The sequence below is a fragment of the Sminthopsis crassicaudata genome, chromosome 4, assembly GCF_048593235.1.
Source record: "Sminthopsis crassicaudata isolate SCR6 chromosome 4, ASM4859323v1, whole genome shotgun sequence".
Lineage (NCBI taxonomy): Eukaryota > Metazoa > Chordata > Mammalia > Dasyuromorphia > Dasyuridae > Sminthopsis > Sminthopsis crassicaudata.
In genome coordinates this window covers 28,379,604-28,519,479 of record NC_133620.1, presented here as the reverse complement: position 1 = coordinate 28,519,479, position 139,876 = coordinate 28,379,604, and the positions used below count along the sequence as shown (strand labels likewise).

General features: G+C 53.7%; 2 protein-coding genes and 2 long non-coding RNA genes across 5 annotated transcripts in view; 3 read left to right on the top strand and 1 right to left on the bottom strand.

Moving 5' to 3' along the window:
- MAST2 (microtubule associated serine/threonine kinase 2) overlaps positions 1-55,188 on the top strand; it is a 132,186-nt gene extending 76,998 nt beyond the window's left edge. The window contains 28 exon segments of the mRNA XM_074266065.1: positions 1,311-1,499; positions 21,666-21,757; positions 31,556-31,634; positions 32,140-32,160; positions 33,091-33,169; positions 35,721-35,875; positions 36,371-36,446; positions 38,378-38,587; positions 38,927-39,028; positions 39,872-40,004; positions 43,143-43,204; positions 43,774-43,859; positions 44,234-44,442; positions 45,157-45,295; positions 45,530-45,662; positions 46,272-46,437; positions 46,620-46,721; positions 46,881-47,003; positions 48,502-48,611; positions 49,278-49,432; positions 49,517-49,779; positions 50,000-50,215; positions 50,432-50,658; positions 50,923-51,045; positions 53,008-53,144; positions 53,247-53,455; positions 53,627-53,841; positions 53,843-55,188. Coding sequence (XP_074122166.1) covers positions 1,311-1,499; positions 21,666-21,757; positions 31,556-31,634; positions 32,140-32,160; positions 33,091-33,169; positions 35,721-35,875; positions 36,371-36,446; positions 38,378-38,587; positions 38,927-39,028; positions 39,872-40,004; positions 43,143-43,204; positions 43,774-43,859; positions 44,234-44,442; positions 45,157-45,295; positions 45,530-45,662; positions 46,272-46,437; positions 46,620-46,721; positions 46,881-47,003; positions 48,502-48,611; positions 49,278-49,432; positions 49,517-49,779; positions 50,000-50,215; positions 50,432-50,658; positions 50,923-51,045; positions 53,008-53,144; positions 53,247-53,455; positions 53,627-53,841; positions 53,843-54,469 — 4,438 coding nt within the window. The 3' untranslated portion in view covers positions 54,470-55,188.
- Positions 55,189-62,460: 7,272 nt separating this feature from the next.
- Positions 62,461-72,836, top strand: LOC141541708 (uncharacterized). Of its 2 annotated transcripts, none has more exons than XR_012481883.1 (2): positions 62,461-65,875; positions 70,679-72,836. It is a non-coding gene; the product is annotated as an uncharacterized LOC141541708 (long non-coding RNA). The 2 variants fall into 2 exon arrangements; XR_012481882.1 differs by lacking the exon at positions 62,461-65,875 and adding an exon at positions 66,879-70,272.
- On the bottom strand, positions 71,098-123,689 carry PIK3R3 (phosphoinositide-3-kinase regulatory subunit 3). Its single transcript, XM_074266064.1, is given in 11 exon segments — positions 71,098-74,673; positions 75,929-76,099; positions 76,363-76,367; positions 76,369-76,438; positions 76,643-76,819; positions 77,117-77,259; positions 80,893-81,018; positions 81,560-81,740; positions 86,667-86,765; positions 88,052-88,163; positions 123,406-123,689. Coding segments are annotated over 11 exon segments (1,431 nt in total). The 5' UTR covers positions 123,554-123,689; the 3' UTR covers positions 71,098-74,474.
- LOC141541707 (uncharacterized) lies at positions 82,119-87,763 on the top strand. Its single transcript, XR_012481881.1, has 3 exons — positions 82,119-82,755; positions 82,851-83,107; positions 87,593-87,763. It is a non-coding gene; the product is annotated as an uncharacterized LOC141541707 (long non-coding RNA).
- Positions 123,690-139,876: the final 16,187 nt, after the last annotated feature.

Here is a 139,876-nt window from a genome sequence, read left to right as displayed (position 1 = left end):
CTGTGCAGAATGCTCGGGGGGCATAGACGTGCCTCCGTCCTTCTGGGTCCTGCGGAGCACAAGCCCGAGAGGGCCTGATAAAATGGAAGCAGGGGCAGCTCAGGAGGGCTGCCTTTGGTCCCTGGCCCCACTCACCAGCTTCACTGGGGGAGTTAATGATTCTCTGAGGTCTTGGCCAGTGCCCAGCGTGGGGTGTAATTCCACTCGGACAGTCACTCCCTGGCCCTGCTCCGTTGGGACGCACCGCCTCTGGCCGTGTGAAGTGTCTGGGGACAGATGACAGCGGGAGAGAAGGGATCGAGAAGCAGCCAGTGGAAGGATTGAGGCCCTGGGAAAAGGCACTGGAAACGAGGCCCTCGGGGAACCTTCTCTCATGCCTGCAGCCGACCTCCCCTCACTCTAGTGGGGCTGGTGGCTCCAGTTCTGTGGGCGGGCCTTTCTCCAGCCATCATGGGGGTGCTCTGGGGGAAACCGGTGGCAAGGGGATCCCTGCTGACACTGACGTTTAACCCCAAATAAATCTAGTGTTCAAATCACAGTCTATATTTGGGATTTCCTCTGAATGAGGTGGGAGTGTCCCTCCCCCTCTTCCCCAGGAAAGAAGTCCAGCTCATGGTGGAGACATTCCTGGTGGCTCGAGGGGGTGAAGGCTGAGGCTGTTAATGAGGCCTCTGGAGCCCTGGAAACTCCCTGTCTGGCCCTTGAGTCCATGATGGGCCGAGGAGAGAAAAGGAGGCAGCTGATGAGTGGGAAGGCGGCTGAAGTCACTAAGACTCCTGTTTGCTTTGAAAGATCGAGTTGAACTTTAGCCGACTGAGGGCTCGATATTTGGACCTGGCCCCGGAGAATCAGCCAGTCAGCCCCTGGCTGTGTTTGCTCTTCTCTTTCCGTGCCAATGGCCAACTTGGAGGCCATCTGACCCCTGCGGCCCCCCTCCCCATCCGTGGTGCTTGTCAGGCCCCCGGGGCCGGGGTCACAGAGGGATCTGCCCCTCGGGGTGCTCTTCTGGACAGAACGGTCCTTCTGGCCCCACATCCTGCCCAGGCGGCCTGGCCCAGGGCAGGCGGCCAGGCCACAATCATTGTTTAGGGGTCACTCCAACTCCAGGCCTCCCAATAAGGGCCAGTGCAGGGTTCCTCACCCTCTAGTAGAATGGTGCTCCTCTGAGGCTCCTGGCTTCCCACAGGCCTCTGCTTGGGGAGGGGTTTTGGCCCCTGGTTTTCTGGGCCTTTTTCATAAGGGTCTGGCTCTAAATGGGCCCTGATTGTCCAGAGCCTGTCACTGACCTTGCCTTTTCTGCTGGGATGCAGAATCTCTTCTCTTGGTCGAGGAAACAGTGACGTCCATCCGCACTTACCCTCTTCAGCGTCGGCCCCGGCCCTGTGCCACCCCCAGCTTCCTCTCAGTGCTGACGGGGCCTTTGCCACAGCTCCTCCGGTCTTTTTCCTGAACCTGCCTGTCCACAGTGGCCCTGGAAGCTGCCACCCGTTCCTGTGGAGGTAAGGACATGAGCCACCGCTCAGGATGGTCGGGCAGCTTCCCTGACTCCCCCAGAGTCCGCTCCTGACCAGGCCAGAGGCTGGGGTTGGGGCGGGGGCAGGGGCAAGGGGAATGCTCTCTCTGCCCCATGTCCTCGAGGGGCTTGTGACCCTGTGAGATAAGGGCTGGTATAGTAAGAACTTCTGTTATAGGAGTTTATGGTATGATAATAACATTTTGTTTGGCACTTTGTAGTATTCTCTCATTTGATTCTCACAATAGCCGTGGGAGGTAGGTATAATTATTATTCCCATTTACAGATAAACTGATGTCAAAAGGGACAGAATGATTTTCCCAGGGTCACACAGCTGGTGTCTGAACTCAGGGCTTCCTCCCTCGAGGCTTTGTTCTCTGTCCACTCTTTCCACCTTGGAAGACTCCTCTGGCAGCCATGGGGGGGATGCGCTGGAGGCAGGGGCGATGGGGACCTGGCTTGGCGAGTGGGAGAAGCAGTGAGTGGTTAGGTAGGGGGGAGTAAGGGTGGCCATACTCGATAAGACCATCTAAACCAGGCCCGGGGCAGCCCCGGGCCTCAGACCCATTGGTGACCTGTGAAGACCTCTCCCAGCGGACTGGGCGGATGAGAACAGTCTGTTCCAGTGGCCATGAAGGCGTCTGAAGAGGCTGAAGGGGAGCCTTAGATCCTGGTCGTCGAAGATGCCAAGGTCACCCACTGCCTCCTGGGCCGCCGCCAGCTGCCCTGACTTTTGTCCAGCCGGGGATTTTGATGACTCTGGAAGAGAGCGCGAGGCTGACGACTTTGTCGGCTCTGACCCGCTTAAATCCAGTTAATTAGCAAGTCAAGACATCATCCCGTGATGTCATTGGTTCTCTTTGAAAGTGAAGGACAAACACCCACAAGACTGGCATCTGGCAGTGCCCTTTGCAGACATAAAGGGGGGGGCAGAGAGCTGGACATGTTGAGTGTGAGATGTCACTGGAGATGGCGACTTGAGGGAGTCTCCATAACGATGACAGTCTGACCCCTCAAGGAGCTTGCAGTCAGGTGGGAGACCACCCACCAAATAAAGGTTGGGAGAAGGAGAATGAGGAGGAGGAAGAGGAGAAGGAGGACCAAAAGGGCCGGATGAGGACAGATGGGTGGGAAGGGAGGAGACAAACGTTCTGTTCCTCCCTTCTTCACCTTCTGTCCATGTTTGGAGGCTTGCAGAAGAGCCTTCGAAGTGGCCGTCCGCAGGGGAGCTGTCACGTTCCAAGCCTGGGGCTGATGTGTGCATGAGGCTAGGGGACGCGAAGGCCGGGGTGGGGGGCGTCCGGCCCCAAGGCCCTATAAGGCCTGTGAAATCATTTGCCGAGACAAGCTGAGCAGTAGGCAGGACCCCTCCCACTGCTTGAGTCCTGTAAGTGGGTCATTTTGCAGTCCGTGGATGGTGTTTTAGACGTCCAAATGGCCCTTGGCAGAAAAAAGGGTTCCCCACCCATCGGACGGTGAATGGTCACTAATGTCTGAAATGATGAAACAGGGGCGGGCACACCCAGGGCACTCATGGGAAAGACAATGATGGGCACTGGGAGGGGAAGATTGTGAAGGCAAGAAACCAGGTGGGGCAGAAGGTGGTGTGGGAACAAGGGTGGCTTGGGGAAGGCAGGGGGCTGGGGAGACTCGTACGTCTCCAGTGTAGAATTGGGGGCTTGGCCGGTGGAGACCCCAGGGAGAGGCAGGAACGGAAGCTCTGCTTTTTGAAGGTTTTTTGGGAAACAGACTCTCATCTCCGTGTCACCTTGCGTCTCCTTAGTATGCCCACATCTTCTCCAAGTGGTCACCCCCCGTGGTCAGCATCTTGACCACGATCCTGCTGGTCTCAGTTCTGTCTAAAATGTACAGCTCCCCGCCCAGAAGCCTTCACAAGCACTGCTTAGATGGGACTCGGGGAGGCTGCCAGTATACGTGAGGGCAGGGATCTTCAACGAGGAGCCTCAGTTTCCCCCACCACAAATGGAGATTTCTGTCCCTGCCTTGCGTAGTTGTGATCGGGCAATGGATGAGGTCAGTGTCGCTTCGGAGAGCCCCAGATGACCACTTTCTCTTTCCCTGGGTCATGGGGATGGGAGGCTACCTGGTGTCAGGGTCCCAGCACTGGGTCCACATCCTGCCTGTCTCTGGCCCTGTGAGTGAGAAAGACCCTTATTGCGCCAGACCTCGATCCTGGCATGGCCCAGGGCAAGCCTCCTCCTATGGGGCAGCGAGGGGGCGCAGTGGAGAGAGCGCCAGCCCTGAAGTCAGGAGGGCCCGAGTTCAAATTTGGCCTCACACACTTAACACTTCCTGGTTATGTGATCCTGGGCAAGTCACTTAACCCCAATTGTCTCAAAAAAAGAAAAAAAATCCTGCTTAGGTTTTCTTCCCCATCCTGTTCCCCTTGGCCCTGGCCCACCTTGAACCTGACTCCTCTTGATTCTCCCCCTTTTGGCCTTCCCTTTTACTCTACGGTTCGTCCCCCAGTCCCAGGCCCTGTTGTGCCCTCTGGGCCCAGTTGGCACTCCCAGCGTGCTTAGGAACGGCTCTTCTGTGTGGCTCACAGTGCTGCTCCTCCCCAACTTGCTCCTGGTCACTGGCAGTCAGAGCCTTTCCCAGCACAAGGCTCTGGAGAGATGTCCTGTCAGGGAGGCTTCCCTCTGGTGCAGAAAGCTCATGTAGACAGGAAGAAGCCGAGACTAAATAATTAGATCTGGGCAAACGTGGCCAGGAGGGAGTGATAGGGGAAGGAGAAGAGAATGAGGAAAGACCCCCGGCTGAGCCCAGCTCTGGAGGAGGCCAAGATGAGGAGCAAGAGCAGAGGCTCCTGAGGAGGGAGCCTGGGTCCTGGAGGACAGGGGGAGGCAGGAAGTACAAATGAGCAGTCCCGGCGCCTTTCCAGTTCCGGGGCAGCAGTCGGGATTAGAACCCTAGAACCGCATGGAGGATGGCTTGGACTGGGGGGAGGCGTCCCCAGAGGGTCACTTCTGGAAGGAGGTGGTCTGCGGCAGGGCGGCGGCTACAGAGAAGGGCTCTTGGGGTGGCCCCGGTGCCTTCCTAGGCCTTGGTGGTGGTGGCTGGGGCCGTGCTGAGGTGTGGTTCTGGGGAGGGTAGGAAGGCTTATGAAGGATAAAATAAATGGAATAAAAGTTTCTGCAAAGGAAGCCGTCCATCTCTGCGGGCTGTAAAGGGTCCAGAATCCACTGGCCTGTCTGCACCCGGCCTTCCCGGGCCAGCAGGGAGTTCTGGGCAGGGGCCTGAGGGAGCACAAAGCCTGAAGCTTCAGGTCCTGGAGGACCGGCACGTGGGCAAACCAGCAAACTCTGGAATGGGCAGCCCTTGGGAGGACAGGAGGTGCCTGCTTCTGGTGGGCACAGCTGCTCAGGAACGAGAGAGCCAACCTTGGCTTTGCCCCCCGTCTCGGTGTGTTCTGGTCCCTTTTGGAAAGGACCTCAGAGCCCACTGAGCCTAACCCTTCTGTTTGAAGAGACCGGGGCCCATGGAGGTCTCCCAGCCAGTGAGTGTTGCGTGAAATCCGGCTCCTCAGCCAGAGGGGCAGGTGGACTCTGGGGGTCTCGGGTCCTGAAACCCTTCTGTACCTTTGGGTTTCCAATTCTGGGAAACAAGGGGGTTGTACTGCCCTGGGGGGTGTCCAGTATGACCACTCCAAGTGCTCGCTCCTTATCCTGATACTTTAAAAAGATCTTTTCATAATGTCACTCTCTGGTAGCAAAGTGGGAGATCCAGTTTCTAGAAGGAGCTGCTTTGGGGGATGCTTCCATGGGTTTGAGGGAGCAGAATCTCTCACACCCTCCCACAGATCCTCCACAGAGACTGAGCCCAGGGCCTAGCGCCTGTCCTCTGGGCAGCCCCCTTAGAGGCCATCAGTGTTCTTCAGACACAGACAGCGCCGGCGATCGTGGGACCCTGAGGCCGTTTCCTCATCTGAAAAACCGCGATGTCCCCACGTGCGCCTCCCATGAGTTCTCATTCCAAAGCATCGCGCCAGTTCTAGATCAGTCACGTCGGCAGCAGCCTCGCTCCGCTTTCGGTCGTGTGTGCCTTGGCGTGGTGTGGGGGCTTCACAGTGGCTGCAGTGCTGGGCACAGCTGCCCGGGAGACATGCGGGCTTTGCTTCTACCTGTTGCCTGCTCCTCAGCCCGGGTTCTTGAGTCTCTGCTAAAATCGATTTTATTTTCTTCTTGCTTTCTCATCTTAGGAAATTTTGTCCGTGTCTCTAGGCCAATCCTTCCTCAGAAATCAGTCAGCAACATTTATTAAGCACCTACTATGTGCCTGGCACTGTGCTGGGAATACCGAAGGATGTGAAAGACAGCCCCTGCTGTCCTCACGGTGCCTACAGCCTAATGAGAGGAACAGAGAACAAGGAAACGTGTACAGAGAAGCTATAAACTGGGTAGAGAGGAAATGAGTGGGGTGGGGGAAAAGCGGTGCCAGTGTGATGGAGAACTTCCTTGGGGCATTCATTCATTTATCATTTATTTACTTAAAAGTTTTCTCCAGCTACATTAAAAATAGCTTTTTTTTTCTTACATTTTTAAAAAAATATTTTTGAGTTTTTCCCATCCACAATTAAGAAGCCTCATGGGAAGTTAGCCAAACATTTACGTAAGTCAGGTTATGAAAGAAAACCTGGATCTCCCATCCTGATGAAAATTAAAACCCTCAAGAAAAATCAAGTTAAAAAGAAAGAGAGTCTGCTTCCATCTGTATTCAGACACAGTCAGTTCCTTCTCTGGGCATGGATGGGATTTTTCATCACAAGTCCTTCCGAGTGCCGTGGGTGATCGTTCTCCTGACAACAGCCGCTCGGCCCATGCCATTACTCTCATCACAGTATATTCACTTTGTTCAGGAAGGACTTGCCAGGTTGGCTGTTTGCTGAGAGCATCCTGCTCATCATTTCCCAGAGAATGACAATATTCTATCACAAACACACCCCACATTGAAGGAGCCGGGCCCCAACCGATGGGCATCCCCTCAATTCCCAGGGTTTTTTCCCCGGAGAAGACGGAGAAGAATATTTTGTGTACATGTAGCTCATTTTTTCTTGTTTTTCCCCCCCCCCCAAATCTTTTGGTATTCGGGCCCGCTAGTGGAGCTGTTAGGTCAAAGAATATGCATGAATTACCTCCTTTGGGCATAGAGCATATCTTTTGATCATTTCTCATTTGGGATATGGCTGAGAAATAAGAAAATTCTTCAAAAGTGTTTTTTTTTATTTAAATATTTGTTGTTGCTAATTGTATTTCCTCCATTTATTCTCGCTCCTTTTACTTGAAAGAGTTTTACTACTGACCACTCCCCTCCTTCAGTACGCCCTCTCTTTTATCCTCCCTTACCCCTTCCCATTCCCCTCCAGTTTTCCTGAAGGGTGAGCGATTTCTCTACCTCCTTGGGACTTTTTAATGTCACCTGGTGCCCGGGCAGCCTTCAGGCGGGCCTCCTGTTTGCCCTCCATCTCCCGGGCCCAGAAACTTTCTTTTACTGTGACACTGGAATGCCAGCCCCGGTCCAGCAGCAGTCAGCAGCTCCTCAGGAGGACCTAAAGCTGAAGATGGGGGGGGGAGGACCCTGCGGCCTCTCTGAGGCTTGTGGCGGGTCGTGAGGACCAGGACATCCCCCTCTGCCATTCTCAGACTCAAGGGCAGCCTCGGGAGCCCGAGGGAGGGCTGGCAACATGAGCCTCGGCCCCTCCCTAAGCACTTGGGCAGAGAGGAGCTTTCCCTTTTGCGGGCATCGTGAGCCGTTGCCAGGATACTGATGCTCGTCTGTAAGGGTGGGGTCACGCTTCTAGGTTGCACGGGTAGAGCTGCAGGGGCAAATATGGGAGGTAGCCCCCCCTCTTTGGGATGACAGTCGTATCAGTGGCTGCTCGTCTGGAGCCTGACAGCTTCCACAGCTAGGAGTCTAATTCGGTGAAATTGAATAGAAATAAATGTTACATCTTATTTTAGGGCTAAAAAAGTCAGTGCCACAAACACGAGATGGGGGAGGGATGGTGTGGCTACAGGAGATCTGGGGTCTTAATGTCACTAGTCTAGCAGCCCCCCAGTGACTGAGATCATGGAGGAGCCTTCCATTAGGTGACTCTGGGCAAGTCTTCCCCTTGGCTGCACTTCAGTTTCCTCGTCTGGAAAGTGAGGGGCTGGCCCTCGGTGACCCCATTGCTCCCCAGCTTTCAGGATATGGTCTGTAGAGTCCCGCGAGGTCATGAAAGTAGTTGTGTCCAATTAAATGTGCCAAGGAGGTGGCGTGGAGTGACGGACTTGGCCTTGAGGCAAGACCCTCCCTGCTTAGCCAGCCATTGCTACTCACCCGTGCTCCACAAGAGCGTCGCCTCCGAGGCTCTGAATCTGTGGTCAAGGAGCAGGTTAGAGAGAGCCCCTCTGCCCCGGGCCCTCATCCGTCCCGGCAAACGGCTGGAGACTGGGCTGTGCAGAGCTCTGTGTAGGAGCCGAGGAACCTGGGACAGTGCCGGAGGCTTTGAAGGACTTTCTGTCCGGTGGGGGAGGGAGTGGGCTGCTGCTGCGTGGCCCGGTGGGTGGAGGAGACAGGGTTTGAATTTTGCCTCTGGTTCTTCCCTGATCCTGGTTGTCAGGGTCCTCATCTACAGCCTGCTCTGCTCTAGCTCCAGCCTCCGGGGGTCTTTCTGATGGGCGTAAAGCAATTGTAGAACTTTATGCTTGCGTCTTTGGCTAGTACTCGTCGGCCCTCTCTGGGAGCCATGAGAAGGGAGGCCGGGAGGCCGCTGAGAACTGCCTGGAGGGAAGGGGAGGGCTGCTGCTCTGTCCCGGGAGACCCGGGGGCTCTCTGACCACCCTTCGACATGTCGTGGGGGGGGGGGGGTCCCGTGGCCACGGGGGATGGGAGACCCCTTCATCCCGCTGCGACGGGGGCTTCTCAGTGGGAGGGTGGAGTCAGGTTACCGCGCCAGACCCCGGCCTCGGCCGTGCCTCCTGATGGCCCGGACTGTCCTCTTGGAGTTAGAGCAGCCGCTCAGGTGTGTCACTCCTGCTGTTGGCCCTCTGCACACCTGGTTGAGGCTTTCTCCGCCTGTATACTTGGGCATCTGCACACTGACGGCAGACTGGGGGAAGTGGCTTGTTGAGGGTTGAGAGCCAGCTGGATCCAAGGGTGTGCCCAGATTTGATAGCTCCAAACTGCTCCCCAGCGTGGCGGGCCCTTTCACAACGCCAGCGTCCCAGGGTTCCCACGTCCCCTCTGACTTCTATAACTTCTTCCTGTCGTCTCAGCCAGCCTGAGAGGGTGAGGCGGTACCTCGGAACTGAACTTGCATTTCTTCGGTTAGTAGGGATTATGGGCACTTTTTCGGGTGGCTATAGACGGTCCTGCTCCGTAAGTCAGCCCGTTCCCCTCTTGGACACTGTCTCCCGTCTGAGTTGGAGCCCCTGCTCTTTCTTGATCCTCCTCTTCTGGCCTCGTCTGGGCATCTTTTTGGGCTGTACCTACTAACCGTGGGTGTGTCTCCGAGGCTCTGGCCCCTTGTCCCTCTCTCCTTCCTCGATGACGTCATCAGTCCCCATGAATTTAATGACCTGCTGCCGATCTCTAGGTCTTGTCCCCCATCTTCCTCCTGACTTTTCAGAACCGTATCACCATCACTGACAAACCGGCTGCCCCGGAGGCATCTCGAACTCCAGGCGTCTAACCTAGAGCTCACCTTCCCAGGCCGCCAGAGCCGAGCCCTCTTCGGCTCCCCGGTCTGCCTCTGGGTGGCCTTGTGAACACGCTCCCTTCTCTCCTTCCCAAGCTCTCACCTCCCTCCCAACCCAGTCGGGATTCCTCAGAGATGCTTGTTAGTGCTGCTGGTCCTCCCGTTTCTGGCATGTTCTGACTCCTCCCCTGGCTCTGGGAATCCCCGACTTCCCCAGGTTTGGTCCCCATCTCCTACAGGAGGCCCTTCCTGATTACTCGCCCCCACTTGGGGGAATGCCCTGTCCCTCCTCCCTCCCCTGCAATAAAATGTCAGCTCCTTGAAGGAAGGGCATGTTCCTCTTTTTTACTTTAGTTCCCCAGCGCCTCACGCTGTGCCAAAGTTGCCAAGATCATAAAGGAAGCTTTGAAAAACGCAGCGGTAAAGAGAACTTTGTCTGAAAATCCTCCGATTATTAGTGATCCATCAAGGGATAAAGAGGGAGCGCTTGCTCTCGAGGAGGGTGGTCCGTGCGCCGTCCAGATAAAGGAGGGAGTCCCTGGGGACGAAGAATTACTGAAGATCCTCACAGGACGCTAAGGCGCGGAAAGTAGTTTTGAGTTTTAGTGCAGGCCTGACATTAATCAATACCCAGGAGGATAAATAGACTTTCAGTTAGGAAAATGATATCAAAATGTCAAATGGTTGGAAATCTGTTCCCTCTCTACGTGATCTGTTTCTCACCTTTTTGCTATAAACGCAGGATTGCGCTCCGGCTGGGTCAGGCCCAGGGAGCAGCAGAGCCCCCTGGGAGGAGTGTCCAGACCGGGACAGGCAATGGAGTGGACAGCCACTCCTTACCGAACAGACTCTGGGGAGGGGCCCGGCCTGGCAGGAGGAGGACGGACTGAGAGTGTTTGGGAAGTAGTGCCCGCTGAGCCCCTCTAATCCTGACCTCAAGCGCGCCGCTGCTCTTCGGTGCTACCTTGTCCAAAGGTCTCGAGATGGGGGGAGCTGCCCAGCGTCGAGGAGTGGAATGGCGGACAAAGGGCTGCCCCGGCCCCCAGGGGCTGTGAGGATCTAGGAGAGTCTGCTGGTAAATCACTTAGCCCGGTGCATGCCCAGCACTGAGTGGGCACCGGACGAAAAGGTGAGGATGGGCCGTCCCACGCTGGCTGCCCTCCTTCAGCATGGCTTTCTCTCCCTCCCCTCCTCCCCTGCTGGGGCAGCATCCCCCACAGAACGTCTCCCCTTCCTCTTGGCTTCGGTCCTTCCTTGCTCCTCACACTGGCTCTGACCCAGTCCTCCCCCAGCCCCTGCTTTTGTGGGACCTCAGCAAGTTCAATGGAGGATCAGCCCTTCCACAATTGTGGAAGTAGGTGTAGGCAAGATAGAAACTGGGAGGCCTCAGCAGCTGGGCTGGGAGTGAGGGGCGATCAGGGAAGACTTCCTGGAGGAGCAATTTGAAGGGAATTGACAGATCTGAGCCACACATCTGGCTCCTAGTGCCTGTGCCAGGGCTGCTCCTTCGGCCTCTCCCCAGAGGAGCCCGCTACCCGGGGCTGGCTCTCAGGAGGTCTGGGCCCGAGGGGGACCAGCTACAGGCTCAGAGAGGCTGAGGAGCCCAGCTTCTGTCTGTGGGCAGTCATGGAGACAAGAGAGGCAGGGCTGGGAGACCTGGAAATGGAAGCGAGGCCTGAGGGCTGTTCTCCGGGGGCCCTGAGCGCTCCTGGTGCCATGGGCATTCTCTGGGGGCCTGGGCAGGACCAGGAGAAATGCCTCAAGCCTGGTGTATGGTGAGTGGGCAGAGTTTGGCCTCGCATCTCTCTGGGCCAGTGAGCCCTGCCACCGTCTCCGGCTGGATGCGTACATGGACAGCACAAAGGCACGAGCTCCTCGGCTCTTCCGAGCTGTGCTGGTGACACATGAGAGGACGTACGTGTGCCGCGCTCCATGAGCCACGGATGCCCTTTTTCCAGTGACATCCTGCCCACGCAGTGGGGGGGGCCTGGCCGCCCTCATCCCTCTCAGGTTACTGCGTAAGTGGTCAGATGAAAGGGCTGACCTTTCCCGACTGATCCCCTGGCGCAGTTTCAGTGCCAGTGAAACAGGAGAACAGGAAGACATTGGCAGAGGTCAGAGTTGAGACTTGGAGCTGGGAGGACCAGGACCTAATCTTGTCCACAGAAGGCCCCTGATCCCACTCCCCGGAACAGCAAGGTCCTGCTGAGCCTCTCTCCTGGACCTTCTTGTTTGGGGGCCAGCTGATTCTCTGTTGATTGGTCACTCACATCAGTGTCCCCCCCCCGCCCCAATCGGGGGCACTCCCCAAGATTGTGTCCTTCTCATTTTCTTACCTGGTGACCTCCTCGGCTCCCCGGGGCTTCTCTCTGCCAATCTGTCTCTGCCATGTTTTAGCCTGTGCCACGTTGCTTTTGGGACATTCTGTGTCCCAAACTGTGCCCAGAACTAAATTCATTTATTCTCCCCTGCTCCCAGCCTCCCTCTTTCTGCCAAAGCCGTTGCCATGCATTTTTCCTTCCTTGCCACAAGCGCCCACAATTTCACACAAGACTCCTGGCCCCACTTCGAGCCCGGCCCCCAGCTGCCACCCAGGCAGGTGACCCTTGGAAAGAGGAGGCCTGGCAACAAGCACGGTTTCATTCCCTGAGTCCCATGACCCAGCATCATAAACCGATACGGGTGTATTAATGGGAGCAGCGGTTTGGGAGAAGACGCATATCCATCTGCTCTGCCCCAGAACCTCTGAGGTTTTCCAGCTCACTTGCAGCTGAAGCTTCCTCTCAGCTTTCCTCCATCAGGCCTTGGGCTCCTCGAGAGCACTTTGCTTTTTCTGTCAATCAGCCATTCCTACTCTCTGGGAGGACAGGAAGCCAGAGAGGGCCAGATGGTTAGAGGGAGGGAAGGGGTCAAGGGCACATCTGTTTGTCTTCTATAAGCAAATCTGTCTTTGACAGATGTTGGGAATACTTAGCTGGGCCTGGAAATGTGGCCATAAAAGTGATGGTGATTGGGGAAGGGCCATTGGTTTGGGGGGAGGGGAGGAGAACCCTTGGGGCTTCCAAAGGCCAGGGTACTCCCATCCCAGCCGCTTCTCGCCTCCGGCCCCAGCTTCTCGTTCTGTGCAGTGGGGAGCAGGGCTGGAATTCCGGTGGGGGCCCAGACAAGCTGAGCCAGAAGGAGACGGGCTTGCAGCCTGAGGACGCCGACGGGGCAGACCTTCTGGCCTTTCCCCGTGGTTGGTCAGGCTGGGAAAGGTTCCGAAGTCTGCATTTATTAAGGCCTCCACGAAGGCCTGGCAATACAGAGGAAGCAAAGAACACGCCCGGCCTTTAGGGGCTCCCGGCTAACGGAGGAGACAGCAGGCGAAGGACACTTCCCCTGAGATGTATTAGAAATATTCAACCGTGCCAAAGCGCCAGAATGAGGAGGGAGGGAGGAGTCTTAGGCGCTCTGATCGGGAGCCACGGGCTGGGGGTGACCTGGCCCAGGCTTCACTTTGGCAGTGGGGTGGAGGATGGGCTGGCTGCGGTTGGCAGAGGTGCCAGGGGCGGCGGGCAGCTCCAGGCCCGGCCCCTGCCTTTCTGGACATCTCTGCTACCAACTGCTGGTCTCCGGCCATCCACCTCCTTCAGAGACAGCTGCTCTTCCCTCCTTTACCCCTTGGCTTAGTTACTTCTAAGGTTTGTCTGAAAGGCAGCTCGGTAGTCCAGTGGAGAGAGTGCTGGACCTCGGGCACGGCCCAGCTCCGGGACCCTGGACAAGTTCCTTCACTTCTGTTTGCCTCAGTTTCCTCAACTGTAAAATGGGGATGATGACAGCCCCTCCCAGGATTGTGGCCGGGAGCAGCGGAGATAATCTCGCTATAGAGCCTGGCGCGTAGGAGGCACTCAGTCAAGGCCGATTCCCCTTCCCTTCATTACGAGGGCTGAGTGACCAAACGTGCCTTGGCAGGTGGAATCCATTCTGAGAACTGTCCGCTTTTGGCCCCTCCACAGTCATGTCTCCTCCTGATGGGAAGTCTGGGCCCTAAAGCCTCTTTCAGGGACTGCCCGGCCGTGCGCTTGGGGCCGTTGCCAGCGGGGTCTCAGATGACTTTCCCCACCCGCCTCCATCTCTCCTTTTCTTACTGTTGAACAGAGGTGTAGGAAAGCATGGGCCGCCCGTGTGCCGCGAGGGGCCTCCTCTCACTGGGCCCTCCCTGCAGGAAGGCAGCCCTTCCTATAGTCACTGTCTCCCTTCTCACCTCTCGGGGCTCCTCTGAGCCCCCCCCCAGCCTCTCATCCTCCTGGCTCACTCTTGTCCGCTGTCTTGTCCCTGGTTAGACAGACAGCCCCGCTTCCTGCCCCCAAGTGCAGAGGCTCCCCCTGAAAATGCTCTCTCAGCTCTGGAGGCCCTGACGCTCTGGATGGATGCTCTCCCGGCTTTCCTCTTCCCTCCCCAGCCCCCTCACCTGGATACCCCTCAGCCTCTGCCCTGGCCTTCTCTCCCTCCCCTATTGTGCCTGGTGAGCTCCCGGCTCCCACGATGCTCCTCTGTAGCGCCGACTGCCCGCTGGACATCTTGAGCCGGATGTAACCAGAGACAAGGCGGGCTCGTCCCGGCCAAAGCAGAACTGCCCTTTCCTGTTTGCCAAGTGCTTCTTTCCCCGGGCAGCACCGGACCAGCTGCCCCCGTCCCTGCGCTTCCCTCTGGCTACGGCTGCTGGCTCCTCTCAGCTGCCCCCCTGAAATGGCCTTCTGGGGCCTCCTCGGCTCCCTCCGCGGGCCCAGCCCAGGGCTGACTTTTCTGAAGAATGGGGCGCCATCTCTGCTCGGGGGATCCCGGGGCTCCCTGGCCCCCCCAGACCAAACAGAAAGTCCTCTGGCATTCAGACCCTCTTCCCCAGGCCACGCCTCCGCGCTGGGGGGGGCAGGGTACCTCGGCCGTCCCGCCTGGGGCCTTCCCTCTCTGGTCTGTGGGCTTGAGCCTCGGGGATTCTGGGTCCCGTCCTTCCCAGTTTACATAGAGCAGAGCAAGCTCGTGGTCAGTTGACTGGCAGGGTGCTGACCATGAAGTCTGGCCTCGGTCTCTTTTTTCACTGATTGTCGGTTCGCCCGTGTAGTTTTCTGAGGGTTTTGTTCTAGTCGGCGGTAACTTCCTGAGGGCAAGGGCCGAGGCCCCCAGGCAGTGTTGGAGTAGAGAGGACACCGCTGGGGGGAGATTGGGCTTCTAGCTGGGCAGGGAAGGGCCAAGGCTGGGGGGGGGGGGCAGATCATAGGGATTGGGAGGAAGAAAGACTCCCAAGGGACTTTCTTCCTGAGGGGGGGTGAGGAGATTCTTCCCCACCCCCTCCACCAGCCCCAGTCCTCCTTGTCTCCATCGATCTTGTGCTGGGAGATGATTAGCTGATCTGAGCATGCTAATGTGTTGGGGGTGGGGCGGGCTGTGAATCCTGAGTGCTAAGGCTGGGGAATGGCCCCTGGGGGGTTGGGGGGGGAGGTCCCTCTGTCTCATCCCCGGTCCGGCCCCACCCCTGCCCAGTGTGGGGAGGGGCTCTGTTAGAGCCGGGAGGGCAGGCCGGCAGAATGGGCTGGAGCCCCGGTAGCTCCTGCAGGTTCTGCCCCACAGCCGCTGAGCGCGGGCCTCGGGGGCCCCATCTGCCCAAACCTTGGGCCGCAGCGCGGGCAGATGTTGACGGAACAGCCCTGGGCCCTGGGAATCGCTCTGGCTCCAGCTCCTCCCCGGCCATTGCTGGGCTGCTTCCCTTGCCCTGCCATGTCTGACTCGTGGACGGTGCTGTCCAACTTCTCCCTGCCGCCCGCCAGCAGACTCCGGCGCTCCAAAAGGTAGGAAGGAGCCAGGCCCTCCAGACAGCGTGGCACAGCGGCTTCCGCTCGTACGCCCGGGGGGGGGGGGGGGGTGTCAGGGACAAGGGGCCTCTCTGCTGGCTGGGCCACCCTCCCGAGGGGCCTCTCTGCAGGCCCTGCCCTTCTTTCTGTTCCTCAGTAAAGCGGTAGCCCGAGCCAGGAATCCTGCTTCTCCATCGGCTCAGGACCAGGGGCCGCCTCTGCTCAGCTGCAGCTTGGGGCCCCTCCGCATGTCTGGGAGCCGAGGGCAGCCCTGGTTTCAGGTGTGTGGGCAGAAGAATGACCCTGGACGAGTGGGCCGGCTCTCCCATGGGGACGGGCTAAGGCGTAGCCGCAGGGGTGTCAGACAGTCGTCCCGAGCTTCTGCTAGGTGCCCGGCACCATGTGGGGGGCAGGAGGCCCTCGCTTACAGATGATGGGGGAGCCCTCGTGTTCTTTGGATAGAATGGGCCGCATCCCTCCCCAGGTTGGTTAGGCCCGGCCGGGTCATCCCCCGGCAGTACAGAAGGAAAAATGAATCAGCGCCCGGGGAAGAAAGCCTCCTGGAGGCCTCGGGAGTGGAGCCTTCCAGGGTCAGCGTTCCAGCTGTGGGATGCAGCCAGGGCAGGAGACGGCCCCAAGGGCCCAGGAAGTGACGTACCCCAGCGGAGGAGCCTTCTGGTAAAAACCCGGGCGCAGAGCCCCCCTCTGGCACCCATCAGTGAGCTTCTCCCAGGGTCTCCCTTTCCTCCTTGGAGGGTCTGTTCTCATTCTCAATCTATGAAGCTGTGGTCCTTGGACTATTGCCAGCCAGGAGCCCTGGAGAGGAGCAGAGGTGGGCTCTGGGGAATGGGAGGCTGGCCTGGAAGGACTTTGGAGCAGAAGGGAGGCTGTTCAGCATGGGCAGGAGGGCCAGGAAGATGTACCAAGACCTCAGCCAACATCTCCGCGCTTTCCCCCTTCCCAGCCCCAGAGGCGGGTCCTTACCACAAGCCCTACCCCTGGATTCCTGCTGAGCTTGTGGAAACGTCAGGTGGGCTGACCAGGAGAACTTAAGAACTTCCAAGGCTGGCCCACTGAGCTTCCAGCCCCTGGGTACCATTTCTGCTCACACACCTAGCTCTGGGGTTCCCTCCAGAGACTAGCCACACTCCCCCTTTCTCCTCTTCCTGGCTCATTTCCTTCATCCCCCTCCCTTTTTCCTCTATCTCAGCTGAGGGGTTCTATGAGCCTCCAGGGCAGGAGAACGACAGATGGTCTGGGGCAGGACAAGCACCTCGCCTGGGCACTCTGGTGTGACATTCAGCTCTCGGCTGTTACCTGTGACGTCGGCTCGGGGTGTCACCACCATGTCAGTGGGTCGCTGTTGTGTCTGGGTAATTGGGGGCAGCAGCCGGACCTGCGGGAGTCGTGATTCCGCTTTGGTTTGTTGGTCGCGTTCTCCACAATGAGGGGTTTGTGCTTGTGACGTCGGCCAGCTTGTGCGGGCCCCCTGAACGTGTCCTTGTCGATGCTGGGTATTGCCATTGTTCCGTGCTTCCCTGTGTGGCGAGCCTGAATGTCCCGGGACGAGACACTCCCCTGTCGCAGAATCAGAAAACCGCAGTTTTGGAAAGTTGGGAGAGGGGCTGCTTGTCTGCCCCACCCAGGAAAAAGAGTCCCTTATTGTATGACTAACATGCCCGTGCTCCAAGTGTTCCAAGGAAGAGGAGCCCCCTCTTGTACTTAGGAAATTATTAAATTGGGCAAGTCCAAGAGGTTCTGAATTAAATCTTCTTAGATTTTGGTTTTCGTGACATGAATGTCTCCTGGTGCTCTGTGTGGCTCTGGTCCTCCTCCGATCGTGACTCGTAACTCTAGGTGCTCCCGGCTCCTAGGGCTCCCTCCCCATCTTCCCTCTGGGCAGACCCTGGGGCCCCTGGCTTTCATCCTGCCTCACTAGTTACTTCTTGGGCATTTAATCTGGGTGCCCTGGAGACACCTTAAACTCGACCTGTCTAAACACGAGTTCATTGTCTCCCCTCCCCATTGCACACTTCCCTTTTGATGTCAGAGGTGCCGTGGCCCCAGCCTCCCCAGTTTGGGACGTTGGCGTGGCCCGGACCCTTCCCTTTCCCTCGGGCCACCCATCCGGTCGCTCGCCGGATCCCATCCCTGCTTTCGGTCTGTCTCCCACCTGCTCCTCGCTCAGCTCAGGCTCTCATTGCCTTTCTCCTGCCTTGTTCCCAGATCTCCTAACGGACCCGGCCGTAGCCGCCCCGTAAGCTCTTTGGTTTAGTTTTTAGAGCTCTCTGTGACTCGGTCTCAGCATAATTGAGTGGTCTCCCACTCGCACTCCAGGATCCGGTCCCCCGGCCTTCTCTGTCAGTCTCTCTGCCGCTGCCCCTTTGACCTGGTTATCCTCCCTGGCTCAGTCTCTCCTCCTTGAAGACTCGGCTCACACGCCAGTTCGTGAGACCATCGGAGCTCTGGGAACGCCAGCTGCACCCGTGGGCCCTACTTGGAGCTAAGCAGAGGTGGGGGGCAGATAGAGGGGGCTCTGACCTCCCCCCTCGTCCTTTTCTTTCTCTGTTCTGCCTCCGAGGGCAGATTTAATCCCGAGCCGAGAAGGACGAAGAGGAATCATGCTGAAACTGGGAGGTTGCAGGTTAGTGGGGGTCACAACTTGAGCCAAAGGGGACCTTGCCCGTCAAGTCCTGCCCCCCCTAGTTTTATATTTGAGACAGGCGGCAGCGGGGAAGCCTCCCCGGTCAAATTCGAACTCAGAGTCTCGCTGGCTCCGAGGGCTCTTGTGATGGCCTTGCCCGTCCCGGCGCTGTGACTCAGCCCTGGCGAGAGCTGCCAGCTGGTGCCCAGGCTCTTTCCTGACCTTCCTGCCGGGGTGATGGCCACGCTCTAGGCGAGGTCCTCCCGAGCTGCCATGGGCTGGCAGCAGGACTCGCTGGGAGCGCGCAGGACGAAGGCCGACCTCGCCGAGCCTTCTGCTGCGGCTCCATCTCGGAGAGTCCCTGGCCTTCCTTTGCCCAGCTTATTCTCCCCCTCCCCCCCACTTTTCACTGCTGCATGAGCTGATGGTGCTTTTAATCTGGCACTTAGCAGAGAGGGCGCAGCGTGAACACAGGGGCCCTTAATGGGTGGTGATTATTGATTGATCAAAGGGGCTGGGAAGGCCCTCAGAGCTCATCAAGTCCTGCCCCCTCTTTTAACATGGGAGGAAACGGGGGCTGACAGAGGGAAAGGGACTACTTTTTTTTTTTTTTTTTTTTCAGTTAGCAAGAATTTATCTTTTCTCATACTTAGCCTACTACAGAAAACAAAAAAAAATAAACGTTCATGGCCAAGCAGAATAAATTCCCGCATTGTCCCTGTACAGATTGAATACTGTCCCGTCTGCGCGCTCGTCCCCCAGCTTTCTGTCTTGAAGTGGGCCGGGGTTGGCGTCATCGTGAGTCCTGGGGAATCGCCCCGGTCCTGGAGCTGATGGGAGTTCTTGTCTTCCACGCTTGTTTTCACGATGTGTTTTGTAGAAGTTGTTCTGCTTCTGCCTACTTTTCTCTGTCCCTGGTTGAAACCGTCTCATTCCATCCCACCGTATACCAGTTTGCTTTTATCCATTACCCTGTTGATAGCCGCTCCCTTACTTGCCAATCTTGGCACCGCAAACAGCTTTTGTGAATATTTTTGCATGTGCAGATCCTTCGCCTCTGTCTTGGATGTTTGCTGGGTCAGTGACTGGGGGCTCACCAGAGGGGTTGGTAACTGGGGTCCGCAGCTGGCAAGGAGACTGGCACGTGGCCGGGTGGGCTCTCTGGGTGTGTTCCTGGGGGCGACTGTATTGCATCAGTCACACTTCGGTAGGAAATGGTGATTGGCAGAGTTGGTGCGTGCTCCCTTTTCCTGTTTTTGAGCATTAGGAGCCTGCTTGGTTAGCTTTGTCCTGTTGGCTTAATGACACACTGTCCTATTGGCAGTTGGGAGAAAACGCCAGACTTGGGACTCAGACCTGGGCTTGAGTTCTGGAGAATCAGCTGACTTTTCTATAACATTGGACTCAAGCCCTTCCTTCCCTTTAAAAAAATGTTATTTTATTAAAAAAAATTAAAAACAGAAAATAAAAACAAAACAAGACAAAACAGAACATTGTCATGTGCCCAACAGAACATCGAGAGGTTCAAAATATATAATCAGTTCAGTTACCAGTTCAAGAAAGGATATATGATAGTAGAAGACATTATATTCATCAGTGTCCATCTTTGCTTTACTTCTTTGTAGGTTGTTCTTTTGTTCTCTGCTTTTTTTACTTTTATTCTTTTTTTTCCCCTTTCATCCCCCACCCCCAAACAGGTTATAGTTAAATAAGGATTTATTTATGTGTACATATATAGATACATATACACACATCTTTCCTATCCCTGATTACTCTTTCCTTTAATTCTACTCCTTAATTTGCCCTGCTATTAATCTCCACCCCCACCCAGGATCTCTCCCTTGTCTTCTTCCCCCCTCCTTTGCTTCCCCCTTGCCCATCCCTCCCCCTTAAATAAATAAGGACATTTTGGAGGGTGCTATGTACACACACACACACACACACACACACACACACACACACACACACACACATACACACATTTATAGTATTGCCTATTTAACCCCTTCCCGATGTGAGTAGGTTTTCAGAAAGAACTACAAATCCTTCTCGTCCCTCTAATGCTTCTGAGTCTGTTATTCCTCTGCATCTCATTGTATAACATAATTACTATTTTTACTTTAATCTTCCCCAATATCTCTTATGTGCTGTCCAGTTGCTTAAAACACATGCTATCCATTTCGACCTTAAAAACATTGAGTTTTTTTGAAATCAATCTTTAATGCTGGCTCTTCTATGTTAAAGTTTTTTGATTTGATTGAAAGAAAGTCCTGAAAGTCTGCAGCTTCACTGAATATCCTTTTTTTTCCCCATTCAGTATTATGGATATGATATTTTTGGCCACACGTCTAGTTCTTTTGAATGCCATAATATCTGATTCCATGATCTGCAGTCTTTTATTGTGGCTGCTGCTAAGTCCTGTACAATTCCAATTGTAGCTCCAGCATATTTGAATTGTTTTTTCCTTGTTTCTTGCAAGATTTTCTCTTTGATCTGGGGGTTTTGAAATTTGGTAATAATATTCCTAGGCGTTTCCCACAAAGAATCTCTTTGAGGTGATGATCAGTGGATTTTTGTCTATTTCTTACTTTGCCCATATGTTCTATCACTCAGGGATGATTTTCTTGGATTAGTTCTTGCATGCTTGTGTCAAGGTTCTTTTTTTGGTTACAGCTTGCAGGTAATCCAATTATTCTTATATTTTCTCTTCTTGATCTGTTCTCCAGATCTATTGTTTTTTTTTTTTCTTTTTTTTTTTTTTTTAATAATAGCTTTTTATTTTCAAAATACATGCAAAAAGAGTTTTCAACATTCACCCTTGCAAAACCTCATGTTCCAAATTTTTCTTCTTCCCTTTACCCCATTCCCCTCCCCTAAATAGCAGGTAATCCAATAAAGGTTAAACATGTGCAATTCTTCTATCTGTTGTTTTTCTTATAAGATGGTTCACATTTAGTTCTATTTACTCATTCTTTTTTAAAAATATTTTTTCATTTTTTATAATCTATCTTGTTATTTCTCGGTGTCTCATAGCCTCACTGGCTTCCTCTTGCCCAGTTCTAATTTTCAAAGAGGTTTTTTCATCTTTGAAACTATCTCTTTTGCTAGTTGATTAACTTTTTTTTTTTTCATTATCTTGTTTTTCTTGGATTTTTTTTTTTTTTTTTTAAGTTTTTAGTGTCTTTCATCATTCAGTTTTTAAATTCTTTTTTGAATTCTCTGATGTTACTCTTTGGGGTAGAAGAAGCATTTTTTACTTCACTGCCCTCCTCTGATGATGAACCCCCGTCTTCCCATAGTAAGTGTCTTTGGTTCTCTTTTGCTGGTTCTTTTTTTTTTGTTGTTTTGTTTTATTAATGAGAAGTAATAGTGTAAGCACTTTTAATCCTGGTGAGTGTGAGGGGTGCCTCTAGTTTCACTTCAACTGACCCCTCTGACCTGGAACCCCAAACCGAGAGCTCCCCACTCCTGCAAGTCCCTGCCCCACTGCCTCCGCACTCCAGTGTGCTGGTCCCCCGGCCCAGGACCCTGTCTCACAACCAGCCCAGCTGGTGTTCCCGATCAGACTCAGACCTGGGACTTTGCATGCAGTCTTGAAGATGAAAAAGCCTGTGGTTCCTACGGAGACCCCAGACAAAGCCAGCTCACCCCAGGAGTCCCACTTAGTGTTTCTGTGGGGAGAGCCTGGAGGGTCTGCACTTCATAAGGGTTAAATCCCCTGTTGGGATCTTTCTTCAGGCATTTTCAGGTTGTACCAGAAGGACCCCTGTTCTGCCCCACATTTCCTTAATTTTTCACCACTTGTTTCTGCTCTCACTTCCCTTTGGCCTGCACGTTGCTGTCTTCAATGTTGGTCACGTGGGACAGGAGTGCCGGACGGAGTACTTGTGGGGGAGCGGGGAGGGGTCTCTGCAGCCTGGACCTCCCTCTCAGGCTCTGACCAGCTCTATTCACACTCTTCTTTTTTTCCTGCAGTTGTAGGACGAGCAACCGAAAGAGCCTGATTGTTCCATCCAGCACCTCTCCAACCTTGCCCCGGCCCCACTCACCACTCCATGGCCACCCAGGTAAGCTGCTCTGAATGAAGAAGGGAGGGGAGGGATCCTCCAAGGCCAAGAAGAACGCTGACAGGTGGGTGCTGCTTTTGCTTTTAGCTCCCCTCACAAGGCTAAAGCCATCGAGGGATGAGATTGTGACCCGAGCTCCCCAGGCATGGGTTTCAGCACCATGAATATACACAGGAAAGCCCTGTTTTACTTTAAAAAAAAAAAAAAAGACATCATACCCATGAGGGGATGTGCCCCCTCCCCCAAGCTCCAATTCCACGCTGGGTTCCCTTTTGACAAGCCAAATTACTCCCTGCCCCAGTGATGGCCTGCCTTCACAGCCCCTTCCTCTGGGCTGAGAGGAGGGAAAATTTTTAAGAAAATGTTCCATATCTGACTTCTTTTGGGGAATCAATGTTCCATATCTGACTTCTTTTGGGGAATCCCCCCCTCCTTTTCCAAGCTGCCGTGGTTGGCCACAAATGTTGGCTGTGTCCAGACTGCCCCTTTCACTGTCTTGCCACTGACGGCTTCAGCCAAGGGCTTCCTGCTCCCTGCCCTGGACTCTGAGGTGCAGGAGGAGACACAGGGGGATATCCAAGGCGGGGTGACCAGGAGGCACAAGGAGTCGGAGCTCATGCTTGAGAACCACAGGTCGAAGGAAACCAAGCATGTGTGAGCTATAGGAGAGAATCATGGGAAGAACTGGAGACTCTTGGGAGGGCTGCAAATGCCCCCCGAGGACCCATCCCCCCCAGAGAGCCTGCAACCTACATGTCAAACTTCTAAGTGTCTTCAGTGTAAAAAGCTTAAAGTCCAATGGGGACTGCCACATTTACAGACCTAGGTCTGCTACTTGGTAGGATGTGAGAGGACCTGAGTGCTCAGATGCCCCACATGTGGCACTGACCCTTGGTCACCTGGTAAGAGTCTGGGCTCAGCGCTACCGGAGTCAGCTCTTGAAAACTGTTTTGTTTTTTAATATTATTTCATTACATATTTTCCAATTGAATTTAATTTTTTAAACATTCATTTAAAAAATGTTGATTTCCAAATTCCCCCTCTCTCCTCAGAAGGTAAGCAATCTGCTATAGATTATACATGTGAAATCATGCAAAATACATTTCCATATTAGCTATCTTGCAGAAGTGAAAACACAAACAAGCAAGAAAAATAGTATATTTCAGTCTGCATTCAGAGTTTTCCGGTTCTCTCTGTGAAGTGGAGAACGTTTTCTTCATGGGTCCTTTGGTGTTGTCTTCAATCATTGTCTTAATCAGATTATATTAAGTTTTTCACAGTTGATCATTTTAATATTGATTTTACTGTGTACCCTATTCTCCTGGCTCTGCTCATTTCATTTTGCATCAATTCACATAAGATTTGCCAAGTTTTTCTGAAACCATTGTCCTTGGCATGTCTTTTAGCACAATAATATTCCAACCCAGTTCTCTCCCATGATTTGTTTAGCCATTTCCTAATTGATGGCATTCCCTTAACTGTCAATTCTGACAGTGCTTTAAATATTTTTGTACAAATAGGTCCTTTCCCCTTTTCTTTGATCTCTTTGGGATACAGACCTAGTAGCGGTATTAATAAATCAAAGAATATAGCTCTACATTTCCAAATTGCTCTTCCGAATAGTTGGACTAGTTCATGATTATCAACAGTGCATTGTGTCCCAATTTTTCCTCATCCTTTCCAGCATTTGTCATTGTCTTGTCTGTCATGTTAATCAGTCACATAGATGTGAGATGGTGCCTCAGAGTTGTATTTTTCATTTCTCTAATCAGCAGTGATTTAGTACATTTTTATGTAAATTATAGTTAGCTTTGATTTCTTCTGAAAACTACCTGTCGATATCCTTTAACTATTTGTCAATTTGAGAATAGCTCTTAATTTTATAAATGTGGGTCAGTTCCCTATATGTTTGAGAGAGAAAGCCTTTATCGGAGCAACTTGTAAATGTTTTCTAGTTTCCAGCTTTCCTTCTCATATTGACTGTATTAGTTTTGTCTGTGTAAAAATTTTGTAATTTCATGTAATTAATATAATCTATTTTACATCCCTTTATTTTCTCTGCCTCTTACTTGGCCATCAGACTCTTCCCTCATCCATTGATCTGACACGTAACTTTTTCTGTGCTCCCCTAGTTTACTTTTTTTTTTTTTTTTAATTTTTCTAAGGCTGGGGTATAAGTGACTTGCCCAGGGTCACACAGCTAGGAAGTATTAAGTGTCTGAGATCAGATTTGAACTCAGGTCCTCCTGAATTCAGGGCTGGTGCTTTCTCCACTGAGTCACCTAGCTGCCCCCCCCAATTTACTTTTGATATCAAAATGTCAAAATCCTGTACCCATTTTGATTTCATCTTGGTATATAGTATGAGATGTTGGTTTGCTGCCAAAACTTTCCAATTTCTCAATAATTTTTATCAAATAATGAATTCTTTCTTCAAATGCTTAGATCTTTGAGTTTATCATACTATATATTATTATGATTATTGGTACTGTGTATTATGTACCTAATCTATTCCATTGATCTACCACTCTGTTTCTTAGCCAGTGATTAAAGTTTTGATGATTATCCCTTTGTAGTATAATTTGGAATGTAGAACTGTTAGGCTCCCTTTCTTTGCATTTTTCATATATTCTTTCTCTCTTTCAGATGAATTTTGTTACTACTTTTTCCTAGCTTTATAAACTAATTTTTGGTAGTTTGAATGTTATGGCACTGAATAAGTAACCCATGAGCAATAATATTTCTCCATTTGTTTAGATCTGTCTTTGTGTGCAAAATATTTTGTAATTTTGCTCTTACGGTCTTCAGGTTTGTCCTGGTGATGCCCCAGTATTTACGACTACTTTTCTGCATTGATTGTAAGGTTTTTATGACCAAACATATAATCAAATTTTTATAAGGATACCATATACACTTGAGAAAAAGATATACTCCTTTCCTGTTACCCACTTTTTTCCACATTTATCATATCTAACTTTTCTAAGATTCTACTTTTCTCCTCAATTTGGTTCTCATTTGTTTTATAGTTAGATTTGCTAGCTTTTAAAAAAAGGTGAAGTTGAAGTCTGCTGTTTGTGTAGTTTTATTGTCATCTTCCTCCTGTAATTCATTTAATTTGTCCTTTAAGAATTTGGATGCTATGCTGTTTGGTACATATATGTTTTATATTGACATTCCTTTATTGTCTATGATTCTTCTTAGCAAGATGTAGTTTTTTTTCCCCCTGTTTCTCTCTTTTAATTAGGTCTATTTTTGTTTTTACTCTGTCTGAGACCATGATTTCTATCTCTGCCTTTTTTTTTTTTTTTTTTTTACTTCAGCTGAAGAAGAATAGATCCTTTTCCAATCTCTTATTTTTATTTCTTTTTTATTAATTAAAGCTTTTTATTTACAAAACATCTGCGTGGGTAACTTTTCAACATTGATCCTTGCAAAACTTTCTGTTCCGAATCCAATTTCTTTATTTTTAACTCTATGTATATCTCTGAGTTTCAGGTGTAGTTCTTGTAAACAACATATTGTTGGATATTGGTTTCTAATTCATTTTGTTATCTGCTTCTTTTTTTGTGGATGAGTTCATCCCATTTACAGTTGTGGTTACTAAGTGCATTTCCCTCAATTTTGTTTTCTTTCATTTATATTTCCCTCTCTTTTTATCCTACTCCTCCTCTATTTTGCCTCTAGTCACTGCCTTCCTTTATTCTCCTTCCTTTTATCATACCTCCTATTTCTCTTATCTCCTTCCCTTTCTACTTCAGTGTTGTATAATAGAGATTTCGATGCCTAATTGAGTGTGTGTGTGTGTGTGTGTGTGTGTGTATTTTCCCTACTTGAATTAATTTAGATGAGAGTGAGATTCAAATGTTAACTATCCTCCCCTCCACAGTAAAAGCTCTTCCTTGGGTGCCTTTTTTATGGGAGATAATTTGCTCTATTCTTCTTCTCCCTTTCCCCTTTTTCCACTGTATCCTTTATTCTCACTCATCTGACTTTTTTTTTAAAGATTATCCTAATATATGCAAGTTATTATCATGCGCTCTTTATGTAGAATTATTCTAACAGCCCTAATAATAACAAAATTCTTTGAAATAACATGTATCATTTCCCCATACAGAAATCTAAACAATTCAACTTTGTAGAGTCCCTTATGATTTCTCTTTCATGTTTACCTTTTTAAGCTTTTCTTGGGTCTTGTATCTGAAAGCCAAATTTTCTATTCAACTATGGCCTTCTTCTCAGGAATGCTTGAAAATCCTCTTTCATTAAATAACTTTTTTTTTTTTTTCCTCCTGAAGGATTGCTAGGTAGGTTATTCTTGGTTATAATCTTAGCTCTTTTTGCCTTCTGGAGTATTCTATTCTAAATACTCTGCTTCTTTAATGTAGTAACTGCTAAATATTACATGATTCTGACTGCCTTTGTGATATTTGAATTTCTGGCTGCTTGAAGTACTTTCTTTTTAACATGGAAGCTTTGGAATTTATAGTATTACTGGGACTTTTCATTTTGGAATCTCTTTCAGATGGTGCTCAGTAGGCTCTTTCAATTTCTATTTTAGCCTTTGGATTCATATACAGGGCTGTTTCCTTTATAACTTTTTGAAATATGGTATCTATGCTCTTTCTTTTGATCATGGTTTTTAGGTAGTTCAATAATTCTTAAATTATATCTCCCCAATCTATTTTCCTGATCAGTTATTTTTTTCTGATGAGACATTTTCTTCTATTTTTTTCATTCTTGTGCTTGTTGTTTCTTGATGTCTCGGGATGATTATTTTCCACTTTCCCTATTCTAGTTTTTAAGGCATTATTTTTTTCCATGAGCTGTTATGTTCCTTTTTCTCATTTGTCTAATCCTGCTTTTTAAGGGATTTTTTTTAATTAAAGCTTTTTATTATATATATATATATATATGGATAATTTTCAATATTCACCCTTAGAAAATCTTGTATTCTAAAATTTTTCTCTCCCTTCACTCTCCTTCCTCCCCTAGATGGCAAGTAATCCAATATATATGTTAAAACATACAGTTCTTCTATACATATTTCCACAATTATCATGCTGCACAAGAAAAATCAGATCAAATAGGAAACAAATGAGAAAGAAAATCAGATGTAAGCAAACAACAAAAAAAGTAAAAATGCTATGTTGTGGTCCACACTCAGTTCCCACAGGTCTCTCTCTGGGTTTAGATGGCTCTCTCTATCACAAGATCATTGGAATTAGCCTGAATCATCTCAATGTTGAAGAGAGCCATGTCCATCAGAATTGATCATTGTATAACATTGATGTTGCTGTGTACAATGATCTCCAGATTCTGCTCATTTCATTCACCATCAGTTCACTTCTCTCTGAAATCATCCTGCCGATGGTTTCTTTTTTTTTTTTTTTCTCTCTTTTTTATTATAGCTTTTTATATACTTAACATATGCATGGATAATTTTTTAACAGTGACCTTTGCAAAACCTTGTGTTCCAACTTTTCCCCTCCTTCCTCCCACCTCTTCCCCTAGATGGTAGGTAGTCCCATACATGTTAAAGTGTATGTTAAATCCAACATATGTATACATATTTATACAGTTATCTTGTTGCACAGGAAAGATTGGATCTATAAGGAAGGTAACAATAACCTGAAAAGAAAAAACAAAAATGCAAGCAAACAGTAACAGAAAAAAGTGAAAATGTTAGGTTATAGTCCATACTCATTTCCCAGTGTTCTTTCTCTGGGTGTCTGCTGATCATTTCTTACCGAACAATAATATTCCATAACATTCATATGCCATAACTTATTCAGTCATTCCCCAATTGATTCCAGTTTCTGGCCACTACAAAAAGGGCTGCCACAAACATTTTTTTCATATGTGAATCCTTTTCCCACCTGTAAGCTCTCTTTGGGATATAAGCCCAATAAAGACACTACTGGATCAAAGGGTATGCACATTTTGATAACTTTTTGGGCATAGTTCCAGATTGCTCTCCAGAATGGTTGAATTCTTTCACAACTCCACCAATAATGCATCAGTGTCCCAGTTTCCCCACATCCCCTCCAACATTCATCATTATTTGTTCCTGTCATCTTAGCCAATCTGACAGGTGTGTAGTGGTATCTCAGAGTTGTCTTAGTTTCATTTCTCTGATCAGTAGTGATTTGGAACACTCTTTCATGTGACTAGAGATGGTTTTAATTTCTTCATCTGAAAATTGTTCATATTTAAGGAATTGTTTTAATTGTCAATTTTTGTACCTCTTTTGCCAAACTATTGTCTTTTTATTTTCTTTTTTTGGAGATATTCGAAGTGACTTGCCCAGGGTCACACAGCTAGTAAATGTCTAAAACCAAATTTGAACTCATCCTTCTGGCTCCAGAGCTGGTGCTCTATCCACTGTGTCACCTGGCTAGCCCTATTAATTAATTATTAAGCTGCCCTTTTTTATAATTCTCTTCCCTTGCTCTCTTTTCTTTACCCAATTTTTCCTCTCTCTATTTTTCTGTGATTTTGGAAATCATTTTTGTGCTCTTTGAGGAATTCTTATTGGGCTTGTGTCCAACTCTTTTTTTGAGCCTTTGCTTGTAGCTGTTTTGTCACCACCCTGTCACCATAGTAGCATTTTATGGTCGGGTTCTTTTTTGTTTGTTGATGCGCTCCTTTTCCCAGCCTATTTCTTGAGTTTGATCCCTCATGTTAAAGCTGGGCTTTGTTCCTGGGGTGGCAGTGGGGAAGGGCGCTGTCCTAAGCTCCAGGCCTTTGTTACTCTTGTTTTCAGAGCTATTCTGGGGTTCTGGAAGTTTTCAGGGCTTCTCAGGTGACGTCACGGCTCTCCCAGTCTTACCCAGGCCGAGACCCCGATCTCTCATGACTGTGATCTGTGAGAGGGGGAGCTGTTTGAAGAGAGAACTGGGATGAGGGCTTTCTTACTGCCCCGTCTTGGCTCTGCCCTGGGATTTGCCCCTTGGAAGTTTGAAGAGGGAAATGACCTCGATGCCAGGTCCTCTGGGTGAGGGCTGTCGCCAGGGATGGCATTCAGGCGTCTGATGTAGGAATTCCTGGGAGAGGGCATGAGGCAGGGGGCAAGAAAGCCTGGAAAAGAGATCGGATAGGTGGAGCCCTCGCAGGGTGAGGTAATAGACGGGTCCTGGGGGATGACCCGGAGGGTGTGACTAGTTTGGGAGGGTACCCTTGACCCGGGGACCCCTTCTCTGGGGGGCTCCCAGAGAAAATCTCAGTGCCCTAGGACAGGCCCTCAATATCCACATCCACCCACGTTGCCTAGCCCTTGTGTCCCCTTCACTTGGAGGGAACAGTCTGTGACTTTTTGGCCTGCAGTTGGACCTTGTTCCCAGAAAGCTTCTGGCTGTCCTTGGGTTCCTGGGCCCTGGGCCTCTGTGTCCCCAGCCGTCCTGCCTTTGCCTTGGTAGGAGGCCTAGAGACAGCTGGCCAGAGTGTCCGGCAGGGGAGTCCAGGGACAACCGAGCCAGCACGTTCCAGGTACCTGCCTGACTTTTCCTGGCTTTCCCTGCTCCACACTGCCCATCTGTGTGTTGTTGGGTCTCCAAAGGGGAGTGTAGGGAGAGATCGGGGCATAAGCCTAGGGAGGGGAGTGCTTCCCATAGTGGCCTGGGGAGGGGGCTGCAGCCTTGGCAGTGGGAGGGCTGGCTGAGGAGCAGCTTCAGGCTGGGCCTGTTTCCTGAGCTCCTGGGCCAGCCTCAGTGCTGATTGGGCCCATGGGCTGAAGCGGGGCTTGCAGGACTTGAAACAGAGCCCCTGCCTCTCTTTGCACCATTTTGGGGTCAGACTGTCCAGCAGGCCGGACAAATTTGGGCCCCAGGTGCAGGGGGAGCTTTTGCTTCTGGGAAGAACTGGCCAGAAACTGGGAGGGCTCCGGTCCTCTCAGGTCCTCCCGGCCCTAGGCCAGCTGGAGGCCAAGGCCCCGAGATTGTGGCAGCCTTGTTGGCCATTGGGATGGGAGAGGGGGCAACCAGGGGGAAGCCGCAAGGAAGTCTCCGTGGAGGGATGATCATGTGAAAGTGTATGTCAGGCTCCCCCCAGGTGGGCTAGAAACTGTAGAGCTCCCCCCCTCCTCAGAGAGCTTCGATTCTGGGGGGAGACAAACCAGAACTAGCTGGGGGGGGGGGGAGCAGAGACTTGAGTCAGCCTCCAGGAGGCAAAGCTGGTTGGCAGAGGTGGGGGGGTGGCAGCAGAGCTGACCGGCCTGTAGTGGGCAAGACAGGCTTCCTTCCACCCTGGACGGGGCCAGGACCTTCCCTCTCTGTCCATTCCTCTCTGCACGGCGTCTCCCCCACTAGGCGAGGTGCTTAATAAATGCTTGTTGACTTGTTGGAAAGGCAATTCAGCCTAGAGGTACCAGGGAGCCCCGAGCGATTCCTGAGAGGGAGCATTTACAGCCCGCCCGAGGTTTGCAGAGTCCTTCAGGAATATTGGCTTCACTACAGCCCTGGGGGGGTGCCCTTATGAGTCCCTACGAGGCAGGGGTCACCCAGCTCTCTGTCCCCTCGACCACCAGCTGCCCCCTTAGAGGGAGGAGAAAAGCCAAGGGGGGGAGGGTAAGGGAGATCACACAGAGGGTTGGGAACCCAGCAAGGGGTGGATCCTGGAGGCCTTGGGCAGGAGCAGGCGTGAGCAACCCACTGGGGGTAAGCAGCCTCCGAGGCAGGGCCGCCCCATGTGTGAAGCACTGATGAATGCTTCTTCCCTCCCCTTCACCAGGAGGGGGCAGGAGTCAGGTCCGGCAGGGTGGGACCTGCTCCCCCACCCTCTGGGCCCCTCCCTCTCCCTCTGTGTGCTGCCCCATGGCTCTGGGGGCTGGGTCCCCCCGCAGCTGGAGGGGCCCAGGATCTTCCTCTGTGCAGTGAAAGGCTCAGCCTGGATTCTTGTTGGCCCCCGCCGGCCTTTCCTGGCATCCTGGTGCTGCCCGCTTGTCTCAGGTCCAGCGGGCACGGCTCACGGCTCTCCCTGTTCTTTGCCCTCCCGGAGGGTACACCTGTTTCTGAGATGCTGAGATGGGCGGGCTGACGGGGAGCAGCTGTGTCAGGGTCCGAGGTGGATCCCTGGAGAAGACCTGGGGAAGGGGGTGTCGTGGGGCAGAGGGAGGGACCGGCCCAGGGGAGAGGCCGGTTGTCTGTGGTGGAGGCTGAGGGCCCGGCTGGGAGGGGTGGCTCGGGGCGTCACGGGGCTGGGTGTCAGCTTGGAAGGCATCCTCGAGGCCACGTGGTCTTGCCCCAAGATGACACGGGTAATCATCTGAGGCAAGATTTGAACTCAGGTCCTCGGCCTCCAGCATCAGGACTCCATGGCACCTTGGTGTTTCTGTCAGTGGGCGGGAGGGGAGGTTCTACCACAAGACTGCAGCTGGAGGGCAAAAGTAGCCGCCATGTTGTTTCTAGCCAGCTGGCCCGATGGAGCACTGGTGGAGCACTCACTGCTGTCTTTCTACTCCCTCTTGCTTCTCCCCCTTGCTAGGGATTCCCATGGCCCCCCCCCCCCCTTTTCTCTTCTCTCCCTGCCCCTCCCCTCCCCCAGCTCACCACAGCCTCCAGCACGTCCCCTCCCCCGTCCCCATTCTAGAGTGGGTGCTGGGCCTTCCTCCCCTCCGGGGGCCAGAGCTGCCAGTTCCCTGGCCTTCCCTGCCGGAGATGCCCTTCCCACTGGCCCTGGGGGGGTTGGGGCCGTGCAGACCGGGGCTCCCAGGGCCTTTCCCCAGCTGGGCTGAGGCTGGGCTGGGGGCGGTGCTGGGGAGGGGCTCCAGCCCCCAGCTGAGCGAGCTTTTCTCTTCTTCCCCCAGGCGGTAGTCCTCTGGACAGCCCCCGGAACTTCTCTCCCAATGCTCCAGCCCCGCACTTTTCCTTCGTTCCTGCCCGCAGGTAAGCGGCCCGGTGGGAGGAGGGTGCTCTTGGGCTAGGCTCCCTTGGCGCTGCCCGACAGGGTGGTCCCTGCTCAGCCAGCCCCCCTCCTCTCCCTCAGGCCGGGCAGAACTGTTTGCCCCCGGGGCCTGCAGGCTCTGAGCCCCAGGGCGTGCCCTCTCCCAGCCGCTCTGGTTGCAGCCACATCCTGGGCATGTCCCCTGATCCCGTGTTGCCCCGGAAGCCCCCACACCCGCCTTGTTCCACCCTCTCAGAACCCCCGCCGGAGCCCGAGAGTCCCCTCTTTCTGGCTCATTGAGCGAATGAGCCGAGGCTGTCAGCTGCTCTGGCTTCCGCCCCCCGGTCTCCCCCCGTGGGCAGGCCCTGGGCATCAGGCCCTTTGTCCTTGTGGCCACACTGGGCACCTCGGCCCGGGCAGGTGTGGCGCCTGGGGTGGGGACCCGGCCGCCCGCTGGCCTCTGCTTTGCCTTGGTTCTCATTCCTCTGTCCAATCTCTCCCCTGCAGCCATGGACACAGAGCAGACAGGTAACTGGGGCATTTGGGAACAAGCCACTTGTTCTGCAGCAGGGGATGGGGGGTCCCCCCTCCGGTTCCCCCCCATGGCCAAGGCGGTGCTGGGTCTGCCAGCAGGGGAGGCCCTCGTCCTCCTTGCTTTTCTCTTCCCTCCCCTGTAAGATGGGGGCGCTGGGGCAGCTGGGGCTAAGTCGGGGCCAGCTCCGGGTGAACTCGGGGGAGGGGGGGGGTGAGGCCTTCCCAGGGCCCGGAAGCGGGCCTCGGTGTCGTCGCCAGGGGCCCTTTCTGCCACGACCCTCCTGGCCTCCTTTGGGTCAGCCTCCTCAGGGCGGACTCCCCTTGGCAGGGGCCTTGTGTGGGCAGGCGGGCGCCGGGCTGTTGGGCCTGGACAGCGGCTGGATGGCCGTGGGGCTCGAGGGTTTGGTGCCCTGCTCTGGGGGTGGCTGCATTGTGGATCCTGGCACCGGGGGGGCGCCACCGAGCACTCGGGCCTCCCTCAGGCTTGTACTTCGCTGAATCCCTGAGGATGCCGCTGTCGGCCCGGAGGGAGAGGGGGCCGGCGGGGGGGCCTGCTGTCCGCTCCAGCCTCCTCCACTGACTTTAGGCTCCAGGGTGGGGGAGGGAAGGGGCTACACGAGGGTCTCTCCTGCCCCCCTGGCTGTCCTTGCCCTGGTCAGCCTCTTGGCCCAGGCGTGAATGGGGGAGGGCAGATGCCACATGCCATGTGGGGGTGGGGAGCAGACCCTTGGATTTAGGCGATGTGCCTTCCTGGGCGTTGCCTGCGGGCATCCCAGCGCCGGGCATGGCATCCTGCTAGGAGACGCTAGTCTTTGAGTCTGTGGGGTCACACGTGCCCAGGCCCAGGGCCGCCCGTGGCCTGGGCCCTGGTGGGCAGAGGCAGGTGGCAGGCGGTGGTGTCTCACTAACGTGTCTCTATCACAGGACGGATGGACGGCGCTGGTCCTTGGCCTCTCTTCCTTCCTCTGGTTATGGAACCAACACCCCTAGCTCCACTGTCTCCGTAAGTCCCAGGCTCCCAGGGGGTCCCAGGCCCCCGCGTGACTCTCCGCCCTCTCTCCTTCTCGTCCTCGTCAGAGGCGAGCTTGGTTCTGAGCGTGGCGCGGGCCCCTCCCTCAGGGCCAGGGACGTAGCTTGGCAGCAGAGGCTGGACCGAGGAAGGAAGGCCGTGGGGCCGGCCTGTGCGTGGCCCGGGGGAGCATTTAGTGAGCAGGAGTGGGAAGAGCATGCTGGCAAAGGCTTCAGGCCACAAACGGGGCTCCAGAGCAGTGGGAGCCGCTTGGGAAGGTAGTGGGTCGGAGTCATTCAAATCCACCCTTAAGCAAACACTGGCTGTGTGATCCTGCATCTGTAAAATGGGGGTATTGAAGTGCCTGCTTCCCAGGGTGGCTGTGAGGGCGCAGGCTGGGCACTTGGTAAGTGCCCACTAGATGTGAGCTCCTCCTAAAGGGGCCTGATCAGACCTGATGTTTAGGAAAGGGACTGTGGGAAGGGTGGGAGAAAGACAAGCCTGAGCCTGTGGGCGCGGTCAGAAGGCCGTAGGAGGAATCCAGGAGAGGATCTGGGGCTGCGAGTGGTCACGGGAGCTGCTCCTAATGAGCCCCCCCCCCCCGTCGGATGATGGACTCGGAGCCTGGATGCGGGAGGCGATCAGGGGGGAGCTGAGGATGCAAGAGGCAGCAGAGGGACGGGAGCCGGACCGGTAGCGTCTGCGTGGAGAGGGAATCGAGGGCTGGAGACGGAGAGAAAGAGGGAGACGCACCGTGTAGGAAAGGAGGCTGGAGGGCCCACACTCGGGGCCGGGCGGAGGCCGAGGAGGCCGCTCCGCTGGGCAAGTGCCCCCTCAGAGAAGCTCTCGGAGAGGGTCGTCGGGGCACGAGGAGGAAGCAGGACCTTCGGGAGATGCTGATGCAGTGAAACGTTCAGCAGGATGAGCCGGGCTTAGCTGCTGAAGGGCAGAATTGGGAGACGACAAGCTCAGGATGCTCCAGGACAGACAGCGAGCTTTTGAAAGGAGGAACAGGAACGAATTCAGATCAGAAATTAGACTCCTCAGAGCCAAGTTTGAAAACCTGCAGAGAGGAGGGAAAGTGGGCCGCCCCCTCTCAGGCCAGAGGTGAGGAGGAAGCCGAAGCCACGGGTCACATGGGGGGCCACAGTCTCCCAGAAGAAATGTAAGAACGCTGCCGCAACCCTGGAAGCTTGGGAACCGCCCAGGAGGCGGCGTGGCGCTCCCGCGGCCCAGCCCTGGAGCCCCTGAGTCTGTCTAACAGGTGGGGGACGCCCGCTGGGAGCTGCCGGGGGTCTTCTGGAGTTTCTCGCCTCTCTCGGGTCCCATGGGTGCACATCAGCCGTGCAGAGGCTGCTTTCCAGGCTGCTGGGGATTCGGGTGACTCGGGTCAGTGGCCAGTGGCCTTAGGGTGGGAGGTCGCCAGAACATCTCTAGCTCTTGTTGGAAGCGGCGTAGCCTGTTGGGGCCCAGGAGCTACGACCTCCCGAGTGAGCCGACCCAGAGGAAGGAGGAACACGAAACCTTGGGTGCAGAAGGGAGCTCCCAATAGAAGGAATGGAGGGCAGACACAAGAGAGGCCCCGCTAGTCCGGCTCCAAGGCTGGCCCTGGGAGGCCATGTAGGAGCCACAGCCCGAGCAGCAGGGCCGGCATCACCGGGGAGCTGGGCCCAGAGGGAGTGGGGGGGGCCGGGCCTCCAAGGAGAGGCAGCCCCTTCAGCCCCAGACTCGAGAGAGGCTTGAGCGCTCAGATCAGGAGTGCTGGATGCCCAGCTCGCGGGGGGCCCCGGCTAACCCTCAGGAAGAGGAAAGGGCCAAACAGTGCTGGAGCCGGAGTGAGGGCGGGGGGGGGAGGCCCAGATGCAGGGGGCCAGGCAGACCCTCCCTTGGGGAGGTGCTGGAGTTACCCATCACGTGGATCCCTGAGTCAGCGGGCAGTGTTCAAAGCTCCCTTTGGTCCCAGGGATAAAAATATCTCCTCTTTCCACTGGACTCTGTTGCTGCTGCCAGATCTGTCCCAAGTGGCCTTGATCACCCACTCCCACCCTCTGCCCCCCCCGACAGCTGTCCCCTCAGCAGTTAAAGGAAATCCCCTGCAGTGGGCACACTGCCCAGGGTGACTATGGATGGGCAGGCAATTGGGGGGGGGAGAGTGCTGCACCACAGCCGCCCCTTGAGGCTGCCCCCGGCCTGGCAGATGCAGAGAGCCAGCAGCCAGGAAGGCCCTGCTGGGGAGCAGCCAGAACCACTCTTGTGCCTGTGTCCTCAGTCTCCCGGGCTCCACTTCCACGTCCTCAGAGGGCCCCGCTGGGGGAAGCTGCTTCAGGTGCCCCCCACCTGGGGCCCCCCAGCCAGGGTGTCTGCTTTTCACGGCTCTCAGGAAAAGGATTCCTGTGCAGGGGGCGGCAGTGACCCCAAGAAGGACTTCCTGACATGGCTTCTCTGGGGTCCTGGCAGCAGAGTGGGGTTTGTGGGGGGGCTTGCGCCAGACAAGCTTGCTCTTCCCCAGGTTGCGCTGACCTACCTCTCTGTTTATCCTCCCTAGTCCTCCTGCTCGTCCCAGGAGAAGCTGCACCAGCTGCCCTTCCAGCCCACGGCCGATGAGCTGCACTTCCTGACGAAGCATTTCAGCAGTGAGAGCGTCCCGGACGAGGAGGGCCGCCAGTCGCCAGCCATGCGTCCCCGCTCGCGCAGCCTCAGGTGGGTCCCTGTCTAGCTGGGCCAGAGCTAGAGCCGGGGCCCCTGCCTCCTCTTGCAGGATGGGCTCCTCAGGGGCAGTGGGATGCAGTTGGGCCAGAGCCGAGGGGCCGTTAGCCAGAGCCTGGCTTCTGGGTGACACCTGGGGGTCTGACCCCTCGCTGGGTCTGGCGGTCTTGCCTCTGAGACCGTGTGGCCCTGGAGCCAGGGGCGGCCTGTGTGCCTGGAGGGTCCATGATGCACACCTGCCCATATGCTCCTACACATTGTCACGTGCATGGTCTCCTGGGCCAGACTGTTAGGGGCGCCTGCCTCTGGACCCGGGCCTTCCTGGGGACCACCCATAGGCCACAGGCTGGCCATCTTCAAGGATAGAGGCAGGGTGTGCTGAGCACCTCCGGAGGGTGGCCTGCGTCCTCCTGGGAAGGGCAGAGCTGCCCCAGCCTCATCAGCCCTCGTGGCCAACGGCAAACTCTGTTCTTTCACCTTTGCTTTCAGCCCTGGCCGCTCCCCAGTCTCCTTTGACAGTGAAATAATAATGATGAATCATGTGTACAAAGAAAGATTCCCCAAGGTAAGGGGCTGCTGGGGAGCTGGGGGGGGGGGGCTGAGGTTCAGGCCAAGGCAGGGACCCAAAGAAAGGGAAACGAGGGGACTCGGGAGGTTCTGAGCTCAGATCCAGCCTCAGACATGGCGTGTGGCCCTGGGCAAGTCACTTACACCAGATTGCCTTGCAAAAAACCCAAAACAAACAGGGCCCTTGTAAAGTGAGAAAGGGGCACTGGGGTCAAAGGGAAGGCCCTGGCCTTCTCTACGGGGCTGGGAAGGGCTTCATGCAGAAGCGAGGAGGCCAGAGATGGAGGCTGGCATGAAAGGCTCTCAGAGCTGGGGAGGCTTGGGCCATCCTGGGCACGTGCTGAGCAGCACAGCTGAGGGTCCCGTCTGGATGTTCCCTGCTTGGAAGATCTCCATGGGTGCGCTGTCCCAGTTTCCAAAAGATAGTGATCAGCTGGAGTGTGCAGAGGGCGTGGCAAGGGCCGCAAATGAGGAGTAAGGGGGAGGTCGGGCTGGGCAGCTCTGATGGGCAGGGGGAGGCAGGAGTGGGGTGACATGGCTCTCAGCCCAGTATCCCAGAAGTCTGGCTCTGTGTTCGAGCTGGACGACTCCAAGGGATTGCCTGGGCCCCATGGGTGGGCCTTGTCTCCCATATAAAACACACACACCCCCCTGACCAGAACTTCCCCTCCTCCCCCTAAGCAGGGGGGGTCTCTGCTGAGGGTGATGCTCCACAGTTCGCAGACTGGACTTCTCCCCTCTCCGCTCTGGCTCCCTCTGCCTGGGAAGGCTTTCTCATGGCGGCTGTGGTCCAACCCTGCACACGTAGGCCACAGGGTGCCTGGACAGGGTCAGGCTTGGGGCAGGGGCCTTTGCGTGGTCTGCAGGTCCAGGGTGAGCCAGTGGGCCGGTGCAGCGGCCGAGACGGTCCTGGGCTGGCTCCGCAGCTCAGAGCCGGAGAAACCTTCGAGGAGAGAAGTGTTGGAGCCAGGGGTCTTATTTTACCAACTGTGGCTCTAAAAAGCTGTATATGGACGGGTACCTGAGGCGACTTCTGGGGCCTTCTTCTTCCCTGGGCCCAGCTGCTGCTGACATTAGGTCACTCTGGGTCTAAGGTCCCTGGGCGCTGTCGACGGTGTGCCAGGGCCCGGGCCCAGGGCTGGCAGCACCAAGGCAATGTGACAAGCTGGGTGTGCCCGGGCTCCATCCTGCCAGGGAAGTGGAGGACAGTCTCTCAGAGGGAGGCACTAGCATCAGGGAGGACCAGGAAGGGCCCCTCCAGGCCAGGCACGTGTCAAGCGTACAAGAGGAGATTTGAGGGGGAAAAATGAGTTGGAGAGACCCACCTGAGAACCTTCTTGGAGGATCTAAAAAGACTCAGGAAGCTGATTGCAGGAGGCCCAAGGGGACAATCCCCAAAGAGGCGGGAGGGGGGAGGTCAGGATGAATCAGAGTGAAGGGGGATGCCAGGGTGCCTGGGCAGATGTGGGGAGCGGCCCCTGACAGTCGTCACCCGCTCCGGCATCAAGGCAAAAGGAAGCGGTTCTCACCTTCACGGGCTGACCGTGACTGGGGAGACCCAGCGCACGTCTGGTTGCAGAGAGGCTCCCCAATCTTACCGCGGTGTTAAGCTGACAAGCCTGTCTCCCTATAAAGTCAGCAAACAGACGCTGCGGAGATCGGGCGGGGAGCACTGGCACTGGGGGGAGTCACGGAGACTCCATGAGCCGAGTCTGGAAGGGAGTGAGCATTTTGAGTGCCAGCCGAGAGGAACTGTGTGGGCCGGGGGTGGGGTGGCGTGAAGCCCTCCCCCTGTCCAGGTACGCGTGGGACGGGCGCCACTCCCTTCTCCATCGGCCCTTCAGTGTCTCCTGCCAGCCCTGCGTCCCCGGGGTCCTGGGCCCCCACTTCCTCCCCCTATTGCTTCTGAGGGCCCTCTTTGCCCCCCAGGCCACGGCGCAGATGGAGGAGCGGCTGGCTGAGTGCATAGCCTCGAACGCCACTGAGAGCGTGCTGCCCTTGGCAGACGGAGCCCTGAGCTTCATCCACCATCAGGTCATCGAGCTGGCCCGGGACTGCCTGGACAAGTCCCGTGATGGGCTCATCACATCCCGCTACTTCTATGAACTTCAGGAGAACTTGGAGAAGCTTCTGCAAGATGTGAGTGTCCCAGCCAGGCCTGGGAGGGGGGGCAGCCTCGCAGCTGCGGCCTCCCTTGCAAAAGAACGCCAGCACTGGGTGACGGGCCCAGGCCTGGGTTCAAATCCTGCCTCTGTGACTGGGCAAGTCGCTTCAGTTTGCAGAAGCCTGCCTCGGTTCCCTGACCTGTGAACTGTGGAGGTTAAAGGGAAGTGTGGGTAAAACACTCTGAATGGGCGCTGATGGTGGTGGGCCTCGAAGCACAGGAGGCAAAAGTCGGCCTCCCCCCTCCTGCCTCCTCCCCCGGGGCTGTCTGCCCCGAGCCTCGGGCCCCCTATCTAGCTGCCTCTGTGTCCACAGGCCCATGAGCGGTCAGAGAGCATGGAGGTGGCCTTCGTGACCCAGCTGGTGAAGAAGCTGATGATCATCGTGGCCCGGCCGGCCCGGCTCCTGGAGTGTCTGGTGAGGGGCCTGCTGGGGGCAGGGGCACATGCCCGGGGGCCAGCTCCTGGCCTCTCCATCCAGCCACACGCACACACGCGCCATGTATGTGCACACGCACAGCCAGTCTGCACACACACACGTACATCATACACCTGCACCATGGGCATTCTCATTTCCCATCCCTGCGGACTCTTCTGCATGCTAATTTGCCTTGCTCTTAATGACCTCCCTTCACCCCAAGGATCCCTCCTGTCTCCTTTCCCTCTCCCCTCTCCCCTAGTCTACACACCCTTCTATACCCCGCTTTTTCCTATTCTCTCCCCCCTTATTTCTTCATAGACTTTGAAGGGCGCTGTCCCCTTCGGGGTATGTACGTTTCGGTCCCTATTTAACCCCTTCCCAATATTAGTAGGATGTCTTCTGCTGTAGCCGATGCCCTCTCCCCTGCGCCCTTTTGGACTCCCCAATTACTAATGTCAGTCTTAGAATGTGGTTTACATTTCCACGTATGAAACGTGGATGGTTTGTTCTTACCAAGTCGCTTGAAATTAGCATTTGATTATTGGATCTTCTGGGTTAAATTTTCTGGTGAGTCCAGGTTTGTTTGCAATGAAACCCTAAGATCTGAGAGTTCACTGAATGTCCTTTTTTAAATTCAATATTATTCTGGGTTTTGCTGGATATATGATTTTTGGCCACAGGCCCAGTTCTTTTGATTTGTGTCTATGTGACATCCAGGACTTGTGGTCCTCTAGTAGAGGGGCTTACTTTTGTTTTTGAGGCCGGGACTGGCGAACCCCAAAATGTCCTTGGGGCCTGGGCCCAAAGAGCCGGCTCTCATTCTCTGCCCCGGCCCTCCAGGAGTTTGACCCTGAGGAGTTTTACCATCTGCTGGAAGCTGCTGAAGGGCATGCGAAGGAGGGCCAGGGGATCAAATGTGACATCCCGCGCTACATCATCAACCAGCTGGGCCTCACTCGGGATCCACTGGAAGGTAAGTGCCCGCCCAGAGGGTCCCGAGCCACGGAATCGGGTGACGGGGCGAGGGCGCGGAGTGATGGGCTTCTGGGAGGAGGGGACTCCTGACCGGAACCTCAAAGGCCATCGGGGAGCTTTCAGAGCAGAGAGGAGGAGGGGCTGCGTTCCAGGTATGGGGCACAGCCACTGCAGAGGCACGGAGATGGGAAACAGCGTATTGAGCTTAGGAAAAAGTGAGAATTGATTGTAGCCAAGCGGGTGAAGGAAAGACTGTGGCGGGTGATGTGATCCTTGGAGAATCCTAGAGAATCACCTAAAAACTCCTCGAAACAGTTCCCAATTTCAGCAGAGATGCAGGGTACAAAATAACGCCACACGACCTGTCACCATTTCTGGTACCCACAAGGGCCGCTGCAAGAGATGCAAAGAGAAGTTCCACTGAAATAACTGTAGACAATATAAAATATTTAGGAGTGAAGGGAAGTCTGTGGAATGAAACTGGGGCGGCCTCCCCTGCCCTCGAGGAGCCCTCTTGAGGGCAACAGGGAGCCACAGAAGCTTCACCAGGAGGGCAAGGACAGGGTCTGTCTAACCTGTGACTTCATAAAGATTATTGAAAATAATAGCGAGCATTGATATAGTGCTTTATTTGCACTCTCCTCTGATTCTTAAACCATAGCTTTGTCAGGTGGATGCTCCTATTAGCCCCATGTGTACGTAAGGAAACCGAGGCCCTGGGTCACCCGGCTAGCAAGGGTCTGGGGCAGGATTCCCACTCTGCTCTGATCGCAAGTCAGCCCTGTCCTGTGCCAGGACACCCCTTGGGGGATTGTGGGAAGTGTGGGTGGCAAGGGGTCCAGACTGTAAGCAAGAGGGGCCCAGACTAGGGGGACAGCCGGCTGAGAGGGGAGAGGTGTTCTGGAGCAGTCGTGAAACCTTGCTGTGTCCCAGGCCCTGGGGGTGCGAGTTAAGGCGCTAATCTGGCTCGGCCCCTGCCATACCTGGGCACAAGAGGGAAGGCCCCAGCAGTGGGGACCCCTTGCAGAAGCCAAGTCCACAAGCACTTTTGAAGCACCTGCTGTGTGGCGGGCATTGAGTCTTGAGGGAAGCCCTCAAAACTAGGAGGTAGGGATGAGCGTGGGCATTGCCAGGCCTGGCGGGCACGGCTGCCATCGCAGGGGCATGGCGGTGACTGATGGGCTTGTGTCATTGCATCACGGAGGGCCAAGAAGGAGGCAAGGGGGAGAAGGCTGGAAGGGAGAAAGAAACCAGATTACAAAAGGCTTAGGAGGGGGGGTGTTGTGGTTAATCTCGGAGGGGAGAGGGAACCAGTCATGGGTGAGGTTAGGCCTGGTCAAGCCTGGCTGTGGTTAGGAAGGTCCCTCTCGGGAGGCTTGTGGATGGGAGAAGGGAGACCAAAGGGGGTTGCAGGGTTGGCCAAAGTGGAGCGAGACCCAGTGGGGAAGGAGCAGGCAGATTGGGCAGGAGGGGGCGTCTAGGGCTTATTTGGAGGGTCAGTCAGCAAAGGGCAGACAAGATGGTCAGTGCCGGGAGCAGAGGAGAAAAGGAGGACGGGGGATGGGAGAACCATAAGGGCTCAGAGTAACAGTGGTCATCTCCTGGTGGGGAGGGAGAGAGAGCTGGGTGGAGAAGCATGGAAGGCCACCGGGCAGCATAGGGGGGTGCCGTGGGGCAGAGGGACTTCCTGTCGCTGCACATGGGGAGGATGCCTGGGCTTCCTCAAGCTTTGGACTTGGCCGGGGGGGAATAGGGACAGGAGAAGGGGACAAAGGCTGGGCCAGGGGTGGCCAGCAAGCTGGAGTGAGGAGGACAGATGGACACAAAGAAGGAGGAGGTCATGGGGGCAGGCCAACAGGGAGCTGGCAGAAGGGGGGATGGGCAGAGGGGGCTCTGATGCCTGGCTCCTTGAGGAATTGAAGGGCCGGGAGGCCCGGCTGTATTAGGCTGTCAAGACAGTTAATAAGCCTTTAGTATGGGAGCCCTTGTCATCCTTGAAACAGAGGATGTGGGGGGATATGACCCCCTGGGGGTCTGGGCCTGGATGCAGAGGCAGCCAAGGCTGTGAGCCTCCTAAAGATAGAAGAGAGGGCTTGGGGATGGAGGCTGCCCCCTGGCCCAGGGTGTGAAGGCCTAGAGGGCGGCTCTTTGCAAAGGATGGCCTGGAAGTTGTCTGAAGGCTTGCGGTCAAGGAGGAGATGGGGCTGCACAGGCCAGGACAGATGTGGGCAGCCGGGGTGACTCTGAGGCCCGGTGTGAGGGGATGAGTGCACCCCCAACCTTTGACGTCCCTGGATGGTTCCAGGCAGCCTCCGCCCTTTCCTCAGTCTTCCTAGACTGGGGCCAGAGAGTGGGAGCAGTTGGTCTGGATGTTGAGGACAGCCAGAAGTTGCAGCTTTTGTGCTTCGCTCCCAAGCGGGCCCGAGTCTGGGCTCTGTCCTACCCTCGGGAGGTTGGCTGGCTTGGGGCAGGGAGGGGAGGCCCCCAAAAGAGTCCTCTTTCTTTCTTTCTTTTTTAAAGAACACTTCCTTCTCCTTTTCCTTATTCCAGTTTCATCCTCTTCTTCCTCTTCCCTCCTTTCTTTTTTTCCTTTCCTTTCCTTTCCTTTTCCTTTCCTTTTCTTTGCATTTGGGCTTAAGTAAATTGCCAGGGTCACACAGCTAGGTCTGGAGTCGGATTTGAACTCCAGTTCTCCTGAGTTCAGGACTAGTGCTCTACCCACTGCACCATCCAGCTGCCCCAGTAGTCTGACAAGGAGTCACCTGTGGAGTGGAAAGGGGCGAACTGCGCCAGCAGGCAGGGAGCTGATTTCCATGAGGGGAAGGCAGAAAAGGGGCCGTTAGCACCCAAGGAGGTCCAGGCCCAGGCCCAGGCCCGTGGGTGACGGCTGGGTGAGGGAGCACGGCAGTCAGGATGGCAAGAAATCTGGTGACTCGAGCCTGTGAGCGCGACTCTGCTTCTCTGGGACGTGAGAAGGGACACTCGAGCCGCCGTCCCCAGGTCCAGGCCGAGGGCTCCGTCCAGCTTGCGTTCCCGCTGGCTGCCGGTGGGGAGGGCCCCGGGTTAGCTCTGGGGGCGGCTTCCGTGTGGACACCAATGAGCCGCCCTCTCACTCCCACCTGTTCCTCCTCCCCAGAAATGGCCCAGCTGAACAGCTATGACAGTCCAGACACTCCTGAGACCGATGACTCGGTGGAGGTAATGATCTCGGGGGTCCCGGCCTGGCCCAGCGGGGTGCGGGCGGGGGGCTAAGGGAGGTGGTTTTTATTCCAGCCTGCCAGGCAAAGTGACTTGTCTGAGGCAGGAGCCCAGGGCAGTCTTCCTGCTGTCCAAGCGGTGTCTGGCTCCCGTGCCAGCTGAGGGGTCTGGGGCTAGATGGTGGACATTGCCACTGGGACGGGTCTGGTCTGTGAGGGAGACGGTGGAACGGTGCTTAGTGCGAGGGAGGGAGGGATCAGGTGAATGAATGTGTGCGTTCTCCAGCAGCCCGCGCCCAGGGCTCTGCCAGGCACAGAGCACACTAAAAAGCTGGGCAGTTCCTTGTTTGGGAGCTGGCAGTTAGGGGGCACAACTCCTGGAGGCGGGTCCGGCGAGGGGCAGGTTTGTTGGAGAGGTCAGTGGCAGGAGGATGGCAGGGTGTGGACCAGTGATAAAGGGTGTGGGCAGCTGCGGGGGGGGGGGTGCTCCCTGGGGCTCACCACCTCCTGAAGCAGGTGATTGAAACAAACAAGTCTGAGTTTCCTCCGTCTTTCCCTCTTCCGTCCCAGGGCCGCGGGGCCATTTTGCAGGCCAAGAAGACGCCGTCCGAGGAAGAGTTTGAGACAATCAAGCTGATCAGCAATGGCGCCTATGGGTAACGGGCCCTGCCCCTGGCCTGGAGCTTAGGGAAGTGCTTCAGAGGGTCTCCCCAAGGCTGGTGGTGCTGTGTGCCTCGTCCCGGGGCCCCCTGGGAGCCTGTCTGATGGTCACTTCCCTTTCTGAAGTTCCCACCAGCCCCCCTTTGATAAAACAGCTTAGGCTTTACCTAACTGAGGCCTGAGCCCCCTCCCCGAGCTAGAAGAACCCACCCTTTTTCTTTGGGCAGTCAGGGCTTGTGACTCACCTCCACCCCCTTCCCCAGGCCTCTCAAATCTCCCAAGGAGCCCCTGCCTCCTGCCCTGCCCTCCAGCCTCGGAGGGGCATGGGGGGGGGGGCGGCCTCCCACTGAGAGCGCGTCTTGCTTTGCAGGGCTGTGTTCCTGGTGCGCCACAGGTCCACCCGCCAGCGCTTTGCCATGAAGAAGGTTAACAAGCAAAACCTCATCCTGCGCAACCAGATCCAGCAGGCGTTCGTGGAGCGTGACATCCTCACCTTCGCCGAGAACCCTTTCGTCGTCAGCATGTTCTGTTCCTTTGAGACCCGGCGCCACCTGTGCATGGTCATGGAGTATGTGGAAGGTAGGGGCCGTGGTGGGCGGGCTGAGCCCGGCGGGGGGGTGGGGGGGGCCTGTGTCGTGGCAGCCTCGAGGCAGTGGGGGGCAGGGCAGTGTAGAGACCAGGCTGCCCCAAAGGTGGGAGGGGGCTGGGGAGGGGAGGCTGAGCTCTGTCGTGGACACTCTGAGAGAGACCCAGGTTCATCTTGGGTGGGGGCGTCGCTGGGGAGAGTGAGGGCAGGGGGGGACTCTGGGGGACAAGTGCTGGGTGGCGTCAGTGAGGCCGCAAGGTCTTGTGTCAAGGGGACACATCCTGTCCCCCAGTGGCTGCAGGGGTGGATACTACTACTGTTATCCCCGTTTTATAGATGAGGAAACTGAAGCAAACAGAGACAGAGTGAGTTGTCCAGAGTCACACAGCTCGGAAGGGTCCGAGCTTGGCCCAGGGCTCTACCCACTGAGCCACTTAGCTGCTTCCAGCCCAGCTGGCCACTACTGTTATTATCCCACACAGTTGAGGAAACTGAAGCCGGCAGAAGTTAGCTGGCCTGCCCGGACCACAGAGCTGGGGTCTGGGGCCAGAGTGGGAGTCAGCTTTTCCTGACTCCCGCCTGGCGCTCTGCCCACGGCACCCTCAGCTGCCCCTCTGCCACCCGGAGGCTGCCAGGCGTGCTGCTCCCTGAGGGAGGTTCTTTGCCCCGGAGTGGGCACCTGAGCGGCTGGGGCGCTGTCATTGCAGGGGGGGACTGTGCCACGCTGCTGAAGAACATCGGGGCGCTGCCCGTCGACATGGCACGCATGTACTTTGCCGAGACAGTGCTGGCGCTGGAATACCTGCACAACTACGGCATCGTGCACCGGGACCTCAAGCCCGACAAGTAAGGAGCAGGGGGCCATGGGAGGCAGCCCACCCACCCCACCCCTGGCCCCGGCCCCTGCAGCGGTCTTGGGCCCCACTCACCTCTGCTGTGGCCAGGCATTCCCGGCGGGGCCCTGCGCTGACCCCTCCCGCTCACCCATACTTATGGGAGCCGGTGCTAAGTACTGCACAGTGGGGTGCCCACATGGGCATGGGGCTGGCGAAGGCCTGAGCCGGGCTGCTTTACTTCCAGCCTCCTGATAACATCCATGGGTCACATCAAACTGACCGACTTCGGGCTGTCCAAAATCGGCCTCATGAGCCTGACCACCAACTTGTACGAGGGCCACATCGAGAAGGACGCCCGCGAGTTCCTGGACAAGCAGGTGAGGGGGCCGACCCTGTTGGCCCTGAGATGGAAGGTGGGCAAGGAGAGGGCCGGGGGCCCTGGGAGGGTGTCAGGACCTGCCTGGGAAGTCCCTGGGGTGCAGCGACCCCAGGCCTCTCAGTGAGGGTCAGGATGGAGGAGAGCAGAGTTGGAGCCAGCTCCCTACCCCCTGGTAGCATCCGTCCCCAAAATCGCTGCTGAGCGGGCACAGACACCTTCCAGCGGGCATCTGTCTGTACCTGGAGATTAGCTGAGCAGGCAGGAGGGCAAGGGATGCTAGGGCAGTGCCATGTGAGGCAGGCTCACCATGTGCCCAGCAGGGAGGCCAGGGCTCGGAGGATGGAAGCGCAGGGAGAGGACACGGGCGTTCCCACACTCTCCTTAAGGCACCTGGGCTTGGCTGAGTGCCAGGCGCTTTGTCCTCCCAGGTGTGATTATCTCCATCTTACAGGGACCAGCCAGGGAGCAGGAGCTAAGACTTGAACTCGGGACATTTGCTCACTGGGTGGCACGGGGGAAAACATGGGCCTGTGGGCCCCATTCCCCCCAATGGGTAAAACAGACAGGCTGTCACACGGTGCTGAGAGCCGCCCTTCTTCCGCGCCAGGTGTGTGGGACCCCCGAGTACATCGCCCCCGAGGTGATCCTGAGACAGGGCTACGGGAAGCCGGTGGACTGGTGGGCCATGGGCATCATCCTCTACGAGTTCCTCGTGGGCTGCGTCCCTTTCTTTGGGGACACTCCGGAGGAGCTCTTTGGACAAGTGATCAGTGGTAGGTGGTGGCTGGATGCCCAGGAGGGGTGGAACAGTCGTGCCTGCTGGGCGTCTCCCTGGCCGGGGCGCCTCCATGGCAGGAGGGGACGGGGATGAGGCAGAAGGTGGGGCAGCCGATCTGTGGCGCTGGGGAGACCTCTCAGGATCCCACTCCCGCTCTGACCGTCCCCCCTCCCTCAGATGAGATTGCGTGGCCCGAGGGTGATGACGCCCTCCCTCCCGATGCCCAGGACCTCACCTCCAAGCTGCTGCACCAGAACCCCTTGGAGAGGATGGGCACAGGTAGGCCTCACGGGATGGGGGCGTCCAAAGGAAGCTCTGGCTGGGGGGGGGACGACTCCGGCTGCAGGCCCCGCTTTGGCGCAGACCCTGAGGCCTCCTGGCCCCAAGGCTGAGGCTGTCCTCTCCGTGCCCCCCTCCCCGCCCCGTGCCCCTTGGCAGGCAGTGCCAGCGAGGTGAGGCAGCACCGTTTCTTCAAAGACCTGGACTGGACGGGCCTGCTGCGCCAGAAGGCCGAGTTCATCCCGCAGCTGGAGTCCGAGGACGACACGAGCTACTTCGACAGTAAGGGAGCACGGCCCTGGGCCCGCCTGGTTTGGGCTCCCGGCCCCTAATCCCCGTTGTTCCATCCATGGCCGTGGCGGGCGTGGGGGAGGTCTTTTCCACCTTGCAGCCCACTCCCCATGTCTGACGCCCCCCACTGCCTTCTGTTTGCTCTTCTGCTCTTTCTAGCCCCATTGATAGAGGTGCAAAAATAGAGGATGAGGATGAGGATGGTAGTAAGTAGTAGCTTTTATACAGCATTGTAAAGTGGGCCCGTCTGATTCGCTCCTCTGTTATTCCCATTTTACAGCTGAGGAAACTGAGTCAGAATGAAGCGATTTGCCCAGGGTGGGTCTGAGGCCTGATCACGGCCTGGGCCGCCCATGGCGGCAGGCGTGGCAGGCTCTGCGTGCTGCCCACGGCGCCCTTGCTGCGCCTCTTCCCAAGCGCTCTGAAGGCTTGAATTTTCCCCTCCTGCTCCTTGCCTTCTCCCATTCTGTGCCTAAGTAGGGCCTGGGAGTGTCACAGCTCAGGGGAGGCGCAAAGCTGGGCTCTCTCCCCATTCTGAGGAAGCTCTTGGGCCAGTGATCCCTGTCCCCAGGATCATGGAATCCGTCATTGGAGAGTTGACTTCTGGCCAGTGCACCCTTTGTTGGGTTTGTTTGGGGTAGCAGACCCCAAAGGCATCCCCCTGAGGGCAGCCTTCCTCAGCTTCTCAGGGACCTCTGTCCTGGGAGCCCATGGGGGCCAGACCTCCTGCTCTTCCCAGAGGCAGTACCCCCAGTTCCTTGGGCAGATCCTCGTAGCCTGGGCATGAGGTCGGTCAGGACCATGGTGCCATCCTCTGGATGGTTCCCGGCTTTTCAATGCTCCCAGAATTGACCCCCGTATTCCTGAGGTGGGCTTAAATGTAAGACTTGCCACTGGCCGTCTTCCTCATCCACCTGGTTCTCGGGAGCCTGCCCAGGCCTGACTTATCTGCTCGCCGTGGGCTCGGGCCCTCTCCAGGCAGACTTCTGGGGGGCTGTGCCCCCTGCCCTTCCTGACCCCACTGCCAGGATGGCATTCCTTGGGGCCCACGTGGGCCACATGCTGCTCTCTCCCCACCCTGGGTGGGGCCCATGCCATCCAGCAGCTTGGGGCTGTCTTGTCTGGAGCAGCCATTGTTAGAGCCAGGATGGGTCTGGCTCTGCAGGCCTGTGTGCCAGACCCCCTCCTCTCTCTGTAGCTACTTGGGACACTGGCCCTACTTTTTTGCGTGACCCCCCGGCTTCCCCTGCCCATCCCACGCGAGTGCGGCCTAATGCCCGGCCAGGCACCCTGGGTAGTCAAATCCCCTTCCTCCCATAAGCTCCAGGACACTGGTACCGAGAACCCCTCTGCCCTCCAGGAGGCTCCCTGTCAGTAGGGCGGGGTCGCTTATTTGTAACAGGAGGTGATGAGGTCAGAGGCCAGAGTGCCTGGCCCACCTTGGGCCCGGACTCTGGCACCGCCTTACCCGCCCGTGTGTCTGTCCCAGCCCGCTCAGAACGTTACCGCCACGTGGACTCGGAGGACGAGGATGACCCCAACGACGACGACCACGTGGAAATCCGTCAGTTCTCTTCCTGCTCCCCAAGGTTTAGCAAGGTAAGGGAGTCTGGGACCGCTCATCCAGGGTGAGTGGGAGACGGGCAGGAAGGAGAGCCTGAAGGCAGAGCTGAGGGGAGAGGAACAACTGGGGGGCCCCCATCAGGCTTCCAGCTGCACCTGGAGCTCTTGCGAGTCCTGGGACCTGGGGTGGCGGGGCCTGTGGGGGCCAGCCCGGGGCCTCTTTTTGCCGCTCTTGTACTTGGGGGCTCCGGGAGCATGTTGCTTTCCCCACCAAAGAACCACAGCGCCCCTCCATGAGGCTTCCATGCCCCCGGCTGCCCTTCTTCACCCTCTCCTCCACCACGGGTGGGATACTCACTCCCCCCAAACCTCCCACTCAGTGATCGGAAGCTCAAGCTCCTGTCTCGGCATCTTCTCAGCTGGATCGTGGCCCCCAGCCCCTCCCATGGTCCCTCGTGGTCCTGCTCCTTGGCTTGAGCAGTTTCTCTGGAATCCCCCAGCCTCTTGTCCTGGGGTCGATCCCGTGTCCCATGCACCGTGGCTGCCTCTGGTGCGAGCTGTGAGCCGTGTGCCGAGACTCCCCAGACCGCTTTCCCCCTACCCCCTTCCTAGCAGAACAGGGAGGTTCTCTGCCCAGGCCGTGCCGTGCCAGCCTCCCGTCCCCGCCTCCAGCCAGCGCCCTTTCCCTCCTGCCCACCACAGGTGTACAGCAGCCTGGAAAGGCTCTCCCTGCTTGAAGAGCGCAGGACTCCGCCCCCCACCAAGCGCAGCCTCAGCGAGGAGAAGGAGGACAGGCTGGACGGGCTCAGCGGCCTCAAGGCCAAGGACCGGGGCTGGGTGATTGGCTCCCCCGAGATGTGAGTGTGGGCCCGGCAGGGAGCAGGCTCCTGTGGTCGCTCAGCCTTAGTGCCCGGGCATCCAGGCTCCGTTTTTCCTTACAGATTGAGGAAGCGGCTGTCGGTGTCCGAGTCCTCCCATACGGAAAGCGACTCCAGCCCCCCACTGGGGGTACGGCGGCGCTGCTCAGGGCTGCTGGACGCGCCCCGCTTCCCAGATGCGGCTGATGAGGCAGGCGGCAGCCCCCGGCAGAGCCAGCAGCTGACAGAGGCCACGGCCTTTCTGACTCCCCAGCCCCGAGAGGGCTGCCCGGGGCCCACCGCAGAGCAGCTGGGAGAGCGGAAGGCCCAGGAGGACAAGGAGCCAGGTCCGGTGCCTCCTCCCTCGGGGTCTCTGGGGGACAGGGCCCCTGGCGGAGAGGGCGGCGGGGGATGGGAAGCAGAGCTTAGCAGGAGTCTCCCAGGACACTTGTGAGGGGGGGGTCCTGGGGTCCCATTCTCTGCTCAGCGGCTCTCAAATCCCGCCTGACCAGGGGTCGACGGGGGCATTCGGGGGCATTCTGATCTCTCCCTGCGGCTGCCCTGCAGGTGGGAGTCCTGGAAGTATCTGTGCCCAGCAAGGCCGACGGAATAGCCACGAAGGCCTGGAGACCTCCACGCCCAAGGCCATCAGCGACCTGGCTGTGCGGCGGGCGCGCCACCGGCTGCTGTCCGGGGAGTCTGGAGACAAGCGCTTGCCCAGGCCCGCCAACAAGGTCATCAAGTCCGCCTCCGCCACGGCCCTGTCCCTTCTCATCCCCTCAGGTGATTCCTCTTGCACCGGTCTGTGGGCCCGTGACTGCAGAGAAGCTTTGTGTGTGTGTGTGTGTGTGTGTGTGTGTGTGTGTGTGTGTGTGTGCGCGCGCGCACGGCCGTCCAGGACAGCCACAGCGGTGTGGCCTGTGAGTGCCAGGTGTGCGTCAGGCGGGAAGATTTAGGGACGGGCAGGGCAGTAACTTACTGGACCTGTTTCTGCTCCAGATCACCATGGATGCTCCCCCTTGGCCAGCCCAATGTCCCCCCATTCTCAGTCATCCAATCCCTCATCCCGGGACTCCTCCCCAAGCAGAGATTTCTCTCCAGCCATCAGCAACCCGAAGCCCCCTATCGTCATTCACCGAGCTGCCAAGAAGTACGGCTTCACGCTGAGAGCCATCCGAGTCTATATGGGGGACACTGATGTTTACACTGTGCAGCACATGGTTTGGGTATGTCTGTGAGGCAGTGGGCCTCAACAGTGGGTTGAGGAGGGGCGGGGAGACTCCTAGGCCCTTGAGCCGCCCAGCTGCCCACCTCAGGATGGTGGTATCTACTGGCCCTGGTCATCGTCCTCACAATCCTCGTCTCCAACTGTACCCTCCAGTCACTGTCCCCAGAGTGGCCCAGGCTCCCTTAGTCCTCCCAGGCCATCCTCAGGCCTCCTGGGGGGACGAGGCAGGAAGGGCTCAGAGCTGGTCTTTTCTCGGAGGCAGCATGTGGAGGACGGAGGCCCGGCTAGCGAGGCCGGCCTGCGGGAGGGAGACCTCATCACGCATGTCAATGGCGAGCCTGTGCACGGCCTGGTGCACACCGAGGTGGTGGAGTTAATCCTGAAGGTGAGGAAGGGTCTACCCCGGGAGCCAGCTTTGGTGGGGAGGTGGTGTGGGCCTTTGGGGGGTGGGGGAGCGGGATGGGCTGACTGTACTTTGGCCCACAGGGTCCTCCCTTTCTTCAAACCCTTTGAAATCTGCTTTCTGCAGACCGAGGGTGCCCAGTGTGGGGGACAGGAACGCTGCCCTCTGCCTTGGGGGTGTGTCCACCTTCAGAATTATCCCAATGAGTGATTGTCTCGGCTGAGAGACTGTATGAGAGGGAGCCGGCCAGAGGTCTGTCTGAGCCAGGCTTTTTTTTGGGGGGGGATTTATTATCTTCTTGAACCCTCTGAGGCAGCTTTGGAGCCGGTTGTGGGGGGCAGACGGCCTCTCCGAGGGCCCCGGCACTCCGTGTGTCCCCTGGGAAGGAGGCTGCTCTTTAAAGCATGGGGCTCGGCTCCAGTCTGATGCTCGCTGCCCCCATTCTGTCTTCAGGAGGACAGGTTCTCCTCTAGCACAAATCCCTTCCTCCTCTGGAGACACTGGGGCTTCTGCTAAAGGAGGAAGGAGGATTGGGGGCAGGGTCATTCTCTTGAAAATCTGGCCCAGCCACCGGCGGCTCAAGGCCTGGAGCCAGGAAGGCTCTCGCACCCACCACTTGTGGGACTGTTGTTTACGTAAGCCTGTGCCTTGTGCTTGCATGCCACTTGGGAAGGATGGCTGCCCTCCTCCCAGGGTCGTCATGGAGACAATGGGCCGGGCACAGGGCCTGGCACGTAGAAGGTGCCCTCTGAGGGTCAGCTGTGGGGGTGCTGGTGACAGGGCGGGATTTGGGTCCATGTGGAAGGAACTGCAGCTGGACAAGGCCCTGTTTTTGATATTTCCCGAAGGGGGGGAGAGGGTCTGTTTCCACAGCGGTTTTCTCTCCTCTTTCTCCATGTCTTGAGGGGAGGGGTCATGTCCCCCAAGATTCCCTCTTTCCAGTTGCTCCCTGGGAGCCAGGCTCAGGTCCAGAGCACTTTCTCCCTATTGAGGCTTCCGTCTTCCAAAGGATGAAGCCGAGTTAGCCCCTCTGCCCCTCGCTCTGCGAGCTTCCGCCAGACTTGGTTCTGTTCCTCCTGGATGGCCCCTCCAGTGTTCCCCTTGCCCTTCTCCCACATGCTTTGCCGTGCACTTCCTCCCTCCCCCAGAACTTCCCTTTTCCTTGCCCGGGCCTTCCTGGAACTTGGGATCCATGCTGACCAGCTCTCACTGGTGGCCTCAGTCCTGAGCGCCACGTGGAGCCGCTCGAGTTTCTCTCCCGGCTGCTCCCTTGAAAACTTGGGGGGTCTTGGCTCGTGGTCTGGCCTTCCTTCTTCATGGCCACAGTGGGGGCCGTGCGCAGGGAATCCTCCCGGCCTTTACTTCTCCTCACGGCACTCGCTGGCCTTGGTTGGGTGTCCTCCCTCTGGCCGCTGCTGCTGGGAGCCCTGGCCCACTGCCCCCCCTGCCAGGCCAGCTTTTCTCCTGGCACATTTTGCCTGGGGTGAGGAGAGCACCAGCTGGGCCCTCTCTGGCTCCTTCTGGCACTAATGTGTTCCATTGTGTGTCCAGAAGCCCACCCTCGTCACCCTAACTCCCCCACAGACTGGAACGACCAGACCTCCCTGGCTCCTCCAGCTGCTTCTCGTTCCCTTCCCCTCCTGGCCACCAGCGTGGCTCCCAGAACACTCCAGGTCCAAGTCTCTGATCGCAGGATGCTCTTGTGTGCCCAGGAGCGATGGCTTCCCCATGTCAGAGGCAGCCAGGGGCAGGGCACCGAGGGCACACCTGGGCTGCTGCTCTCTGTGGGCCTTTGGGCACCTCGGTTTCTTCTCCTGCAGAGTGAAGGGGGGGGATTAGATCATCTCCCAGGCTCCCCCAGCTCTGGCCCAGATCTTGGGGGCCCACAAGTTGGGGGACTTCTTCCCTTTGGCCGCCGCCTGACTCGCCCCCTGTGCCCAGCAGAGTGGGAACAAGGTGTCCATCTCGACAACTCCCTTCGAGAACACGTCGATCCGAGTGGGACCCGCACGCAAGGGCAGCCACAGGTCCAAGATGGCCCGAAGAGACCGGAGGAGCAGGGCCAAGGACGGGCCCGAGAGGTGAGTCTGCTACCCCTGGACCCTCAGGTGCATGTGCCCCCCAGGTCCCCATGCCCAGGCGTCCCTCTGCCCAGAGCCTGCAGCCTGTGACCCTTCTCTCAGCAGCAGGAAGAGGGGCTCCCTGTTCCGGAAGATCACCAAGCAGGCTTCCTTCCTGCACACGAGCCGCAGCCTATCATCGCTCAGCCGCTCCTTGTCCTCCGGGGAGAGCGGGCCGGGCTCCCCCACCCACGGTCATGGCCACGGCCACAACCTGGCCCCACGGTCTCCCACCCAGAGCTTCCGAGGAGCTCCCGAGGCCTCGCACTCAGGTACGTGTGGTCTGGACCTCTCCCCGAGGGGCCCCCGGCCCAGAAACGGTCCCTTTGTGGAGTTGGGGTGGCTGGCAGAGCTCCTGTAGTGGACCCTCAGATGGGAGGGCTCCCCCTGGCCCTCCTGTTCCCAGGGCTCTGATTTTCTCTTTCATTCGTTCTCTGAAGTAGGTGGAAATTCTTCCCAGAGCAGCTCGCCCAGCTCTAGCGTCCCCAACTCTCCGGCCAGCTCTGGCCACATCCGGCCCAGCTCCCTGCACGGTCTGGCCCCCAAGCTGCAGCGGCAGTACCGCTCGCCCCGGCGCAAGTCGGCAGGCAGCATCCCCCTCTCCCCACTGGCGCACACTCCATCGCCCACGCCCCAGGCCACCTCCCCCCAGCGCTCCCCCGTCTCCTCTGCCTGGCCACTCCCTGACCAGCAGCCCCTCGGCCTTCCCTGGGAAGCTGCACTCCTCCCCGCCCCTGGGCCGGCAGATCTCGAGGCCCAAAAGCGCCGAACCGCCGCGCTCCCCGCTCCTGAAGAGGGTGCAGTCGGCCGAGAAGCTGGGGGCGGCCCTGGGGACCTCGGAGAAGAAGCTGTCTGCCTCGCGCAAGCCGAGTCTGGACCTGCCCCCCTGTGAGGTCAGGAAGGAGCTGGGGCTGCCCGGTGAGCCGGGGGACAAGGCCCCCCTGGCCAAGGCAGCCTCCCGGAGCCTGGGCACCATCCGGCACGGTACCGGGCAGAGCGCAGGGAGGCCCTGCAGAAGCAGGAGGCCATCCGCGAGGTGGGACTCTTCAGAGGACGAGGAAGACACGGACGACGACGGCTCTGAGAACAGCCAGGATGGACAAGGACAGGGGCCCCGCCGGGCCCTGCCCCAGTTGGCCCCCGAAGGAGGGCCCCCGAGCAAATTCCTGCCGGCTCTCCAGGCCCAAGAGAGTGCCAAAGAAAGCGCCCGCGGGCTCCAGGACCCACGGGGCAGGGGCTCGGCCTCCTGCAGCCACCTCCGGGACTCCCGTGAGGACGCCGGCTGATGAAGCTGCCCCTGGCACCGTGGCACGGCTGGGGTCCGACCAGCCCCGGGCCCTCGGGTTCCCAGGGTTCTCCGGGGCGCAGCCTCCACAGAGCCCACACTCCCCCAAGATGACGGGCAGGCCCAGCGCTGTCCTGAGCCAGCACTTACAGCACTTTGTCCTTGGCTGTCAGGAAGCCCTCTCCCCATCGGCCCCCCTCCCTTGCCCTGGTCCACATCCAAAGCAAGCCCCTGGGAGTTGTTCAGGCCCGGTCCAGCTCCGGCCTCTGCCCCTGCAGGTGCCCACCCTGGTCGAGGGTGGGCACGGCTGGGACGCAGCCTCGTCCCAGGCTGCCATGAGCCTTCAGCCGGGATCCAAGCTAGCGGGCTCCTCCAAGCCTGGCCAGCCCCAGGCCACACAGCTCACCAGCCCTTCCCAGCCCCTTGCTTACATGACCCCCAGCCCCAGCCCCGCCCTTGCCCACCTTGGGAGTCCAAGTGCCCCTGGGCAGAGAAGGAGGAACTAGCTTTGGGGAGCACCAAGGTGCCTGATGCTGCTGGGGACAGCAAACAGGCCCTGCAGTGCAAAGGGCTCCTGCAGCCCCCCGGGCGGGAAGAGACCGTGCCGCCGAGAGCCCTGCACGAGCCCCATGACTGTGCCCTGGTGCACGACGACCTTCTGAGAAGAACGTAGCTGCCGGCCTGGGCCCCGACCCCCCGTGTAATATATGCTCATGGAAACGCCTGGTGTGCCGCTATCTCTGTGCTGCCCCTGGGCCTGGGGAGCATCCGTCCCTGCGTACGTCGCCATCTCCAGAGCCCCTCCTTTCCCAGCACAGCCGGGGGCTGCCAGGAGGGTGCCGGGGGGGGATGGGTGCCCCCCACGGGGCCCGTGGAGGAAGGGAGGCCACGGCCTCTTGGGTCCTCCCATCACCCTCCATATCCTAGGGGCCCGCCTCCCAGGGGGCAGACGCGGAGTGGGGGAAGAAGGTGCTGGGGGGAGATGGTCTTCCCGACCCCCGTTTTGTGTCTCAGGGTGACCCTCAAGGAAGTGGAGCTGAGAGATGGTATGGGGGTTTGAGGGCCCCAGCTGCCTTGGCAAGAGCGGCCATTGGTCAGAGGATCTGGGGGTCCAGGCTGAAACGAAGCTGCCTCTGAGAAGTTGCTCCCGAGGGAGGCCCGGGAATAAGGAGGGTGGGTAGCTGGGGGCGCTTCTGGGCAAGTCGCCACTTGTGGAGTGCAGGGCTCTGCTGCGTGTCCTGGACCTCGGCGCCCACCGCGGCCTCCTCTCTCCTCCTCTCCTCCTCCCCTCCTCCCTTCCCTCCTCCTCCTCTCCCCTCCTCCTCCTCCTCCCTCCTCCCCTCCTCCCCTCCCTCCTCTCCTCCCTCCTCCTCCTCCCCTCCTCCCCTTCCTCCTCCTCCTCCTCCTCCCTCTCCCTCTGCCCTCTGTGAAATCTTTGTTTTCCCTTAATATGCCAGTGAAGCTTCCTGTGGCCCTGGGGCTGATGCTGAGGATATGGAAAAGGTTGGGGTGAGGGGAAGTGGAGGATGAGAGGCCTTGGGGCTTTCAAGTTGGGAGCCTCGAGTAGCTAGAGGCCTGGAAGTGTCCCCAGTGGGCCAAAAGGCGGGCCTGGAATCAGCCCTCAGGGCTGTGGCAAACCAGCTTGGGACTCTAGAATTGCAGAGGGGCAAGGCAAGGGGCTGCCCAGGGGTCAAGCTTTGCCAAGGCCTTAACAGGCCTTACCCAGGAGGGGGGAGGGCTGTTACAGACATAAAATGCCTGGGAGGGGAGCCCTGCCCCCACCGAGCTTAGCAGCTGAGCGAGAAGCACCCACCCCAGCCGCACAGCCAGGGACCTTCCCGGGACAGTCAGAGGCTCCTCGAGAGGTACCACCCCCCTTGCCAGGCCCCCCAGGGCCCTGTCCCCCATCCCCGCCCTGCGGAGTCGATGAGAGGAGTTTCCGGCTGGTACTCCTTCCTTTCCCCTTCCTCCTGGGCCCTGCACAACTTGAGCACGTGCCCAGGACATGGGCATCTGCAGTGGGAGGAGCAGCGCCATCTGGGCACCAGCTGCGCTTGTCTTGTTCCGCCCCAACCCCTGCACATTCACCATGGGAGGGTCCTCCACAGGTTCGTCTGTCCAGGGTTCTGGAAGGGGCCATCCGGGCGGTCAGAGACAACGCCCATCCAAGGTGGCCGGGGCTCCATCTCCCCAATTCCAAGCAGGGCCTCTGTCACCTGGTCGCCTTTTGCATTTATCCGGCCCTGCTCCATGCAGATGCAAGGGTGATGCAGTCCTGGCCCAAATGGGCTCCCTATCGATTGGGGAAAGCACCATGTTCAGACCAATTTCAAGGTTTTTGGGGAGCCAGAACAGAGGCGGGGAGGGGGCAGAAGCATGAGAAGAGTTGTGATGGAAGGGGGTACTTGAGTCTTGGAGAAGGGGTTCCATGGCAAAGGTGAAAAGGGGAGGCAGTCTGTGCGAAAGCAGGGGGCCCCGATGGCCGGGCGTTCTCAGCCAGGTGGCCGAGGGCAGGAGGGCCGGCCGCCGCAGAGTCCCCAGAGATGAGGAAGAAAATTAGACGTGTACTTGGGTATTGGGGTTAATCACTCGGTAGTCTCTTTTTTCAGTAATACTTGAGATTGGGGCAGCTAGGTGGTGCAATGGATGGAGCACTGGCCCTGGAGTCTACTCTGGCCCCAGACTCTAGCTGTGTGACTCTGGGCAAGTCACTTTACCCCGACTGCCTCCACAAAATGATAGTAATACTTGAGATTGTGCATTCTCTGCTGCTATCTTGGGGTCCTCAAGGTCTCCGGAGAGCCCAGTCCCCCCTCCCTGTGGGCCCATGAGGTTTGATCCCATCTCTCCCTGGGTTCTGGTCCATCCCTTCGCTCGGCCCATGGGGCGTCTCCATGTCCTTGGTGAAGGAGAATGTTTCTTATAGAAACACGGAGCCAGGGATGGCTTCAGGTGGGGCAGGAGGCCGGGCCCAGGCGTCACGGCACAGCGGCTCCTGGCCAGAGACAGCTGGCTCACGGGCGTCGTGGAGCCCGCGAGTGAATGGGGGTGTTGGGACCACAGGCCCGTCTGTGCTTTTTTTCTGAGTCTTCTGCTCAATGGCCCGCAAAGTTCTTCAAGCACGAGGTTCTCCCGAGCAGCCAGGCTCCCCATCTGGGATCGAGGGTGACCGCCAGCACTGAAGGGAGGCGCGCTCCCCAGACCCTGCTGGTGGGAGCAGAGTAGGGGGTGCTGGCGCTCGGGTGGCCATCATCACCACTTCCCCCAACACCCCTTGGCTTCCTTTTTGCCCAGCACTGTGCTGACGCCAAACGCAGGACATTCCCTGCCCTCCCGGCGGCCACCTTCCACCCTCTTTAGAAGGAAGCATGGATCCTTTGGTCTCATCTGTCAAGCACCGAGTCTGCTTTTTCAGGCCCTGGGGTTCGTAGCCACCCCCAAGCACGCTTGCCCGGCCTTCTCCATGGAGGCGTTTGTGAGGCCCCGGCACCATTGCCCCAAGCTGGGACCAGAAAGAATCGCCAAATCCAGAAGGCCCATTTTCCCTTCTCTCCTGTCTCAGTAGTCTGCTCTTGAGCTGTCATTTCTGTATGGTGGTAGTAGCTTAATATGTAATTAGATTATCCCCCAGAAAGGCAAATCAGCTGGGTGGCCAGTGTGACCTGGTGCTACAGAATAGTTTGGAGTAGTGTGTAAATTCTCCCAAAAAGCTGTGATTGTGAAACCCCCTCATTTATGCTCTCCCCGACGAGTGAGTGTGGACGGGGACTTCAGCAAGAGGTGCAGGTCCCTCTGTGGATTTATGTATCTTCAAATAAATGTGTTTTACTTGTAACCGTGTTGGATTATTTTTAGTTTTTTCCAATTACATAGATAGTTTCAACCTTCACTTCTGGAAGATTTTGAGTTCCCCCATCCCCAAGACAGCAAGCAATCTGATCCAGGTCATACATAAACATTTTCATAGTAGTCAAATCGGGAAACAAAACTCGGAACAAAAGAGAAAAAACCCAAAGGTGACAATGGTCCGCTTCCGTCCATTCCATCTCCATAATTTTCCTTCTGGATGTGGATGGCACTTTCTGTCCCAAGTCTATGGGAATTGTCTCGGATCCTCTATTGCTGAGAACTAAATCTAACATAATTGATTCTTGTACGATCCTGCTGTCGCTGTATACAGCGTTCTGGTTCTGCTCACTTCACTATCAATCAACGTAAGCCCAGGCTTTTCTGAATGAAGCCTCTGACAAGATGACAGCTGAGTTATCATTTTTAAGTTATAATAAACTGTCAAATAATTTGGGGAAATTACTTTGTTGGGGGGGGCAATACAGATTCCCCCAAAAGGATAGGAGAATTTTTTTTTTCAGAAACAGCATTTGCTCAATGTTTATTAAAGCTTCTGAGTTCCTGTCCAAAGTGAGAAATCTAGAGTGGATTAAAACATAAGCTCTGGGGAAGGGCCCTCCTGGAACTGCCAGAGTTAACGAAGAGATTTTTAATGATTACAGTTGTGATGTTGCCGTTCTAATAGAAGTGACTTTTAGAGATGTAGCAAGGACTCGGCTGCTTTCCTTTCCCTGTCATGGGACTCATCAGAGGGTGGTTCAGGGAAGCGACCACTCTTCAAACCCCAAACCTCGCCATTTGCCAAGAGATAACATTATAAGCAATAAATTAAACTTCAGCTTCAAAACCTGCGTGTTTCCAGACAAGTCACTTAACCTCCATCTGCCTCCATTTTCCCTATCTGTAAAATAGAAATGTTGTTATCCACCTCTGAGTTTTTGTGAGGATCAAAGGTTTTTGTTTTTTTTTTTTTGCTATTATTTACTTGTTTTTTTCTCATTTTTTCCCTTTAAAAAATGTTTTATTATTATAGCTTTTTTATTGACAGAACATAGGCATGATGGGTAGTTTTTCAACATTGTCCCTTCAGAATCAGATTTGTAAAAGACTTCACAAACCTTAGAACTAAGTGCTAGAAATTTTTAACCTCTGCACCCTCATGTATCTGTATCCTAACCCAATCCCGTATCGGATCTCTTCTGGACTACTGTGTTGGCCTCCTAATTGCTCTCTCCACCCCAACTGCCTCCCCTTTCCCCTCTGTCCTCATACACCCAAATTGATATTCCTACAGACAGATTTGGACACGGGCCTCCATTTCTATAAATTACTCGGCAGCTCCCTGTGGCCTCTAGGACAAAACAGGGACTCCTCTTCCGGGCCTCCGCAGGCCGGCTCCCTTCCGAGCTCTGTGAGTGGACTTCCGTTCCCCTCGGTTACCACTAAAAGGCAGAGGGCTGCAGTCCCGGCCTAAGCCACAAGGTGGCAGTCCGAGTCCACGTTGCTCCAGCTCCTGCAGGCCCTGGTGGGACAGCCTCCCAGGAAGACAAACTGGGCTCGATCCTGCCCCTTCTGGTCCAGCCTCAGTAGTGCCTGGTTGGGTCTGAATGTGAGTGCCCTTGTCCTGATCTCCAATTTTAAAAATTTAAAGATGGCTCAGCCACTGGCAGACCAGAGAACTTCACCAGTTGGACCGGGGGAGGGGGATGTGTCCCCAATACCCTGTTAAATTTGATCCGCAGCAGTAATATCTCCATCTCCCTAAATCTAGACAATTGCTCATTTCCTAGGGCTGAATGCTCACAATGGGGGGAGTGCGCTCTGGTTCAGCTGGCTCCAGCGATGCCCTAATCTATACCAGCAGGGCCTCCCCTCCCCCCTTCTTCCTCACTGTGATGTGGAACTGAGATTCCCAGGGCCAGCCTTCAGACTGCAGCTGCTCTGCCTCCCACTCCCGCCCAGGTGACCTCAGGAGCCTCCCTGTTGTGCCCCTGGGTTTTCCACAGATGTGCCCACAGATCACAGAGGGGGGAATCGCCCCTTGGGCATTCTGAGGTCAAAGGTGAGGGATGGGAGACAAGCTCTTGACTTGGCACATTGGCTTGTGGGAAGCCACAAGAATGTTACTGAGTATCCTTTGGGCCACGAGCTAGCCACCACCCTGCTGGCCACCAAGGGTCTTGGACAGATGATCCAAGCATCCTTCCTTTCCTCTCTCTCCTTCCCTCCCTCCTCCCTCTTTCCCCGGAATCCCAGGTCAGGTGCCCCTCCTACATGAGCCCTACTTTTCACCAGGGACATTTATTCCCCTGTGTCCGGATGGGCCCCCCCTCCCTCACCCCCTTGGCAGAATGGAAGCTTCTCGACGTCAGGCTCTGTCATTTTCATTTTGGCTCCAAGGCCTGGCCGGGTCCTGGCCCACAGTAGGTGCTTAGTTATAATTGAGCACAGTGTCGAATCCAAAAGGAAATGTCCCTGGGGAGAGCCGGAGGAATGAAGCTCAATGACATTTGTAAGTCTGCCCAAGATGGGGGAGGGCACGTGGTGGGAGGGGGCGGGGAGGTGTCCATAAATAGTCAGACGGGAGGGAGGTACAGCTTCTCCTTCCACCGGAAGGCCTCGACTTAAGCCAGGACTTAGCCAGTGCCCGCTGGGTGGGCGCCAGACACTGTGGGGATAATGGCTGAACAAAACAATCTCTACTTGCAAAGTGCTCTTTTTTTTTTTAAAAGAAAAATTAAATATTTTTTAAACCAGCAAAAGTTCACCTTTCTCCCCCTTCACCCCCATTGAGAACAAAGAAACAAACTCCCCATTACAGAGAAAGGCCATTTCCACATTGGCCACGGCCAAAAGAACCGCGTGTGCGAGCAGCCATCCGCATCCACGCGCGATCACTGACAAATACGGCCCGAGGACTTTGGGGATTTTTGTTGTTCGGGGTCTCTGTGACCCTGTGAGCTTTTCTTAGCAAACACACTGGAGAGTTCGCCATTTCCTTCTTCAGCTCATTTTACAGATGAGGAAACTGAGGCAAATCAGGGTTGACGGACTTGCCCAGAGTCACGCCCGGGGGGAGAGTTGGAAACTGGCTCAGGTCTTCCGGCCTCAGGCCTTGCTCCCTCCCTGGGCCTCCCGGCACATCTCGGCCTTCCCGCTCCGGGTGGTGATAAATGTGGCCCGGGAGGTCCTGGAGGACGGGCCCAGACTCCCTCCCCCACGCTTAAAGCTTGCGTCCGGGCCACACTGGACTGAACCGGGCCAACAGCGCTCTCGGACGCAAAGACTCTGGAGAACCGGTTCCGGCCTCAGTGCGGGACTCCAGGAGCCTCCCTGGGGAAGGAAGGCTCAGCCTCCGGGGGCCGCCTTCGGGACGGCTCCCCAGCGCCGGGTCTCGGTCTAAGTGGGGCGGCCCTCAAACTCTCGCGATCTCTCTAGGGGAGGCCCGTTCTGCGCCACGTGGGCGAGCTGCCGACTCCGGCCGGATCGGCGCCAGTTCCTCAGCCCCTCCAGGCCTTGCTCCCGGCCTGTCACCACTATTCGGCCTATGGACGCCGCTCCCACGTTCTCACACGCGCCCCCGCTGGCAGTAACACCCGTTTCATAGGCGCCAAGTGGGACCACACCTGTCATCAGTCCTCACTCTATAAGACGCCATACGCACGCTCACACGCGTGCACGCACCGACGCGCACACATAAGCATATGTCCCCTGCGCGCGCACACGCACTCACCCCCCACACGCGCCCATACACATTGTACACCCGCAGACACGCACCTCGCACACACAACCCACGTGTACATACACATTGTACACGCACACGCACCCCCCACGCGCACATACACGTTGTACATGCGCACACACACAACCCACGTGTACATACACATTGTACACGTGTGCGCACACACCTCGCACCCCCCCCACACGCGCACATACGCATAGTACACGTGTGCGCACACACCTCGCACACCCCCCCCACACGCGCACATACACATTGTACACGTGTGCGCACACACCTCGCACACCCCCACACACACGCGCACATATACATTGTACACGCGCCCGCGCACACGCGCACAGTCACGCGCCTCCGTATGTGCTCGGCGCCCAGCCCCCTCACCTCGCTGCATCCGGGGACGGGACAGCTCTCGTGCTCCGGAGTGGTGCTGTGTTCGGCTTGCAGAGTTCCCGAGCCCTTCCAGGCCCCTCGCCTGTAGCTCGGCCTTTACCCAACCCGACTCGTCCCCCGGCTCCGCTCACTTTATTTTGCGTCGGTTCGTCTGAGACCCGTCAGGTTTTCTGAGCCCGTCCCCGCCTCGCTCCTGGAGCCCCGCCACAGCGCCCGGACACGTTCCCGCCCGGCCGAGGGCGCTCCCTCAGCGTCCGAGTCTTTGCCACCACAAAAACGGCTGCTAGAAACGTCTGTGCCTTCCTCTCTAACTTTCCCTTCCTTCTGATCGCCCTGTCTCCCTTATGCGCTTTTCCTGTTTAGTGAAATGTTTTTCTGTACCTAACTCTGTGTGTTCTTCCTTTTTTTTTTCCTGAGACAATTGGGGTTTAGTGACTTGCCCAGGGTCACACAGCCAGGAAGTGTGAAGTGTCTGAAGCAGAATTTGCACTCAGGTCCTTCTGACTTCCGGGCCGGCGCCCTACCCATAGCGCCCCCTAACGGCCTCGGTCCTTCCCTTTTTTGAGTTGTTGGAATGAGAGGGAGGCTAGAGCGGCCGCTCCCCCGCCCCTCCTCCTTGTGTTACACAAACGAGGCTCCTCCTCGGCCCTCTCCATCACTTAAGTCCATTTCCCCTCCCCCCTTCTCTTCCCTTCCCAGTGTATCCCCCTCCGCCTCTCCAGGATTGTTTTCTAGTCCGGATGAATGACGTCAGCCCTGGAAAATCTGGAAGAGGCTGAGGTAGAAGCCCGGGAAGAGTGGGGAAGAGATGTGAGCGCTCTGATGTAGAAACTCCAAGCTGCAGGTCGCGAGCTTGACCTTGATTGGGGGGGAGGGGAGGGGGCGTCCCAAAGCAGGACTGCTGGTGAGCATCAGGAGGGGAAGCGGCGGCCCCGAGGGCCAGCCTGGCTCCCCGGACGTGGCTGCGCCCCTCGCTTCTTGGCGAGGCGCCATGCCGGGAGATGAAGGGACCGTCGTGGCTACAGTTCCCCTGGAAAACTTTGGAAAAGATGCAGAAATGAGACGACACAATAACCCCGTGGCTTTAGAACCTTTTGCACGAGCGGCCCCGAGAGCGCGCGCCAGTGTTCAGGGTCAGCGGGCGGGGTCTGTAGCGCCCGGAACCTCCGCGTGCCCGGGGATATTTGACATTTTCGTGAAAGACGCGGGGCGTGGAGAGGGGCGGCGCTCCCAGAAATAGGGACGCCCCTTTGTTTTCTGCCTTTGTCTCGTGTTTGCCTCGGAGCTTCGCCGTTTAGGGGCCGTGGAGAGCTCGGCAGGAGGAGCCGGAGGCTCGGTGGGGGACTGGGATCCGTGTCCTGGGAGCATCCTCTGAAGGGAGCGGGGCTGCCGCCCGGAGGAGCCTGGGGGTCCCCTTGCGTGAGAAAGGCTGGACTGGACTCACTCTGGTTGGATCCAGAAGGAAGAAGCAAGAATAGCGGGGAGGCCGCAAAGAAGCCAGTTTAGGGTTAGTGTCAGGGAAGCCTCGGTCATCCATGAAGTGACTTGAGCAGGCTCACAGCCTCGGAAGCGCCTCACTCACCGCCTCACTTCCAGGCCCGGGGCGGGGCGGAGGAGAATTAGAACAAATTGTCCCAGTTCGCTCTCATACACCTGAGAATCCGGGGCCAAGCAGAAGGAATCGTGTTCCCCCAATCCCATCGGCTCAGTTTCTCACGGTTTCCTTCCCACGTCAGTCACCCAGGCCAGTTAGTGTCTTCTCTGTATCATCCTCCGGCCGGGATTAGTATCTCACTGGAGCCAGTTACTATCAATTAGCTCCCACCTAGAAGAGAAGCAGGCTTCAGATAGGGGAGCTTCCCTGCGCCGCCATCCCAGCCCAACAGGAGTATCTGAGGATCGATTCTGATGGGCGTGGCCCTCTCCAACCGCGAGATGAACCACATCAGCTCCAATAGAGCAGTAATGAACTGAAGCGGCTACACCAGCGAAAGAACTCTGGGAGACTATGAACCGCTACATAGAATCTGCACTCTTTCTGTTATTGTCTGCTTGCATTTTTGTTTTTCTTCCCAGGTGATTTTTAGCTTCTTTCTAAATCCAATTTTTCTTGTGCAGCAAAATAACTATAAATATGTACACATATATTGGATTTAACATATACTTTAACATGTTTAACATGTATAGGACTACCTGCCACCTAGGGGAGGGGGTGGGGGGAAGGAGGGGAAAAGTTGGAACAGAAAGTTTTGCAAGGGTCAATGTTGAAAAATTACCCATGAAAAATGTATCTGAAAGATCTAGGGATAAGAGAAGTGTTTAAAAACAAAAAATGAGACAATTAAGGGAAATAAAAAAAATGAATATAACAGATTTAAGAAATATTTTGCAAAAAAAAAAAAAAAAGATTTTGTGCAAGTAAAATTAATGCATCCGAAATTAGAAAGAAAACAAAGAACTGAGGAGGAAATTACAGCAAGTTTCTCTAATAAAGACTTTGTTTCTCAAAAAAAGAAAAAGAAAAAACCTCACTCCTGAATGCAGCAAGGCCACTCCTTGGGGCAGGTTACGGAGTCTCATCTCCTAGTCCGGCTCTCCTCTGAGCTGCGTCCACAGGTTGCTTCTCAGCAGCCCAGTCTCTGCCCACCTGGAGGGTGGAAATGTGTGGAACATCATTTCCTCCTCCTCCTCCCTTGGACACGACCAGAGAAAAAGAGCTCCTCTTGGCCAGCAAGTGCCTTGTGAAAGCATTTCCAGGCTCAGCTTAGCAGCCGGTCCAAGGGACTCCTGTTGCTCCATGCAGTAAGCGGGCAGCAAGCAGTCACCGCATGGACTCGGGCCCCTTCGTTCCCTGTCATCACACCCTCTCAGAGCAAGTTCCCCAAACACCCCCAGGAGGCCATTGTACCAGTTCCCAGCGACACCCAGGGCCTCCCCCTCCCACCCCCTCCGGTTATTCAGTCATTTCAGTCCAACTCTCCGTGACCCCACCAAAGACATTGGAATGGTTTGACATTTCCTTCTCCAACCAATTTTACAGATGAGGAAACTGAGGCAGATGAGGTTAAGTGCCTTGCCCGGGATTGCACAGTGAGTGAGAGTCTGAGGCTAGAACTCTCAGACGTCAGACCTGGGGTTCTCTCCCCCGTGCTCCCCCACTGCTCCACGGCCACTGTTGCAAAGGAATGAATGTGGGGGCAGCTAGGTGGTGCAGTGGATAGAGCACCAGCCCAGAAGTCAGGAGGACCCGAGTTCAAATGTGATCTCAGACACCTAACACTTCATAGCTGTGTGACCTTGGGTTAGTCACTTAACCCCAGCCTCAGAGGGAAAAAATTAAAAAAAGACAAAGGAATGAATTCGGGGAGAACACTGACAGCTGTCACATGGAGCTGAACCTTGAAGGTGCTCGGAACTCAGCAGACAGAGGTGAGGAGGAAAACGTTCCAGACCCGAGGGCCGGGCTAGGGGAGGGAATGTTACATTCAGGGGGTATGTAGGTCAGCCTGACTAGAACATGGAGTACATGAGAGGGATGCTGGGAAATGTCTGCAGAGATAGGCTGGAGTCTGGGGTTCAGGGCCAGGAGTTTATGGATGAGGGATATGGAGGGAGGGACAGGCACTTGGGGGGAGAGCCCGGAGTTAGGGAGACCGGCAGAAGGTGATTGTCCAGGCTCAAGGAGACGAAGCTGTTGGCTGGCGAACGGAGAGAAGGGGACATTCGTGACAGATCCAGGGAAGGCAGTAAGGAAGCGCCATCACGCGGTACGAATTCAAGTGAGCTGTACCAGCTCTAGGGTCACCCACTGGGAACCTGGATAGCTGGGAGACGGTGGAAAGGGGGGTTTGGGGGCCTGGGGGTGTCCAGTTAGTGCCCGCTTGGTCCAAAAAGCAGATGAAGTCAGTCGGCAGGCTTTGCTCTAGACCAAACGGGGAGGCTGGAGCTCGGTTCTGCAGAGCCTTGAAGGGCAGAGTCAGGATAACTTTACAGGGAGCCTCTTGAGACTGAGCTCTTTCTGAGCAGTCAAGACCCCTTCCCGCTCATTGTGGTTGTGCCCAGAGCTAAGTGGCTGCCCCCCGGCCCACGGGCTATCTGGGAGAAGGGCAGTTGAGTCCTGCAGAACTTTGGGCCTTTCCCCCCACTCTCCTGCACCCCAGGCAGTCTGCCAGGGTCAGCCAGGGTTTCAGGAAAAGAGGCCAAGAGAGAGGCAGGAATTAACCGCCCAGGAGCCAGAAATAGCCCGTAGGGGCTGACGTCACCAACTCCCACGGAGCCTCCACCCCCAGTGTAGCTGAGAGAGTCAGTCAGCCCTAAAGCCCAAGATGTCGCTTCAGGGCCCAGGCCTCCCTCAGCCCCAAACATGCATGGGAGACCGGGGAGGGGGGGTGAAAAGTCAGGAAAGACCCAGGCCATGAAGGCCCTTAAAATGCCCAATAGAGGATGCTGTATGTGATCCTGGTGGGAGTAGGGAGCCGTGGAGTTCCCTGAGGCAGGTGGGAGGGGAGCTGCTCTGGCAGCTGAGTGTAGGAAGGATGGGAGAGCAGGGGCTGAAGGCGAGAGCCTGGTGAAGGGACTGTCGCAGGGCTCCAGGTGAGAGGGGACAGTCGCAGCCACATGATGAGCATGAAGGGGCCATGGGGGACAAAGGCCCGTGGGAGAGTGAGGAAATGGGGATGACAGGGAGCTTGTGAACCTGAGCAAATGGGAGCCTGGGGCGGGGCCCTCAGCAGTGAGAGGGGGGAGCGCCCAGGTGCGCACAATGGGTTGAAATGTCCAGTTTCAGATGGACAGAAGAGTTTGTGATTCAAGACTGGAGCTCAGGAGAGACACAGATCTGGGAATCCTACAGGGATGATGATAAGGAAGTCGATCTGCTGATGAAGCAGGATGTTAGAGGGGAAGAGAAGACGCCAGGGCAGAGCCTGGTGGGACACTAACTTACTGGGTCTAACCTGGATGAAAGAGTCAAGGAGACATAGGGAGGAGGAGAATCAGGAGGAGAAGTGGGTCCTCAAAACCTAGAGAAAAGAGCGTTCTGGAGGGTTCCCAGAGTGATAAGGGCCAAAGGCTGCCTTAAGGTCGAGGAGGGGGAGGACTGAGAAAAGGCCATTGGATTTGGCAACTCAGATCATTAGTAATGTTAGAAAGAACAATTTCCAGTTAAATGTGAAGTTTGGGAGCTGGATTATAGAGGCTTTAGAAAGAGTGTGAGAGGAGAGGAAGCAGAGATTCCTCCTTAAGCAAGGAGTGAAGCCAGCCAGCAGAGAAGGGGAGGCCGGGTGTAGATTAGAGTCTGGTAAGGGTCTAAAGCTGGATTTGAACTCAGATCACCCTTCCTCTACACTCCAGCCTCCTTTATTTAGCTTCGTTATACTTGGATTTCCAGTCTCTAAAACTTTCAGATGCATGGACTTACTTTGTGTTTGGCTCTTTGTAGGTCTCTGGGTCCTAGGCAGGACAGATCCTCTCTCCTCCTCTGGGCCCAGGCTACCCTTTGTATATTACCTGGGATACACGGCCTCACCTCCATTTTATAGAATCCCCAATAATTTCTTCCAAACTGCAGCTCAAATGCCCCTTCTATACCAGGCTTTGACTGATGTTTCCCAGCTACCAATGCCTCCCTCTGACCTCCAAATAACCTTTTAGTTATTTTATGTGTGGATTGTATCCCCTGATGGAATGTAAACTCCCTGGGGAGAAATAACATCTTACTTCATATACTCAGCAACTAGGCCTAGTCTGGGGCCACTTAATAAGTATGTGTATTGATGGATGGATAGATGAATTGACTCCTAAAAAAGCCCAAAATTGCATTACATTTCAAAGCTGCTGCCACAAGATTGATTGGGGAGATCTCACCCCTAAAACCTTCCTCCTTCCTAGTTTTGCTGTTGAGGGCACCATCATCCTCTCAGTCCCTTGGGCTCCTAATACAGGAGTCATCTTGCACTTCTCCGCTTTCTCACCCCCATATCCAGACTGTTGCTAAGGTCTTTCAATTTCATCTCTGTAGCCTTTCTTGTGGATCTCACCTCTGCAGCATCTCTTTTGTGGATTTCACTTCTGTGGCATTTGTTGTGGATTTCACCTCTATAGCGTCTCTTGTGGACTTCACCTTTGCAGCATCTTTTTCATCTCTATAATATCTTTTGCACATTTCATCTCTTTTGTGAATTTCACCTTTGCAGCATCTTTTGTTCATTTCACCTCTGCAGCATCTCTTGTCCATTTCACCAGCATCTCTCCTTGAATTCACCTCAGCAGTCTCTTTCCAATACCCTGTCCCCTTCTCTCCTGGGACATTGCCACAGGACCACCTCATCTCATGCCTGGACTATTGCAACGATTCTTTAATTGGTCTTTCTGCTTCAAGTCTCTTAGCTGCCAAAGTGATCTTCAAATATAGATTTGAACACGTCACTCACCTCTGCAGTGACTTCCTTTACCTCCAGAATCAAATACAAAATCTTCTGTTTGGCATTTAATTCCTGCAACTTCAAACCTTTCCTACCTTTCCAATTTTCTTATACTTTCTTATACTCTGGTGACAACGGTTTCCTCGCTGTTCCTTGAAGAAGACACTCATCTCCTGACTAGATGTTCTTCGGCTGTCCCTTAGTCCTGGAATGCTCTCCCTCCTCATCTCTGTCTCTTGGCTTTCTTCAGGTCCCAGCTAAAGTCCTACCTTCCATAGGAAGCCTTTCCCAATTCCTCATACTTCTAATACTTTCCTTCTATTGAAATCGCCAATTTATTTGTTTATCTGCTCCACAGCTTGTTTGTACAAAAGTGTTTGAGTTGTCTCTCCCATCAGATTGTGAACTCCTTGAGGGCAGGGATTGTCCTTACCTTTTTTGCCTTTCTTTATATTCCCAACAGTTAGTACAGTGCCTGGCACATAGTAGGCATTTTATGGGTTTTGACTTGATTTGACTTAATCTTCTCATATGTTTTTCAGATGAACCTTTGTCAGAACAAATAAGACTCCCTATTTTGTGCTTCTAAAATCAATTCTTTGAGCCTGGGTTTGAACCATCCCATTGATCCTGATCTCTTTTTATCTCTTTGAGATCTCTTTTGAGATCAGAGTCCAGTGCTTTGACCTACTGAGTGACATTGTCTTTGGATCCCAGTCCTTTCACCCCTTCTGTGTTGTCTACTCAGCTTCGTATCCTGTGGGCTTGAGTGGGACCAGATGAGAGACTGTGTGTGGGCAGCTGTGTGTGCCCCTGCACGCATATAGATGTAGGGCTTGTGTGCAGGCCCACTGAGGCCCAAGTGGAGGGGAGGAAGATGGGACGGGGCTTGGGAAGAAGGGAGCTTCTCTGAGTTGGGCACATGTAACCTGTTGGCCCTAAGCTTTTGGGAGAAGCCATGCCACAGGGAGGGGGCCAAGCTATGGCCCCTACCCTCAGAGAACCAACCCCTGGTCTGAAGTGAGGGCCCATGGGTAGCCAGAGGCAGGACTTCGCGGAGGTAGCAGGGCATGGCTGTCTGGTAGCAAGAAGGTCTTACTTGGGCCTGGTAGATGCTAATTGTGTCCTAAGACGGAGTTTCTGGGACTGACCGTATTCTCCCCCCACAACATTACTCAGGGACTGGCTCCTCAAGCTTCCTCTTGTTCACTGGTGAGGAAAATGGATGATGTCTGACTCTGAACTAAGTCCTTCCCCTCTGTGGTCAGTTTCCCCATTGAGGAGAATTGCAGAATATCAGAATTCTAAGGGAGATGGCGCGAAATTCTGAAGTTCCCTTCTGGTGAGACATTCTGGAATCGGAGGTCATCCTGGGTTATCCAGCCTTGGCATGAGCACCTTTAGGTAGGGAAAGCTCGCTACTTCCTAAGGAATTTGGAATAGCTCTAATCATGAGAAATTCTTCCTGAAATCCAGCCTGAATCTGCTCGAGAGCTCCTCTCCATCGCCTCTGGCCTTCCTTCCTGTTATGCCCCCCCCCCCCTTCTTTACCAAGAGAATCAATGAAAGAATGTCTCTAAGGGAGGGGGTGGGGGCTGTGTAAGCCATTTCTCTCAAAGTCAAGGGTTTTGCTCCCCCCATCTCCCATATCTTTTTAAGGATTTGGGGCCACCCACAGCCAAACCCATTTCCCCTTGTGGCCAGAAATTGTCCTGGGACAAAGCTGGGAACCAGTGAACCCCTTCTCGCCCCGTATCCCCCCCCCAGCTTGCTTCTTTCTGCTGTTGGTCTCCCCTGTCATTTTCCACAGGTGAAGTGCTTCCTTCTCGAGCCCCAGCCTCTGTTTGAAGAACTCTGCCCCCATTCTAGAGCACCCACGATTCAGCCTGAAAGGTTCCTTCACCTACCCCAGGCTTCAGCAGGACACAGGACTGGGGTCCACATGGAAGCCCGAGATTCTGCTCCCGGTTGTTGGGAGAGGCTGAAGTCTTGGGTCCTGACGGGAAAGGTTCGAGACAGGGTCCTCATCTGAGCCTGGACCACAGAGGCTGGAGGAGGATTCAGGTGGGGGGGCAGCGGTGTGATGTCCCTTCCTAAGCCCCCCCCTTCGGGACATCCCTGCAGTCAGACCTCGGCCGCCATTGCCAAGGGGAGACCTTTGGGCACGTCTGACTCCCCCCCTGGCCTGGGGCGGCCCGCACACCACACCACACCACGCGGGAAATGTGCTTTATTGCAACTGTTTATTGCATTTTAACCTGGAGCAGATGGCCCGGAGGCCAAAGGGCGCCTCCCCTGGTCGCAGCAACACGCACACGTGGGGACAAGAACAACTGTAAGGACCGGTCTAGCAGCTACGTATGCACAGCATGAGTCGTCCACGCACACTAACAATGACTGACTGGGTTCCTTGTGAAGCAGTTGGGCTTTTTCCTTTTCACATTAACTACATGAATTTCTCTTGACTACATCAAAGAAGACAGAAGAGTTTTACACAAGTAACAACGGGGAGACGGGGCACTGGAGTCACATGCTGGAGTTCACCCAGGCAAACGACAGTTCTGGTGGGGGGGAGCGGAGAAGAAAGGAAGACCCTCTCCCCACCTGCTCCCCTCCCCCCAGGGGGCCAGGAGGGCTGGGGCAGGGCAGCCCAGTTCCATCTATGCAGCCTACATGGAGACAGGCTGGGGGGGGAGGGGGGCTTTGGGTGGGGAAGGGAGGCAGTGCTGTGGGAGAGACTGAACTTAGGAATGGGCCAGATCTGGGCTAACCGGCCTAGGCCAGAGAGGGTCCATGGTCCCTCACCTCCCAAGAAGCTAGCTGGGAAAGGGTAAGAGAAAGAGGCAAGACAGGGCTTCTCTCCAGGGCCCCCATGCCTCCCCCGGCCTTGGCTGGCGCTGATCTGGGCACATCTGTCCAGCTGTGGCTGCCCCATGGCTCCATTCAGGCTGTCTCGAACTGGGTCCCCAGAAGCTGGAGATCCCCCAGCCTCCTCCCAGTTATCCTTTTGTCCCCGGCAGCTTGGAGAGCTTGAGCCGGGCACCCACAGGCTCATCCCTCCTCCTGCTACCAGCTGACCTTCCTGTGGGGTCCCGAGACCCCCAGTGGGGTCCCAAGCACCAGCCCCAGCACACCTGGGCCCACAGTTAGCAGCAAGGAGCCAAGCTCCCCAGGCAGGTGACAGCAGCAAGAGCAGAGAGGCTTCCCATTGGGCCTGCTCCTCCTAGGAGCCCACCCCCTGCACTGGCCCCGCTCCCCGAGGCTGCTCCAAAGCGGCCGCCCGGTGTCCTCAGGACACCGGACAACAGGAGCCAGCCCAGTCTCACTGCTGAAGCTGAGCCCCCAACCTTCCTCTGCTCCTGTGGCTGGGGAACCATCCAGATGTCTGCCAGGAGCCTGGGGAAGGAGTCCCGGGCGGGCCCGGCTCTGCTCTTTTGGGGCTCCCAGGAGGGTGTGGATTTGGTGCTTCCGTCATGCCCGTGTCCCCATCTCACACCGGTTCCTTGAAGGTACAGGATTCCAGGCGGGCCCCGCCCCCCAGAGGCCTTTGCTGATGGAGGACACACATGGAGCTGGGGTTGGGAAGCCCTCCTGGAGGGTCTCTGACAACAGCCTGAAGCAGCTCTGAGCCGGATTGCCACCAAGGCCTTTCAGCCCCACTGACACCCAAGCTGCCCTCTGCACCCTCAAAGGCTTCTGGCCTGCAACGCGGGTGAGTCAGGTACAGTCACAAGAAAAGCCCAGATAGAGGCACACAGGATCCGAGATTTCTTCCTGCTGCCCCAAAAGGTGTTCTTGGGTGGCAGCGACCCCCCGAATGGTGCCCTGGGAGCCACAAATGGCGTTTGACTGAAGACCCCCTCCCGTCACTGCCAGACCTGGGAAACAGCTAAGACTGGCGATGGCCGACTTCCCTTGCCTCGAGCCCGCGTGCTGAGAGAGCGCGAGTCCCAAGCCCAGGGATCACAAACAGGACTCCTCAACGCTTCCTGCCAAACGTTTCCTCCAGGGCAAAAGTGGGGGGGTTGTAAGACAAGAAGGGAAACCTGGGCCAAGGCCTCCCTCCAAACCCCCAGAAGTGGAGGCTCCGGGGCCGGCTGAGTGGAATCATGTGTCCTGGTGCCAAGGCCGGGGAGGAGGAACAAGACCCGGGCGCCAGAACAAGTCAGCGCGGCGCAGGAGCCCACGGCGTAAACTGAGAACGGCGAGGGAGCGAGAAAGGGGCGGATGGGGACCCAGAGGCTCCCTGGTCTCACCTGTGGTACTTTGGGACCAAGGGGGTGCTGGGCTGTAAAAACAAGATGCCCAAAGGTCCTGGATGGTCTCTGGGCCTAGGACCAAGCCACAGACCAGCCAGACCCGACAGGTGGGAGGCGAGAGGAGCAAGGGAGACATTTGTCCATTCTTTCCCAGGGGCCGCATCTTCCAAGGGCAGACTCTGCTGAGCAGGCCGGTCCTGGGCTGTGGGTCTAAGCACGGTCCGCTCTAAGGCCGAGGATCTCCATTGGGAAGGGAAGCCCGGGGGTTGGCGCTCCCACCAGGGCAGCGTTGGAGGTGCTGGGGAGATGCCGTGCGGTCGGCTCGGTCGGGGCAGCTCTGCAGGTTTTTGGTATATTCCAGCCACCGGGAAGCACAACATTGCACTGTCTACACACATCCAAGTTACAGGGATCTCAGGTGGGGAATTCTCCAAGTGCTGAGGCTCCTGGAGGAGCCTGGGATGAGGGAGACCCTTGGAGGAGCCCGGGTTGAAGGAGACCCCTGGGCCCTTGGCAGGTCCAGGGGCTCCAGACCAACCCCAGGGGTCTCCAGTACCCACAGACACTTGCCCATTTCCTTTTCTTTCAAGTTTTGGTGTGGAAAGGAACGCTTGCCCAGGCTGAGGCCCTCTGGGCCGTCCTGGGGGGAGGGCTGTGCTGCCGTCCCTGGGCCTGCTTCGCCCTCGGTTCAAAAGACGCCACCACGTGGAGAGGACTCATTCGTAGGGCTTCTGATACGTGAAAAAGGAACAAGAAGTTTCCCCTTTTCCTTTGGTCAGCTCAGCCTCCCAAGCCCGTCTGCCTGCAGCAGGAGCAGCCCTGAATGACTATGGGGTTGGGCCTGGGACCTCCACCAGGAGCAGGAGCTCCGGCTTCCTCAGGCTCCTGGGTGGAAACAGACGGCAGGACCCTCTCCCTGTCCCCCCTCAGATTGAGCCTGGCCCAAAGTAAAAATCAGGAAGACACTCCGTGTCAGACACGCGTCCCCTGCGCCCCCCAACCCCTATTCTCCATCTGCGGTGTCTTTCTGCCTCCGGTCTCTCGTGCTCAGTTTATCCCCCTTGGGGAAAGCACGCGTCAGTGTTGACAACAAAAACAACCGCTCGCGGCGCAGCTGGGAGCCCAGACGCAGGAGCCCTCGGCATCTGGCTGGAGGTGGCCCCGACCCCCGGCCGGCCCCCAGGCCCCTCTGCTTCACATTCACAGAATCACTTCTTGTGCAAAACAAGCAGTCTAAGTAGAAAGGATGCCCTCGTCGCCCTCCTCGTCTCCGTCGTCCCGCTGATAAAACCCTAGAAAAGCCCCCGGCTCCCTCGGCCGTGGCCCGGCCATTCTCCCTGCCCGCGTCTATCTGCAGTGGGAGGGCAGCTGTGCGTAGACGGGGTGGGCCAGCCGGACGTTGAGGGAGTCGTTGTGCTGGACGAGGGACGTGTGCTGGTAGTGCAGGACCAGCTCCTTCAGGCTGCCGTACAGGTTGTAGGGCTCGGCGAAGCCGTAGCCCCGCGCCGTGCTGTAGATCACGCAGTGCTTCACGTCCCCGTCGGCCCTGAGAGTGACGAGAGAGGGGCAGCCGTGAGGGTGGGAGAGGGGCATCCCTGGGCAGACCCCGATCCCCGCTGGATAAATCTGACCCCACCAGACCCTCCAGCAGTCCCAGACCCCCAGGGCAGTCCCCAGAACTTCTAAGGGGCTCCTCGGGGGTCACTCAAGGACACCCTCCTATGATGCTCATTCCCCGGCTCCTCCCTCGAAATCAGGCCTGGATGGCTCCTGGGAGGAAGGCAAGGGAGGGCTCAGAAGCTCCACTAAATAGATGAGGAACCTGAGGCACCCAAGTCAGGGTCTGTAACTAAAGCTGTGTGACCGGGCGCGGCCAGCTGCTGCTTCACTGCCCCACACTGAGGAAAAGGCCCCTGACCGGGCCCACCACACACGCTGAGCCCTGAATAAACACCAGCCACCTCTGAGGCCCTGGGCCCGAGTTCTTGGGTCAGTGGCCCCCAGAACCCGTGGCTGCCCAAGGCTGGACTGAAGGAAAGGAAGCTCCAGATGCTCCCTGCCACACTCCCTGAGCCGGCCCTGGGGGAGGAGGCTCCAGGGGAGTGATGAGGATGGCTCCCACTCTCATCCCCCCATGGCCCTGTTTTTACTGCCTGGGTCAAAGGGCACCCCTGGCCTGTACTTCCCATGTCCCCCAAAGTGAGCTGACCTAGTCAGGGGTGACCTGAGCACATGGGCAGTGGAGGTAGGGCCTCTGAACGCTGCCCTGACTCCTCCCTGAGGCAAGTGGGGCAAGCAAACAATCTAAGCCGGTCCCTGGGGCCAAGCGGGGCCTGCTTCTTCCTGGTTCCCCGTAATCCCAGTCTGGGTGGGAGCAGCAGTACTTGTGTCTGGCAGGACTGGCTCCCCGTACCCCAGAAAGACACAAGGCTCCTCAACAGAGACAGCCAAGATGGATCAGCCCCCAGCGTGGCTGGGGCTCCCGACCATGGCAAGGACTCCGGGCCCCACAACATTCCTTAGGAAGCAGAACCCATCCAGCCTGTACTAACCCTCTGCGGGCCTCAGTTTCCCCATCTGTAACAGGAGAACTTGGATGATGTCAGTGATATCTAGAGATACAGAGTCCAAGTTCAGCTGGGAACATATAAGAACCTAAGGCTCCTTCCTGCCCCCTGGCCAATGCCAAGGAGGCCAGGGCCTCGGGAGGGGGCAGCAGCAGGCACAGGGCCGAAAAGCCCCTCCCCCACATCGGGGCCCTCCGGGGGCTGGCTCAGGTGCTGGCAGAATAAGGGACTCACACCACGGAGCAGGCGTAGCAGCCCTTCTTGCTACTCTCACGAATTAAGAAGGCTCCGTCGGGCTTCCCGTGGAGCAGGTCTTCCGCCTGGAGCCGATTGAGATCTCCGACAAACCATGTTTTCTCGTCGTAGTGTGGCAGATTTTCATCTTCCTCATTCATAAAATAGGTCCTGAGAAGCCGATGTGAGAACGGGACGCCATTAGGCAGACAGAGGCCCCGCTCAGTGCACGGGGACTCCCCCCAGCTCATAGCGACTCCCCCCTGCCCGCAGAGGGCTCGGCCCGGGATGCCCTTGCCAGCCCTCAGGGGTCCCCGCTCAGTCCCCTTAGCCACAGGACAGTCCAGGCAGGACCCATAACTCCCTCCCCAGGAGGGCCCCCACCCGGGGTCCAGCCCGGGCCCTCCCCCGCCGTGAGCCCCTGCGGCACTTACTCATCGAATGTGGTCATTTTTGATTCCCAGCCAGTCGTTGAGTCGTTTCTGTCTGACTCCTTTGTGGCTGAGCCATCTGCAGAAGGAGCAGGAAATAAGCCCAAGGGCTCGGGCCCACGGCTGCCTGCCTCTGATGGGAGGGCCCAGGGCCGCAGAGTGGGCCCCGCTGGCCCCCCTCTCCCGCCCCCGCCCGCCCGGCGGGCTCTTCGCTGTCCCTGCGCCGTCCCGAGGTCTGGTGGGAGTCCTAGACGCCCCCCCTCCCCAGGCCCCACGCACTCACACTAGGTACTGGTCGCGGATCTTGCGCAGCTGAATCAGGTCGGGTTTGATGCTGTTCATCTTCTTGTCGGTCTCCCGGTTATCCAGCGCCTGCTTCTTCAGGTCCTGCTCCAGGCGCATTTTGCTATCGTGAATTTCACCCAGACGTGATTTCAACTTCTCATAATTCATCATTATCCTGGGAAAACAGTCGGTGAGTTATGGACAAAGCAGCAAGGGAAGGGTCCCGGCAGGAGGATGTGGGGGCGTGGCCAGCCGAAGGACCCCCCCCAAAAGCGGTGACAAGGGAAAAGCCACGGGGGGGCTGGGAGCGCCCACCTTCCATATTGCCATATTCCTGACCCACGAGTCAGTGCCCACCCCTCGCCCCCTCCCATGGCTTGAGCTGACCCTGCCCCAGCTGGGATAAGGGATGCAGACAGACACACGGGCCTCCAGCAGCGAGGGCCAGACGGGCTCGAGGACCCTCGCTCACCGCTCAATCTCCTTATCGTTCCCCTCTCGCCGAAAGCGTTCAATGTAGTCTTTCCTCTGGCGCTCCTGGGTCTGGCACTGCTCCTCAAAGATCTTAATTGTCTCGTTAAAAGCTTCGATCGCCGTCCGCTTCATTTGAATCTCCTATAAGAGGAAGAAAACGAACACATTGTGGGCCAGGCCTGCCCTGCCCTGGTACAGTGGGCGTGGGTGAGGGCCTGAGCCCAGAGAGGGAAACCATCACATCAACTAGGTAAAAGCACAAGTGCTGCTGTAGTCAGAGGCCAGAGAAACCACTTCAGGCGAGGGCGACAACAACGATAATGCCTTGGAAAGTCTCTGCAAAGTTTACCCAGTGCTTTCCCAATACTGTCTCCTTTGGTCTTCAGGACAACTCTGGGAGGCAGATGTTCTTATTATGCCCATTACACAGATGAGAAAACTGAGGTTAAGGGAGGCCAAGGGCCCTGCACCTGTTAAATGTCTGAGATTCAAACTGTGCTTCACCTGAGGGCCTGAGGGACAACAGGGGTGACCCACAAACTCCAGATCTCTGCTGGGGGTCATTTACCTTTTGGGAGTGGAGGAATTAAGACCAAGGGGAGGACGGAGGTAAGAGGCTCACTAAAAGCCCATCGAAAGCAGGCCTTAAACACAAGGTTAAGGATAGAGCCTGGGCCACTGCGCGCCCTTCTGTTCTGTACACACACACACCCGATATCCAAAGCAATCCCAATAAACTTTGGGTAGAAAACGCCGTCTGCATCCAGAAAAAGAACGCTGGAGACTGAATGTCAATCAGCACAAGCTGTGCTCACTTCTCTTTTGTTTTTTTTTCCTCTCATGGTTTTTCCCTTTTATTCTGATTTTTCTCCCAACATGATTCAGAAGGAAACATGTATTCAAGAACATTAATATACATGTGTGACCAGGAAAAAAGAAAACCATTAAAAAAACCCACTGAATAAAACGGGCACTTCCAAACACGGAGCAGACAGACGGGAGGCCGTGGATGAAGCCCCAAACTCTGCTACAAGCGGCTGGCTTTTCTGTGAGGGGAGAACAGTCGCCTGGAGCGTCCCAAGCTGTCCTGCTGCTCTGGGCCCCCTTCTCGCAGGTATTACGGGGAAGGCTCTCGAGGAGCTTGGGCCTGGCCCTCGGCCCCATCCAGGGCTGGGCACAGCCTGGTGCCCTGGCGGCGCCTCCACCGTCCATCCTCCTGAAACCCCCCTCTGCCGCAGGCTCCCATCTCGTTGGCGCTTTAGGCGACCCTCTTCCTCACCAGCTCCAGGCCTCCTGCCCCTTCTTGCTTCTCCGGCCGCCCCCTGCTCTCCCCTCTGTCCCCTCTGACCCCAAGGTCTTTCCTCTAGGCCGTTCTCCTCGCCCCAATGCTGGCCCTCCCCAGCTGCTCACTTGATACCCGTCAGCATTAGGGAACTTGCCAAGGCAGCAGGTTGGCAGACTGCTTTTCCATCCTGCCCTCCCTCCCCCCAACCCCTGCAGACCCCAGGCCTCCTCCTTTGCTCCAGTCTCAGGGATGAAACAGCTCCTCTCTTCTCCAAGGGGGCTCTCTCCCTGCCCAGCTGCGACGTCTCCCTTCTCCAAGCTCCACCCTCTCTTCCGCATCAGCTCCTTCCCTGCTTCCTCCAGATTTGGTAGAATGGTTCCATCCTTGCAGTCTTGCCTCGAGTCTACAGCTGCCTTCAGTCGGCATCCTTCCCAAGTCTGTTGTTCCGTCTACACCTCCCCGCCCATCGCTCCTCAGCGCCTCGCAGTCCGGCTTTCCTCCCCATCACTGGCTCCCCCGCCCAGGGGCTGCTCGTCTCCTCGCCGATGGCTCCCTGCTCACCCTCCCGTGCCTCCCTGCCACTGTGGGCCCCTCCTTCCCCGCTGGGTCTTCATGCCATCCTCTTCCTCCTTGTTGGATGGAGCTTTCAATTGCACTGCAGGAGTCCTGGCTGTGTTGGTGGCCCATGGCCGCCTTGAACCCCATTCTCTTGTATTCGTTCTCTCTGCCACGGGCTTGGCTCTCCTGAGGCTTGCTGCCCGCTGGGCATCTTCTTCTGCTGTTCCCCCTCTCCTCTCAATGGAGAGGGACGGACCACCATTCTCTCAGAGGCCAGACTTGCAGCCTAGCTATCCTCCCACTGGTGCCCCCTGCTCAGCCTCCCCATTTCTCTGCCTCCTTCACATGGCCCAGGGCGCTCTAGCACCAGCCTAGTCTCCGCAGGCACCTCCTGCCTCCCACACTGTAGCGCTCATACCCTTGATGCAGGAGCGGCTCCCAGCCTTTCTGCCCGTGCTCTCTGGCATCTTCATCCCAAGTTCCTGGTTCTCCAGTGAGACTTGGTATTGAAAAGGTGGGGCTTTCCCTCAAGCCCTGGGCCCAGCCTGCTGCTCAATCAATGTCTGAATCTGCCCAGGAGGACCCTGAGATCTGGACAAGACTTTTATCCACTTGGTCTGTTCTGTGGGTGAGCACCCCAAATTCCTGTCGGCCGTTTTCCCAGAGGCAGTCTTTCCAAGGAGAGTCACGTCTTGGGTAAATGGAGTCATGTCATTTTTGAGGGTCCCCCAAATATCAGCTCCAGTGTTCAGTGCTCAAAGGCGTCCCCCCCCCTCCCAGTGCTGCTGAACGTCACCCAGATGCCTCTGCCAGACCCCCTCGGGAGGAAGGGCCGGGTGAATCCCCGAAGCCTGGGAAGGCCAGCTCAAACCTTGGGCCAAATGAAGGACGGCTGAATAAACGACGCCCTTTCCTGAAGGCTGGCCCCCACAGCGATGTGGGGGGGAGGTCCCCCGTGGGTGACTGGCTCAGGAGCCAGGCTGCAGCATAATGAATATCAGCAGCTTAGACCTGGCCTCAGTCATTGCCCAAACACAAAGTCCGCTGAGGGAGCCGCTGGGAAGCCTCTCGGTCCGGCTCACCAGGAGTTTATACAGCGACGCCGCAAACAGTCCCAGGCCATAAAAATTCCTCGTATTTTCCACATGCCAAGCTCTATCTCGGGTCAAAGAAAACCAAGTTGGCCCAAATGGGGGAAGAATAAAAAGGAAGCGGGAGCAAGAGGGGAAAGGGCCGGACCGAGACATTGACCCTCTGCCCCCGAAAAAAAGCGCCCTTTGGTGGCTTGGATTGGGATTGCCGAGGGCCAACCGAAGGGAGCAGCTGAAGCTCTGGCCAGGACTCTGGGACTCAGTCTGCTTGTCTGTGGAATGGGGAAGACAAGCTCGGGAGGCTGTGCCACCTGATCGCATATTGTTGGCGCAGCTATGCCCTGCACCCTGCCATGAGCCAGGATCCGCCCCCAGCTCTGACAGCTCTTGGGGAATCCTGCCCACCTCAAACCGGGACGAGGTTAACTTCTCTGTCAGAGGAAGGGGCCAGCCTCCCTGCCTCTCTGCCAGCTTCCCCTCCTCTGTCCTCCCACAAGAAGATGTCCTCCCTCCTCGGCTCCCAATGAGCTACCTTCCTCGCGCGGAGCTCGGCCCTCGGGCACCCTCGGCCCTGCCATCTGCCACACTGTCTGTCACTGACGGAGGGCGGGGGCAAACACTCAGGCCTCCTCCTGCCCTCCCACAACCCGGCCTCCAGGCCTTTCTTCCGAGGGTTGGGCCCAGCCTGGAGACCTTTCCTGGCTCCTGAACCAGGACGGTGCCAGAGTGCCAGGATCCGAAAGGGCACCGAGCTGGAAAGGAACTGACAATCCAGGCTGCCCTGAGCAAGTGAATCATGCGGGACCACCAAGGACATAAAGATCCAGGCCGGCGACCCACCTGCGAGGTCCTGGTGTACTCCTCATATAGCCGGTCATACTCTTTGCTCTTCTCTTGGTACTGAGAGTGGTACTCCTGCAGCTTTGTGCCAACGGCATCGATGTTGTCTTCTTTCACCAGCTGATCCTGCACAGAGGAAGGAGGGGGATGCTGACGCCGTGACCCACCTCGCCATCAGCCCCTAACCCCGAATCCTCGCCTGAATCGAGCCCTGGTCAGCCAAACCCTTCTGCCAACACGAAGGCATGTGCCCATCCTGTGCCCCCTCTGCCCATCCCCACCCTGTGCCCAACCTACTCATAACTCCTCTGCCCACCCCCAATCTGTCCCCCTCTGCTCACACCTCCCTTGCCCATATTATCCTCCTCTGCCCACCCCAATCTGTGCCCATTCCTCCCCCTCTGCCCATCCCCACCTTGTGCCTCCTCACCCATTCTATGCCCCCTGCCCCATCTGCCTGTGCCCATTCTGCTCCTGATTTGCCCTGAGTTCTGCAGCCCTCGCAGGTCGGCTATCTCTGAGGTCACTTTTCTAACTTCTCAAACGCTCACACATCACCAGTCTCTACTCGACCAGACGCCGAAGATGGCACTTGACCTCCATGACCTGTCTCTCTACACGAGGGAGGAGTGAGCTGTGCCCCCGGGTGCTACCTGCACGGCCTTACCTGCTGGTACCTGGAGATGGGGTACATCAGCTTCACGTCAAGCTTGGGGTTGTACTGGGCCAGAGACTCGTGGCGGTAGTGATTGATCAGCTCCACCACGGAGCTGAAGGTCAGCGGGTCTGAGAAGCCGTACTTGCCATCCCGATGGTAAATCTTAATCAATTTATTATTGCCTCCCTTCCTGCAAAACACAATGGTGGCCACAGGTGAGCCCACATGGAGAGAGCCGGGCTTCACTAGGCAGTCACTGGGCCCCCAGATGTTTTACTCCATGTGTGGGGTGGGGGATAACAGGGAGGCTCCACCCCCGGGGGAATCCAACATGGAGAGTGGCCGGCGGATCCTGGCTCCCGTGGGGATCCCACTCAACTCGTGGGCCTGCGATTTATCCAGGTGGATATTCCTTCCACCCAAGCAGATCGCAGCCCCCGGGCCTCCCCACCCTGCAGGTTCTGTTCTCCACCAATCTGTCCCAGAGCTTCCACCCTGTGTGCTGGGGGCTTCTGCTCTCTATCAGTCAGTCAACAATCATTTCTTAAACTCCTCCTATGGGCTAGCCACTGTTTTAAGTGCTAGAAATGCAAATAGAAGCAAAAAAAACCCTCAGCTCTTCCCCTCTAGGAACTTATGTTCTAAGCGGGGAAGACAAGAGAAAAAAGGGATCCCGGGGGTGTTGAAAGCTGGAAAAGTACAGCGAATCAGCAACAGGGAGAGAAGTGACCGGGGGTGACCCGCGTGGCTCCCTTCAATGGAGGCCGTGGGTGTGGAGGCACAAAGTCGGAAAACCTGGAGGCTCAGGGGTGGAATGCATTGATTGACTCCTTGGTGATAAGATGGGCCTTTCAGAGAGAAGCTTCTGGGCACTGAGAGCTTTTGGCCATTTCCCCGAGACCCTCCAACCCTTCCTCTTCCTCTCCTTCAGTTCTAGGGCAGTTCGCTGTCCGTTTGCAGCCTCTGTCCAAGACATACACTGACGGTGGTCCACCCAGGAGTACATCACACTCTGGACAATTAGCAGCGACCATCCACTTGGTTTTTCCTTTGTGGATGGTCAGACAAACACTTTGGAGAGATCGTGAAGTTCAACTGGGAGCCCCGGCATCATTTCTAGGCTCGTGTCCCCGCAGAGCATCCCCCAGGATTCCTCATCCCTCGGGTCTCTGCCCTGCAGTCTGATGTCAGCGCAAAGCTCTCGGGTGAGCCTCCATTTAGCTCCCTGTTTTGTGCTGTAAGTGCTATTAATAATCAGAGCCGTGTTCGGAATAAGGTTCTCCCTCGTTTCATCTTGCAGAGAGCCTGACGTCCGCGTGTCGCTCCTTAAGGGACTCACAGGGTGAGCAGCACTGGGTGCGTGACTGGGACGAGGAGCATTTTGGGGACAAATGCCGACATTCCCCCAATAGCTCAATCCCAAAGTCCCCAGAAGTTCCAGCGCCACAATGGACGTCCCAGCCACCTCGGTGCGTTTTCCCAGTCTCCGGTCACTGCCTGGGGCAGGGTGACGACAAGAAGACCCCAGGGGGTCCTTCGGCTGCCGGAGCGGGCCCAGTAAGTCGCATCTCCTCAGAACGTGGCCCAAGGTGCTCTTCCCCAATAACCGAGGGTAGGCCTGGCTCAGGATCTCCTTGTTAATTAAACTCCCAGAATGACAGAGGCTGGGGTAATTAATTCTGCTCATTGTCACATTATCTTATCACCGAGGTGCTGAGAGTTCCCAGAAATGACGACTTAAACCACGGGCAATTCTCCTGTCACTCGGCTTCTGCAGTTCACGTACATCTCACTGGCATCAGATCGCAGATTTCACTGTAGGGCAGCGCATAGTCGCAGCCAAACATGGCACAGCAGCCGCTAGGGTGTCAGAACTCAGCCCCCTCCCCTCATTTTCATATTTGAAGAGGGGGAAGGACGCTCCAAGAGGGCTGCTCAAGGGCCTCCCCACCATTCAGGGCAGCCTGTGGCAAGGGCTGGCTCCCTCCCTGCCAAGGGCTCTAGAGATGGGACTCTTCTCCTCAGGGTGTGCACTGCCAAGGCTCTGGAGCTCTGCTGGGAGGGTCAAGGGTCGGCACCGGTACAGCTAATACTGGAAGCCAGGCCGGCAGGAAACCTCTCTAGGGTGGTCTCCACTTAGGTGGGTTTTATGTGCCAGTTTCCCATGCCTTACTATAATTATACCCACTTTACAGATGTGGAAATAGAGACTCAGATCCAGGTTTCTATCGGTCCCAAAGCCCACAGTTTCCTCCCTAAGAAGTCTGGGGAGTGATAAATGGAGATACCCCCTGGCCTCTGCTCAGTAATGAGTTCTGGTTGGGGAGGAGGATTTAGGGCTCCTCTCTGTAGAAATCATGTGAAGCCAGAGGAGAGGAAAGGAGCCGTGGAACCTGGGAAGGAAGGGAGGGATGCAGGCCAGGACAGACACTTGGGGGAGGGGGCCGTCCCATTTCTGTGCAGTGAGCGTCCCCAGCTTCCTCCAGGGAGCAGGGACAGGGAAGGAATATAAAGGAAGTTCTTTCTAACAAAAGGGCTGCACGATGGTGCGATGGTAGCTAGTGAGCTCCCCTTCACTGATAGCGTGTGAGCCAAAGCTGTCAGAGTCCTCTAAGGGATGCTGTGGGGCAGCTTCCGGCCCAGGAGGCGAGGGAGGGAGGGAGGTGAGTCACCCCCAGCTTGGAGGCCTTTTTCAGCCTGACTCCATTCTTATTAGTCCAGAAGGAGGAGGGCGGGAGGAGGCAGGAGGCAGGAGGCGGCAGGAGGCGGCAGGAGGCGGCAGGAAGCGGCAGGTGAGGCTTCTGGGCTTCCCACAGCACCAGACCTCAGGTAAACAAATCACCCACAGCCAACAAACAGTCATTAAGCTCCTAATGTGTGCCAGGAAGCGAGGTCACACACTCTAAAAATGAGAAAGGCCCTCCTGTCTTACTGGAAAGATACACATGCATCTGGGGGCCTCGGGGAGTCAGGAGAGGCTTCCTGAAGGAGGTGGGCCTGGAGCTGAGCCCTGACAGGAGGCAGGAAGAGCCTAGGAGATGAAAGGGAGGAGGAAGAGCGTTCCAGGTGTGGGACACAGGTTCTGCAAAGTGTGGAGGGAGGAGATGGACACGCACAGGAGGAGCCAAGGGAAAGGCCCAAGGACTCAGTCCTGACGGTCCCGGGGTCGGGGGGGATCTCCGAGTCTTCATCGGGAGGCAGTGACAGACTTCTGTTCTCTGCTAAAGTCTCCCCACTCAGGTTGCTCCATGGGGGTGGGCACTGAGGAGGAGCCTGGGCCACAGCAAGAGAAACCTCAGGAGGAGGAGGGTGACGGGGCCCCTTCCCCAGCTGGGTCCGAGCGTCAGGAGGGAGAGGAACCGGCCGGAGGGACCGGGCTGACATGCGTCTCAAGGCTTCGTACCTGAGGAGGAGGATGTGAAAGCAGAGGGGCCTTGGTGGTAGGATCTCAGAGGGCAGAACGATGCCCAGGGACCCCGACTGCCCCCAGGCTGTGAGCTCCTGCTGGGCCACCGTGAGGAGAGTAGATGGGACAGACAGGCTTGGCATTCAGGGACAGGTAGACTAGAGGTCCCTGAGGAAGCTTCTATTGCTGAGATTCTGTGAGGGTCAGATTTCATCCTAGTACAATGCTCTGTACACAGCTGGTGTTTAATAAGTGCTTATGGATTGAATGCATTCTTTCTGTCACAACTAGGAAGCAGCCTTTCAATACTGTCTGCAGGGACGCTTCCACACAGGTCCCTGAGTGCTGTGAGGGAAACTCCCAGCTCCTACCCCTCCCAAGGAGCGTGGCAAAGCGCACAAGGGCAAGGAGGGCGGGCCCTGGCGAGCCCCCGGCCCGGCACGCCTGTCCCATCAGAGGGCCTGCCACTGGCCCACTTTTCTGTCAAGAAAGAGAAAAAGTTTTCTCTCTTCCCAGAGCATTCAAGACTACACAAAGCACCCCCCCCCACCTCCGGTCTCCCTTTGTGCTCCTTAAAGAGCCCGATCCCGCAGCCGGAGGAAGCGCTGCCATTGTCCGGCCCACAACTGGCTGGCCGTCTCCAGGAATGCTGACCAGGAGAGCGCACAGGAAGCAGGGGGTGGAACCTGGGAAGGCCCCAGACGGGGCCGGGGCCAGGGCCAGGCTGGAGCTCCCGGGGAGGGGGCCGGCCCATGCGCACCCACTCATGCAGCCAGGAAGGAGGCGGAGGATGGCTCGGAGTAGAGCGTGGAGGCCTCCGGAGGCAGCCCTTCTTTCTGCACTTTCCTCAGCCCCTGACAAATAGCGACAGCTTAACTGCTGGCCATCTCAGCCCTAAAAGCCCTGCCTCTCCCCGGCCCCAGCCTCCTCCCACAGACAGAGTGAATCACAGCCTTAGTCAGGAAGGGGCCGGGGAGGGATGGCAGCCCCCCCAAACTTTGGGGCTTTCCCCTTCTCATTAGTCTGCCTACATCTGGACATTCCAAGGAGGGCGCGAGCTGCCAGCTCTCACCCGGGGAGGAGCGATCACGGGAGCTCCGAGATCTCGGTGGTGACCTGGGGGGCAGTGTGGCCCAGTGGGCAGAGAGCTGGCTTGGGCTCCAGGACGCGGCCTTTAATCCCCCTGGATCTGCCCCTCTAGAGGCTGACCTTGCTGGCCCTCGCCCGCTGGGAATGGCTCCCCTTTTGCTTCGGTCCCTGGCAGGCGCCCCGGTGTCTGGCATGTGGTTGGTGCTGAATAACCGTCTTCCCTTCCATGCCCTCCTGGCCGGGCACACCTGGCCACGTCCCCTCCCTTCTCAGGGCCCTACCAAGTCCTCAAGACCAGGCAGCTGCCAAGCTGCCTCAGCACAGGGAGCTTCCCGACCTGGAGTTCTCATGACCTGTCCACACTTTGTCCGAACTCGGGCTCTCATTTCTGCACCCCAGCCCTTGCAGGGTCCTGGGGAGGGGCTTCCATGGGCACCAACCTTGGCCGCAGGTTACAGGAGATAAGAGCATGGGGAAGGAGGCCCTCTGGCAGGGGGCGAGTTGGGGGCAACGGCGGAGAGGGCTGACCAGTACCTCCGAGGCCTCTGCCAGCAGTGGGAGGCTGTATGAGGAAACGTTTGCTGGTCCTGCTCCCCTCCCCACCCCAGGCCCCTAGCTTACCGCAGAGTAAGCGTGTAGTCTCCCTGCACCTTGGTGGATGCGTCTCGCACCAGGAAGGTTCCATCAGGCATGTCCCGTAGTTTGTCATTGACCTCTTCCCTGGAGAAAAAAGGTCGCAGCCTTAATCTAAGGGGGTCAGAGGGCACCGGTGAGCCCCCCCTTGTCCTGGTAGTTCTCATTTATCAGGCACCTCATTGCCCCCCACCTCCAGTATCTCTGTTTCTCTTTGCTCTGTTGCTCAATCCCAGGGAAGACTGCTGTCTGAACTGGCTCAGATTTCAGAGGCTTGGGAGGTGGGGGGCTATTGTTCCTGTGGAGCCTCTGGGGCTTTGTGGGGCAGGCCAGAACTTGCACAACCTCCCAAGAGCCAGTAGCCGACCCCTTGGCTGCTGTGGAGAAAGAAGGCTCTATTCAAGCATTGGGAGCAGCTGGGGGGGGGGGTGACATCTTGGGAGCCAAGGAAGGCCCGAGTGCAGAAGAGTGGGCAGCCCCAGGCCCAGTGCAGGTTTGCCCTCTGGCTCAAGGGTTTAAAGAATAGGCTCCATTCCTCCAAAGTGGGCAAAGCAGGACAGGAAGGTAGCAGAGTCCCAGCCCAGCAATCACGGGACCCAAGAAAGGCCCTATGTTTGAGACCAAGGCCCACCTGTCTTACATGGAGAGCAGGACAATGCTTTGGGAACTCAAGGAAAAATCCCATCAGCCTAGGACACTGGACCCGATGTAAGAAGATGAAGGTCAGCAGAGAGAAATGTCAAGGTCTACACCAATCAGCTTTTCCAGGACAAGCTGGGAATGTTTAGCAGACAGTGTGAGAAAGCTCTGGGGATTCCAGGGTGGACTCTCCCTCCCCGGGCCTGCCGGCACAGTACAGGCCGGGCTGAACGGCCACACTGGAGATGCTCTGACTCCACCATTTCCTTCTACAGATGTGAGCCCAGCCTGAACCAAACCAACCAAAGCCAGCCTCTCTACTCCTGGGGTGTCCAAGCAAGGCCTTGGAAACACGTGAGCCCTGCAGTTCTGTCGCTGTCCCCAGGAAGCCCAGAGTCCTCCTTTGATGTGGAAGCCAAAACAGCACACAACAAATGACTGTGGGCCACAGGCCCCAACCCCCTGGGCCCCCTCTTCTCCATTCTGCTCCAAGACAAGTCCTGGGAGGAGCCACTTCCAGCTAAGGGAGCTTGGAAATTCCCTGGTCACTGCAGAGAAGTGTCCAGGTCTTCTGAGACCCAAGAAGCTCTTATAAGGATGGCTCTGACCAATAGGGAGAACCCCAAATTCCAAACGGGAAGGTCTCCATGCAGCTCGGGACACCTTGGAATCCCCTGCCCCGTCCTCCAAAGGGAGAAAGGGAACACAGGTGGGCGCCAGGCGCTTCGGCTCACCTTGAGATGTCTCCCCAGTACCACTCTGCATCAGGGAGGGAAAATCCTGAACTGTCTTTCAGGCCGTTGGCACCGGCTTGAGTCAAGGATTTGGGCGGCTTTGGCGGAAGAGCTGGGAGAGAAGAAACAGAAAGGATTGAAGGGCCACAAATTATTTGCTTCTGACTTGATTTCCCTCACCTCAGGTCACCCACTAACCAATGTACAAGTAAAATCTGCCAGTAATGTAAGTGTTGGAAAGGCCCCAAGACCTTTTAGGCCACTCACAGCCAAGCAGAGGCACCCTCAGACTCTATGAGAAGGCGCAGTTCATGGGGACTCCGTCAGGGAGTCCTAGTCTTTAGGCAAGACCTCCTGAGACTGAAATGAAATCTGTTTTCCTGCACCTCTACCCTGCCTGGACTCCCGCCTTAAGGAGAGGAGTAAAGCTTGTGTCTCTTCCACTGCACACACCAGCCCTTCTCCAATGCTCCACAGACATTACCCTCGGGCTCCTCTTCTGTGACTAGTAACTGCACACCATGTCACTCTACCCACTGAATATTCCATAGAACTGGCCACACCTGGCATGGAATGGCCCACGTGGCCAAAATGACACTGGCACTGAGAGCTGCTTTGTCACACTGAACTTCCAGACCCTTAGGACCTCCAGGTCCTATTCTATATTATTCTAAAGATTTCTTCGTCCTTCTTGGACTAGGGCATTTTATACTAACTGGGGAAAAAGAAACACCCTAACCTTCTGCTGGAGGATTAGGAGGAATTTGGGAAAAACTAATTTCCTCCTCCCTAAAAAGAACCTCCTTTTTTTAACTCTACCAGATGTTGAGCTTTCAAATGCCCTAAAACCAGTGCAGGAATATAAATGCACCACAGCAACTCAGATGTTAGCTGTAATTTTAAAAACACTTTAAAAAGCAGCAAACCTGAATTTTCCAACAGATCCTTGTAAAAGTATGTCTGCTTTTTTCATTTGAGGCGATGACCAAAGAATGACCTTCCAATCTCTGAGCTGGAAGGGTCCTGCCCTGTTACAAGCTCCCTTGGCCCTGGATGGTCTCTACTCACTCCTGCAATACTTGGCAAGTGACCCTGAGCTTCTGCTTGCCACCTCCAGGGCCCACTTTTGGGGTAATAAGGAAGAGCTTCCTTTTGCCAAGCCTAAATATGTCTTTCTGTAACTTTCCCCCATTTATCCTTGGTCTTCCCTTGGGGGCCAACCAAAATACTTATAATCTCTTTTGTTCAGGTAGTCCTGCAATATACTGGACTCTGTAGATATATCCTACATGACGTCTCTTGATTGCCCTTGTTATTGGAACCCCAAACTCTCCCTCTCTCCCAGCTGCCTCCCCTTCGTTAAGTCAACTGGTGATAAAAATCTTTTAGTCATGGGAACCAATGAAAAAAATATATCACTCTCATTCTTGTGTATCCCTCTCTGCTTCTGAAGAGGATGGGGGAGGTTTCAAACAATACAGCCCTTTTTTTTTTTAGCTTTTAACATTTATTTTTGTAAGATTGAGTTCCACATTTTCTTTTCTCCCTTCTTCCCTTATCTCTTCCCTCTTCAAGATAGCAAGCACTCTGATATAGGTTATATACGTACAATCATTGTGAACACATTTCTTTATTAGTCATGTTGTGAAAGAGTAATAAGGGAAAAACCCAAGAAAGAAAAATCAAACAGATCTTTTTTTTAAAAAGTGAAAATAATCTTCCATTCTCATTCAGTCTCCATAGGTTTTCTCTGGAAGCAAATGGCATTTTCCATCCGAAGTCTATTGGAATTGTCTTGGATCAGTGTATTGCCGAGAAGAACTAAATCTATCATAGAACACCACAGCTTTTAGGCCATTTACAAACTTAATTTGAACTCGGGTCCTCCTGAATTCAAGGCTGGTGCTCTATCCACTGCGCCACCTAGCTGCCCCATATTCATAAATTATGAACTAATATTGGTTATTAAGGACAAAGAGGTCCAGAGAATTTGATTTCATGAAAATGTGGTAAAAATTTCAAAAAAATGTGGGGAGAAACACATGGGAAAGTGTGTTTCAAGAAAAATGAAAGAGACCCCAAACTGGCAGATTCTTCACTTCTTGGTCATGAATGTATTCTTAAAAAAAAAAAAAAAAAAAAAAAAAGAATTAATAGGTTTGGGATATTATAAGCACAAAGAACAACTACAGGGAATGTAAAAGATAGAAAAATATTTACTATGGACATCAGAGGTATTCCTAAGCCAGCTATCTGTGGACAATGAGGCTGCTGACTCGTCAGAGCTAAGATAAAAAATTTAAATAAAAAAGAATAGTCATCAGAAAAGATTTGGTATTTAAGAATGAATATTTAGCCCTGAATAATCTGAATTATTGAAAATAAAAACGGGGAAATGGACAACAGAAATGACACTGACACCAAATGTTATAATTTCATCCAGAGTTAAACCCATGTAAATTAATGACTATAGAAAGAAGCCAAAAGATTTCAGAAAGTACCATCTTCAGCAAACATGTTTCATCTGCCAAATGGAGAGAGACAAAACTGCCTGGGGCGATGTTAGGTTAGAATAAACTTATCTGGATACTTCAGAGTAGTACTAATGTATAGAGAGAAGTAGAGAAGATGAGGTAATTCGAGATGAGCATCTTCTCTGAAGATGAGCATCTCGCAGTAGGAACTGGGAAGGTGCATGGTGAGGGAAAGCTGGATGAAACCCAGAGCCAGGAGGAGCTCCATTTGAGAAAAGGAGGAGACAAAATGGTTTGGAGTAATGGGCCAGTCACGTGGTAAGAGTGACTGAGATCAGGTAGAGCCACACTACCCTCAAGATGTTGAAAGAAAAGGAAGAAGGCTTCCAGGATGTTGGGCAGACCCTCAGGAAGAGGTTTTAGAAAGATATGGACAAGTGATGAGCAGGCGTGAATGGATTGTGAACTGCATAGTTCAAGGGAATGCATGAGAGCTCAGATCTACTTGAGTCTTCCCAAATCAATTGAAACCCATTTTGTTCTTTGCTATTATTAGGGGCATTTTGGATTTTTTTTTCTTTTAGAACTCTGAACTTCACACCAAATAATATTAGCATTCTCACCTACAGAAGAGAAAAGGAAAAGATTGTACACGAAGCCACAAATCTGTTATGCAAAGCTTACTATAATAAATTCAATGTCACTTTCAAAGCTGTCCTGAATGTTTCTCCTAGCATTCCTTCTATTTTCTAATGTGCATTTAAAATGCTTCAATAAACCTAATTTCTTTTGTTTTTGTTGGGGATGGGTAGGGAAGGACCTTTGTGGCAAATGTGGATTGGTGAGCAAAAACACCAATATGTTGGCCGTGTTTAAGAAAAAAGAAACAAAAGAAACGTCATTCTGATGCCTGAGTCTTTTAACAGGAAATGAATTTACTTTTATTATCAGGGTTCTAAAGTAGTGGTTTAAAAAATAAAAATATTTGGATTGATATCTTTTTGTTGATGTATTGCCTTCATTTCTCTTATATTTCATCCCCTTCCCTCTTCCAAAGAGCCATCCCTTACAGAAAAGGTTGTTGGCTTTTTTTTTTTTTTAAAGTGAGAGGGGTGGAATCAGCAAAATCAGTGAGCACATTTTTAAAAAGATGCTGTGTTCCAGACAAATCAAAGGTAAACTCTGAACTCTGACAAAGCATCTTGGGGAATGTAATTCCCTCCCCTCCGCCCTTAGCCTGGGTGATAAAGGATTATTCTCAGTGGGCACTGACTCTTGAAGTCTCTTTGCTTTACTTTATCATTTCTGCACAATATTAAATCTCTTGAATGTTTGTATTTTGCGTCCTCCTCACCTCACCATGAACATCAGAGGCATTTAACATTTGCTTGTTGAATTGTACCAAATCTAGGGCTTTCAGATACCTGGTCCAAGTTTTTCAACTCACTTGGTATTGACAGTTTCTGCAAAAGTTCTTAATTTCTTATAACTGAAGTTGCCTATTTTCTCTCTCCTTGATTAAAACATTCTCTTTCCATAGTTATGTGTTTATTTTCATTCTTTTTCTAAACTTTTAAAAAATATTGATGAAGGCTTTTATTCATTACATCCAGCCATTCTGGAGAGCGATTTGGAACTATGCTCAAAGAGTTATCCAACTCTGCAAACCCTTTGATCCAGCAGTGTTTCTGCTGGGCTTATCTCCCAAAGAGATATTAAAGGAGGGAAAGGGACCCGTATGTGCAGGAATGTTTGTGGCAGTCCTCTTTGTAGTGGCCAGAAACTGGAAACTGAGTGGATGCCCGTCAACTGGGGAATGGCTGAATAAATTGTGGTATATGAATATTATGGAATATCATTGTTCTGAAAGAAACAATCAGCAGGATGATTTCAGAAGGGCCTGGAGAGACTTACATGAACTGCTGCTGAGTGAAATGAGCAGGACCAGATCATCATTATATACTTCAACAACAATACCATATGATGATCAATTCTGATGGACTTCAACAATGAGATGAACCAAATCAGTTCCATTTGTTCAATAATGAATAGAACCAGCTACACCTAGCGAAAGAACTCTGGGAAATGAGCATGAACCACAACATAGCATTTCCAATCCCTGTTTTTGTCTGCATTTTTGATTTCCTTCTCAAGTTATTTTTACCTTATTTCAAAGTCCGATTCTTCTTGTGCAGCAAAATAACTGTATGGATATGTATACATATACTTTAACATGTATTGATCTACCTGCCATCTGGGGGAGGGGGTGGGGAGAAGGAGAGGGAAAATTGGAATAAAAGGTTTTGCAATTGTCAATGCTGACAAATTACCCATACATATATCTTGTAAATAAAAAGCTATAAAAAGGGCTTTTATTCCTGATTCAAGCCTTAGCACACATTCAGTTTTTGCAAAAGATTCCATGAAATTCTGAAAAATACATATATTCCCTAATAGTCTCATTGAGAAATCTCCGATAGTATTTTCAAAAACAAATTTTCCATTATTCTGTTCATCACTCTGTAGCTTCCTTCTAATTACTTTTTCTAATAGGTTGACCCAGTTCTCAGAGAGGAATATTAATGTTTTTCTGTAATTGTTCTAGAGGCTTGTGGATGGGTTAGTGGATAGAGAGCTGGCCTTGCGATTTAGGACCCGAGTCCAAACCCTCCTCGGATACTGACTAGATACTGGAGCCTCATCTATAAAAATAGGGATATTATAATAGCACTGCGCTCACAGGGTTGTTGTGTTGATCAAACACGATAATAGGTTTTGCAAACCTATGAGCGCTGAATGAATGTTAGCTGTTATTGCTCAGCATCTTTCTTTTTGCAATTCCCCTCGCTTTCAAAAACAAATCTGGAAGCTGACTGTGCCAATGGCTGTGGACTTAGCAGTGGCAGCATTTCATTTTTCTATGGCTCCTATAAACAGAATATCATAATAGCCCTTTTCCATTGACATCATCTGTTTGTGCTGCCGCATGACTTGAACTCATCATTGCGATCCCCCTCGTTTCTGGGACACATAGCAGCCTTGTGTTCTATCCCTCACTTGGATTCTGTTTAAATGTGTCTCTTATATGCAGCAAACTAACAAACTCAGTTTTCTTACCCATTCTTCCATCTTTTTTTAATTGGGAACTGACTCTGTCCACATTTGGGTCTATTATGTAATGTTTGGTCTCCCTTCCCCCCTCTAAAGTCAGTCCCTGGGGTATGAAGTGATCCCACTGTCTTCATAAACATCTACAAGCTCATCCCTCCCCTGTGCGTTTCTTCCTACTGTGCTGAAGAAAGGCTCCTCGAACCCAGCAAGGCTCTTCCCAGGTTTCTGGGACTGCCTCCAGTCTCCCTCTGTGCCCCTTCATCACGGCTGCACTGGCTCTCAGTGAGCATCCCCTAAGCCTCTGTCTGGGCCCTCTTCTCTAGACCATTTCCCTTTGTGATCTCACCAGCTCCCAGCATTCAATTATCTTTATGCAGATAAATCAGTCTCTTTACCAGACCCTAACCTCTTCTCAGGCCTGGGCTCTTTCAGCTTTACTGGCCATGGCGTGCATTGGCAAAAATGGATGGAGAAGTTCTGAAATCCAACATGGTCAAAACCAGGCTCATGATCCTTCCCTCGAACCCTGCCTCTCCCTAACTTCACTACTCCTTCCAAGGACCTTCACCTTTCTAGTCACAACTCTTGCCTCCTGACCCCACCCAAGTTGTTACCAAATCCTGTCACTTTTACCTTGCTAACGTCCTTCTAGGCTCACCCCCCTTTTTGGCTCTGAATGTCACCCCTGGTACAGGCCTGCATCACCGCATGCCTGGGCTACTGCAGCAGCTGTTGGGGGGGGGGGAATCCTGCCTGCCTCCAGTCTCCCACTTTGAGAGCCCCTTCACTCAGCTGTCCACTTGATCTTCCTTAAATATTTTAATCTGCTCCTGTAACTTCCTCTTGCTTTCAGGATCTAACATAAAAAGTCCTGTTTGGTGTTCAAAACCCCCAGCTGCTTCCCTCATCTTCCTTCTCCCCATTTCTGCTGTCATTCAGGGACCCTGCTCTCTTTTCTGCTCCTCACACACAATATTCCATCTCTGCTTTGAGCATTTTCTCTGGCTGTCTCCAGTACAGAGAATTGTCTCTGTCTTCTGATCTCAGCTAAAATTGCACTTTCTTGGGCTCTCCCACCCCACTAGTACCTTATGTAGAATCGTCACTTAACGAAGGCCTGTTCACTTACTGATTTTTCCTGATTCAGGGTGAACCAGATGCCTCTGAAGTCCTTGACAGTCTGTGATTTGGTCACTGATCAGGAACATGGTCCAGGATACGTTCAGTTCCTGACCCAGAGTAGGAGCTTCATAAATGTCTATGCTGGCTTTTCTGGGTGCCAGGAGTAGCCTTCCCCTCCCTTTACCCTTGTTCTGCCTCTCTACTTCTGTGGCCTCAGGACTTGCCCCTTCCTTGAATTTGATCCAGTTCCAGCTCCGGGTCCTGATCTTTCTTTCTCTCACATTTCCTTAGACTGAATTCAAGATTGTAAAAATCTTATCCTGACTCCCTCACCCCAGGTCTGGCACTAGTGGAACCAAAAAGTTTTTCCTCTACAGAATCACACCCTCTAAAATAATGATCTTCTATTGCAAGGACATCAACTCTTTCCCAAATCATATAAACAGATTTTTTTTTTAAATCAAAAAATTAACTTTGTTTAGCTATAATTAGATGCAAAATTTGGTTTCATTGCTTGGAATTTTCTTGTAAATTTTGACTGCTTAATTTTCTATAGTTTAGCTTTAGTTTCTTTTTAAGGCATGATTTTAATTCCTTCTTTGTAGCTGAAACCCATCTTATTTTACTGATAATTGAGTTCAGCTTTCTAAGACATCTTGTTTTAGGACACAAATTAGTTTTGCTTTTTCGAATATCCTATGCCATTCCTTCCTTTAATTTCACATAATGTAGCGATTCTCCACAATTCAGATGTCTATTCCTTGGTATGTCAAGGATTTTCTTTTGGCAACTGTATTAGTTGTTGTTGGACAGCATATGACCAATGTATGCATACTACATACATTGTAACATACTACATTTCGGCCACAACATTTCCTGGTGAATGAAACTTTGGGCTTCTGTTTCATAAATGTTAGTCCTTTGCTCTGGACAGTTTCTTAGACTAATATCTTCAAGTTTGGTCTTTACACTTTTCATATCACTAAGTTCCTTTGTCAGACTTACGAGCGTACATCCTCTTTTCCAATGTCTGAGAGACCTCTAAGACTATCTTATTGTCTTGCTCTTTGCCCGCACCCTGGAATTCTGTCCGTCTGTCCCTATGGCAGAGCTCGGCTCCTCAGGGAGCCTCTCTAGCTAGGCAGACTCTACCCAAGAGATGGCCCCCATCCCCAAGTGTGTGACAGAGGACAGGGAATCAATCTGGCATGAAATTCTAAAGACACAAAGGTAACAAGTGGCATTTGTCTCAAGAGACTGATGTGAATGATAGGAGACTCCCTCCCCCACTGAGAGTTGGTTCTGAGACCTGATCTCAGAGGAACAGCAGAAAGGTATGGTGCAGTCCTGGAAAAGATCACAGGAGGATGCCCTCCCTTACCCTCTGCCCTCCGCCCTCTGGCCAGGACCAGTGACTTACAGGGAGTCCATAACCAAAAGGAAACTAAGATGGTGAGAGCTCGAGCTGCTGTCCCAGAGGGAACCCAAGGCCCTGAGGTTCAGGCCTAGCACTTGTACCCACTGAACAGGGCAAGGAGGCTGCAAACCAGAGGCCAGGGAGCAGAACTCTAGACTAGGCTGTGACTACTTTAAGGACAAGTAAGGTAGACTAATTTTGTTTCCTTTTTTCAACAAAGTAATGAACTGACAGATGAAAGGAAACAGTTATAAATATAATTAATTTAGGCTTTAGGAGAGCAATTAATGAACTGAATTAGACTCTTTTTGTGGAAAGGATGGAGAGAGGAGGCTCACATGTGAACACAATGAAATGGATTCAGAACTGGCCAAGCGGATGTAGCCTTCACGATGTACAACAATGCGTTGCTGATCTCCAGGACGGCGTCTTAGGAATCCATTCTGGGATCTGTGCTGTCTAACACAATTTGTGTGTTGATGACTTTGATAAAGTCATTGGCAAATGATTTGCAGATGATAAAATTGACAAGAATAACTAACTCACAAAACGACAGAGTTGAGATCTAAAAGTTCTTAGAACAGTGGGTTAAATCTAAGAAGATGGAGGAATATTGATTAGATAGTAGCTCATCTGAAAATAATCTGGAGGGCCTGCAAGCCCACTGAAGCCATAGGGTAATATGGTCTCCAGAAAAGCAAATGCAGAATCACAAGATGATCCAAATCCCTGATGGCGCCTCTTCCACTGCGTCAGTTCCTTTCTTATCCACTCAAACATTTTCTTTCGACCAGACTTGTTACAACTTCACCCTTTAGGGTTAGGGTTAGGCTCATCCGACCTCTTCCCCTCCTCATTATTCTCTTGGATGCCCCTGACCCTGAAGGTCTGTTCCCCCTGACCTCAGTTAGAAGGGCAGTCGAGGCCTGTCACACTGCTCTTCTCTAGACCCTTACCTCATATAAAGAGCCAGAAGACTCTCCTACTCCTAATAACCCGAACAACAGGAAATGAAGTTAGTCTGGAGGACGGAGGCCAGTCACTGCTTCCATTTCTAACACATTCTAGAATTTGGCCAAGGAGTGGAGGAAGTTCACTGGTCTGTGGTTTAATGACTTCACTCTCTTCACTTTCTTTTTTTATCATCAGGGATGTGCCTTTCTCCAATCCTATGATGCTGAATGGCTCAGCAACCAAAACCGCCCACCCTTTCCATACCCCCTCAATATGGTTCATCTGGGCCTGGTCATTTGAGTTCATTAGATACAGCCAAGAATTCTCTTGATAACTAAAATATGGAGGAAGGTAGAAATATCCTTTTGACCCTTTTTGCTCCATATTTCTTCTCTCCCTCTGGCTTTGTCTGCACCTATCCTAATAACTGCTCCAAAGCAATTTTAAAAGGAAAATGAGAAAAAAAAAAAAGGGCCCAAAGCCCTGACGGAGTCCAGGCAGGCAAGGTTTTCATGCTGCATGCTCCGCACCCCCAGCACCAGCTGGTCACAGAGCGGGCGCGGAGTAGACACTGCTCCCCGAGTCTGGCATCAGACGCAGCAGCCCCGGCTCTTCACAGGGGATCTCTGCGAAAGCCTTCCATCGCTTTGTTCCCAAATGAATTGTCTGTAATGAAACGGACGGAGCTGACTCACTCTTTCCTATCCCACAGCCACGACCTTTCAGCACTTCTCCCGGACTCTGGTCACATGAGGAGAGGAGTAGGAAGGAAGCCTGGAAAGGGAGGTGAGATCCAGATGGCAAAGACACCCCGAAGCAATGGGGCCCACTGAAAGCTGGTGAGCCATGGACAGAGCTGGGCTCTAGGAAGATCACCTTGGCCGCTGCCACGCGGGGAACAAACCGGAGAGAGAAGGAAAGCATTAATGGCCCTGGGAAGGCCCGGGTCAGAGGCACGAGGACTGGCCCTAGGATGGATCCTGGGTTGGCGCACAAGGCAGATGCAAGAAACGGGGTATGAAGAGGATCACCAATCAGCTGAGTGACTTACCAAGCATTTATTAAACCCTTCCTGTATGCCCTGTGTGAGGGGCACAAAGAGGAACAGGCAGCAGCTGTCCCTCCTCTCTGTGTTGGTATTTACTACAGTAAAACTTCAACAGTGGCAGGACTTGGGGGGCAGGGGGCGGTGGAGAAGCAAAGAGTCTGCAGAGCGGCAAACCAGAAGGACGGGGGAGAGCTCCACAGAAACAAGGAGATGGGGCATGGGGCACATGGGGGCACCATGGGCCTGTTTTGGATATGTGGAATTTGCCATTTCTCTTCTGGGCGGAGGCCACAGAGAGATGGCGGACAGCCCCGGACCTCAAGGATACAGGTGGAGGCTCTGGGATGTCTGTACCGAGCTGCTCCTGGGGCTCTCGGGAGGCGATTCCCTCGTCTGCCAGTGAGGGGGTACTCACGCAGCACCTAGCCAGAGGCGCGCATGGAAACCGTGGCGGCCAAATCCAGGACGACAAGAGGGAGCCTGCGCCTGCTCTCCTTTTACAAGTGAGCATCAGCATTCACCACTTGCTTCTAAAACAGAAGTGGTCTTTGTATTCTCGCTACATTGGGACAAAGGGACTCCCCCATTTCGACAGTGAGGCCCATCAGCCAACAGGAACTAGAGCTCTGCCGAGGCACTGACTCTCAGCTCTGTCTGCCTCCACACTATGAATTCAGAGGGATTTCCAGGAGTTATTAGCAACTGCAGCAACACTTTCCCAAAGCAGAGACAAAATCACACACCTGGAGCCTGGCTAGGCTATTCATATGCTAGAATCTTCAAACACGGGGAAAGGCCTAGAAAAACTGCAGGTTTCCCCAGGGAAGGAATAATACAGTGAGCAATAGTTATTTGGACTTCTGGCTTCCTGAGTCTAGCACTTTGGGGGACAGGGAGAGGAAGGAGGGTGTACCTTTTAATTTTGCTCTGACTTTATTAGGCATCTATTTGGCTTTAAATTAAGCTCTTTCTGACAGGCAAAAAGGGGACCCTGTGACAAAGCTCATCGGCATCCCTTTGCATGTGTGAGGGGGTGCCCTGGGCCCGGGCTCTGTGGCCCAGCCGGCGGGCCTCACTGAGTGACAGGAGAATCTGCACTCCACAGAACAGAAGTCATTTGAGAAGCTAGCCTACCTCCTGTGGCCTGCTCCCGGGCAACCTCGGGCCTCTCTCAGCCCCACCAGCCAACCTGCTTTCAGAGCAAAATCCCAAACCCAAACCCGGCGTCATCATCGCTGGGGGCAAGGCCACTTTCTGAATGAGAAGGCAGAGGGACCGATGGCGGCCAGGCTGGGGGCGAGCACGCTTTGGCCGCGGACACGGGACGGAGCAAGGCCATTTCCAGGTAGATTCAGACGAACCTCGGGCTCAGCAAACCCAACGCCGAGTTTCTCTCCGGAGACGTGGCCACCATGATTATAGTTTTTCAGAGTTACAAGGCTGGTTCTTGACTTCTTCTGTTTAATTTAGCTGCCCCTCCAAAGGGAAATGCCCAAACATCAGGCCCGGTCATAATGAGCCTGGAAGGATTAATCATAAAGCAAACCCGCCTTTTGGCTTTAAAACTCAAATCTGGCATCAGAGACCAATTTTCTAATGATCCAAAATACCTTGAAATCACTGAAGGAAACAATGATCAGAATTCAAAAATGTAAACTGCTGAATCTACATTTTAATTGACTCAGAAATTGTAATTTAGGCAATGGTGCAGCTTCATGGCAAGTAAAGCCCACTGAGCAAAGCTTCTGGTCTGGGGGCACAATGGGGACACCCCAGCTCCTCAGGAAACCTGAGCCCAGAGGATCACAGTCTAGAGGCTCCTCTTACAGGTGGGGAAACTGAGGCCCAGAGGGGAGGACTTCTCTCAGGGTGACTTTTTTCTCAGTGTGAGCTCAGTTCTTTCCAACGTGCTGTTCTCACCAGCCTCCGGATTCAGACCCAAAGCTTCTGATTCCAAACCCACATCTCTGAACAAACAACTTGTGATTGGATAGAGAATGGAGACCAGAGGCTGCTCCGCCATTCCATTCCCTACGATTACTTGCACATGAGGGGCCCAGGACCAGGAAGCTGACATTCTGCCGCCGGGGGCGAGCGTGGGCCAGGCCCACGGCACTCAGATAGCAGTTTTGGAGAAAGGAGAGCCTGACCCCTTTGTTTTGCTAGAAACAAAACAGAGGCCCAGGACCACGGGGCAGAGCTGAGTTCCCCCAGAGCCTTTCCACTGTGCCACACTGCCTTTTTAACACATAAACAGAAGATAATGAGAGAGGGGAGAACAGGAATTATGGGCAGGTTGTACCCCTGAAGGCAGAATTCTAAGAAAAAATTAAGCAAAGCCTAATGGAGAGACCACCAGCTCTTCTCTGCATAAATTTTCTTAAGTAATCAAAAGTAAAATTTGGGGTTCTTATCAACCAGATTCAAAAGTAGGAGAAGCTAGTCCTGTTTGCCTGGGGAATCATTTCAATGCTTGAAAACCCTGATGCCTGATGAGAGGAATGTCACTGACCTCAGACCATCCCGGTGCCCTTTCAAGGCAGATGGGGTCAGGGACTCTGCTGGCTACCACAGTAATGAGGCTAGGCTCCCTGGGAGGCCTGGCCCAGCATGGAGGGCCACAGACCAGCCTAACAGGCTCAGAAATGGCTGAGCAGGAAAGGACAGTAAACCAGGAGCGCTGTATGAACAACTAATGTACTCTCCTGGCTCTGCTCCCAGCTCCAGGCATTTGCACCAGCTGGGCCTCCTGCTTGGAATACCCTCCCACTCTACTGTCTCCTCTTAACTCCCCTGGCTCCCTTGTAGTCTCGGCTAAAGCCTTACTTTCTGCAAGAAGCCTCCCAGGTCAGCAGGGGCCCTTCAGGATTGGCTGAGAGCACTTCTCCTTGTTCGGGACCGGGAGGTCACTCCCTGGTGATAGAGATCATCAGAGGACCTGAGAGCGTGGAGAAAGGAGCAGGAGGGAAGGTGGGCATTTAGCCCAAAGAGCCCAGCACAAGAAGCCTGCCTGTGGCAATGACGAGTGGCCTGCTCACCGAGTCACTCGGCCTGAGCTGGCCTTCCCCATCATGGCTCCCACTCAGCTCCAGAAGGTATCAAAGAGAACAAAGCTCACTCCTGTCCATAGGACAGCCTCCCAAACACCAAAGCCAGGCTTCACAGGCACCCTTGGCACTCACAGGCTGGTCTGTCTGCAGCCCTAGACAACCTCAATCCCTTTCGTTAATACTTGTGGGGTAGGAGCACAAGGCTCTTCCCCATCCTGGCTGCTAGACCTTCACCAGCTTATCAGAACTCATTCGCTTTTCTGACCAATGCCTGACCAGGGCAGAGGGCAACAAGACCAATGCTTCCTTCGCTATGGCTCTGAGGACAACTTGCTTCTGCATTGTTTAAAGACTGGTGGCGAGGGGAATCATTGAGTGTTTGTAGACAGCAAAAAAGCAAGAAAGAAAGGAAAGAAAGGAAGGAAAGGAGGGAAGGAAGAAAGGAAGGAAGAAGCAAGAAGGAAGAAAGCAAGAATGAAGGTGGAAGAAAGGAAGGTGGGAAAGGAAGGAAGGAAAGGAAGGAAGGAAGGGATGGAAGGAAGGGATGGAAGGAAGGAACAGAAGGAAGCAAGAAGTTAGAAAAAAAAAAAAAAAGAAAACAGGAAGGAAGAAAGGAAAGAAAGAGAGAAAGAAACAGGGCATGATCCGAGGTCAGCTGAAGAGGGGAGAGGCTCAAGGGCCAAAGAGAGAGGAGCTGCTAGTAGACAGAATTAGGAGCCCCTCATCCTCAGAGACTTGAATAGGGGCAGCAGCTGGGAATGGGTAAGGGTTCAGAGATTAGGGAAGCCTGTCTCTCTCAGTTGAAGGAGGAGGCTCTGCTCCCTGGAAAGAGAAAGGAATTTCAAGTGATCACTCTGCAGAGGGTAGGGCAGAGAGGACCAGGCCCTCCAGGCATCGGGGAGGGGAGGGAAGGCCCAGCCCCAACAAGGGCCATGCATGTCCAGTCGGCCGAGTGCCCACAGCTGGGCCTTTCCCCAGGGTGGAGGTGGAATGGCCAGAGCATGAGGAAGCCAGGAAGCTAAGGGTGGAGGCGGTGCCTGAGAGGCCGGGCAGGCCTCAGGGAAGCCAGACAGGCTGCTGCAGGGTGCAATGTCCTAGAGGAAGGGGCAGTGGCCGGCTGACAATCACGGTTGGGCATGTCACTGAGGGGACTTGTACTCGGCAGGACCCTGAGGGATGTCCCTTGCAGCTTGCCCACCGAGACCTCGCAGCTTCCAGCCCCCCCGAGCTGGAGCTGGAGCTGGATAGGGGAGTAAGCCTTCCTGCATCGAGGTTGGCAAAGAGACAGGAGTGGGCAGTGTGTCCTCTCCTGCGGGCCCTGCTGGGCTCAGGGAAGGAGCAAGGGGTTGGGGAAGGGAGGGTGCCTCTAAGTTATCAAAGGGAGTCGGTTATCAGTGTGTGTGGGGGTGCTGCTCATAGGACACAATGGAGAGAAGACAGAAGGGAATTCTTGCCTTGTCACAGCGGTGCTGAATCATGGGTGTGACAAGCCAGGAGCCTGCCTCCCTCAGGCTGGGAAAGGCCTGTCAGGTCCGGCCTTGACCCCTCCAGGTACCATGCTGACTGGCGGCTTGACATAATGCTCAGGGAGCTGAGCGTAGGCTCCGGAAGGCCTGAGAGTACGCCTGGCTGCTCCTCCTGGATATTACTGTGGGCAAGACATTTTCCCTCAAGGGGCCCAATTCCTCACTCATCAAATGGGGAAAGCAGCCCATTGAGCCCATTCACCAAGCCTCTCAGAACATCAAAGGAGACGTTCTGAGGGGCCCAAAAGCCCCCCTAAAATGCCATTGTCACTGAAAATAGCCCCTGAACAGCTTCTGTGGACGGTCACTCCAATCAGAGTGGAGTTCAGGGGGCAGGGCACCTGGGGCAGTAAATAAGAGACTAATGAGGAAGCCGGCGTGGCTCGCTCCAGCTGGCAGCTAGTCTGGGACCACAGGGCATGTGCTGTCAGTAACAGTCACTAGAGCTCCAGGTTTTCAGGGGGAGGAATAGTGAGGTCCCAGTGAGCAGGGAGATGAAATTCCCTGAAGTGGCCCAATTATTAGAGCACTGGAGATTTCCAATGGGCCGGAACCAATGACCATAATTTTACATAATTTTAACTTTAAATAGTGCAAATCTGAATAAATGCGGGCCATTTCAAGGCATTCGTTATTTGCATTAATCTAGATCTAGCTTTATACAATGTTATGTTTTATAAACATAAATAACCACCAATAAAACATAATTAAAAAACAGCCACCAAGGTTTTTGTCCTAACCATATGAAACTCATACTCGAAATGAGCCGTGTGGTTCATTTTGTTCCAGGAGGGCGAAAGACAAAGCTCTCAATTTCCGAGCCCTTGTAGTAAGGCCCTTGCCCTCTGGCTCCCTGAAGCTGGTAGCTTAGCCCCTACTGGTGGCAGCTGCGTCTGGCCTTATGGCTAGACGGGTGAGCCCCAGATTCTCCTGAAAATTCTGTGTATTTGAGGGGCTTCTTGGCCCTGACTCAGGCTTCCAGCAGCCCTCTGGCTTGGGCCTCCTGGCACAAGTGCTGACCTGCTGTTAGTACCAGCCCAGATTCCAGGGATATGGGTTGGGAATGCCTTAGGAGTTGGCATACCAGAGAGCCACATAAGCTGTGAGCAAAAAAATGGTATAGGGTATACTGGCCTGTGCCAGAAAATCCTGGACTATTGTGGGACTGCCCCCTTCCCCTTCACCAAAATGTGTTCTCTATTTAACAAGTCTGGAAAAAAGCATTTCAGGCCAAGAACAATCGGGGTAATAGAAGAAGAAAGGTGAGATGGACAGGCCTGAAGCTAAGTCATAGGTAGCTGACATTTGATTAAAGGCAAGCAGAGGGAAGGACAGAATTCTGAGGAAATGACAGTCCGAATCAGGGATCAAGAAGGATCCTTTGGAGAGAAGCCCGTGCAGGCTGAGGGGGGGAGGGGAGGAGGAGGTGTGGGTGGCAGGCTTTTAGGGGAGAGGCTTGGGGCTCAGAGGAAGTGAGGAGCTGAGAGCGATCGGGCTGGAACAGCTGCAGAGGAACTAGTCCAAGTGCAGAAAAAGAACCAAAGAGGAAAAACAGAGAGGTGGAGACGCCCAATGGGGAGAGGGAAGGCGGGCACAAAGGGAGAGGCAGGAGGTCCTGGGCTCCAGCCAGCCCAGACCAAACTCGGCGATCTCCACCCAAGGCCGTCTGCCCCTTGCTTGCTCCAGCACAAACCTGCCATTCCCAATAATGGGGGTGAGGAGAAGAAGGGGGTGCCCAGCCTGTATCCCTAGAAGATTGAGCCAAGCATCCCAGTAAACCCAATGCTGCAATAGGGGAGCCTCTCTCCCCTCAGCCTTAGGAAAAGGTGCACAAAGACACTGGCTCCCAACCCAGGTGGAGCAGAGATTCTTGGTGAGTGAGGGCAATGTGAACAATGAACAAGAGTGTGTCCTTTCAAGGCCGGAGTTAGGCTGCAGGTCGTGGCTGGAGAATCCACATTTTAAAGCCAGAAAGGAGCTTGGAGGCCAGCTAGTCCAATCCCCACCTTCTGACTTTGCAGCCTGCGGTGCATCCAGCCTGTCCAGGGAGGTTCCCACATCCGCGTCGTGTCTTACTTTCACTTTGTCACAGCTGCTGACTTGGTTTCCTCCTCTCTGCTCAAGTGGCCACCAACCTTAGAAAGTCAGCGATCACTTCTGTGCCAGACTCTAAGTCTCCTAACTGACCATGTAGTCTGAGCCCTTCATTTGGTTGATGAGGAAAAGAAGGCCCAGAGAAGCTGGGAGTCCCTAAGGATCGCCCCAATGGCTGGCGAGGGACCCCACACCTCCAAACTAACTTGGAGCCAAAGCCTGCCCCTACCATGGAGGTAAGCCTGCGAGGCCCCTATCCTAGACCAGAGACTGGGCTTGGGGTACAGCCTGCCTGGAGGCCCCAGAACTGCTCTCGTGCAAAGAGTTTCATGTAGGCCCTCATGCTGCAGACCTAGACCTGGGGGGACTTTAGTGGCCATTGAGAGCAGCCTCTTCGGTTTACCAATGCAGAAACCAAGCCTAGGGGCAGGGGTGTAACTGGAACAACCAGGGTGACCCAGGGAAGGAAGAGTCAGGATGAGGGTCTTTGCCATGGGGCCTTTTGCCATGTAGTCAGTGCCTCTTTCTTTCCTGTCTGTATCGGGCCCTCAGAGCAATCCTAGCACTTGATGGTAGTCCCATCCAAGGACACTCAGGTGGGTGCAGCATGGCCAGTGCTACACAAGGGGGCACCCTGCCTGTGCCCCGCTCATGCTCTCAGTCAACTAACCAATTAACCCATAGCATCCTGTAGGGCTAAACAGAGATGGGCCTTGTCCTCCATCAGCTTACAGGAGAGACTGGACACCCCCAGGAGATGGGGGCAGCCCCCAGCAATTAGGAAGGGCCTGCTGTGGAGGCAGAGAAGAGGAGGAAGGAGGGAGGAGGGAGGAGGTTCCAGGTTTGGAGCGCAGCCAGAACACAGGCAGGGTGACAAGACCATGGAGCCCATGGTCAAATAAAGGAAGGCTGAGTTGGCTGGGCTGGAATATGGGTGTGAACCAGGCTGGTAAGGTGGGCTGCAGGGGGCTCAGAGGCCACACTGGACTCCCCAAGTTAGGGAATGACTCTGTCCTTTAGGAGTGAAGACGGAGACATTCCCCCCTCCCAGCCCTGCCCCACCAAGGAAGGAGATGAAAGAGGAACTTACTGGTGATAACTGGGCCTGCTGACTGACCCAAGCTGGAGGCTTGAGAGCAACCTTGGCCTCAGATTTCTCCAGTGGAAAAGAAAGGGATGAACCCCTTTCCCATGAAGGGGCAGAATATAGAAGACAAGCCCAGCCTCTCCTCACCTCCATATTACCCTTTCCTTAAGGCCTCCTTTCCTTAGAACATCTGTCCTCCACAGAAAGTAAGGAAAGTACGTCCCCAATTTAACAGATAAGGAAACCAGGGGCCACAGAGCAATCCTAGCTCCCAAAGCTGGGAAGAGCCAGAGAAGGGCGGAACTGAGCCCAGTTCAATCCCAACAGCTCTGAGGGCCTTCGCTTTTGCCCTCTCCTTCACCCCCACCAAGGGGCCACTCAAGCTCTGGCTGAGGGAGACCATTCAGTAAGGGCCTCTCCAGGACTGACCCAACCAGATCCCTTGCCTCCGCTCTCGGCCTCCGGGCACTGCTGCTGGGGCTGCCTCTGTGCAGTCCCCTCAAACACTCCCTCCTCAGCCAGGAGCTGGAGGCCCTTCCGCATCCTGGCTGCCCTCTGCTGTGGCCCAGGACTGACCCCAGGCCTCCGGGGAGTCCTGCTGAGGGCAGAGGGCAGTCAGACTGTCACCTCTGGGGCCCAAGGTCCCTGCACTTTGGGGCAGCTGGGCCGCACTGTGGACTCCTGGGGCTGACTGTACATTGTGATGCCCAATCTCTTTATTTTAAGACAAGTCTCCATCAACTCCACCTCCCCGACCAGAACTCATTAAATTGATCACTTATGTAGACGAGCTTTTCCTTGGTGACTTCCATCTGATTCCACTCAGCCCCAGGAGAGCAGCCCGCTGTCATTTCATTCCAAAGGAGTGGGCGGGACACACAGAGTAGCTCCGTCACAGTCGCCTTAGCCCCCTTTTTGGAGGGCTACTTAACTGGCAGATAAAGTGAATTTAGGAAATCCCCTCACCAAGAAGTAAAGCGTGTGGTGAAGTACCATGGTCACTCTTGTGGAAAAGATGGGGAGATGTGCACATAGCATTGTTAGGGAGATTTCCTAAAGAAGTCATTAAGGCAGGCAGGCCTCCAGTAAAGTGCGCAGGCCTGGGTCCTGTGCTGGTCCGCATGTTTGTCCATGCATTGGATGAAGACCCCTCCTTTTCACTTCCACTTCCTGCCACTTCACTCCTAGTCCAGTTCCTTGGCCAGTGTACTCAGGTCAGTGTTGTAGTAGAAAGCCAAGGCAGGCTAATACATTGTTGGTGGAGCTGTGAGCTCCAACCATTCTGAAAAATAAATTGGGATTATGTGAAGCAAGAGACTAAAACACTGTTCATCCTCGGTGACACCAGAGCTGGACAAATGCCCCGGGGAGGTCGATAGCCAAAAAGACCTCACATGCTGTACACCAAGGTATCTTAGCCACTTTTTGTAGTAGTAAAGACCTAGATGCCCAATGACTGAGAACCAGCTAAATAAGCTGTGCATCTAAAGGAAATAAAAACATGGTGGCCACAAAGAAGCCTGGGGGCCGATGTGAAGGAAAGTGAGCAGGGCCTGGGAAACAACTACTCAGCCAGTAGAAAGCAGAGCACCCGAAACTGGGCACCTTGGGACCCCAGCAGGCACCTCCTCCATTCCTCTGCAGGGGACTCCGGGTGTGGAAGACAGCCTACGGTGCCAGACATTTTTGATGTTTGTTAGTTCTGCTGGACCATTTTCCCTTCTCTAGTCCACAAAGAGCAGGAAGGTAAACAAATGCTTTGTCAACATTTCCTAGGACCAGAGCCATAGCATTTCCTCTCCCGTAGTCTTAATGAGCCCTTTTGTGTTTGGACCCCCTGACTGCTGCAGGCAGTCCATCGAGGAAAACCTAAAGAGCTCTCCTCCCAACAAAGTTTTTAAATACAGAATATAAAATGTAAGGGACTACACAGGAAAGCACTATATAGAAATGCAGTTATCAGAATAGTTTTTAAAAATACATTCATCCACCCTTGATGGAGAATCAGGAGCTATTTTCATAGATCAGTAAGAAAGACTCCATTCCTCAGGTACCAGAAAACGCAGCCAGAATTTCCCATGAGAGCCGAGAGCGTCCTGTCCATTCTTCTAGGTTCTCATCTCTGGAAGATGATTCCTCTGTCCTGGCTCCCACTGACCACCCTTAACTTTGGGTTGGGCCTCTCCTCCCCACACTCCCCTGACCTTGCCACTGGCCATCCCTAACTTGACTTCAACCCCCCCAACCCTGTCCCCCCCCACTCCCGCGCCGATGACTGGCCTGACCTGCTCTTCCTCACCTGCTGCATTCCACCTCCACCTTTGCATGGGCTGTCCCTCACACCTGGAATGTTTGCACTCTCTCAGACTCCCTAGTGTCCTTCAAAGCTCAGTCCAGATAGCATCTCTCATGATTCCGGTAACTCTGTATTCCCCCTACTGCTAGGGCTTTCCTCCCCCCCTCTACACCTTGCATGCACACGTACGCGCACACACACACACACACACACGCGCTTCCCACACACTTTACACAAGCACATCCAACACGCACACATGCATGTGGGCACACGCACACTTCCACACCATGCCCACTTATTTTACCCTTACCAACATCAGCTCCCTCTCTCAGGCCCCCTCCAGGCAGAGGCAGGAGCTATTTAGCACCGAGGACAGAGCATATCACCCAGGAAGAATCTGAGCAGTTGAACTTGTAACTCAGCTGTCCCGACACCCCCCCCACCCCCCACCCCCGCCGAATTTTCCAATCTTAGTGTTCTTTTCAATGAAAAGAGGCAGGGAGCAATCACCATCCAGATCAAAAGCGTGAAGAACAGAGACGTTTTCCTGTGTTTGACGTCATTCTCCTTTCAGAGAAATAGCAGGCCCTCACTGAAAATTAGGATCTTACAAGAGAAAAAACTTCTCTGATAAAAACATTTTCCGCGGAGGGCAGATAACAAAAGGCAGCGGATGACCTGGGAAGCATCTCCTTCCTGCCCTCGGCCTCAGGAAAAGGGCTTCTGGGGCTGCGACTGAGCCAACAGCCCATCAGCTCACCCAGAGCTCCAGAGGAGGAACCCAATGTCAGGGACACTTAATGCCCAAGAAGCCTTTCCTGGAGGAGTCTTACTCCTTCCATCTGTCCCAACAATCCTCATTTCTTCAGTGTCACGTTATAAATAGTATGGCTACCAAAAACTTTCTTTGTAGAAGATCACCTTCTGAGTTTATTTTGTGTCACAGCTCTTGGCAGGGGATTTTCCCTGAGGGAGAACATTTCCTTCACAAAAGAGTCTATCAGCAACAAGGACTCTTTTTCATCAAGTTTTCTGCCTGGCTTTCCCCTCTCCACCCTGACCCTTTCTCCAAAGGTTGCCCTTTGGAGTCTGACCTTCTCTCTCTAAAGGGCCTCCTCCTTCTCCTTTATGGCCTTCTCCTGCCCTTCCCTCCTCTACCTGCAAGGAAAAGGGAGGTTGCCATAGGGCTCAGGGCTCCTGGACCCCAAGGAGCACCTCCTCCTCCCAGACAGGGGTCTCCCAGGGATCAAGACAAACCCTGACCTGAAGCCAATCAGGACACGCCAACGTACTAGGAGAAATCCTTACTCACACCACAACAAAGATCCCAATGGCCCTCTCTGAGTGGTGACCCAGATTTTGGAGATTCGTGGCTGGAAGAAAGAAAGACAGCTAGAAACACCTACGCTGCTCTTCTCCAGTTTTCAGAGAGCCTATTTTACCCCAGTGTGGGATGCCACTGCTTTTTTAGAAATTTTAACATAAAGAACCAGAAATCCTTCTTTCTATATGAAGTGCCTGCTGAGAGACTGATCTCTTAGCTGCTAAGTCAGAGGCCTTTTCTCCCACGGCATTGTCCTTGACCTCTCTGCAGCCTCTGCCACTGCTGGTCACTCTCTGCTCCCTGATACTCTCTCCCTTCTAGGCTTTCAGGACCCTTCCCTCTCTGGGTTCTTCCCCTACCTCTCTGACCATCCTCCTCCATCCCTTTGCTAGATCCTCCTCCAGATCACGCCCTCTTAACCTTGGGGGTCCCCCAGGGCTGTCCCCGGCTCCCTTCTCTCTCTATACTGTGTCTCTTTGCTAGCTATCAGAACTGCCCATCTGGCCTCTGCCTTGCATCTCCAGCTGCCTCCTGATCATTGGAACTGGAAGGAGCTGCCCATGCCTCAAACCTCCCTTTCTTCCTAACTTCTCAATTAGTCTTAAGGGCACCCCATCCTCCTATTCAGCCAGGCCCAAGGGCAGGGGTCATTCCTGGCTTTGCTAATCGGTTGGGTTTCACCTTCAGAGCATCTTTCTCACATATTCCCTTCTCTCCACTGATGCTTCCACCTGGGGCAGACCCTCCTCACACCTCAGGCCCAGACTCTTCTAATAGCTGCTGGGGGGAGGGGTCTTAGTCCCCCAGACTCCAGTCCACCCTCCTCTCAGCTGTCAAAGGGATCTTCCTAAAGCACAATTCTGATGCTTCCACTCAAGCTCCAGTGGCTCCCAAGTGCAATCTTCCATCAGGTCTGGGGTGAAGTGCTCCTTCGGTAGGAAGGCTGCTCTCTTTTTTATTTCCCAATATCCTCATATCTCATATGGCCCATAATTGTTGACATGTCACCTCCCCCATTTATTTGTCTTTTGCCCTCCTTTGAATCCCCAGCCCTGTCACACAGTAGGAGCTTAATAAATGGTTCCTCACTGACTGACTAAATCCCCAAGATGACAGGAGCCAGGCACTCCCCAGCTGACCCTGGAGAAGCTCCCTGATCTGCTAAGCAATCACCCTCATCTCCCCCAGAGACCACAGGAACTCTAAACAGGCTTGAAAGGTCCGTTTGGGTCTGAAGGCAGTCCTGCGTAACGCTGAACCCCTTTCAGTGGCATCAGGCTGGACTAGTTTACCCATGAGGAACATATAGCTCTGGTAGGCTGAGGGGGCACCGCTGAGTCAGCTAGCAGGACCTGGTGGACCCCAGGCTTGTGCCCGCACCTGCTCAAAGGCCACCAACAGCCCACCCACCGGCTTCCTGTGAATCTGGCAATGTAGCCTCAGCAAAGGAGCTACAGGGGTCTCCTGCAGCCTGCAGGCGGCCGACCTCTCTGGGTGTGCTCGGGACCTCAGAGTCCAACGAGTCCCCAAAGCTCCCTGAAGGAGCCACCATGCTCTCCTCAAAGTCACGTTTGGCCGTATCTACACTGCCAGTTCTGACTCAACTCCACGCTGTCACAAGCCTGGGAATTTCGCCAATATCTACATATTTGAGATTCAAATGTATATTTTCCATGACCTACTTGCTCTGAGAGAACAAATTCTCTCTTTAGCCCAGCAAAGATCATGGCTATTGATAATAAAATGAGACTAATATGACCTAAAAAATAAAGAAACCTGAGCCACAACAAAGCTAATGGAGCATAATCATGGATTCAGACCTGGGGATGGGGGAAAGAAAGGAAAGAATACAGGTCATCTATTGATTTGGGGGAGGAAACTGAGACCTGGAGGGATTGGGGTCACACATGTGGCAAGAACAGAGTTTGGATCCCATCACAGCTCTGCGAAAGCCAAACCTAGGGCTCCTTGCCATCACAGCCAGGTTCCCGTTTGTGCGAACAATCCCTGGAGAGGTCACATGTGTTACACATGTGTTATATAAAATCTGATCTTGGGTTCCAATCCAATGGAGAAATGCAAAGAGATTTTGAATAACAATATTAATAATAATTAATTATTATAATTAATAATAATAAGTGCTGCTTATTCACACTAACTGGGACCTTCCTTGTTGGTCCACTTAGCAATCTGGAAAGACAGAGCCTGGAAGCCACTGGGCACCCCGGGACCAGCCAAATACTCCAAAGCCCTGAGGATCCTCCAGCAGGTGATAAATGGCGTGATGGGAAGTCATAGTCACAATCACCAAGGGGAATGGCAACCTATGTCAGTGGAAGCATCTGCATGGATGAAATCACAGATCCTTCAAGAAAAGATAAACACAAGATGTGGGATACATGATTTAGCATAAAAGGTCACGTCACCAACAATCTAGAGCAGAGGAGAAATTGCCTGTCACATCTTAGGGATGAGGCAAGAGTTTATGACTAAACAAGGGCCGAGGAAGATCACAAAAAGGAAAATGGACGACTTTGATTACACAAAACTAAAAGGTTCTTGCACAAAAGCAAGGTAATTAAAATTAGATTTTTTTAATCCAGTTAACTATTTCCAATCTAATTTTAATTACCTTGCTTTTGTGCAAGTGTTTTTCTGATAAAGATCTAATTTGCAAGATACATAAAGAAGTGATTAAAGTTTATAAAAATAAAAGCCATTCCCCATTTTTTTAAATGGTCTATGGGAAAAAAGAGGCACTTTTCAAAGAAACAATACCAAGCTTTCAAGAGATACAAGATAGTAATATAACATGATACAAGGTATTAATAGTTATAGAATAGTAACATGATACAATACACTAATAATTAAGAAAGAAAAATTAAAGCAACTCTGTTTCTATCTCAGAACACTTCAGATTGGCAATGAGGCCAAAAAAACCAAAATGGAAATGCTGGAGGGCCAATGAGAAAATGAGCACCCTAATGCATAGTTGGTGGAGCTATGAAGCAATCTAGTTCTTCTGGAAAGTCACTAAATTATATGCCCAGTCTTTGACCCAGAGGTACTACTTCTAAATTCATCCCCAACAGAAACAAGGAATAACGTGCAAAAACATTCATGGCATTTGTGATGGTGAAGAACTGGGAACTAAGAAGATATCCTTGAACTGGAGAATGAGAAAACAAATTCATGGCATATGAACGTAATATGGTGCTATTGTTACATAACAAATGACAAAGGGAATGGTTTCAGAGAAACCCCAGGAAAACCTGTATGAACCGATGCTGATTAGAGTGAACAGAACAGAATTTATGCAATAACAACAACAATGTAAAGACAAACAACATGGATAGACTTTGGAAGTTTGATCAATGTAATGATCACAATGGGACAAGTGACAAAGGGTGCTACCAACCTCTTGACAGTGAGGTGATAGATATAGTGCAGAATAAGACAGGTACTTTTGGCTGGATCAACGTGGGCATTGGGCTCCCTTGACTGTGTATTTGCTGCAAGGATTTTTCCTCCCCCCCCCCCCCCATTTGGAAGGGAAAAGAGAGAATAAAATAAATTCTTTAAAAAAAATAAAGCTTAGAGGGAAGGGACCCCCCATGTGCAAAAATGCTTGCAGCAGCCCTTTTTGTAGTGGCAAGAAACTGGAAACTGAGTGGCTGCCCATCGATTGAAGAATGGCTGAATAAATTGTGGTACATGAATGCTATGGAATATTATTGTTCTATAAGAAACAATCAGCAGGATAATTTCAGAAAGGCCTAGAGAGATTGACATGAACTGATGCTGAGTGAAATGGGCAGAATCAGAAGATCATTGTATATTATATCAATTCTCATGGACGTGGCTCTTTCCACCAATGAGATGACTGATGCCAGTTCCAATGATCTTGTCATGAAGAGAGCCATCTACACCCACAGAAAGGACTGTGGGAACTGAGGGTGGTTCACAACATAACATTCCCACTCTTTTTGTCGACATTCATTTGTATTGTTTTCTCCTTCATTTTCTTTCCTTTTTGATCTGATCTTTCTTGTGCAGCAAGATAACTGTACAAATAAGTTTACATATATTGATTGCATTTAACATATATTATAATATGTATAACATGTATTGGATTATTTACCATCTAGGGGAAGGAATGGGGGGAAGGAGGGGAAAATTTGGAATGCGAGGTTTTGTAAGGGTCAATGTTGAAAAATTATTCATGCATATAATTTGAAAATAAAAAGCTTTAATAAGAATTAAGACAAAGCTCAACGCAGCAGCAAAAAAGGAGTTATGGAAGACCCATTGAAGACTCCAGAAAGGAAAAGAATTGGCATTGATAATTAAACTTGATGTCCATCTGAACTGCCATAAAAGCAAAATTCTGGATTTCCATTCCAGGAATAAAAAATGAATATTTAGAAAAGAACTGATGAAAGAGGATGCAGTGGGAAGTTTTCATTCAACATTAAATGATGAGCCCCCCAAGGGAACTGACACAGAAATGAGTGTAAACCATTCCTCAAAAGGGGGGAAAGAGGACAAGAACCCTTTTAAAAAGCAGGCAAAGTATCAACAAATACATGGCAAAATGCTCAAAGTTAGTGAGAGGGAAAACACAACCAAGAATGAGGATGAGGATCCCTTCAAGACCAAGAAAAAAAAAAAGGGTAAAGGACAACAAAAAATGCTGGAAGGATTATGGGAAGATGGGCTCAACAACCCTGACTCTAACTGAAGCAATCTGAAGTTCTGGACGTGAAGGCAATAAGGCCACTCGTGTCCAAGGGGGTCAGTCAGAAGGGCCGCATCTACAAGGGATACACGGCAACATTTTTGGTAGCAACAGAAAACTGGCCACAAAGGGACGCTCATGGATCAACAAATGTTACTGTGGCAAGACATGAGACGGAGAATTCCAACGTGTGGAGAGACTTGCCTGTGAGTTTGGGGAAAACATCTCCCCAGAAAAAAAGCAACCTTAGAGCAACGTAAATAGAGACAGACCATCAGTTGTTATTTTATTCAAACAGATGAACTCTAATGAATCTCCCTAGAAGGGGGCTCCATAATCTGGAGATTCCCTACCCTTCCAGGACACTTTGATAAGAGGAACCTTAGAGAAATGCATTATTCCATTGGAACATTTAATTTTTGCAATTCCTGAGACCCCAAGATTAACAAGTTCTAAGCCTAAAGTTTAGACATTCTGTTCCACCTGACTCCCAGTCCCTACAATTCCAGATTTCCAAATTAGGAAAGTGGAAGGGGGTGGGGTAAGGGGAGGGAAGGGGTCAGCTAGGTGCTACAGGGAATAGAGAATGGACCAAGGGCTCAAATCCAGGCTCAGACAAGAGCCCGGTGACCCTAAACAAGTCACTTAACCCAGATAAGAAAGAAAGGAAGAGAAACAAAGGTGGGGCAGCCCCACCAGACCAGCTCCTTCAGCCAGCCACATCAGCCCTAAGGCTATGCAAAGCTCTATAGTATCCCTCCCTTTGTTTAGGTGACCCAACTGCCAAGCCCAACAACTGATGCTAATTAAGATTTTTATCTTCCATTTGGCCTTCGGATTGACCCACCTCCAGTAATGTACACCTAGGTGGGAGGAATTGTTCTCCAGGAGGATCCTGGGATCTCAGAGGCGAGGAATTCACCATAAGAAGCAAGACAGAGCAATGAAAGCCTTAGACTGGTGACTACAATAATAGAAATAAAGATGAGATCAAGGGGCAGCCGAAGGAGGATTAAATAGGGAAGGGGGGGGTGCTAAACTTGATTCTGGATGAAAACCGGCCTCCCCCCTCTTGGAAGAGACCATCAGCCTTAGATGCTGTGAATTGGGGATTCTTGGAATCCCTTTTCTTTACTATGAGGGAGAGTGAAGGAAGCCTATGGTAGAAAGTGACTGGGAGAACTTTTAAAAGGCATTATTAATCAAGCTTCTTTGAAATGAAAAGCAGGGCCCACTAAGAACCAGCCCCAAAATGCCAGACTAACCTATTTTTTTTTTAAATCAGTTTTTTCCCTGGGGAACCCTGTAAATCTGGGGGATATCTAGATTTTTAATAAAATACCCGAGAAGGTCCTTCTTGCCATTGTCAAGACCACATAGAGAAGGGAGGGGATGATCCATTATTGGAATTCCAACTGCTTGGATTGAGGGACCCTGGGGTGGAGCTGCTCGGACAGCCTCTCTCCCCTCCCCTCAGCATAACCTCCCACTGCTCAAACCAGCCAAGTTCTGGCGCAAGGTTCCTTTTTCCTTCTCTCCATACTTTGGGCCCTGCTACCACCTTTTCCATAATGTCACCCTCTCAGATCACAGCCCAAAGACCCATTTCCTCTCTCTGGGCCCAAAACATAAGTGGAAGGGCTTCAGAAGGCATCTGGTGCAATGTGGACCTGACCAAGGCTCAACTTAATGGCACCCCAGACAAGTGCTCTTCCAGCCTCCCTCTGAAAAGGCCTCCAAGGGGGCAGGGGACAGGAGCTGCCCCTCCATTTTAGCCAGCTCCTAGTATTCCGAGCGGTCATACTCGCTGTTAACTTGGGAAACATTGTCTGAGGGCTCCAATCTAATACATATAAATAGAACAAGTCTGTATAGGACAGCTGGCTTCCTAGGCATTGGTGGGGAAATGTCTGCCCCTCAAGGAGCTTACAATATGAGGAGTGTGTGTATGTGTGTGAGAGAGATAGAGAGAGGGGGGAGACAGAGAGAGGGGGAGAGACAGAGACAGAGGGAGAAAAGGGGAGGAAAAAAGAGACCGAGAAACATGGGGGTGGAAGGAGACAGAGACACAGAAGTATTGAGAGAGAGGGGGAGACAGAGACAGACAGAGAAAAAGAGAGAGACAGAGAGAGAGAGAGATATGGACAAAGACAGAGAGGAGGGAGGAGAGACAAAGCCACACACAGAGGCACAGAGAGACAGACACAGAAACTGACAGAGACAAGGAAACAGATGTGAGAGAAGAGAGAAAGATGGGGGGGGGGGGAGCCGGAGACAGAGAAAGGGAGGGAGAGTGAGCAGCAATAACAAGATGAGGGAGAGGATCAGAAAAGGATTGCCACAGGAATCCTAGTAGAAAGGCAGTGAGGATGAGGAGCTCAGGCTCAGCTCTGTGCCATTTTCTACTGTTAATCAATGACTAGGATAAAAGCAGAGATATGGGGCTTTTGAATCAGGACAAAGCTAGAAGGGATAATTGATGCAATAGATGGCAGTCAAGACAAAAAATCCTGACAAGCTGCGCCATAGGAAGACTGTGAAATTTAATAGGGATAAAGTCTTATATTGGTGTTAAAATTTGAAATCCCAAGTGTAAGGTAGGGGAGATGTGATTTGAAGGGTCAGTAAGACATGGGACCCAAGAAAGGGAGTGTGCTCTTGAGATGCAGGGGCTCCTCTGGGCCTGCCAGGCCCATATCTGGGCATGTGGGGTTCAGTTCTGGGCATTTCCATTTAGGACAAGTTAGACAATGATCAGAGGGGATGGCTAAGAGTTTATGCCAGAGAACATTAAATAAAGAATAAAGGAATCTGAAATGGGGGAGATGACAAAATTTAGTCTGAAGATAAGTTGGGGGAGGTGCTGGGAAGGAAGCCCTTCATGGGATCAGTCTAACCCCCTCGAGCTGGCTTAAATCAGGTAAATTCCCTCTAACATCTAAGAGGCACAAGGAGAGTGTCTCTAAGGAGATCACAGACACCAGGCACATAAGAGAGCAGCAGGACAGAGCCCCATTTAGAGCCAGGCCCCTGGGGGCCATTTCTGGCCAGGCCACTTACTGGCCATCTTGTCTGGAAAACAACAGCGAGCATTTACATGGGGCTTCCAGGTCTGCAAAGTACTTTACACATGTTAACTTATTTGATGAAAAATAAGGACAATGTTTGCAGCATTCACCTGAGGGGCTGCTCTGAGGAGAGTGCTTTGTAAACTGACATCACCATGCAAAGAAACACAACCAGAATGCATGTACACACACACACACACACACACACACACACACACACACACACACACACACACACACAGTTTTCCTTCATTTGTTCAGCATTTTATTTTCCCCAATTACAAGTAGACTTTTTAACTCATTTTTTCAACTCTGAGCTCCAGACTCTCTCCTTTCCTCTGTCCCCAGAATGCCCTCACTGAGAATGCAAACAATTCAATATATTTATTTTCTTACTTTCAAATAATCATGGCCATAAGGCCCACGGAATTAAGTAGTTAATAAGGACCTAGTATATGTCAGCACTAAGAACTGATCTTCACCATGACTGGGAGGTTGAAGTTATTTTTCTTCTCATTTAACCATTGAGGAAATTGAACTGGGCAGGGCAAATGACTTGCACAGGGTCCCACATCCTGGAAGTATTTAAGGCCAGATTTGAATGCAGCTTTTCATGACTCCAGGGCTCCCTAGCAAGTAACACTAAGTCATTACACCGGTGTAGTCTAACCTATAATTGACACCCAATAAAATTCTGAGATTTAGTAAAAGAAAGAGCCATGGGGGCTGAGGGCATCAGGAAAGGCAGGTCCAGAACAGCTCTCATTCCAATGAAAGGCCCCCACCGGGCTGACCCTGTCGACCTCTAGTCGACCTCCTTCCCAAGGAGCCCCATAGCTAGGGAGGCCTTCTTCCACAGGGCGGCCCTCCAGGGACTGGGGGACATACAGCTTGCCTGTCCTCTGGTACAGCTGCCTTTTGCCCACCCTACACATCCCAGTGCCTTTAGCCGAGGGCCTCAGGGCCTGGGCTCTTGTGTCACTTGTCAATGCCCTTCCTCAAATGTCATGGGACCTCCACAGCTAAGTCATGCGAGGGCTCCGTGCTGACCAGGAAGGAACGGCTGGGGACTTTCACCTCCCAGGTTCTAGACAGGAGCCTTACAAAGCGATCACACTGGCTTTCTGGGCTGCCACTGACCTACCCCAGCCCCACCACCCATGTCTGACCGCAGCCCCTAACCTAGTTGGCCGGGGGAGGTCCAGGTCTCATAATCACAGATTTTAGAGCTGCAAGGGACTGACCTCTAAGGCTGAACATCCAGCCTACGCATCTGACAGAGAAAGAGACAGAGGTCCAGAGATATGAAGGGATCTGTCTGAAACCCCACAGCTGACAAGTGGACAAGAATAGGGAGAGGGTCTGTGAGTCAGTCAACAAGCATGAGGTAGGCTTTGTGCTAAGCACTGAAGATACAATGAGGCAAAAGAAGTACAACTCCCACGGAGGGAGCTCCCAGTCAAACAAGGGGAGATGGCATAAGATGGACTGGAAACCACCGACAGGGAAATCTGCAGAATTAAGAGCAGCTGGGAAAGGCTTTCTGTGCCACGTGGGTCAGCACACCTACCTTGTGGGTCCCCAACAAAAATCACTTTACCGACCAGCCACAAAAGCCTTTAGGCTCCCCTAAAACCTGGTGTTCTACAGGGGGTACATACACAAGGGGGACTGATTCAGTCCAATCAGTATAAAGATTAGTCTGAAAAAATGTGTGTATGGAGGGAGGGGGTAAGTGTAGGTGTTGAAAGCCTTTCTTGGAAGACCAAAGAGCATTTTATAATTGACCGTGGAAGTGATAGGAGCCCACGGAGTTTGGTGAATGGGGGTGAGGGGGTAGGATGATATAATTGGATCTGTGCTTGAGGAAAATCCCTTCAGTGGCTGAATGGAGGCTGGACAGGGGGAGAGGCTCGAAGCGGGGGACCCACTAGGGGCTAGAGCAAAGGTCCAGACTAGAGGTGATGGAGTCTTGTACCAGGGCAGGGAGGGCAGGGAGATGCTGTAAAAGTGACAGGCCTTGACAACAGATGGGGTGCAAGGAGGTGAGGAGCTGGGGGGAGGGGCTGGAAGGATGGGGTAACCCTCAACAATAAGGGCAAGTTTGGAAGTGGGAAGGGTTTGGGGGACAATGAGTCCAGTCTTGGTCGGTTGAGGTTAAGTCCACTGGCCATCCAATTCAAGACGTCTAGCAGGCATGTGGAGATGGGAGGCTAGCGGTCAGCAGAGAGTTTGAGCTGGACAGAAGGTGGAGAATCCTTAGAATTACCAGGCTTTCGGCAAATGCATCCAAATCACGGACAAAGAGCCGGCTGCCTCTCCGGAGCCTCGGGCTGCCCAGCCATAAATAGCCTGGTGTGATGAAAGCCCAGGAGGAGGAGCACAAGGCCCAGGTGCAGTCCTGGCTCCACCACTAACTTGGTGACCTTAGAAAAGTCACTTCCTCCTTAAGCCATATGGCTCCATTGGACAGGATAGCCTAGATGGGCCTGGAAAGAGCCCTGGATAGGCTGGGCCATCTCTGCGTCCCTCAAAGAGATCCTGCCACACGCCCTAGCTGAGGGGGCGCTAATGAGTGCTGGAGGTGGGGTGGAACCCCACCTTCTTCACTGTAACAGCAGCCCCCTTTCCTGGGGTACAGAGGATGGAGCTCTGGAAGACCTGAATTCAAATCCTGCCTCAGCCACTTCCTGTGTGACCCTGGCTGATTTATTTTTGCCTACCTCAATTTCCTCATCTGTCAAATGAGGATCATAACAGCCCTTAGCTCCGGGGTTTTGGTGAGGATCAAATGAGATCAATAATACCTGCAGAGTGCTTGCAAACCTCAAAGCGACTAGCTGACGTGATTCCTATTAAACTGTAATCTCTGACAACGGCCAAGCCAGCCGTGAGATTTGCATCTAACCTCCACCGTGGAGTTTCCACACACCTCGCTTGTGGCGACCTGGCTTCCCAACCCTGGGCAGGGAACTAGGTTCATATTCTCCCCGATTCCTAGGGGTCCTTTTGGTCCTCCCCTCCCCCCTCTCCTCTCCCCCAGCCGACTCCTTCGGGAAGTCTAGGAAGGACGGAGAGGGAACAATGCAGCTCGGGCGACGGGAAGATGGAGAGTCCCTAACCTTGCTTTCTTAGCTGGGACACACACCAAGGCCGGCCCTAGAAACCACAAACACACTTAGGAGAGCGGAGTCTGGAGAAAACAAAGGAGGAAAATGCCCCCGCGGCCAACAGATCTCGCAGCCCTGACTAAACATTCCTGAGCTGTCCCTGCCATCAGGCCCCGATAGATTTAATAAAGGAAAATTCTAGTCTCAGGAAGAGAAAGAGCAAAATGCCCGACAGCCCCGAAGAAAGGAAGATTAAAGCCGGGGGGCATTGGGGGCGTTCTAATACACAAATTACAGAGTGACCCAGTTTATGACGGGCACAGGCAACTACAGGCACAAACAAAAGCCGAACAGTCCCCGGTGTCCCTAACGGCCGCGGGGCGGGAGAGGGCCGGGGTGCTCCCATTGGGCTGGCCGCCTGCACTTCGGGGGCCACAAAGGGGCACCTGCTTTGCTCCTCCTCTCTTTGTCAATGAAGTTCCCCCCGTGCGGGCAGGAAACACACCTCCGGGGAACAAAAACCAGGAGGGCGAAAGGCCCCCGAAACGGAAACAATCGGGGCTATCGATCCGGGCAGGAGAGGTCGGACTGTCCGGCGGATGGGCCGGAGGAACCAAGAGAAAGACACTCCCCCCGCCCCGCGCCCCCTTGCCGGCCACTTTTCAGATTCCCTTTCCTGTCCCCTCCTAGCGGAGGGACTCGCGAAGAAAGAAAACCTGGAAGGGAGGGCCTGGGACAAAGCTCGGGAGAGCGCCCGCGGAGCCTGCCAGTGCCTCTCCCGGCCTCCGCGGGAACCCGAGGGCGCGAACGTCAGGCGGGGGCCCCGCGCTGGCACGCGGCCCCCGGGAGGAGAAGGAGGAAGGCGAGGCGCGCGGCCTCGGCCCGGAGCTCCCCGCTGCACCCCACTTCCAAAGAAAGGAAAGAACTAAGCCGCAACGGCACGTAGCGGCAAACACTTAAGAAGGCTAAAGAAAGGACGGGGAGGGGAGGGGGCCGTTGCCACACCCCTGCCCGAAGACGAGCCCCGCCCCAGGCCCCTCCCCCCGCCCCTGGGGTGAGATTGTCAAATCCAAGGGCTCGGGACAGGTAGCGAAGATCGGGAGTCGGGGGGAAGGGGAGGCCGCGCCCCCCCCCGCCGCCAGCTCTGCCCAGTCCCCCGACACACCCGAAGTCCAGGGGCTCCCTTCAAACTTTAGGAGCCCGGCCCGGCGGGCTGCTCTCTAACAGCCGCCCCCAGGGACGCGGGAGGAAGAAAGGGAGGAGGGGCCGCCGCCGTGCACCTGAACGGCGCACCTCCGGGCGTGGGGGAGCTCGGGGCGCCGGGCACCCCTCCTCCCTCCCAGCGGTCGGGCCGGGCCCCGGGGGGGCTCTAGCTGGACGTGGAAGCCCCGCGGGCGGGAGGAGCACGGAGAGCACCCTTCCTCCCTCCGCGCGGCCCCCCAGGCCCCCTCGCATCTGGAGGGGCCATTTCGGGGCGGAGCAGTTTCACCCCCTCCCCCCACCTGGCCCCCAGTCCCGTCTCCTGGACCGAGAAGGTCCATTTCGAGGAAGAACATCAGCCCTGCCGACCTGGGCAGCGGCTTTCCGGAGCAGCCCCCATCCCACACCGATCGCTAAGTAGCCGGGTTCTGAGAAGCCTGGCACCCCCCCTATGAATAACCCCTCCCCCCAGCCCTTTCCCCGCTCCCAAGCCGAGGAGGGGCATCTAAACGTACAAGACGAGCTCGAAGGAGCCCGCACATTCCCCTCCTCTCCCAACCCCCCTTGGGGGAGGGGGTGTCCATCTCGATGCAAAAAAGAGCTCGGAATTACAGGTCACCGAGTGCCCCGAGCCCCCTCCCCACCGCACCGCCAGGGGGGGGCACCTCGATGCAGAAGATGAGCTCATCGTAGCAGGGCACTCTCCTCCCTTGTCCCTGCACCTGGGGGGGGGGGGTGTCCATCTCAACGTACAAGATGAACTGAATGAACTCTCGAGAGCAGCTCCCGCAGCTGCTCCTTCTCCCCCCGCAGCTCGCTTTCTCCCCTCCCCACCTCAGTCCATCTCAACGAAAAGATGAGCTCAGGGAAGCAGGGTATCCTTCCCCTCCCCCTCCGCAGCCCGCTCCCCCTGCACCTGGGGGGGGGGGGGTCCATCTCGGCGCAGATGAGCTCATCGGAGCACAGCATCCTCCCCTCCCCTTCCAGCTAGTTTCTACCCTCCCCACGAGCCCCCTCCCCGAACTCGGGGGTGGTCATCTCAGTGTAGAAGAGCAGATTGTACATCGCGGTCCCCCCTCCCGTCTGTGTCCCCCTCCCCGCACTTGGGGGGGGTCCCTCTCGAGGTAGAAGATGAGCTCAGCGGAGCACTGCACCCTTCCTCCCCTCCCCTTCCTGTCTATCCCTCCCTCCGGCAGCCCCCTCCCCGCACCTGGGGGAGGGAGGTCCATCTCGACCTAGAAGATGAGCTGGGCAGAGCAAGACATCGTCGTTCTCGACCCCCCTCCCCCCACACCTGGGAGGGGGGGGTCCATCTCGATGTCGAAGATGAGCTCAGCGGAGTAGGACATTGTCCCCTCCCCCTCCAGCTGGTCCCCATCCCCCATCCTCCTCCCCTCACCTGAGGGGGGGTCCTCGCTGTCTTAGATGAGCTCGGCGGAGCAGGACCTAATCCTCCCCTCGGTCCCCCCTGCCCCCGAAAGGTACCCCGTCGCCCGCCCTCCTCCCCTCCGCACCTGGGGGGAAGGAGGTTCCATCTCGATTTCTTAGAAGAGCTCGGCGGGGCAGGACTTCGCCCCCTCTTCCTCTCCCACCGCCCCCTCCCCCTCTAGCCCCCGGTCCCCCTCCCTCCCCACACCTGGGGGGGTCCATCTCCCTGCATTTGAAGAGCTCGGCGGGGCAGGACGCCGGCCCCGCTCCCCTGCCCCTCCCCCTGCGTGGTCCCCCTCCCCCGCACCTGGGGGGTCCATCTCGATGTAGAAGATGAGCTCAGTGGAGTAGGGCATGGTCACGTCCCTCCAGTCCTCGCCTTCGCCGCCCTCGCCGCCCTCGCCTTCGCCTTCCCCGCCGTCCTCGCGCTCCATGCCCCACGGCGGCGTGTACATTGCTGCCCCGCGGGGGCCGGCCGAGCTGCTCCGCTCCCCCACGTACGCCACCCCGGGCTCGCCGCCCGCTCTCGGCCCCGGCCCGGCTGCAGTCCCAGCTCCGGCTCCGGCTCTGGCCACTAGAGTTTCATTTTAACGGCGCGGAGGGAGGGGAGGGAGGGGAGTGGACAGCCCGCCCGTCCTGCCCCCGGCCGGCCCCGCCTCCCGCCCGGGAGAGACCAATGCCACCCTGTCTGGGGGGGACGGGGGGAGGGGAGCGCGGGTCTCTCCCGTCTCGAACTGCAGGAGCCCCTCAAGAGGAGCACAGTCGAAGTTGGTTATAAAGAGATGTAAGGAGGCGGCAGAAAAGGGGAGGACTTTGCAGTCTGGCTCTCTATCCGTCCCCTCCTACAGAAACTCCTCCCTCGCAGTGAAGTACAGTGGTACGACCCAGGAGCTGGCCAGGCGCCGGGCGCTGGGGCCGAGAGCCTGGGAGCCGCGGGGGGAGGGCGGGGGCAGAGCGGGATGCTGTGATTGGTGAGGGCTGGTTGCCGGAGCCGGGAGCCTGCGTCTTTTGTCTGCCTTGCTCCAGGAGAGGCCGCGCGAGGCGGCTGCGCGCCCGGCAGCGGGCCAATCAGAAGGCGGCCGGCGCCGGCCGGTGTGTCGCTGATTGGTCGGGATCCCAGTTACCAAGCGGGACAAAGGCAGAAGGGGCGGGCCCTGGGGGGGGGGCGGGGGAGGCGGCCCGCCCCGTAGCGCGCGGCTCGGCTCGGCTGGCTCTGCCCGACGCGCCGGGGGCTCCGGCTGCCCGGAGACAGCTAGCAGTAGAGGGGGCGGGGCCGGCCCGAGCCGGGCCGGGCCGGGCGGGGCTGGGAGGAGCTAGCGGAGGAGCCGAGTTCGTCGTGCTGGAGACAGAGGCCAAGGGGCGGGAGCGGGAGAGGCAGCCCCCCCCCCCCCCCCGCACAGACATGTACGTGCATGTACATCCCCGGGAGCTGCACACACATGACACACGCGTGTGCGCCCGCAGAGCACCGCGATGACACGTTGTGCATTGTCCGGGCGCCCCCCTGCTGTGCGTTGCACACGCCTGGCACGGTGCTGAGCAAGGGCTCCCGGTCACCCTAACGGTCGCACACTGTCCAGACTTGTCCCCGGCCTGGGCATTGTTACGTGTGCCACATCCACACCCGCCAGCGCCCTCCTCGGCCGGGCATTTACACAATGCGCCCCGCACAGGTACACGCTCGCACACATGCGTGCAGACTCCGGGGCACCCCGCGAGGGCCCAGATCCCGACGCCTCGCTGCAGCCGTGGGCCCGCCCAGAGACGGGCACGGGACGCGTATCGCACACGGGCCTCTGGGCCTGGTGTCCTGGGACTCTTCCCGGCCCGGAACTTCGCGGGCCGGGACCGCCTCGCGCCTCGGGAGGGAGAGCCCAGAGCGCCGGCTGCGAAGCGCCGAGGCTTCCACTCCGCAGAAGTCCTGTTGGCGAGTGCTCAGACTTCTCCACTGGAGCTGTCCATTAACTGGGGAAGGGGGGTGCCCTGGGAGGAGGGGGAAGGGGAAAGGGGGATCCAAAGTCGGGGAAAGTCTCTCAGACAGAGAGACACAGACCCGGTCCGGCCCAGCCCGCAGCGGAACCGAAGGAGGACTCGGGGAGTACGCCCCGGGGGGCATCCTTGGCCAGGAGGACTCGGCTCCTCTCTTCCCGCATAGATTCCGGGCAGCGCTCCGGAGGAACCCGGCGTGTCCCGGTCTCTGCGAACCAGGAGCAGCCCGCAAAGGGGGATAATTGGAACGGCAGCAGGGCCAGGCCCGCGGGTAGCCTGCGTGCCGCGCCAGGAGCCTGGCGGAGGCCCCGGGACAATGCCGTGCGAGGCGGCGAGAACGACCGCATTTCCTCTTTCCCCGGGAGTAACAAAGCCCATTGTGCTGCCGTTGGCAGCAGCCGCGGGCCTGGAGGCCGCCGCGCCTCCTGCCCCTCCTACCCGGCCGCTGGGCAGTAGTGGGGGGTGGGGGCGCACCCGCCTCTCCTCCCCCACGTCGCCTTCAGTCCGGACTCACCCGTGGGCCTCCACTCGTGGGGGTGGGGGCGCGGGGCTGAGGGGGGTGGGGGGATGGGGGACGTAGTAGCAGCGCTCGGAGATCCTCCGCGCTTTCTGCCGGAGCCGCGGGCTCTCGGGTCTGGCCGGGTCCCTGGCACAGGTGACCCAGCCTGCCCTGCGGCCGCCCGCCTCCCCGCCAGCCCCTCGGGCAGCACACCGGACAGAGCTCGCTGAGCCCCGAAGCCGGTGGCTTTGTTTTCTCCCGGCTCACTCGGAAAAATGAGGGAGAAAGAAAGAAGCAGGGAAGGAGGGAATCTTCAGGCAGCTGCCGCGCTTGGACCATCCCGCCTCGGCGTCCTGCCGCCCCCCTTAAACAAAGCCCCCCCCAGCTGAGTCCTTTCAGAGTTCGGGAATCCGGCAGGCTTTGAGTGCCAACCTAAGCTCTGCAGCTGGCTCCCCGGGTGACCTTGGGCACGCTCCCTCCTCCCACCGGGCCTCAGGTGCCTCCTCCTTCAAACCAGGGACGGGTCTCGCTAAAGGCTCTCCAAGAGCTCTCTCCTCCCCTAGTCCTTTGGCTGCGAGAGCTGAAGGCTCTTGGGCCAAGGGGAAAGCGTTCGGGAGCTTCTCTCCTTCTAGGAAGTCCTCTCAGACCGGGAGAAGGCTGGGTCTGCGTCTGGAGGACTGAGCTCAGATCCTGCCGCGGGCACTAGCTGGGTGGTCTTGGACAAGAGAGGGAACCTCCGCTGCCTCCATTCCTGCACCTTTAGGGAACACGAAAGGAGGGAGGGAAAGGAAAAGACACGAAAGGCAGTTGTGGGCATCGAGGACAGTCCCGGGCACACAAGGGATGCTGCAGAAATCTCCCTTCCCCTTTCCTCCTCTCCCCCTTCTGACGCTAAGTCGTGGTCCGGAGGCGTCTGAGGAGCACAAAAGGGATGGTACCAGCTGTTCCTGACACGTTTGTTCTGTAAGAAATCCTGAATGGTTTTAGAGAAGCCGGGGAAGACTTGTAGGAACCGATGCAGAGCGGAGTGAGCAGAACCACAACAATTTCTGTACGGATGACTAGGGTCTGGGAAAGACTTTGGCACTTGGGATTAGTGCAGTGACCAATGGGGTTCCAGAGGATGGGTGGGACACGCCCTGAAGGGGGCGGTCTCTGGGCCACGGGGAGACTCTCGGTTTGGGAGAGTTTGTTTTGCTTGATTTTGTTACAAATTTCTTTGGGGGGAGTCGGGGAGGAGCCTCCTTGGGGGCAGGACTGAATGGCTTCCCTAGGGCCAGTCCCAGCCCGAGAAGAGGCCACGTCCCAGCTGAGACAAAAGTGAGGTTCTCACTGCTATCCCTAAGCAGCCCCAGGCAGTTTTGGCAAAGGTAGAGACTGTTAGCTCTGCTGTTCTGGCTCCCCTCCACGCTGGGGAATTATATTTGGCCTGGGCGTGGAGCAAATTCAGCGCCCTGAGTGCCAAGTCCTGGGTCACAAGGCTGGTACTTTAGGAGCTGCCTCTCTCTCCCTCCCCCCCTGCTTTCTTTCTTTCTCCCTCCCTCTCTTTCCCTCCTCTTTCTTTCTTTTCCCCTTCCCTCCCTCCTTCCCCTCCCCAGTTTCTCTTTTTCCTTCTCTTTTTCTCTCCCTTCCCTCCTCTTCTATCCCCTCCTTCCCCTTCCCCTTCTGCCTTCATTTACCTATTTGTACCACAGGATATTACTGTTGGCCATGCAGTCCTTTGAAAGTTAAAAAATGTACGACTTAAGTCCAGAGAATGAATAATAGCATCTTCCTGTAATTCCACGGGGATAAACTGCCCTTTACTGGCCTGGCCTATTGTCTGGACTTTCTGTGAAAAGTTGAGCAATTACAGCACTGCCCTCCCCCTTCTTCCTCTCCCTGCTCCTCCAGGAGCTCCCTCACCTTCAGAGATGGTCGGGATGTGCTCTCCTGCTTCTGTTGCACTGTCTCCCCCAAATCAAGCAGAAGGAGCTGATGAACAAGAGAGACATTTTAAATACAGTTTATTTGTCAGATTTAACAGACAGAAACACACATCATACCCCTGATCTGGCCTAGAATCGGAAGGAACCTCAAAGGCCGGCTCCTCAACCTTTCATTTTAAGAAGGGAGAAGCCTGTGGGTATATTGAAGAGCTCAGATACTCAGGCAATGGAGCCACAGGCCTGTGAGTCTCGGACTGTTTCTAGTACACCTGTCTCTCCTTTGGTTCAGGGTTTCTCCAGGCTCTTACTTTTGAACGTGGTGATTGGCTTGAAGGCCACAGTGGTTCCAGAGTCCCGTGTCCCCTGCTCCTTTTCTCTTTTTCACCCCAGTTTCTCTTGGGCAGGTTGAGTCGTTGGGGCTCAATGAGCCAATTTGATCTGAGAAAGTCCCAGCCAAGCCCTCCAAATGACAAGGACTTTCCAGAGAAGCTCCTCTGAGATCATCAAAGGCTTTCAGAGTTGTGAAGATACAGTGGATGTCTAAAGATCTCTTTTCCAGGAGCCAGAGAAGCGATTGGAATTCTCTGAGTTCTGGTACTTGGAGTGGAGGAGAACACTCTGGAATTGGCTTATTTAGGACTGAATATGAATAGGATCTCCTAGAATCAATCACAGCTCCTGAATGGGAGACTGAGTCACCCCCTAAACAATTTGTGCAAAAAGGAGAAGCTATCTCAGTGGAGACTCTGAGGGAAGAAGGTAGGAAGGGAAGGTGGGGAAAGAAGATGCTGAAAGTGTAGATTCCAAAAGTTGGAGAAAGCATAGAGCAAAGGGAAAACTGCTGTGGCAGAGAAGGGGGATACCAAGGACAGCCACTGGCACTACAGGCATCTCAAGGAGGGGGACCTAGGCTGAGGGAAGATCTTTTCCCCAAGCTCCCCTCTCAATCAATGCCTTTCTAGCCACAGATACTATAATAGAAACTGCTCTTTCATTATCTAGATGTTTCCAGTAAACTGAGTTTTATCTTAACTATTGAGAGATCAAGGCCTAGTAGAGATAGATAAGGTAAGAGTAGGCAGAGAGCCCAAGCTTGTCTAGGAGTTAGGAGTTTTCCTAACTGTGGGCTCAAGAGCAACTGTAACCCAACTCAGAACTTTTCATCTAAAATGAACTTCCTAAAGCTGAAGAAGCAACTAAGTGGACCTTGGGGCCATTATATTGCCCCATGCCTAAAACAAGCTAATTATTGTAAGAGTATGCTAAGCATCATATATAGATTAGTTAAAGACTAGTTAATTTGGGAAGGAGGAAACTGATGTTGAATGGATGCAGAAATATTTCATGCAGAAGATAGGGATTAAGCTTCATCTTTTTTTCTTCTCCCTCCCTTCCTTCCTTCCTTCCCTCCCTCCCTCCCTCCTTTCCTCCTTTCCTTTCTCTTTCCCTCCTTCCTTCCTTCCTTCCTCCCTCCCTCCCTTCCTCCTTCTCTCCCTTCCTTCCTCCCTCCTTCTCTCCCTTCCTTCCTCCCTCCCTCCCTCCCTCCCTTCCTCCCTCCCTCCTTTCTTCCCTTCCTTTCTCTTTCCTTCCTTCCTTCCTTCCTTCCTTCCTTCCTTCCTTCCTTCCTTCCTTCCTTCCTTCCTTCCTTCCTTCCTTCCTTCCTTCCTTCCTTCCTTCCTTCCTTTCTTTTTTTTTTCAAGACAATCAAGGTTAAGTGACTTGCTCAGGGTTACACACTTTCTGTGCCAATTAGTTGTCCCCTTAAACTTCATCTAAAAGGAAAAGAGAAATTCAGGTAAGAAGGGAGAACATTCCAAGCAAGATCACTGGAGTGTTCTGAAGGAGGAACAGGCAGAAGGCCATTTTGGTTGGCCAGCAGTGGGAGGCTGCCCCAGAGCTCTCCAGTCCCATTATCATATGATTCAGCTTTTATCTGGCCCCATTGGGCTTCACCTCACAGTGGAGTGGAGATAACAGCAGACTTAGAATCAGGAAGACTTGAATTCCTTTCCATTCTCAGAGACTTGGTTTCATGATCCTGGGCAAGTTATTTCCCAGACTGTTTTCTCATTTGACAAATGGGAACAATATCACCTGCTTCAAAGGGGACCAGATGAGATAACATACATAAATACTTTGCAAACCTGAAAGCACTATAGAAATGTAGTAGAAATACTAGTAATAGTAGTAATAGTGCTGCTAGTAATCTTTTTGTTGTTGATGTTGTTACAATGGGCCCTAACTTAACAATAGCTTCCATTTTTAGATCCCACCATGACCTTCAAGGCTCTTTCCTCACAGGCATCCTGTATGAGAAACAGAACAAAGATTATTAATCCAACTTTAGGAATTAAGAAAACAGGGCTAGAAGTGGTGAAACTGCTTGCCCCAGGTTAGTAAGCATCCAATTTAAAGGCAGCGATGTCAGGCAAGAATTTCAGAGAGGACCATTTTGTTCCCTACTTGTATTGAGGATATTTATGTGGATGGGCTTCATTCTCCACAAAATACTTGAGCGCTAAGGTAGCTTTACTCATGGGGACAAATTCTTTGTGCTATAATTCCCCAAAGAGGTTCTATGCAAATTTAATGTGGTAACATCACTAAGGACTATTCAAGGAGCAACATAGTGCAGTGGGTTTAAAAAGAGAAAAGCAGACTCTGAGAATCTTTCACAGGGGCCAGTAGCAGTGAAAGACACAGAGAGATGTGACATGGGAACTATACACCTGGAAACCCCATAAATCATTGGTTTCTACACTGCCATCCTTAGGGAAGTCATGGCTTGCTTGACCATTATACCATCGTTGAAACTGAACCATTAAACAAAGCAGCTTTGGACTCTAATCTTCCTCTCCAGGGCCCCAGGTGATCTATCTGCCTTCCCTCGCTCCTAAGCTGAGGAGGCAGAGGGATTCACCTGGGAGTTGATTAGAGTTCTCCTATAGGCATGGGAGATGGCAGGTACAGAGAATGTTTCTTCTGAGATTCAATTCCTTGTTATTGACCTTGCTATTTTATTTCATTAAATGCCTTTTACTTTGAATTCATGTGTTCACCTAGTCTGGTCCAGCATAGGGATACATTGGTGGGGGCTATGATATGTAAATTTAAAGAGATGATGTCTTAGACAATAACCTGTATTTAAGCATCTGAGAGGCGGGCTATAATATAATTCAGCATCAGCCTCTGGATTTCATAGGAGTGTTACTCCACTGTTACACACTTCTGCCCCGCCACGCCTTATCCTGTGCCATTATTGACCACAGCCTTCCATGGACCTTCTATCAATGATCCACGAGCCTTCCATGAATCTTCCATCAATAATCCACGAGCTTTCCATGGACCTTCCATCCATGATCTCTGAGCCTTCCATGGACCTTCCATCAATGATCTCTGAGCCTTCCATGGACCTTCCATCAATGATCTCTGAGCCTTCCATGAACCTTCCATCAATGATCTACCAGATGGTCTTTCTGGGGAGCTTTTAGGATTTCATGGATACCAATGGAATACTAGGTGGATATTTCTGCTGTCTGTTCTTATCACAGTCACCTCACTTCCCTTACTGACCAGACAGAGTCAAGAGAATGTCTTTCCCACCACTTCCTTCATGCAAGTCATCCCAGGAGATGATGTGCCCTCTGCTGATACCTGCAGCATTTCCCCATAGTCCTTGATGTTGCATCATTTGAAGCTGTAATGGCATCCTTGGGAGGACACTGGGAATAAGAGGATGGAGTTTTGCAGCAGGAAGCAGTGTGGGAGTACTGAAAACAATGCCATTTCCACCCATGACCACCACCTCCTCCTCCTTCTCCTTGGGTTCAGTTTTGGGCCAGTGCATTCATTTTCCATTGCAGAGCCTTGTCTTGCTATGAACTCAGATGAGTGTGCTGTGATCTGGATAGCTCGCTCTCTCCATTTACCTTTTCCTGTCTGGTTTGCTCTTTGGAATGGCCATGGCTCTTATTGGAACCACTTGGCTCTTCAGATAAAATTAGAGTCTCCATAGAGAGACTCCCTCTCCTTCCCAGTCTGGACACTGACCATCTATTTCCCAGAAACTCAAGGGCTACTTGAGCATAGATGTGCTTATAATGATGTAGATGTGGATTGTTCTGTACGACATTCAAATCTGGTCCCCCTCCTGCCTTCCCAGTCTTCTGGCACCTTCCTCTCCAACATGTACTTTTCCATCCAGTCAGACTGGCCTCCTGAATGTTCCACAAATAGGGCCTTCCATCTCTCAGTTTTGGGCATTCTCCCTGGCTATCCCCCACACTGAAACACTTTCCCTTCTCAGCTCATACTACTAACCTTTCTGACTTCATTAAGTCCCTCCTAAAATCCTACCTCCCACAGAAAATCTTCCCAAACCTCTTAAAGTCTAGGCCCTTCTGTTAATTATTTCCTATCTAACCTATAGATAGCTTGTTTTGTTTATATCCCTTCCATGTGGTCTCCCTGATTAGATTGTGAGCTTCTTGAGGTTAGGGACTATCTTATGCTTCTTTTTGTATTTCTCCCTCCCCCCCCCCCCCCCCTGCTTAGCACAATGGCTGACTCTGAGCAGGCACTTCATAAATATTGATTGGCCTCAATTTCTTCCTCCTTTTCTCTCTCTCTCTCTCTCTCTCTCTCTCTCTCTCTCTCTCTCTCTCTCTCTCTCTCTCTCTCTCTCTCTCTCTCCTTTTCTTCCTTCTCTTGGTCTCCCTTTCCCCTTTCCTTCTAATCTGTGTCTCTCCTTTTCCTTCTCTTATCTCTTTTTCTTCTTTCCTTCTCTAGGTCTCTTTCCCTTCTTCTTGTCTGTTTGTCTCTTTCTCTTTCTGTCTCTCTTTGTCTAGCTCTGTCTCTCTCTGTTTATCTCTATCTCTTAATGATTTTCTGTCTCTATTTCTCTATCTCTGACTCTCAATCTCTTTGTCCACTGGCTCCTTCCCTGCTGCCCACAAAGATATCTAGATGTTGTCTATCATTAAAAAAAACAAAAAAAAAACAAAAAACTGAAACACTTTCACTTGACCTTAACATCCCCTCAAACTATCTTCCTCTATTTCCCCCCCCCCCCTTTCTTAGCCAGACTCTTATGGTAAGACCTTATATCTTGTGAACAGGCTGAGTGAGACTCTAGGTTCACAAAGATGCAGGTTCACACTGGGGGAAGCTCCAGAAATTCTCTTGGCCTGGCTTTGCCCTTAACCCAAAGTAAAATTCTGAGGAAATTCCTAAAAGAAAATGTAGGTGTAGCTTATACCAAGGGATCTCCCCCAACATAGATTTAGAAGGTTTTTGACATCTGTTTGTTTCCTCCACCCAGAAAGTCCATAAGATGCCAAGGAAACTCAAAAGATGTGCTTGAAGCAATACTTAAACTTAAAACATTTCAGCTGGCCCTTATCCTTGTCATCCTCCTCAGACAGTGAAGGCCCTATGTGGATGTGCTGGACAGCTCTTTCACATTTACCTCAGAACTGCACGGTGAGCTGCTGTCCAGGCCTTAACCACTTGACTTCCTTTCTCCAGGTTTCTCTTGTCATTGGTCACTTTTTCTTCCAAGAAACACTATGCTTTTGATGAAATCTTCTCCCTGTAACAGTTGGCTCCCAACCTAAGAACTTCATACTAAAGCTGGAAGTGTTCACTCCTCAAGATTATCATTATCTTCAAGAATGGATGAAATCTGTTGAGAGGAGGGGACAGAAAGCCAAAGAGGACAGCTATCTTAAGCCTGCCTAGGCAAGGACAGACTGATTTCCTTTAATAGGTACTTCTCAAGCACCTACCTCCCTATCTATTGCTAGAAGCCCAAGAGAAAGGAGGTGCTAGAAAAGCACCCCAGCGTATCGGAGCCCTCCAAGAGAGCAGACAGAGTCATCTCAAGAATTCTTAGAGCCCAGAATCTGGGAAGAACTCTTCCACAAGAGTCTGTCTCCTTGTTGAGGCACCCATTATCTTCAAGAAAGTTCCTAGTCATTGACGACCAATTGGGAGTTGCTGATATGTTCCAATAAAGTGCATATTCCTCAGAAAGGGGGCAGAGGCTGTGTTCAGTTTCATGGGAAAAAAGCCCCCAGTTCAGCAAATTTGGATTCCCCTGATCATCCTATTCCACCTAGAAAAAGCTATCTATATTGAGACTCTACATCTTCCAATCACTGTTGATACTTTTGCAATCTGACTTCTAGCTCATCATTCAAATGATGATCAGGGAAGGATCCTTTACCTGCCCAATATAACAGGCTTTCCTCCATCCTCATTCTTCTTGATTTCTCTGCAGCCTCTGCTACTGCTGATTACCTGTTCCCCTTAAAAAGTCTCTCTTCCCTGAGTTTTCATGATGCTACTGTTTCCTGGTTCTCCTCCCATCTGATCATTCCTCTCCGTCTCCTTGGCTGAATCTTCATTCATGTCATGTCCTCACTGTGAGTGTTTCCCCGCGTGATCCTTGGCCCTCTTTTTTCCTTTCTCTACCTCTTTTATTTGTCCTAATTTATATCTGGCCAGTGGACACAGATAACTCTGGAAGAGAACTTGAGGCTGGTGACTTTGCCCAGCCCTCCCTCACTTCAATCCAATTCACTTGCATGTCATGTCATCATCTTCCTGATGTCATGGCCCTCTTGAGGAACGACGGACAAACACCAATACTCTTTCAGTAGAGGATCTCATCAGCTCCCATGGGTTCACTTACCATCTCTAGGCAATGGTTCCCAGATCCTTCTACCCAGCCTCGGTCTTTTCTGTGTTCCAGTCCTCATTCTCCAGGGGCCCACTGGAACCTCCTTCTGTAATCCCATTAGCAGCTCCAAATATGTCCCCAGTAGAACTTATTTTCTTTCTCCCACTCCTCTTCAATCAACTGAAAGCCTTTATTTAGTGTCTACTGTATACCAAGCAGTGTGCAGGTGCTGCCAGCGCAACTGTGTTCACTCCTTCATTACTCTCTCTGATCTACTCCCAACTTTCCAGATTTGTTTCTCCATCATTAGCCCATGCAGGAGCCTTCCCTTCCTCCTCATTCAGCTCCCTTTTATATAATGGTCTTTTATTTGAAAGTAAGTTCCTTGAGGGCAAGATCTACCTTTTTTGTTTGTTTGTTATATTCCCAAAGCTTAGCTCATAGGAAGCACTGAATAAATGTTTATTAATTTGATTTGCCAGGAATACAAAAGCAAGAAGGAACCTTCCTTCCCATATCTTACTGAGAAATACCACACATCCACTTAGGGCAACTATGTGACACAGTGCACAGAGAACTGAGCCTGGAGTCAGAACACTCATCTTCCCGTGTTCAAATCCCGCTTCAGATGCTTATGAGTTATGTGACCCTGGACAAGTCATTTTACCCTGGATGCCTCAGTTTCTTTACCAGTAAAATGAACTGCAGAAGGAAATGGCAAATCACTCTAGTATCATTGCCCAGAAAACTCCAGATGGAATCATGGAATTGAAAATGGCAAAACAACATACCCATCAGTGAATAAATTCTTCTAATTTCCTTGTTCCTTTCCAGAATGCTATCAGTCTTCCATTTCTAATCCTAATCCAAGAAGCCTTTCCTACTTAACCCCTGATGATGTTTTCTCTAATCACTGAAGACCAATTGGGAGCTGCTGATTTATCCCAGGAAAATTCATATCCCCTAGAAAAGGGGCAGAGCCCATATTCAGCCCCATGGGAAGGAAGCACTATTTCTAATCTGTCCTGTCTCTAGCTTATTTGTGCCTGAGTTTGTACATTGTCTCCCCGTATGAGCTCTTTAAGAAGAATTGTCTTTTGCCTTTCTTTGTATTCCCAGTGCTTAGCTCAGAGCTGGGCACAAGTGTGCACTTAATCTTGGTGCTTGTTGGCTCACTACCAGGGGTGTAAAATCTAGAGGAACTCCTCAGCTCAACACTTCCTCCTCTTTCTCTCCCTGCTCCACAACCAATCAGATGGCAGCTCTTATTGATCCTTCCTCCTTCTGTCTCTAGCATCTGTCCCTTTCTTGTTCCATTCATCCTAGTTCGGACCTTTATGACCTCTTGCCTCAGACTATTAACTGATCTTGTCTCTAGACATTCACCACTCCAATCCATCCATGTTGCTGCCAAATTGATATTCCTAAAGTGCAGATCCGACGATGTCCCTCCTTTCTATCAAACCTCCAGTGGCACACTCTATTGTCTCTAGGATTCAATAAAAAATCCTCCATTTGACATTTAAAGTTTTTTTTTTTCCTTACAATTTGGCTCTAGCTTATTTTCTGGGCTAATTACACACTGGGCTCCAGCCAGAATTGTTTTTTCCCTACACAATATAGCATCTTCATTCTCTTAGATTACCCCGCTACATTTGGAACTCTTAGCCTTCAAAAAGTCCTTGCTTTTTTCTCTGCTGTCACTACCTTCATGAAATCATTAAAAAAAATGGTCTCCAGGATCAGATCATATTTCTCCAGGAATCTGGTCTGATTTTCACAGAGGGACATTATCTCTGCTGTTACAGCTTTCAAGGCATCTTCTATGATTTTGGTGGACGTGAGGTAATATGAGAAGACTATAACCTATGACTAATAAGCAACTATGAAGAGGAACTGGAGGGAAGAATGTCTCGGCTGAAAGGGGTGTGGGCCACTTAGGTGAGAGAAAACCAATGGAGAGTTTGTATGTTCTACTGGGTTCCTCAGGATGTCAAAAGAAGGCAAAGAAAACTTCTCCCCCTCTCAGCTTGCTGGGTAGACCCCCTAGAGGGAGTTTATAAGGGAACATTGACAATCAAAGCCCAGATTAGACAAGGATAAACTGTAATTCACATCAATGAATCGTCTATATCCATATAGAAGAGCTCATAGATCTTTAAATGTGGAAGACATCTGATTGGAGAAGTGTTTTGTTCCAGAAAATCAAATATTTTTATATAACTAATAATCAAGAAACTGCTGGATCACATCTATATTCTGTCTACCTTTTAGTCATTTCTATGGCTAAAAATGTATGTTATGGAAAATGGACAAAACCTTGTCTGTTCCTTTCTCATCCTTTCTTCAAGGACACCCTTGACACATTGGGCTCATTCTCATTAGGAATTTGCAGAACTAAGAAGGTCCAACAAAAGTGGGTAAATATTAATATCTTCTCTTGGCTTTTTGAGGCAGGTCTATCGCCCACGAGTTTTCCGAGGCATTTCTTAGCCTCTCTTCCTTCTGATACTTTAAGAATAAATCTATCATTACTTTCAGAACTTCCAGCTCCAGACAAACTTCCTTTCTGCTAGCTCAGGTCCAGATACTCTTAACATCTTTTGGGTGACATTTCCTCTCGATCATACTCTCCATCTTTGGACACTGAGGGGTTAAGAGTCCAAATTTGGACTGTGAGAATAGGTTGCCATAGAAACATTGTCAAATCTGTTCCATTTTCCTTCTCTTTGATGTGCCCCTTCCTGTTTCATGAATAAATATTCTTTAGGTGATCTGGCTTTAAGGAGTTTAATGACAAACTTTCTTGAGGTCCATTTCCCCCTCTACTGGTCTTTGTTATATGGTATCTTTCTGTCGTTTTTTTTCCTATAATATTTTATAAATGAGTTTCATATTCTAGAATCATGTTGCCTTTGGCTGCCACATCTTTCCGTGTGACAAGGAGAAGACATGCTTCCTAGCTGATTTGGTTTCTAGGCTCCTTTGGCCTCTCCATTGTGGTGATTGGGAAATTTTCACTACAATTTTTAATTCTAATGTAGAACTCATGTCTGTTTTTAGAATTTTTCATTTTTGGTTGTTTATTTGAATGGCTAATAATAATAATATCCATTAAATTACTATTCTAGTGTGAGACATGCTAGTTGACTAACATGACTAGCAAGAGTGAAGGTGACCTTTGCAAACTGCACAGATGATATAAAGGTAGGAGGATCAGATCCTCCTGATCAGATGAATGAATGAATAAATGAATCTTCCCCTCCCAGATTCATTTATTTAGATTTTTTTTGAACTAGTGTGAAAAAGGAGATTCTTTGCCTCAATTGGTGCAAAGTCTTAATCATTGAATAGGTTCAGCTTCAGTCAAACTGAGACTTGTTGAAGATCTTGGTAAAAAAGCCAAAGTTGTCTCCCATTTCATCCAGGGCTATATCTTGCTACTGGAGTAGAAAGTGAGGTAAGTCACCTTGCCCTGCCTTCCCTCAGGTCCCCCAGGTTGGGGAACTTCTAGCTCTCTCAGATGGTGTCAGCTACATTATGCTTCTACATCCATTATAACATTTTTTTGAGGAAAAGGTAGATGAGCCCCAAACCTGGCTTACCAGAAAACATAGACCTTGAAGGACTTTTTTGAACAGTGCAGGGTTGAGGTGATATGGAAATATCAATTCAGCAGGCTCACAAAATGTTTCTATTTTAGTGTTTTAAATTTCAACCTCCAGGGAAAGTGTAACAGTAGTTATATCTTTTTGCCATTGCTCATCTTTGTTTTTTTTTTTTTTTTTCTTTTTTCTTTTTCTGAGGCTGGGGTTAAGTGACTTGCCCAGGGTCACACAGCTAGGAAGTATTAAGTGTCTGAGACCAGATTTAAACTCAGGTCCTCCTGAATTCAGGGCTGGTGCTCTATCCACTGCACCACCTTTGCTCATCTTTGTTAACTTGTGAGTGTTTTAACTTAAGCATTTTTGTGTGGATAATTATTTCTACGTTAATACTGTGTACTGAGTATCTTTCTACTCCTCTCTTTTTGGGGAATAACCTAGCCATGAGCCAAATCCAGTGATTTCCCTAAGGCTGTGGTCATGAGGTCTTGAGCCAGAGAGTGTGAAAAACAAGAGTGTGAGCACCCTGCCCAGGATTAACTGAGATCTTTGAGCTTGAGCCTGGAACAGGAGTGTCCTCTAGTACAAGTTGTTTGAGGGCTGGGATCATCTTGCTTCTGTCTAACACAGGATCCTGGAACATTTTGTTTAGTCATTTTCCAGTTATGTCTGACCCTTCGTGGGGTCAGATATTGGAGTGGTGGACCATTTCCTTCTCCAGCTCATTTTATAGATGCGGACACTGAGACACACGGGGTGAAGTGACTTGTCCAAAGTCACACAGATATTTGTGTCTGAGGCCAGACTTACATTCAGGCCTTCCTGACTCCAGGCCTGGTGCTCTATCCACTGTGCCAGTTAGCTATTTATCTGCAACATAGTAGCTGCTTAATAAGGAATGGCAAATCACTCTAGTATCTTTGCTGGGAAAATTCCTAATGGGGTCACCAAGATTTGGACATAACTCAAACAACTGAACAACAATAACAATAGTTAAATTAATAAGTACTTATTGAATGAATATATCCGGACAGTTTCTCCTCACCTGCCTTAAAGGTTCTTTAAAACTCAAATCAAGTAGCAGTTCCTACACTATGTCTTCCCTGATGCTTTGAGTGATTTATTCTCCAGACTTTTCTTTTTCTATCACCATCATTTAGGAGTAATTCCTCCTGTTTCCCTTGTCCAGAAAGCCAAAAAAAAAAAAAAAAAAAAAAAAAAAAAAAGTTCAGCAAAACTAATTAACACTGGGATGGACAACCTATGTAATGGCCTATCCCCACCCCCACCCCCACCCCCTGCTAATGAAGAGAAGAAAGGGACAAATTTGCTGAACATTTTGCTTTTTGAGGAGGATTGAACAACAGCACATGCCTTTAAAGCTTTAGATTCAAGCCTGGTGGCCATTTCCCCACCTTGGTGACTTTTTAGCTTCTCTCCACCAGGACCAGACCCCTGGAGAACATCCCTCACCGTGAATCTGCTCAGCTTTGGAACTCCTGGCCTACCCTGGGAACAAAAGGCCTGGATAGGCCAGAGGGTGACTCTCTGTCCTGGCCTTGGGTCCAGATCAGATCTGGAAACTAGTTGGGAGGGAGGGAGGGAGAGAGGGAGGGAAGGAGGAAGGGACCTCCAACTTGAACCAGAACCACTCCACAACATTCCCAAAGCTGCTCTGCTACAGGGAGCAGACATGCATCGTGTCGGGGAACAGCCCCTCCATGGTGGGACAGTCTTTTAGTGGGGAAGTTCTACCTGACAGCCAGCCTGCTCCTGGATCTGTCCTACAAGGGCCACCTAGAAAGAGGCGAACTTTCTCTTCACACTAACAGCCCTTCAGACACTTGAAAGCCCTCAAGACCAGTCAGTCCAAATTTCCAGTCTAATGGTCCACTAACTTATCCTTATCCACCCCGCCCCACCCCACCCTCTAATCTTGTCAGGGCAGTAATCAGATCAGCACAGCCATTGTTTCTGGGAAGGTTATAGATGTTGACCTAGTAATGGCTTACCTCAACATCCCCAGAACTCACCAGGTCCTCTCCCTTTCATGGCCTCCACTTCCCTGTGTGTAG